This window comes from Emys orbicularis, chromosome 1 (genome assembly GCF_028017835.1).
Source record: "Emys orbicularis isolate rEmyOrb1 chromosome 1, rEmyOrb1.hap1, whole genome shotgun sequence".
Taxonomy (NCBI): Eukaryota; Metazoa; Chordata; order Testudines; family Emydidae; genus Emys; species Emys orbicularis.
The window spans coordinates 252,623,235-252,767,413 of NC_088683.1; the positions used below are offsets into that span (position 1 = coordinate 252,623,235).

At 42.9% G+C, this 144,179-nt stretch overlaps 2 protein-coding genes across 2 annotated transcripts; one reads left to right on the forward strand and one right to left on the reverse strand.

Annotated features, from left to right (window-relative positions):
- Positions 1–15,797: 15,797 nt before the first annotated feature.
- Positions 15,798–30,600, forward strand: C1H2orf49 (chromosome 1 C2orf49 homolog). The gene is made up of 4 exons (XM_065423266.1): positions 15,798–15,923; positions 18,096–18,262; positions 23,062–23,431; positions 30,255–30,600. The coding sequence occupies exons 1-4, from the start codon at positions 15,798–15,800 to the stop codon at positions 30,309–30,311; spliced, it is 720 nt and encodes a 239-aa protein (XP_065279338.1). The 3' UTR covers positions 30,312–30,600.
- An 11,411-nt stretch (positions 30,601–42,011) lies between these two features.
- Positions 42,012–61,769, reverse strand: FHL2 (four and a half LIM domains 2). The gene is made up of 5 exons (XM_065412143.1): positions 61,614–61,769; positions 48,498–48,672; positions 45,486–45,655; positions 44,097–44,283; positions 42,012–42,163 (listed from the first exon to the last, which is right to left on the reverse strand). Exons 1-5 carry the CDS (start codon positions 61,767–61,769, stop codon positions 42,012–42,014), a joined length of 840 nt encoding a protein of 279 aa, XP_065268215.1.
- Between the last annotated feature and the right edge of the window lie 82,410 nt (positions 61,770–144,179).

Consider the following 144,179-nt stretch of genomic DNA (forward strand, 5'->3'; position numbering starts at 1 on the left):
ATATACAAGTAACCAAAAGAGAACTACAATCTTCCTGTAGCCAGGGGGAGGAGATAGCTCAGTGGTTTGAGCATTGGCCTACTAAACCCACAGTTGTGAGTTCAATCCTTAAGGGGGCCATTTGGGGATATGGGGCAAAAATCTGTCTGGGGATTAGTTCTGCTTTGAGCAGGGGGTTGGACTAGATGACCTCCTGAGGTCCCTTCCAACCTTGATATTCTATGATTCTCTGCTACAACCAAATCATGCAAGTCCAGAGGAAGATGCTCTCTGACAATATAGATCTAGTGCCTAGAGAAAATAAGTGACTGGGCTATACAGGAGTAAGGTTGTAGAGAAAGTTTTTTCAGCTTAAGTACAATCTGTATGCTACATCTTTTAAATGTATATCTGATTAAATGTTTTGCAGCATGTTGTGTCATAAGCACATAGCACTGGAATATGTACCCTGGAACATGCTGTTCCTTGTAAGTGCCAGATTACATCTCTCAGGGTACGTCTACACTTACTTCCTGGTTCGGCGGCAGGCAATCGATCTTCTGGGATCGATTTATCGCGTCTTGTCTAGACACGATAAATCGATCCCGGAAGTGCTCACCGTCGACGCCGGTACTCCAGCTCGGCGAGAGGAGTACGCGGCATCGACGGGGGAGCCTGCCTGCCGCGTCTGGACCCGCGGTAAGTTCGGACTAAGGTACTTCGAATTCAGCTACGTTATTAACGTAGCTGAATTTGCGTACCTTAGTCCGAAGTGGGGGGTTAGTGTGGACCAGGCCTAACAGAAATACCAAGGGAAGTTGTTCAATATTGAACATCAATAGCGTGCTTCCTAAATAAGATACATGGTAGCATCCATTGTAATTAGTATTGTTTCCATTACCTGGACATTCAACATACATAAAAAATACAATATTCTGACTTTTAAACATAAATTAAGAACATTCTGAAGATATCATTGGATATCCTCTTAAGGCTTTGCCACATTGATTAGTCAGTACAATATAATATGCAGTGTAGTTGTAGCCCTGTCTGTCCTAAGATTTTACGCACACAAGGCAGGTGTGGTGATAAAACATAAACACCCTATTCCTCCTGAGTGAACACTTTTCACAAAGTGATCACTCTATAACTGACCTAGCAGTCCTCATCCTCAAAGGAAACCTGCATAACCGTTTCAAAAGATGAGTCTGAGAGCTTAAATTCATAATTCTGCTAGACACTAAAAATCATGGATTGAATTGACACACAGGATTTATAGCTTATTACAACAATCTACAACCCACTAACTCCCCTTTTTGTCCTATGACTGCAGAGCTGTTAAGGGGTCACGCTGCCTTGAATGGTCCCTTACAATAGGGCAGTGGTTCTCAAACTTTAGTACTGGTGACCCCTTTCACATAGCAAGCCTCTGAGTACAACCCCCCTTAAATATATACAAAAGTGTTTTTAATTTCTAACAGCATTATAAATGCTGGAGGCAAAGCAGGGTTTGGGGTGGAGGCTGACAGCTCGTAAACCCCCCGTAATAACCTTGCGACCAACTGAGGGGTCCCGACCCCCAGTTTGAGAACCCCTGCAATAGGGGCTAATACTTATGCTACACAGCTCTGATGCTGGGATGAGCACCTGTCCCAGACCCAGAGAAGATGCCGTGTGCCTCAAAAGCTTCTCTCTCTCTCTCTCTCTCTCTCTCACCAGCAGATGTTGGCCTACAGCAGGTATCACTGCAGCCACCTCCGGCCATTACCACGGAGCGCCCACCCCACCCTGCCCGGGCTGACGCGCAAACCCGCCCAGCACCGGGCACAGCAGCTCCCCGCGGCGCTCGGGCACGAGTTACACCCACCGGCTCGGGCACTAGCTCACGAACGGCTCCGGCCAGACAAAATGGCTCCAGTAAGTTTCCCCGCAGCGCCGTGGGCGCAGCCCACGCCCGGATCCCCTTCCCCGCTCGGGCCAGCGCTGCCCCCGCGCTCGGGCCGGGCGGCGGCGGCGGTTGGCAGCCCAGCTCTGCCCCGAGCGTTGAACGCGGCCCCGGAGGGGGGAGGGGCCGGCGCTTACCCGGGCTGTCGGGGCCGGGATCCCTGGCTCCGGTCCGGGGCGGCTTCGCTACCGGCGCCGCGCTGCTGCCAGCCCCGCTGGTGCCGGCGGGTCTCCGCCTGCGGCCCGCCCCGGCTCCCAGCCTCCTCCGGGGGCGGCTCCCCCGGTCCTTCCGGTCACATGGAAGGCGCCGGCACGGAGCCCGGTGATGGACAGGGGAAGGGCGGGGCCTGAGGCCGGGGGGTGGGGGAGAAAAATGCACCGCCCCATTGACTTCCGTCGGAGCGTGGCCTGAGTGAGGGCAGCCCCGCCCCGCCCCAGTCGGTATTGGTTAACTGGGAGGTGGGCGCCCCGCCCCAGTCAACCTACTGTACCCCCCACCTCCCGTACTTACATCCCAACACCATCTACTCCCCCTGCGTCCCACAGCCTCACTGCCCCACCCCACACTAACTCTCCCTGCCACCCCCACCCAGCTCCCCCTGCAGGCCCTCCCCTGCCCACGCACTCACCTGTCCCTTGCAATTCACACCTCCCATGCCCTACGCACAGCTGCTCGCTTCCCCCGTGCACTTCTTGCCAACCAACAACCCTCACACACGATTCCCTCCATGTATGCCCTCACGTGGACATTCATTTCTTCCATACCGCACCTAGGGTTACCAGGCATTCAGTTTTCAACCGGAACCCCCAGTCGAAAAGGGACCTTGGTGGCTCCAGTCGGCGCAGCAGGGGCCTGAGGCTAAGGCAGGCTCCCTGCTTATCCTGGCTCTATGTGGCTCCTGGAAGTAGCCGCCAGGTCCTTGCGGCCCTATGGCACATGGGTGACCAGTAAGGTGCCATACGCTGCTCCTGCCCCCAAGGGCTGGCTCCGCAGCTCCCGTTAGCCAGGAACCACAACCAATGGAAGTTGCAGGGGTGGCGCCTGTGGTTGCAAGGGCAGCGCGTGGAGCCTCCCTAGCCACCCATCTGCCAAAGGGCCGCAGGGACCTGGCAGCCACTTCCTGGGAGCCACAGTAAGTGCTGCTGGGACCCCGCACCCCCTCCCATACCCCAAACCAGCTCAGAGTTCCCTCCCGCACCCAAACTCCCTCTCAGAGCCCGCACCCCACACACTCCAATGCCCTGCCCCAGGCCTGAGCCTCCCCCCTTCATCCCAAACCCCTCATCCCCGGCCCCACCCCAGAGCCCACACGCCCAGCTGGAGCCCTCACCCCCCCCCCCCGCACCCCAACCCCCGCCACAGGCCAGAGCCCCCTCCTGCACCCTGAACCCCTCATTTCTGGCCCCACCCAGAGCCCGCTTCCCCCGCCCAAAACCCATACCCCACACACACACACGAACCCCCTGTCCCAGCCTGGAGCCCTCTCCCACATCCCAAATCCCTCATCCCCGGCCCCACCCCAGAGCCTGCACCCCCAACCGGAGCCTTCACCCCCCTCCCGCACCCCAACCTCCTGTCCCAGCCCAGTGAAATTGAGTGAGGGTGCGGGAGAGCGAGCGACAGAGGGAGGGGGAATGGAGCGAGAATACCAAAACAGCCCACCGCTGTAGCATTTAATTTCAGAAAGGGGGAACTACACAAAAATTAGGAAGTTAGTTAAACAGAAATTAAAGGGTACAGTGTCAAAAGTTAAATCCCTGCAAGCTGCATGGAAACTTTTTAAAGACACTATAAGAGATGCTCAATTTAAGTGTATACCCCAAATTAAAAAACATAGAGGACCAAAAAAGTGCCACCATGGCTAACCAACAAAGTAAAAAAAAGCAGTTAGAGGCAAAAAGGCATCCTTTAAAAGGTGGAAGTTAAATCCTATTGAGGAAAATAAAAAGGAGCATAAATTCTGGCAAGTGAAGTGTAAAAGGATAATTAGGAAGGCCAAAAAAGAATTAAAAGAACAGCTAGCCAAAGACCAAAAAAGTAACAGCAAAAAAAAGTGTAAGTATATCAGAAGCAGGAAGCCTGCTAAGCAACCAATGGAGCCACTGGACAATCCAGATGCTAAAGGAGCACTCATGGATGATAAGGCCATTGAAGAGAAACTATATGGAATTCTTTGCATTGGTCCTCACGGCTGAGTATGTGAGGGAGATTCCCAAACCTGAGCCACTCTTTAGGTGACAAATCTGAGGAACTGTCTCAGATTGAGGTGTCATTAGAGGAGATTTGGGAACAAATTAATAAACTAAACAGTAATAAGTCACCAAAACCAGATGGGATTCACCCAAGAGTTCGGAAAGAACTCAAATGTGAAATTGCAGAGCTACTAACTGTGGTATGTAACCTATCATTTAAATCAGCTTCTGTACCAGATGACTAGAGGATAGCTAATGTGACAATGATTTTTTTTAAAAGGCTCCAGAGGCGATCCCGGCAATTACAGGCCAGTAAGTCTAACTTCAGTACTGGGCAAATTGGTTGAAACTATAGTAAAGAACAGAATTATCAGACACATAGATGAACATGATTTCTTGGGGAAGAGTCAACATGGTTTTTGTAAAGGGAAATCATGCCTCACCAATCTACTAGAATTCTCTGAGGGGGGTCAACAAGCATGTGGATCCGGGTGATCCAGGGGATAGAGTTTACTTAGATTTTCAGAAAGCCTTTGACAAGATCCCTCACCAAAGGCTCTTAAGCAAAGTAAACTGTCATGGGATAAGTGGTAAGGTCCTCTCATGAATCAGTAACTGGTTAAAAGACAGGAAACAAAGGGTAGGAGGAATAAATGGCCAGTTTTCAGAATGGAGAGAGGTAAATAGTGGTGTCCCCCAGAGGTCTGAACTGGGACCAGTACTGTTCAACATATTCATAAATGGTGTGGAAAAAAGAGTAAACAGTTAGGTGGCAACATTTGTAGATGATACAATACTACCCAAGATACTTAAGTCCAAAGCAGACTGCAAAGAGTTACAATGGGATCTTACAAAACTGGGTGAATGAGCAACAAAATGGCAGATGAAATACAATGTTGATAAATGCAAAATAATGCACATTGGAAAACATAATCCCAACTATACATATAAAATCTAAATTAGCTGTCACCACTCAAGATTAAGATCTTGGAGTCATAGTGGATAGTTCTCTGAAAATATCCACTCAATTTGCAGCAGCAGTCAAAAAAGCGAACAGAATGTTGGGAATCATTAGGGAAGGGATAGATAATAAGACAGAAAATATTATATTGCTTCTGTATAAATCCATGGTATGCCCATATCTTGAATACTGTGTGCAGATGTGGTCACCCCATCTCAAAAAAGATATATTAGAATTGGAAAAGGGCAACAAAAATGATCAGGGGTATGAAACAGCTTCCATATGCGGAGTGATTAATCAGACTGGGACTTTTCAGCTTGGAAGAGAGACGACTAAGGGGAGACGTGATAGAGGTCTATAAAATCATGACTGGTGTGGAAAAAGTAAATAAGGAAATGTTATTTATTCCTTCTCATAACACAAGAACTAGGGGTCACCAAATGAAATGGGCAGCAGGTCTAAAACAAACAGAAGGAGGTATTTCTTCACACAACGCACAGTCAACCTGTGAAACTCTTTGCCAGAGGATGTTTTGAAGGAGGCCAAGAGTGTAACAGGGTTCAAAAAAGAACTAGATAAATTCATGGACGATAGGTCCATGAATGACTATTAGCCAGGATGAGCAGGGATGGCGTCCCTAGCCTCTGTTTGCCTGAAGCTGAGAATGAGCGATGGGGTGGATCACTTAACGATTACATGTTCTGTTCATTCCGTCTGGAGCACCGGGCATTGGCCACTGTCGGAACACAGGATACTAGGCTAGATGGACCTTTGGTCTGACGCAGTATGGCTGTTCTTATGTTCTTATTTAAGTCAATGCAATGGAGTGAAATACAAGTGACATTATGGGAGCTCAATACAGGCACAAAGGTCCACTTTCAGAATCAGGGCCTAATTTAAGACAAGATATAACAATTAATTATTATTATTATTATTTATGTATTTATTATTTTATTTGTACTTCAAAAGTCCCAGCCATGGACGAGAACTCCAGTGTGCTAGGCACTGTACAAACACAATCAAAAAGACAGTTCCTGCCCCCAAAGAGCTCAAGAGACAACAGGTGAACACGGACAAAGGGAACACAAGGAAACAATGAGAAAGACAAGTGGATATAACAGACAATTGGGGAATGGGGCAGGATGATAAAATTGTGTGGTTACATAGATTGTGCACAATTAATTTGTGTTGAGTCATTCAAAGTCCAAGTTAAATTTCTTTTTAGGGTTTTTAGTACTGATATATATATTTACATAATTTATTTCCCTTTGCTTTTTCTTATTTTTGTAAAATGCATTAAGTACTTGTGGCATTATAATTGTATGTTGTAATGGCAACATGGTTAATTTACAAACGTAATTATTTTTAATTCTCTATTTTGTTTTTAAATGGATAAGTAGATTACTAACTCAGAGCAATGCACAATTATTTTACTTTACAGTAGCCAAACCTCTTTGGTTATTGCAGATCATCAAATGTTAATAGGCAGAGCTATCATTTTTATCAGCCAAATCCTGATCCCGTTTACTTCAATAACAAACCTCCTGTGTGTAGCTATATAAATTTTTTGTTTATTGACGCCTGACTAAAGTATTTTACTATAATTAGTTTTTGCTGGTTGTACCCTGCAACACTATGCTCCATATTCTTCATAGAGATATTATTATAATATGATTATGGCATAACTATAATGTATTTTATGCAAGATAGGTCATGTGAGATATAATTGAAAAGGTTATGATTTACTGAATATGATTATCCTATTTGTATGCATGTATCATTTTGGTATCTGGAGTTAGGAATATTGTCTATGCATCTATTACAAATGTATTTACACCTGGGGAATGCCCACTAGGCAGAATGCAATCAGTCTAGATGGTTGGCTGGGAAGGGCCATTAGAGAAAACAATAGGCCTTAGAAATTTATTTCCCAACCTGGGAGCCTTCCTGCGGATGCTACAAACAGCCTCAGAGTCATGACTGCTATGACACTACAGGGGCATGTGACCAGATCACCTGGTACTAGACTCCATCTTGGAATATCAGTGTTTTTCCACTGAAAGGCATGGGAACCAAGCTTGGAGACAAGGGGTTCCCACCATATGCAAAAGCTATTTAAGGCAGGAGAGTGACATCATCGTGGTTCTTCACTGACTCCCCACCCAAAGAGACTCCTGGAAACACCTGAGGAACAAGGACTGAACTGAGGGGAAGGGCTGTACCCAGGCTAGAGGGATTTCTGCAAGCAAGTGCAGCTTGCCCTTTAAGAGCCTGCAGCCAGTTTAAATCATCATTTAGGGTGAGAATTTGCTACTCATATCCAATCTCTTTAGTATATTAATTTTAGATTGCGTTTTTGTTTATTTGCTAGGTAACCTGCTTCGATCTGTTTGCTATCCCTTATAATCACTTAAGATCTATCTTTTGTAGTTAATCAATTCGTTTTTGCTTTATCACAAACCAGTGCGTGGAAGTTATAACTTGGGGTAAAAAGCTGTTGTATATTTCCTCTCCACATTGAGGGATGGGGGCGATTTTTATGAGCTTACGCTGTACAGTTCCCTGTGCAGCGCAAGATGGTATAATTTTGGGTTTACACTCCAGAGGAGGGTGCATGCCTAGGTGGCTGGGAAGTTCCTTAGCTGAAGCCTTCCCATGCAGAGCTGGTCACATCATCTGTATGTTTCTGCAGCTGGGTGTGTCCCTGCCTGTATGTGTGCTGGTGAAGCTGCAGACTGGAGCCTGGAAGAGGTCTTGGCAGGCTGGTCACAGCAGTACAATGTAAAGGGAACCCAAGCTGGTAGGTTAGGTGGGCTCAGTGGTACCCCAGTTCCAGGTGGCACCCATCACATACCCATTTTTAGTATTTTCCATATTGATATATATGGTGTAGGGACCACCCTTCCTGACAGTCACACTAAAAGCTAATTACACCTGCCTACTGAGTGTGTCAACTCCACTTCTGGACTGGTCAGAAAAGGTTGCTTGAAAATGACGTGAGGTACAGCCCCTGTCAGGATTAAACTTAAAATAGGCAGAACATTTCACTGTTTTGACTGTCAGCCTGGCCCGAATACAATTATACTAAATAGCAACATTTAACATAGTTATATAAACTGAAAAATAACTCTTCACCACACCACTATTATTTTTGTAGGTTTTGCTATGCAAGTAGGCATAGCAGTGGCTGTATTATTGCTCTCTATGGACTACTTAATATATTATGATGAAGTATTCCTGTATATGTTCTTCCCCATTGTGCATTGTATCTTTGTGCTTAAGATGTTCATTCACTACATATAATTAGGCCTGACAGTTCAGCTTCAGTCCACTTTATTTCCCAAATGTTAGAGGACAGAAAACTGTACCCTCCCACTATCTGTACATGTTTGGAGCATGTTTGTGTGACATACTTGTTCTTCCACAGCTAGAGAAGATAAGTTCCTTTTCAGAAACATGTCTTTACCTTCTCCATAACCGAATATCCATTTTTCATATCAGGACCTCTATCCCCACATCCCCAGCTAGTTGAGATCTAGCCAGGAAACTCCTCTCCCATTTAGCAATTTGGAAACGGAAAGGGGGTTGAGATCATAGGCACCGACTCCGTGGGTGCTCCGGGGCTGGAACACCCATGGGGAAAAATTAGTGAGTGCTCTGCACCCATTGGCAGCCAAGCTCCCTGCCCCACCCCATCTCACCTCACCTCCTCCTCCGCCTCCTCCCCTGAGTGCACCACGTCCCAGCTCCTCTGCCTACCTCCCAGTGCTTGCCGCTGCCAAACAGCTGTAGCAAGCTCCAGGAGGGAGCGGGGAGGAGCGGGAACATGGCGCGCTCAGGGGAGGAGGCGGGGCTGGGGCGGGGATTTGGGGAAGGAGTTGGAATGGGGGCTGGAGGGGGCAGGGCAGGGGTGGAGTCGGGGCGGGACCGGGGGCAGAGGCGGATTGAGCACCCACCGACGCCATTAAAGTTGGCACCTATGGTTGAGATCCATATGTTGAAAAGCCCTGCTGCAATGCACTATTGTCACTTGCATATGCAACAATATGAGTTATCAAACACATAAAGATATAATTTGTGATTCAAGAGAAGTATTGATATTGAAAGGACCTAATGGGTCTACACTATTCCTTATTTTGTTTTTTAATATATTAAAATACTCTGAAGTTTAAACTTTTTTACACTAGGAACCGAAGGTCCTTTGACAAATGCATGGAAAGATTGGTTTGATTTCACTTAGTGTGTAGGTAGGAGAAATACAAACAGTGACTTAAAAGAATATGGTATCTATCTTAAGGTTTGATAAAACACGGCAAACTTATTTAAAATGGTTACAAATACAGCGAAAGATATTTGGTATTTTTTTCTGAGTAGTTTATAAGTAACAACTACTTAATATGTAAATGATATGTGTCCTTTCTTAGACCCTGATTCTGCAAACATTTATGCACGTGCTTCATTTTGCTACTATAATTCCACTGATTTAAATGAGACTACTCACAGAGTTAAGCACATGCATAAGTGTTAGAAGTAGGATCTTAAAATGGTACATGGATGCAACTGCAAAGAAGGAATGACTTCTAATATTTGAGAAGTGCCTATCTCATTTATTATTGTTTATATAATACCAAAGATAAGCATGGTGTTTACAATATAAAGATGGATTCGTTGACCTAAAGGACATACACAAGATTTCCATTCAGCTACAGTGATAACATGGGCTGCTAGAAAGTTTTAGAAATGACTGTATGAGTCCATAATGGTCAGACACCAGTAACCAGTAAAACTAGGCCCTGAGATCATTATTATCTTGTCCAAGATGTTAGCACTGTAGCATGAGAATTGGTCTTTTATTCTTTTTCTTGTGTTATGTACACCACTGCCCTCTGCTGGATACCCTGTGTCAGACCTGTTCAATTGTTTGTACAGTAGAACCTCAAAGCAAGCACAGAAACAGTTTCTTTACTTTGTTAAATCTTTTTTTAAACTTGTTTTTACTAGTTTACATTTAACTCAGTACTGTTCAGCACAGTATTTGCTTTTTTTTGGTCTCTGCTGTTTGCGTACTTCTAGTTCCAAGTGAGCTACGTGGTTGACCTGTCAGTTCGAAACTCTGTTGTTCGTAACTCTGAGGTTCTACTGTAAATGACAACAGACACAGAGTATCTTGTGTGCAGTGTAGTTTACTCCTCGGAGAATTATGCAATGAAAAATTAAACATTCTTTGCACAATATTTTATTTGTCAAAATAATACAATATAATCATGCCAGTTTCAATTATTTTGATAATTTATTTCAAAATACCTGTCAGCAAGTACCGTATATACTCATTCATAAGCCAATTTTTTTTAGTAAAGAAGGGAAGCATCAGAGAAGGGGGTCGGCTTATGAACGGGTGTAGAGAGGGAGAGGTGGGACACAGCCCCTCCCCTCAACAGAGGGGACAAGGAGAGGCAGCACAGCCAGCACAGCCAGAAGGGAAGAGGCGGGGCCAGAATCTCTCCGCTTCTGGCCACGCTGCTCTCCCCCCAGCCCCCAAAGCAGCTGCAGCTCTGAGGCTGGCAGGCTGTGGCCGTGCCGCCCAGCCCCGCCTGCTGGAGTATGCTGCGGCTGCACCGCTCGGCCCCGCCCGCCAGAGCACGCTGTGGCCGTGTCGCTGGGTCTGGCCCGCCGGAGCAGGCTGTGCCCGTGCTGTCCAGCCTGCCAGAGCAGCTCCAGCCAGGCCAGAGACATCCTCACCCGGCCTGCCCCAGCTAAGGTGGAAAGGGATGGGATGGGGAGAGTGTGAGGGGCCTGGGCTAGGGGTGGGGTCATGTGGGGGGTGGTCACGGGGTTACTCCTCTGACCCCCAGCTTCTCCCCCCCCCCCCCCCCCAATTTCCCCACCAGTTGCTGTCCCGGCCCATCAGGGTAACCCGCTGGCAGGCCGGGACACTTTGTTTACTTAGGTTTACCTCCATGCCTGCGGACGCTCGAGGTAAACAAACCATCTCGACCCGCCAGTGGCTTATCCTGATGGCCCGGGAGCCAAAGTTTACCGACCCCTGAATTATAGGGTCGGCTTATGAATGGGTCATAAAAAAATTCCATTTTTACTTATCCATCTTGGCGGGGGTCAGCTTATAAACGAACCGGCTTATGATTGAGCATATACGGTATGTCTGTAACAATACAGGAAACAAAAAAATTCAGGAAATGTTTTTTGACAAATAGATTACTTATTAGGCATATTAATACAGAATTTTGAGTAATAATTAATTTAAACTACAGTACAGTAACATATTTCCCGTATCCCTCAGAAGCAGTGCAAAGGCTTGGGGGAAGGAGCCTGGGTGTGAACCTGGAGGGTTGTTGAGTGTGGGTGGGAGAAGTATGGAACAGGTTTGTTTGGGGGTGGGGAGGGATATTGAGAGAGTTGGGGAGCCTCCCCCATGCAGACCCTGGCTATCCCCTAGCCTCTCCCATTCAGTCAGGCACATCTAGCTCCGTCCCAATGTGTCCCTACACCTCCACTCAGCTGCCCTGTCCCCATGTGTTCCTGCACACCCACTCACCCATCCCCCATGGTTCTGCTTCCCATCCCTACGTGACCCTTCACCCCCAGTCAGCCACTTCTGCCCCCATGGCCCTGCACCCCTTACCCCCCATCTGCATGTGGCCCTGCACCCCCACTCCCATTCAGCCTCTGGCCCAGTCTGTCCCCCCAACTAGCCCTTCTGAACCCCAGTCTATGTGACCTCCCAGTAGCCCCGTGTGCCCTGCTCTTTCCCCCTCTCCCCCCGATATCCCGTGCCTCACCTGACCCCACAGGCAGGGTGCTGTGAGGAACGTAGCTTTTCCTCTTCCCTACTGGCTGTTATGACTGGTCCAACAAAAGATATTACCACACCCACATTGTCTCAGAGAGAATTTTCACATTTATATAGAATGCTTTTGTAGAAGGGAAGGTGTGAGTTGTACTTATTTAATTTAATGAATTAGAGAAATACCTATTGCTGTGGTACCTATGTAGTTTGTAACATGACTTTAAACTCAAATTAAATAGTTACCCAAGGTGAATGGTAGGGTAGCATTGATCACACAAACTATGTCCCTCCATCCTGTCTCAGAATATGTCTTTTCAGCTTGATTTTACAAGGTGCTGAGCAGTCTGGCCCTAATCCTGTAAAGCATGTGCCTAATGCCATTGACTTCAATGGAATGACTCTGAAAAGGATCAGGGAGTTATAATGGATCACAAATTCAATATGAGCCAACAATGTGATGCAGTTGCCAAAAAGGTTAAGATAATTCTGGGGTGTTTATAAGACATGGGAGGTAACTGTCCTGCTCTGCTCTGCACTGGTGAGGCCTCAGCTAGAGTACTGTGTCCAGTTCTGGGTGCCACACTTTAAGAAAAAATATGGCCAAACTGGAAAGTATAGAGGAGAGTAACAAAAATGATAAAAGGTTTAAAAAACCTGACCTATGAGGTGATGGTAAAAAAACTGAGCACATTTAGTTTTGAAAAAAGAAGACCGAGAGAAGACGTGATATCAATCTTCAGATATGCTAAAGGCTATTATAAAAAGTTTGGTGATCAACTGTTGTTCATGTCCACTGAAAGTAGGACAAGAAGGAATTAAAGTGATGTGCAGCAAGGGAGATTTAGGTTAGTGTACTGACAAACCAGCCAACCTGGGGATGATCCATAACAATTTAACAAAAGGCATTGAAATGTAATCAACTTGTGTGAATTTCAAAGAGATATACTTGACTAGCAATCGTCAACTCATTTATTTGTAGTAATAGAAACAGGGGCGGCTCCAGGCACCAGCACAGCAAGCGCGTTCCTGGGGCGGCAAGCCGCGGGGGGCGGCGTGCCAGTCGCCATGAGGGCGGCAGTCAGGCAGCCTTCGGCAGCATGCCTGCAGGAGGTCCACCGGTCCTGCGGCTTCAGCGGCAATTCGGCGGCAGGTACGCCGAAGGTGCGGGACCGGCAGATCACCTGCAGAAACGCTGCCGAATCCGCATGACCAGCAGACCGCCCACAGGCGTGCTGCCGAAGGCCGCCTGACTGCCGTGCTTGGGGTGGCAAAAAACATAGAGCCGCCCCTGAATAGAAATCAAGGGTAGATGCTAAGTGTATTTGTCTGTTTACCTATATCTTGTTAGAAGTTTAACAATGTAACCAGATTAGCTTGTAGATGCTAATTCCCTTTCATGTCTTAATTGCCTTATATTATGCACGCACATGGTTCTGTTAACTTTAAGATCGAATATGTAAGATACTACAGGAAACTAATAATATTATCTATGTTGTCTTCAGCTTAACTATCTGTGCTATAATGAAGTACAGACTGATTGCCTTATGTGAATGAGTGCAACTAGTTTACCTGTGTATGCATAGGAAATAGAAGATTAGCTTGAAAGCAATGATCCACAGACAATCTGCACTGCCTATTCTTCCTGGGGGGAAGGTCCTGCTTTGACAAGAGGCTTCTCAGCTTGCTAGAGAGCTATAAAGGGCCTGATCCTGCCATCTCTAGTCTGCTTAAACTTTGAACAGGGAAAGTATAAGTCATAAGATGGAGATCTTCCAAATAATTATTTGGAATATCCTGGAAAATGCATGGAAAAACTTTAACAGACATTACACCTAAGCTGCCTTTGGATTCGGACCTGAATCCAGAAAGACTTTTATAAATCATCTCTGCTATGAAACTGTCCTGAGGACTTGACACATATTGGTATGTATATTGATCTTTTAACCATTTGCAACTCTCATTCTTTTTCCTTTTATTATTAAACCTTTAATTTTAGTTACTAAAGTATTGGCATCAGCATCAGCATAATTATTGGGTAAGAACTGAGACTCATATTGGCCTGGGGCTAAGCGTCCAATCCTTTGGGATTGATGAACCTCACATATGATGAATCAGGTTTTCAGTAACCCCTCACTATATTAGATTGCGCATAAGTTTCATGGGCTACAGTGGGGCAAGGCTGGCGGGGAGCGGGGGGGGCTGGCTGGGGCTGGGTTCCTGCACTTTCCGCCACCCTGCTGCACTCCTCAGAGGTGGGGCTGGGGCGGAGCAGGGGCAGAAAGAGGCGGGGCTGAGGCAGGGCAGAGGTGGGGGGCCTGGGGAAGGGGCGGGGCAGGGGCTGGAGCAGCAAGCAGCTGCACAGGGCACCAGGAAATTTGCGTATGGGTAAGGACGGCCCTGACTATAATGATAGTTGAGCACTGGAATAGGCTTCGAAGGGAGGTTGCGGAATCCCCTTCATTGGATGATTTTAAGACCACATTGTACAAACACCTGTCAACGATGGTCTAGATCAGGGTTCGGCAACCTTTCAGAAGTGGTGTGCCGAGTCTTCATTTATTCACTCTAATTTAAGGTTTCGTGTGCCAGTAATACATTTTAACATTTTTAGAAGGTCTCTTTCTATAAGTCTACATACAACAATAGTTTAGTTATATATTATAAAGTAAAAAAGGTTTTAAAAATGTTTAAGAAGCTTCATTTAAAATTAAATTAAAATGCAGAGCCCTCCGGACAGGTGGCCAGGACCCGGGCAGTGTGAGTGCCATTGAAAATCAGCTCACGTGCCGCATTCGGCACGAGTGCCATAGGTTGCCTATCCCTGGTCTAGATTTACTTCAAGGAGTCTGCTGGCACCTTAAAGACTAACAGATTTATTTGGGCATAAGCTTTTGTGGGTAAAAACCCACACTTCTTCAGACCCACTTACTGAAGAAGTGGGTTTTTTACCCACGAAAGCCTATGCCCAAATAAATCTGTTAGTCTTTAAGGTGCCACCAGACTCGTTGTTTTTGTGGATACAGACTAAAACAGCTACCCCTCTGATACTTCTATTTACTTTCTCCCGACTCTGCTCAGGGGGCTGAATGTGATCACTAAGACCCTTTCAGCGCTGCATTGGTATGATTTTGTGATCCTCTGCTTAAAATTAAGAACAGGGCCAGCTCCAGGCACCAGCGAAGGAAGTAGGTGCTTGGGGCGGCCAATGGAAAGGGGCGGCACGTCCGGGTCTTCGGTGGCAATTCGGCGGCCGGTCTCTCAGTCCCTCTCTTCCTCTTTGAGCTGCGGCTGAAGTGCCGCCAAAGAGGAAGAGAGGGATCGAAGGACCCGCCACCAAATTGCTGCCAAAGAATGGAGCAGCACAACTGAGCTGCCGCCCAAGTGCCACCGATGGTGGCTTTCCCTCCCCCCACTTCGCTGCTTGGGGCAGCAAAAAAGCTGGAGCCGGCCCTGATTAAGAATGTGCTTAAATACTTTACTAGCTAGCAATTAAAGTAGGTAGCGCCCTGCAGGATCCTGGTCCATGGGGGGATGTGCTGCTGCAATGCATTAATGCTGTGGACAGCTACAGACAGCACAACACCCCAGCAAACCCTACAAGGCAGCTCCGATGCGCCTCGTGGGGGACTCAAGCTCAGCGGAGCGCAGCCCCAGCGCAGGGCAGGGGTGAGAGTTCTGGCGCTTCGCGCACTGGGGCAACGCTCGCATGAAGCAGGCGCGGCGAGCTGAGCGCGCAGCCCCACCCCCGGCTGAAGCCGCCTTTTTTGGAACGTGTAACGCTCACTCGCGCGCCTCCCGGCGCCGGCCTGGGCGGGGTTTGACATTCCTCCCCTCAGTCCGTATTGCGTCACTTCCTGCCCACGCGCCACCCTCAGCATTGTGGGAACGGCAACGGGAAGGAATCGGGGCGGGAAAATGGCGGCGCGGGGAGGAGGCCGGGGGGCAGCAAGGGAGGGTGGCGGCGGCCGCCGGATGGACTCGGACTTGTTGCTGCACCCGGAGCTGCTGTCGCAGGAGTTCCTGCGGCTCACCCTGGAGCAGGTGCGGCCGGGGGGGGACCCCCTCACCAAGCTCCAGAGAGCCCGCGGGGCGCCCGGCACCGCCTGGGGTCCCTGGGCCAGGAGAGCGGAGTTGGAAGATCCCTGCCCGGGCAGTGAGTCTCTCCCCGGGAGCCATCCGGCCCCGCGCGGCCCGGGTCCTGCCGCGTGCCAGCCTGAGCCGGGCTCGGTGCCGGCGCAGGGGCAGCGCAGAGAGCCGGGGAGATCGCTGCTGTAACCCAGCTCGTGTCCCTGCTCTGGTTGTACCCGGGACTGTTAGAGCCCGTTTCACGCGGATCGATGCTTCCCTGTGAAACGGCCTTTGAAAATAGCAGGCTGGCTCTGGAGAGGCGCTGGCCTCCTCCAGGCCAGGATAGAGTCAGCTTCCATTATAGCGCTTTATTTTAGCAACGCCTTGTCGCTTCGGTTTGGAAGCTGGCAGATTTGCCAGTAAGTAAAAGAACATTTGCACGAAGTTAAAAGGGAATTCGTCAAACTGTTGGGTTATTTTAAACCTACATTATTAAAATTCCCTGATCCGAAAGTAACTTTAAATACATTTATTAATGTACATTGTTGCTGACAGTTTGAGTTCATCTCCTGCTCTAGCAGCAAAGAGTCCTGTGGCACTTTATAGACCAGGGGTCGGCAACGTTCGGCACGCGGCTCGCCAGGGTAAGCACCCTGGCGGGCCGGGCCAGTTTTATTTACCTGCTGACGCGGCAGGTTCGGCTGATCGCGGCCCCCACTGGCCGCGGTTCGCCGTCCCGGGCCAATGGGGGCGGCGAGAAGCCACGGCCAGCACATCGCTTGCCCGCGCTGCTTCTCGCCGCCCCCATTGGCCCGGGACGGCGAACCGCGGCCAGTGGGGGCCGCAGTCGGCCGAACCTGCCGCGTCAGCAGGTAAATAAAACTGGCCCGGCCCGCCAGGGTGCTTACCCTGGCGAGCCGCGTGCCGAACGTTGCCGACCCATGTTATAGACTAACAGATGTATTGGAGCATGAGCTTTCGTGGGTGAATACCCACTTCGTCGGATGCATGTCCACAGGATTCTTTGCTGCTTTTACAGATCCAGACTAACATGGCTACCCCTCTGATACTTGCCCTCCTACTCTAGTTGATGTCATAGTGGTTTATTTGTCATCAGTTTAACTGGAAATAGAATTTAGTACTAACTGGAAATAGAATTTAGTACTGTTATCCTTAACTTGTTAAATCTTACCTGTGTGAGTAGTTACCTTGAATTTTAATATGCTCTCATGTATAGAGTTACAGGCATAAAGGTTTACAGGTTCAAGGCCCATATGTGTGGGAGGGTATGTTTTTTTTCTCTTGGCCCTGGTCTACACTGGGGGAGAGGGGGTTCGACCTAAGATACACAACTTCAGCTACGCGAATAGCATAGCTGAAAGTCGGCATATCTTAGGTCGACTTACCTGGCCGTGAGGACGACGGCGAGTTGACCGCTACCGCTCCCCCGTCGATTCCGCTTCCGCCTCTCACGAGCTGGAGTTCCGAAGTCGACGGGGAGCATGTTCAGGGATCAATTTATCCGTGTCTAGACGAGACGCGATAAATCGATCCCCAATATATCGATCTCCAACCAAGGGCAGTGAAGACCTGCCCTTGGTTGGTTGTATCTTAGAAAATCGGCATTCAACTATAGATAGCTAATGGAGATCTGCCTTCTGCTCAGATGGTAGAAGCTTGTGTTTTGGGAGCTGGGGAATCAGGACTCCAGATCTAGGGACTTGAAAGACCACCTGTGTGTGATTTTTATGAAGAGGTCGTAGCTTCTCTGCAGATAAGGTTGCAAACCCATTAAAGTTGGTTTGATCCCTTCTGTGATTCAGAGAAATCCTCATAATTTAAAATGTTTTGCATTGAGTTTAATTGAACTAGAATGTGCTCTGAGAATTATTTAAACCCATTTTTTCAGATGAGCTAACAAGGGCTGTGATCCTGCTGTTGGGTCCATGCAGGTACATCCTTATACCTGCGTGGAGTCTCACGAATGTATGTATTGATCTGCAGTGTTGTGTAAATCACCTATTTCATTACTTGTTTAAAATGTTAGTTACGCTAAATTAACTGTTGAAAAAATGAAGTGCCATTAAAGTTATTTGTGTTTGAAAGTTTCTCCTGTTAATAGTGGCTATGTTCCTTTTCCCACAGAAGAACATACTAGTTGAAAATAATGCAAAGCTCGACAAAGATGGCCTCACTAATCTCTATGTTCAACATGCCATACCATTGCCTCAGCGGGACTTACCCAAAAGTAGATGGGGGAAAATGATGGAAAAGAAAAGGGAGCTAAATGAAACAAAAAATGAGAGTAAAAGGTAATTCAATTGTGCTTGTAACTCCTGGATAGCCGTTGGCACATTTTGGAAAACATAATTAGGTTGATCTTTTTCTACTCAGTTTATAAAATGTGTAAATTACAGTTTTTGTACATGTTGCTAGTACTTGCAGGGGATGCTGTGTGAGATATCAGAATGTATTACCACAATGGTGACCCAGAAGGGGAAGAAGTTCAATTGTAGCAATAGAACACTGATGATAATAATACCTAGTTCTTATACAGTGCTTTTCATCAGTAGATCTCAAAGCACCTTGCAAAGGAGGTAAGCATCATTATCCTCATTTTACAGACGGAGATAGATAAGGGATGAAAAGCTTAGCACTTGTCATTGTTAATAGTAACAGTTAGTGACAAGTAATAATAGTAACATTACTATTACTAATTGTAGTTGTTAGTTACTATTAACATGTCTCAAAAATCAATATCAAGGCATAATATAATTAACCGACTGAGTGTGAATGATAAACGGTATGTCTACTTTACAGAGACTATATTCATGTAGGTACGTTGCTGTAGCTGTGCTGGCATAACACAGTTGTGTTGGTGCAGCATTGATGGAAGGGGTTTTTCCATCAGCATAGGAATACCACTTCCCTGAGCAATGGTAGTTACGTTGACAAAAGCATTCTTTCATTGATGTAGCTTCATCTACATTGGTTGTTAGTTCAACATAATTACACCAGTCAGGGGTGTGGATTTTTCATACCCCCTGTCTAATGTACCTGTGTTGACCAAATTTTTAAACAGTAGACCAGGCCATAGTAATTTATGCTTGCTCGTGTGCTAGGAATTGAGTAAGGGGCATGGGCACCAGTCTGCAACAAAAGTGTGTTTATTGTACCTGCCTGTAATTCAATACCAATTTTTTAGTTAAATGGCTCTTCTCTCATATAAGGCCTTAAACTCAACTTTGATCAGAAAATAAAGTGGTCTGAAAACTTTATTTTATTTATATTTCAGTTCCACACTATGGTCCAAATTCTGTAATGCGATGTTCATGGAAAGATCTCTATATCCATGTCAAATCCCTGTGATTTTAAAGGGTTCCCTCCGCTTCACATTAAAGGTTCAGGGCCTCAGTTTCCAATAGCTTTATGTGAGTGTATTAGATAGTTTCTTTATGAATACATCTAGCTGTCTGTCTGTATTTATGCACTCCACAGTACTTCAGCCAGTGAGCAGACATAAGCCTGCAATAACTGATCTCATACATCAGCAGCGTTTTGTAATAGCTGAACAGGAATTGAGTTTTTGGTACAGGCATGCAGATGAGCACACCAAGAAATCTACATTTCTTAAGAATTCCTGTACCCAATTTTACACTACATGTAGATCTTATACTTGAGCAGAGTTTGAGTTTGCACATTAGAAATAATTATGCTGGTACAAATAAAACTTGTTTATAAGTAAACACATTTTATAATAAAAAGTAATGAATATATGGAGACCAAAGAATAGAAATAGGCCCATTTAGACAGCCACTTTGTGTTTTTTGTAAGGGTTGCATTAAGATTATTGTATTGGTGTTTAATATATTGTATGTTGAAAGTGCCAATTACAGTTTAAGTGCTTCCTACTGATTAGCCCAGGGGTGGGCAAACTACAGCCCGCGGGCCCAATCCAGCCCCTCAGGGCTTTGGATCCGGCCCACGGGATTGCCCCCCGTGGCGCCACGGGCCACGCGCCACTCTGCAGAAGCGGCCGGCACCACTTCCCTGCAGCCCCGGGTTGGGGGGCAGAGGGCTCCGTGCATTGCCCATGCCTCCAGGCATCGCCCCCCGCAGCTCCCATTTGGCCTGGAACAGGGAACCACGGCCAATGGGAGCTTCAGGGGATGTACCTGGAGGCACAGCAAGGGCAGCGCACGCAGAGCCCTCTGCCCACCCCACACCCCTCCTGTACCCCTGCCCTGAGCCGCCTCCTGCATCCCAACCCCCTTCCCTGAGCCCCCCATACACTCCGCATCCCTCCTCTGCCCCAATCCTTTGCCCTGAGTCCCTTCCAGCACACTGCACCCCCTTCCACACCCTGCACTCCCTTACACATCCCAACCCCCTGCCCCGGCCCTGCATACAATTTCCCCACCCAGATGTGGCCCTCGGTCCAAAAAGTTTGCCCACCCCTGGATTAGCCACTATTAGGCAACTTCAAGACTTTTCAGTAGTTAATCTGCTGTTCATATTCAATGCTTAAAAAGTAATTTTGTCTGGCTAGTATTTTATTGGGTTATCTTTTTACTGCCAGCGTTCATGATGCACACAGTGTGGAGAGGGTAGGAGACAGGCTGCTGAAGGCTTTTTAAAGTTCTAGACTTACAGCAGTTTTGGTAAGCAAAACTAAAACGGACATAGAGAAACTTCAGTTATTGTAACACCCTAGTGAGATGAATCAAAGTAGTTCGCACACCTTTTAGGAGTGTATACTGTCCCCTCCATGGCTGTTGATGACCTTTTAGTAGAACCAATATGGTTCTTCTCTGCATGAGATGGAGCAGAATTTGGGGAGCTTCATAACCATCTTCTGTGTGCTGTAGAGTTCAGCTCCACCAGGCTGCCTGAGTGTTGCTGGGAAGAAGGGTTTTGTGAGTGTGGGGGATGAATCTACCGGCTATACCCCGTAACACAGTATGGAAGCTGCTTCAGTGATAAAGCTGTGTTGCTGCCGAAGAGTAGCTTGCCTGCTGTGGAGCTTGGAGTGAAGGATTCTTGTATCATCCTGCCAGACCTTGAAGAACTCCCCAGAGCACAGCACAACTGTCTAGACTGTGTGCTGGGGCTCGGAGTTGGGTCTTAGACAGTTTATACCTCTCTGTTGTTTCAGGATATCTGTCTGCAGGCTCAGGAAGACAACACTACATCAGTTTGCATTTTGTTCACATTCAGCAGGTAATCTTCACAACTTTAAAGATTACAAATTGAATTGTTTTTGAATGGAAACTGAAATTCTGCAGAAACAGAGTTCCCTGATTGCCAGGAGAAGTTTCCTGCTTTAGTGGCTTCCTTAGGAATATGTTATTTATAAGATATCACTCTGTCATTTGTGATAACAAAGGTGCTGTTACTCCTCAAAAATACAATATGAGTGATCCCCACAATAATAAATACCAAATATCCTACCTAAACATGTATGTAGCTCCTGAGTGTCAGTATCCACAACATGGAGTATTTAAAGAGCAATCCTTAACTAAGGAATATCTGCTACATCTTTAGGCATGTTAAGGAAGGAGACTGAAACAGATAGTATAGCTTTATATTGTGGTATATTGGGGGTGGACATTGAAGATAACTATTATGGAGTGCATTCAAGATTAGGGTGCTGTTGTCAGGAATAAAAGTTGTAAGGAAAAATCCAAAGTGAGTGGTAGAAATTAACTCACTTCATTTGTGTGTGTGTGTAGGTTGCTTTTATTAGGCTCTTTAAGTATTTTGCTCATTTAAGTGTTAAATTAATGGATTCATTAAACACAATTGCTGTATAATAAAAGGCAAACCTGATGGCCAGCTTTGATGCACTGTCAGTTAATGTTGTCTTGTGAGCATGGATGCATGTGCGCTCTTCAACTATTGTTCCTTTCATTTTTAAAGAAATGTTGGTAAGTGCTATCATCCAGCAGATCTCTGGAATTACTTTTATTTTTGCATTTAAAGGCTACCAGCAACTCCATGTTTAGTGGCTGTTCTAATGATGTTGTAATTGAATCATATGGGTGTCATGACCTAGTTTAAATATGTAAAGTATATTGATTATTTACATTTAAGTAACCATGTATATCTAAACCACTCATATGTATAGCCACCTCAGTGGTACTTATGTTATAAAGTAACACTTTATTTGAACAACTTCTATGGAGTATATCACAAATATAAGGTATTGTCACAAATGAAAAATCAGCAAACTGAATGGTTGACACTGAATTAATTTCATTAATTTACAGATATTCAGGTTTCCTGGTGATTGTGTCTTATCCATGTCCCTGAGGTTTAGAATTCTTTTAGTCCTTACTTCAGTATGTGTAAAAGGATAGTTATATTAAAATCATATGTAAACTTTTTTGCCACTTAGGCTGTTCGTTTGCCTTTTGAATTATCTTTTGGATCTACACAATTTTACAGTGTTCCTCTATTTATAAATAAAATATTAATTAGCCTGACCTGATTGCATGTAGATTGAAAAGCATGAGCAGTTCCAACAAAAAAGAAATTAGACCCACTATTTTGGCTCAGGAACAACTTATTTCGGAAATAGGAATTTATTTATTTATGTTTGTTTATTTTATTTTTTTGCGAAATATTTTCACTAATAGTCTGTCTAGCCCCCATTTGGGCTTTCTCACCGTAAGAATCATGAACAAATGCAGATGTTAGGAGCAGTGATTTTTATAAAATTTCAAATTGCCAGTGAATCTTAACTTAAATGAAGAAGGCAATTCACAGCTCCTCAAATATTTGCCTTATATCTGGAATAAATTGTATCTGTTCTGATACAGTCGAATCCTAAAATAACTGTAAAGGACAATATTAAGGCTCTGCTAAATTTGACAGTTGTATTGTTTGGAATGAGTTTAAATTGGCTAGATTGATATTTTTGAAGCAATTGCTTTAATTTAAATTGGAATGAGTAAAACAGTTTAAGGAAAACTACATTGACAAATATTGCCAGGTTGGGCTAGATTAATTTTTTGAATTGTCTATTTACATTGCTTATATCTTGAGTTACTAACGGAACTCTTGATAATCTAGTTTATATTTCTGAGAACTTTAAAACTTGTATTTTCAGTGTTACAACTGTGGAAGGCTTACGGAAACGGCCACTAATTGTATTTGATGGCAGTTCAACAAGTACAAGTATAAAAGTGAAAAAGACAGAAAACGGAGCTACTGATCGCCTAAAACCTCCTCCAGCTGGAATCACTGCCGATACTTTTAGGAGATTATCTGTTCCTTCAAACGCCTCAACACACATTTCAGCCTCCAGTTTATCACAGGAGGCTAAACTGGAAACTAGGAAGAATGAGGCTAAACAGAACAGTGTTCCAGTGACTAATAGCGTATTGGCTAATCTGAAGGTGCCACCTTTGACCCCTGTAGCAGGAGCTGCTGTTGTGAAATTAAAGAGAGCAGCTCCAAAAGAAGAATCTGAATCAGCGGTATGTATGTTCACACCACTGTATAGTTTTTTGCAAATCTTTTCCTTGAGCCTATGAAGGAGCAGGTAGGTCCTCAGATCCCTATATTGAGAATCCTTTTATAACATTATAACTGTTATATTTTAGTTTTATCTTGAAAGTCATTTTATATAATGATTTGGTATATGCATTACTGCAGTACGTGCAGTATGGTTGGTAGTATGCAAACACATAGCAAGAGACAGTGATTCCCCTGAAAAGTTTATAGTGTAAAGAAACCAAACAGACAAACGGTGGGAGGGTAAACAGAGGTGCAGAGAGATGAAGTGACTTGCCTAAAATTGCATAAGAGCTGGGATTAGAACTCTGGTCTCTTGATTCCCTGTCCTGTATCTTATCCATTAGACTGCCCTCCCAGTAAAATACTAATTCTTTAGCACTCATCACTCATGTTAATAACTAGTGTTGCAGAATCACCTAAGAGTCCCAGTCATGGGCCAGGATCCCATTGTCTGGGTACCGTTCAAACAAAACAAAAAGATGATTCTCGTCCCAAAGATCTTACAGTCTAAAGTACAAGACATGAGACACAGGTAATTAGATGAATGAGCACAAGGCAACGATGAGATAATACTGGTCAGTATGATAGTCAGCTCTCTCAGCACATCAGCTAACTCTTATCAAGTTGCTTTTGTAGGCATTGTTACCCAAGGTTTTCAGAATCCAAAGCTGTGGATTAACTGTTTCACTCCAGGTGGTCTCAGGAATAAATCAATGGGAACACAATGCTTCCGTCCGATGAAAGATTGATACAAGGAAGTGTGCTCTTATCTAAAACTACTATTTATTAGATTTAAGCGTGCACACACACAAGCAATACGTTTAGGACATCCGAAATAATTACCTAAAATCTGAGATGGCATTGAGTAATTAGCAGCAGGTCAGCAATGGCTGGTCGCTTCCCTGCCGGGGAGTATGGTGTCAGGAAAAAGTCTCTCGGGATAGCTTCAGCAAACTGCTCCAGAGTACGCTTTATTATCTAGTCTTTTTATAACTAAATTTTTACAGGACACATAGCTCATAACGACCCCCAGTGGGTCATTACTTCCTCTAATTTCAGTCAACTAGTCATCAACAAAACATTCCTAGCAATCTTAGCCATAATAAACTTCTATATCAAAGGCACCCAAGCTCAAAGTCTTCATCCACTTATTTTCTTTCAGACTTATAATTTGTTGAATCTTTTTCCCCCTCCTCCTATTCTGATTAGCAGAAACTGCAAGCCTGCAGCTAGTATTTGACCTTCTCTCAAAAGCCTTCCTTGTCCAAATAAACCCTTAACTCTGCGGTGTTCTATTTTATTAATTCATGGTGACTGAATGCACACAATATGGCTGCAATTAGTTTGATCAAATTCTGGTGTAACATACCCCTCAATTCCAGGGTAACAGCATCACAGCAAAGAAGAAGGGATTTGAAGGAGTACAATGAGGTGGTTTTATGGATGTTGTTGGGGAGCTCCTCATGCATGAGGAGCAGCATGGGAGAAAGCATGAAGATGCTTGAAAACTTAACAAGTGGGCAGTCAAGGCTGGTGTCATTGGCAGAGCAGAGGCAGGAGTTAGCGTTGCGATAGCGTATGAGAGATGATAGGTAGGTTGGGGAACAGGGTGTGAAGGGCCTTGAACTACATGTCTTCACTTTCATGTTTGGTGCACTGGAGAAGTAGGACCCAGTGCAGTGATACAAAGAGAGGTTTCAAGTGACAAGCTGAGGAAGTGATCTTTGCAGCAGCATTTTGAGTGGCTATGAGTGGGGCAAGAGAAAAGGCCACTCAAGAAAAGGATGTTGCAGGAATCAAGACACACATTGTTGAGGGTCTGGATGAGAGTTATAGCTGTGTGGAGGGAGAAGAGGCTATATTTTTAGAGATGTTATGTAGTAAGAATTGGCAAGATGAGGACCTAGAGAAGGCAATGCTCAAGATAATACCCAGGTTACAAGGGTTGAGTGATGGGGAAGAGGGTCGTATTGTCCACAGTGATTATGGAGGAGGATGGCAGGAGGGTTTGAGAAGGAAAAGACCAAGAACTTAAGTTTGGACCGGGGGGGCGGGCAGATTCGAGAGTTGTAGGCATAGAGATAGATGCTAGTTGAATTTGTATACAAATAAGATTACCCAAGGACAAGGTATAAAGGGAGAAGAGGAAGGGACCACGGATGGGACCCTGTGAAACCCCCACAGAAAATTTGAGGGTGGATAAGGAGGATCCTGCAAATGACACACTGAAGAAGAGAGGTAGAAGAAGAACCAGGAGAGGATTGAGTCCCAAGAACAGAGGGAGGGCAAGATCTTGAGAAGATAAGCATAGGCAACAGTGCTGAAGGTAGCCAACAGGTAGAGGCAGATGGAATGCTGGTTCTAAGCATTGACCAAAAAGAGATCATTAGAATCTTTGAGAACTGGTGCAGTGGAGCACAAAGGGCAGAAACTAGAATAAAAAGAGTACTTTACATCTATTTTTTAGAGCACTACTGTGAGGTAGGTATAGCTTACGTAACTTTTATCCCAAAAGAACCTAATTTAAATCCATTGAGATAAGGGCCAACATACAGGGATATTGGCTGACATCAAAGAATTACTTACCACTGTAGTGTGGCTACATTTGGGTGAAACAGCAATGTTTCATGGGAGTTCAGGGAAGGAATGAAAAAAAAAATAATCTCAGATTTGAAGTGCAGAAGGAATTTTAGGTAGGCAGAATGTAATTACTGAATTAAAATGTTCTCAGGAAGCCACTTCTCTACTCTTAAATAATGCTAATCTCTTAGGGATACGTGTTTACTTTTCAGTCTGGGTGTGTGATTCCCAGCTCGAGGAGACATACATTCGCTCTGATTGAGCCAGCTCACTAAAAACAGAATGTAGCTGAGTGAGAGGGGCTAGTTGCCCCAAGTACGTGCCTGTGGTCTCTGACGCTGCTGTGGCTACATTCTATTTTTAGTGTGTTAAGTCATTCAGAGTTAGCGTGACTTTCTCCTTGTGCTGAGAATCTCACTCCCAACTCAGAGATTAGACCTAGCCTTAAAGCAATTTTCATCCACTTATCTAAAAAATCTTTCTCACGGGAGGCCAAATAGAATAGGGCATCTCCATTTTACAGATGGGGAAGTTGATTTCTGTGGAAAATGCCATGTAATTTCTGAGTGCTCAGGTACTCATTTGTATGTTTTTAATCTCAAAGGCAGCTCTTCCAGCAACACTTCAAAGCCATGCTTAAGCACTAGATCAATACTGACCCAGCAGGAAGAGTACCACCTACTGAAAACATCACTAAACTACTGCAGTGATCTTTAGAGATCTTTTAGATACTGCCCATGTCCAAACTTAAGTGGTTTTGGAATTTGTTTGGTTCACAGCACAAAGGTGCTGTATGGTATGTCTACAGGTTTTGTTCACCTATTAAATATTTAATAGAGCTGTCCATTAATTGCAGTTAATTCACACGATTAACTCAAAAAAATTAATCACCGTTTTAATCGCACTGTTAAACAGTAGAATACCAATTGAAATGTATTAAATATTTTTGGATGTTTTTCTACATTTTCAAATATTGATTTCTATTACAACGCAGAATACAAAGTGTACACTGCTCACTTTATAATATTTTTATTACAAATATTTGCATTGTAAAAATTATAAACAAAAAATAGTATTTTTCAGTTCACCTTATACAATACGGTAATGCAATCTCTTTATCATGAAAGTGCAACTTACAAATGTAGATTTTTATTTTTATTTTTTTGGTTACATAACTGCACTCAAAACCAAAACCTCAGAGCCTACAAGTCCACTCAGTCCTACTTCTTGTTCAGCCAATCACTAATACAAACAAGTTTGTTTACATTTAAGGGAGATAATGCTGCCGGCTTCTTATTTACAATGTCACCTGAAAGTGAGAACAGGCATTCGCCATGGCACTTTTGTAGCCAGCCTTGCAAGGTATTTACGTGCCAGATATGCTAAACATTCGAGTGCCTCTTCATGCTTTGGCCACCATTCCAGAGGACATGCTTCCATGCTGATGACACTTGTTTAAAAAAAAAAAACATTAATTAAATTTGTGACTGAACTCCTTGGGGAAGAATAGTATGTCTCCTGCTCTGATTTACCTGCATTCTGCCATATATTTCATGTTATAGCCATCTAGGATGATGACCCAACACACATTCGTTTTAAGAACACTTTCACTGCAGATTTGACGGAACATAAAGAAGGTATCAATATGAGATTTCTAAATATAGCTACAGTAATCGAACCAAGGTTTAAGAATCTGAAGTGCCTTCCAAAATCTGAGAGGGATGAGGTGTGGAGCATGCTTTCAGAAGTCTTAAAAGAGCAAAACACTGATGTGGAAACTACAGGACCCGAACCACCAAAAAAGAAAATCAACTTTCTTCTGGAGGCATCTGACTCAGATGATGAAAGTGAGCATGTGTCGGTCTGCTCTGCTTTCAATCGTTATTAAGCAGAACCCCTCGTTAGCATGGATGCATGTCCTCTAGAATGGTGGTTGAAGCATGAAAGGGCATATGAAACTTCAGTGCATCTGGCACGTAAATATCTCGCAACGCTGGCTACAACAGTGCCATGTGAACACCTGTTCTCACTTTCAGGTGACATTGTAAACAAGTGGGCAGCATTATCTCCTGCAAATGTAAACAAACTTGTTTATCTGAGTGACTGAACAAGTAGGACGGAGTGGACTTGTAGGCTCTAAAGTTTTCCGTTGTTTTATTTTTGAATGCAGTTATTTTTGTACATAATTCTGCATTTGTAAGTTTAACTTTCATGATAAAGAGATTGTATTACAGTACTTGTATGAGGTGAATTGAAAAATATTTCTTTTGTTTTTATAGCACAAATATTTGTAATCAAAAATAAATATGAAGTGAGCATTGTACACTTTGTTCTGTGTTGTAATTGAAATCAATGTATTTGAAAATGTAGAAAACATCCAAAAATATTTAAATAAATGGTATTCTATTATTATTTAACAGTGCGATTAATTGTGATTTTTTTTTTAAATCAGTTGGCAGCCCTAATTTAAATACGTTCATGTTCAGAATTGATTACCGTTGACATTCTTGAAATCAAAATCTTTACTGCATCTTAGATTATTTTGTAGCCTAACAAAAATAATTTAGGCCCCAGTTTAGCAAGATACAGTTAAGCATGAGCTTAAATTTAAACATGAGACATCGGTGTGAGTATTCATGCTTAAAGTTAGATATACGTTTAAGTATCTTGCTGAATCAGGCTGTAATGAATGAGCAAATGGTTTAATTAACGTTACTATTAATTAATCAATGGCTTCAGAGTTCCTAGAAGAAAAGTATAAAATAGGAGTTAATGTTGCTTGGTCCCTGGATGACCACGTTCTGTCAATACAGCCCAAATTCCTCATGCAATTTTAATTTGGTAATACTGTTGTTTACTTCCTGTCCTAAACTCTTTGGTAGTGTTGGTTGTACGGGAAGTGATTCCTGTGTGTATATTTGAAGGATGGTATATAAATGGAAGATCAATCTTAATTGATAATTTTAAGAGGGGTGTATTTTCTTTTGAATAAGTGACTTCCTGTTTTGGTGCACAGATTGTTGGTCATGAGCAGACTTTTTCCATAATTAAAGAAAACCATGTACATAATAAGGTAGTAAAGAATCTTTACCCTACGAGATACACTGTCGTTGGGAATGTTACTGTGCAGCATTAAACTAGCAAAACAGTTTTAACATTGGTTGAGACTTAAAGTGGCAGATTGTTCCACTAGTACGAAACTCAGCAGACTTCTTGCATATTGGCGCTTGCCATTTCAGGCATGCTGCTACTTGCTTTTAAGAACCACTCATGGTGTTGGTGTTAATTTGTAAAGTGTGTGTCCTGATTACCTTAAAGACCATCTCTCTTTGCAACTTCCCAGTGGCTGAGATTAGCTCAATTGCTGCTCACAATACCCAGATTTGCACTCTCAAAGTTTGGTGTCAGCGTCTGTGTTGAACTGTACTTGTCTGGATCCTGCTCCCCTATTTGGTCTGCCAGAGCTGGTTTGACCTTCAGGGTATGGTGCAAAGTCCATCTGTTTATCCAGGCGTTTGCCTGTCTAACCAACTGGAGACTGTTTCGTGGTTCCTTCTTATTTTTGATGACTGTTGGAGATTGATTTGGAGGTTGTCTACTTGCTACCAATTCTTATGAACTTTTTATTTTTAAATTTGCAAGTGCACACAGAGGCTTAAGCAATGGGTTCCTCATTTATACGTGGTAGTGTAAAGAAATACTTTTTTTTCTCTAGTTGTAATTTTTCAGCAGTTTTATGCAGGTAGTCTTAATTGTTTTTAGAACAGCAGCATTTTTAAGATTCTTTAATTTTTAAAAATTAGATTTAATTATATTGGATTTTTAAGAGTGGATTATATTCCTGTATTTGCTTTAAAACATTCTTCATGGATCAGACTTTAGTCTAAAGTTCTTATGTGGATGTATTTCTAAATTACTCATGTTTTCCTAGTGAGAGGGATACTTTTGGTAAACCTGCTCACCACAACAAAAAATGGATGAGTTTGCAAGAGGTCAGCCTTTATAGTTCTCCTGCTTCCTTTTTACTTTCTGGGTAAGCCTGACATTTTAACTTCCTCCAGAAGATGGCATCAGGAAGTTACTATAATGGTGCATATAGTGCTAAAGTGCTCAGCTAACCCCCTTTGGATATTGTACGATAATTACTAAATACTGTCTAGTGCAGCACATCTAATATTAGTTGTATACTTTCTTCTATTCCAGAATGACCTAAAACCTACAGAAGCAAAGAAGAAAATCCAGCATGTAACATGGCCATGAATTAGTGGGGGTCCTGGAAATGTAAATATATCATTCCTGTAGTTCAGAACAGTTGAAGTACATTTCTCTTTAAAGTATACAGGGATTCACATTGTTGTGGAGTTTTCTTAAATTTGAAAGTTCCCTAATATAAAGCTGGAATCATAGTCTCACCAATCACCTTAAAAGTGTCTACCTTCTTGCATTGAGACCCTTCCAAAGGTGGTGTTCTTACAAGATACTAAAAAAACCTGCTTTTGAATTTTCAAGTATACTGTAGTTCATCTCCTGTGTGTCTCTACAAAACACCTTTGTGGGCTTAAAAAATGTTCATATTTTATGCTATACAGCTAAATTCAGTTTAGTAGGTCATGTCCTGGCTAAATACCCAACACAATTCTTGAAGTTCCAGGTGGTATGAAAGATTGTGCATTCAAACCCTGTTTGGGTTTCAGAATCTAGTTAAACAATATAGTATAAAATCATCCCATTGACAGATTTTATTCTAGAGAAAAAAATTATTTTTGTTATACAGAACAAAACTACAGACTTGTATTTGTATTTAAAATACAGGTTAAGTTAGTAATAACACATGAACTATATAACATTCTTGCTTCAAATTGAAGCTTCTATAGTCATTTGAGATAAAAAAAATGCACATGGAAGCACATTATTAGAATCTATATTCAGTATGAATCTGAGGAAAAATAATAAATGGATTAGTGCAATGTTCTTATATACACACATCTGTATGCGTGTGTGCAACAAGTTTCTTTTGTTATCCCAGTTATAATAATACTTGTTAAAATAAAGTGGGAAATCCTAGAATGTGGGCCAACACTCTCCTCTCATCAACATGTAAAGAAGCAACAATCACTGCACTGAGTTAGAATAGTATACTCTTAATGTCTAGCCTCTTTCCTACCTGTGACAGTTTTAAAATAAGATTGTTGGTTTTTCTTTGAATCCCAGTGGATTTCATTTGGATTATTACTTGTGTGGTGTAACACACTGGATCTGGTCCTATGTCCATTAAAATCAATGGCAAAACTATTGATTTTGGTGGTTAAGTGGACCTGATCCTGCACCTACTTTGGGTGTATATGGTAAATAGTAAAGCTTCTATATGCAAAAACTAATATGAAATCTGTATTCCTCCCATATGAAAGCCTGTCACCACTGAATTTAAACATGAAGGAAATCCTTTTTCTGGCTTTGAGCCAGTTGAAAATGCTGTCAGCAGCGATCTGAAAGCTTACTTAGAATTTTTTTTAATGTATATGTATTGAAAATATGAACAGTAGTCTACGTCGGATATGGCTGAGACAGGAGTTTCCCATTCATTATTGTGGAATCAAAGGCACTTCTGAATGCTGTAAAATAGTAAGAATGATGTGTGTTTTTTTTTTTTTTAAATATTGTGTGCTCGTCTCCTTTTACTAAACACTAAAACCTGTGTGCAGGTTTTACACTTCAGTACAGAAAAGTTTCACATGTTAATGTACATTTTGTATGTAAAGAGTGGTCTTTTAAGTAGTTTTATCCTATTTAAATAAACTGAATTAAAAGTAATCTTTTCACTAGTGTAGATCTATTTTGTAATGTAATTAAACCTGTTCAATTGAAATAGTGATGTTGAAGTGTACTCAAAGTCACTGAGACTACTCCTTAAAGTTAAGTATGTGCATAAGTGTTCGCAATATTGCAGTTGTAATTTTGGTAAATGTTACACCTTTTTTACTAAATCATCCCATAAACCTAATTTAATTTTAGAACACCTGTCACAATAATTATTGTGATATCTTACTCAGGATAACCAGAATTGTGAGCCACCATGTTACCACTCTGCCTCAGGAAGAGTGAGCGTTGCTGCTGCTGAGCTATGTTTCAGCTCCCTGACACACCAGCTTGACACACCTGCCTTGCCAACAAATGCTTCAAGACGCTGCCAGTCCAAACCTTGCGTTGAAGGTAACCGTCAGTGAACCCAAGTTCTCTGGAGATGTCCTTCTGCAGTGTTCAGTCCCTCTCAATGGACACTCACAGAAGTTAAGTTTGTTGCCTTCAAAGAGACAGAGCACACATCAGTGTTACAATAGCTGAAGACTTACACTTCACTTCAGTATAACAGCACTGAGATAGTTTTGTAACAAAACAATAAGTTTATTAACAAAGAGCATAGGTTTGAATGATTTCAAGCAAGAGTTAGAGATATGAAAGGTAGGTTACAAACAAAACATGCTTTCTAGTGACTAAAATAACTTCAGAAAGTTAGTCTTTGTCTAAGCAGGTTTCCCACCTATAGCCAATTCCCAGAGACGACAGCCCCCTTAGCTGAAGGGATCCACTTTTCTCAGATTTCAAGAGCTCTGGCTTCTTGTGTGATGGATGCCAAAATGGCTTTCTGTTTCTGCTTATATTTCCCAAAGGCCATTGTCTGTTTTAAGAGCCTGGAGGTACAGCCTCCATCCCTAGTTGTGATAGTTAAATGGTCCTCTCCCTCACATGCTATTTTGATGGCTTTATTTATCTTATATATAAATGTACTTTCCATTTTTTTGGCCTGGCTTTGCTCAATTTACATTGGAGACACATCATAGTCCAGCAGGCGAAACAATATTCCTTTGTCTCGGACAGGCTGGGCTTATGCACTGCTTGCAAAACACATTTTAAGAATATATTTCCAGCACATACCTATAAATCTTTATACACCACCCATCCGTGCATCATGCAATAATATTAATGACCAGCATGTTACCAGTTTGCATACAATACCTGCGTGACTCCTTTTATATACAGATTATGATAGTGAGTTTGTCCATGTAAGGCACACTTTCTAGCTATTCCCTAATTAGAGCTCCTTGAATATAAATTGTTTGCTCTTGGAAGAAAGATTATGCAGTTTAGGAAATTATTTGAAAGGCAGATGTTTTCCAAATATTTGAGATACATACATTTTCAAACAAAATATTACATTAAAAGGAGTAAATTGGCAAGACTGTTAAAACTAACTTTTTTTCATATTAGTGTCATTTTCAAAATTTTTAACAATTTTATTATCAGATATGTACATTTTACAAACCACTGCAATATTTAAAATAGCTTAAAGAATGAAAGTGATCGACAAATATCTTTAACCAAATACCCAGCTCTATAGAAGAAATATACCAATGACAGATAGCTGCAGTTATTTGTTCAAGTATCCCTTCCTTGCAGTCTCTATGGTTCTGTGATAAGAGGTCATATTTACATAAAGATTGTTTTTTGTTAAGGCCAGAGGGGACCATTAGACACCTCTACCCCGATATAATGCTGTCCTTGGGAGCCAAAAAATCTTACCGCGTTACAGGTGAAACCACGTTATATCGAACTTGCTTTGATCCGCTGGAGTGTGCAGCCCCTCCCACCCCCCGGAGCACTGCTTTACCGTGTTATATCCGAATTTGTGTTATATCAGGTCGCGTTACACTTCTACCCTGATATATCTGGTTTGACCTCCTCAACTATGCTCCAGGGAAGAACTGGCTTTGTGTACCTTGGGTGATGCTAGATTTTAAGTTGACTCTTCTCCCCTCCCTCCCCCCCCCCCCATTGTGTATCTCGAAGTAAGTATAGATCACTGCATGTTTAATCTGAACAGCATTTTTAAATGTTTAATTTTACGCAGATGAATTTTCTGATATTTCCCCCACAAAATAAATGGCCACGTGTCTGCATGCTACTCATTTAGAAAGCAAATCAAAGAACATCAGGGGGTTTGTTTTGTTTTTAACTATACAAGATAATGGAAGAACTCTAGGCCAGATCTAGCTTTTTCACTGCTGACAGTAAAATCTGGAGAGAAGGGAGTTTAGGGAAGAAAAATTCTTCAAGATTCCCCTTGCAAAATTTTCCATTCTGTCTTGGCTTCAGTTTTGGCTCCTTGAGGGATAAGTCAAGGGGATTCATAGAAGACTAGGGTAGTGCCTCCATACTTGTTTTGGGAAACCAGCGTTCCCGTCTGCTTTCTTGAAACTATATTGCTAAGGCAGTTCCTGTCCGTGGCTGTTCACAGAGGCTTCATCCATCACCCTTTTTAAAATGGGTTCTTTAGGGCTTGCCCTCTCCTACACCTATAGATCCTAACTCACAAAGGGGGCTGCAGAAGTCACTGCTCTCTTCCCTTCTGTACAGGGCAGGGGAGATTTAGACATGAATTCCAGGTTTTCATTTGATCCGGCTATGCCTGGTCCAGCTCTCTGCCGTAGAAATGAGTTCCACTGCTGTATCTTGGTTCACCTTCAGAATTTTTCATCCAGATGTTGATTGCTTTTTGCAGCAGTAGCTTCTGATGCACATCTAATTTGCAAAGTTTAATAACTGCAAAAATAATTCTAATAAAATCACTTGTGTTATTGGAAGTGAGACAGTAATTCCATGTCCATGTAATAATCTAAGAATACTGAGAGGTGATACCTTTTATGAAAAATGTGAGAGCTGGTCAGTGAGATGAAGTTAATGTATATTGGGTTATAAGACTTTCCTGTATGAATGCATTGGTCTAGCTCAGGGGTAGGCAACCTATGGCACGCGTGCCGAAGATGGCACGCAAGCTGATTTTCAGTGGCACTCACACTGCCTGGGTCCTGGCCACTAGTCTGGGGGGCTCTGCATTTTAATTTAATTTTAGATGAAGCTTCTTAACCATTTTAAAATCCTTATTTACTTTACATACAATAGTTTAGTTATATATTATAGACTTATAGAAAGAGACCTTCTAAAAACGTTAAAATGTATTACTGGCACGCATAACCTTAAATTAGAGTGAATAAATGAAGACTCGGTACACCACTTCTGAAAGGTTGCCAAACCCTGTTCTAGCTTAATAGGGGCTGTGAGGGAAAACAAGCAAGGAAGCAACACAGGCTCCTGACAAGCAACCTCCAAACCAACCTTGAGGGGCAGTTACAAGCTGGTGGGAGAAAACATTGTCTCCAGCCAAAATGCAAGCCTTGTTTTGCCAGGGTGGGAACCCGGAGATCAAAAGAACAGTTAAAAAGCCCTTTCTGGGGGGGTCCGTTTGCAGGGGGACAGGTTGACACAGAAAGAGGCTCTGCAGAAGATTCTGAAAGATTTTGGTCTCTCCCCAGATCCAGGAAATGGTAAGTCTTAGGGAAAGGCAGATGTGCATATAGGCTGGTTCATTGTTTTTTAAGATGGGTTTTTCTCTGAAATGCTGTTCTAAATAAACACTACTTTGCTTTAAGAATGCTGTTTGGTTCACTGGTTGCCACTGCTATTACTCCTGTAGGGAATAGGTATGCAGGGAACTGAGCCTCTGTCACACCTGCTGAGGTAATTGCAGTTAGCACCTGTAACTACAGCCCAAGGCCTGGTCTGAGAGTGAGAGAATCATGTGATTCCACCCAAAGAGACAGATGATGGCTTAAGACCTGAGAGAAGGGGATGCACTCGAAGTGACTAGGAGGGGTCAAAGGTATGGTTAGCCGGGTAACTGTGACAGTGACTTCTGGGTTATTCTATATTGTGCACAACCCAGATACCTGGTGTACTACTTGGTTTTTCAGGTCCTCACCTATTTTTAAAAAAAATTATTTTAAAGAACACTGGGAAGAAGTTCAGGTCCCAAGCGTGACCTCTTTAAAACTATTGTTTGATCCCAGATACATTGCCAAGCTAGCATGAAATTAGAAAAACATTGACAGGACATTACATATAAAATGGTGTTTTATGTTCTCCTGGCTATTTTTTTAACAAACACTGTTTCCAGAGTTGTGCAGACGTTGCGAAGGTTACTGGTACACGATGATGATGAATATATTGGGGTTTTGTTTTTTTTAAAGTTAAATTTGAAATTTTGGCCTATCTCCCCAAACCCACCTGGTAGATGTCTTGAAGAGATTGCTAGGGAGCTATGCCCTGCAGTGTGCAGGATTTATGGTAATCTGTGTGTTGCTCTTTGCCCTGACCCTTTCCACTCTGGTTCTGCTGCATGCAGGACATTCCAGAGACTTTCCTTAGAGGGCTAATTCCTGCAGTCAGAAGCTCAGCAAATGGGAAAAAACCAATTGATCGGGTTATAGCTTCCTGCAGGAGGCACTCAGGAAAGAAAAGCTACAGGAGGCTCCCATCTTGGAATATCCTGAGGAAGAACGCCTTTGTGTGGTTTGACAATGCTTTTTTTCCAGAAGTATAAGAGGGATTTCTTATTCACTGTGATCCAGCTTTTAACTAGAATTAAACCTAAAGTAACAGTATTTCGTAAGAAAATTACACTTTATTTTCTGCTTCCACATTTAGTTTTTGAGTACTGTTATTTCTGTGTTTGTTTTAAATGAAGGAATTAATTTTGTGTGGAAGGTAGAAGAACATAATTACAGTTCATTGGAGGGTCACATGATGCCCAAATAGTTTGCTGAGAGCATAACAAAGGGCATGTGCAACAATTATAGTAGAATCAAAATGGACTACATTAGGACTTCAAAAATCCATTGGTTTCAGAGTAATAGCTGAAGGGTGAGAGAGGTTTCCAACATACAACTTACAAGCATGTTTTTCTCTCAGTCTTAGTGCACCAGCTTGCACTGCTGATGACATCACATGAACGCTGCTGGAGCGTGAAATTGGCCTGTCAGAACTTTTCAGTGTATTGTACAGTTTTTCAAAATTTAATTTTCTGACCTTGCACTGAATGATGTAAAGGTAAAACAGACCTAGGATACTAGAAAACAGCACTTACTTTTACTCCTGAGGCCACCTGTGTGCTTTAGCAGACAATAAATTAAATTCTAAATATACTGCTTCTCATTGTTGGGCCAACCACCATACTAATCTAAAACTGATGGATTTAAACAACAAACATGACAAACAGGGTAGGTGAATCTGACTTTAGTTCTCTGTGGATGACCAGTTTGGAAGTCTGTTTCATGCCTAAATTAGTGGAATTTGGCCTATACCCCAAGTACCCTTTGAAACTGGCTTGATATCTTAGGAATCCCATAGAACTTCTATGGACCCAGCAGTGAAGAGATTAATTTGGCCTGGCTACAACCTGCTCATTGGGGTTTTCAGCATATAACTTGAAACATGGTGGATTATTTTCTAATCTTTATTCCCAGTATAACCAAGAACTTGACATTGCTCCTTAAAATAAAAATGAACTTTTCTGGTGACCAACAACATGGAAACATTTGGAAGGTTTAGACTAGCCCAAGGATTGGCAACCTTTCAGAAGTGGTGTGCCGAGTCTTCATTTATTCACTCTAATTTAAGGTTTCGTGTGCCAGTAATACATTTTAACATTTTTAGAAGGTCTCTTTCTATAAGTCTACATACAACAATAGTTTAGTTATATATTATAAAGTAAAAAAGGTTTTTAAAATGGTTAAGAAGCTTCATTTACAATTAAATTAAAATGCAGAGCCCCCCTGGACCAGTGGCCAGGACCCGGGCAGTCTGAGTGCCACTGAAAATCAGCTCGCATGCCGCCTTTGGCACGCGTGCCATAGGTTGCCTACCCCTGGACTAACTGATAGTACCCTGTCATATATGGGCACAATCTTGTCAACAGATGTCTCAGATGCAAACATGGATACAGAAACCACGTGACCTACTCTGAAAGTATGTAGAAAAAGTATATCATCTGAGCTTAAGGTTTCCATACATCCAGGCATACGGTTCAAGGACAACTGCTACTGTATTTTGGAATAATTTATTTACAGTGGCTAGAATATCACTTTTCTGGCATGCTGCTTGGAGAGCCTCCTGAATGCAATCAGTACCATGCTCAGATACCACAGTGATAGATGCAGTATAAGGACCTAGGTGGGTAGTATTGTATATGTTAAGTGCATTTTTGCTCACATAGAAAGTGATGATAAAAATGATAGTGTTCACTTATCTGATATTGTAAAACCAAAATTGTTTGGGAGTGGATGGCTTTTCTTTAATCTTCATTAAATAATGTGATTGTGCAAACAGAACTGTGAACTAATTGTATATATGAGAGTTACCTGCACAAACTGCACTGCTATACTAATTTTAGTTTTTAAAGGAGATTCATTGCAGGTAATAAGTAACCCATGTTGGGTACAAAGATTTCCAAAGTTGCTTTTTCTCTCTTTATTCTGAAAGCTGATTTGCATCGGTAACTATGACAGGGAAATTCTTCTATTCTGAAAGTACATCAGGTATAATTAACTGACTGATCTTCTCCAACTCCTGCTGAATACAAATTACTTCCATCTGGAAAGTGCATAAAGAGGGTATTCACTGTCTGACATGGCCATCATTCTTGAAGTTTGTGCCAGAAGTCTCCTTCAATGGATTGTTTTTCATGATATTATTCCACTGCCAGCACATTCTATCACCCGCAATTTTCTCTGTAGCAAATCTAAACTAGAAATGGTGCCAGACCAAAAGGTGTTGGACGTGAATACACATGTTGCAATAGTAGCTATGCAAAGTTAAAATTAACATTTGTCATGGCAGGTATGTTACTTTGTGACTTCTGTACAAATAAATCTCTCGTGTGTTCTCTTGAGCTCTTAAATCGTTTGGTAAATTTTGAGTTTAGACCTAGAAAGAATTATGTAAATTACAAATAAACAACATGGCTGGATTAAAGTCATGCCTTCCCTGGTGAGGCTAAACCACCCCCAAAAAATTCATATACCAGTCACTAGTTAAAGTCCATTCATGAATACATTTTGAGATGTTAATTTAGTTTTTCTCTAGCAGTAATGTTCATTACAAATTCATACCACTTGTAGCATAGTGAGTGGCCTGTTCAGAAGTTGTCTTGTACCGAGCAAGCACAGTAACTAAACTGAAATATTTGTAGGTAACATGAAGACTTTGGAAGGTATGACTGAATAAAATACAAGCTTGATAAATTGGAGAAACTGGCTGATATCATTGAAATAAGATTGAATACAAAGACATAAAGAGGTTAATCTCTGAGGAATAATCAAATTCACAAATATGGCATAGAAAAATGATAGGTAGATGATAAAAATAGCTTTAGAGACAGCTCTCCCATTTTATAAAACCATTGTATAAACTTCAGGGATGTAAATATTATCTCAGTGTTACAGGTGGGGAAATGGAGCTATGAATTGAATTACCCAGTGCTGCATGCACAGACTCAGAAAAGTCCCCATTCCTCAGCTCTAATTGCAGTCCATGAAACCACACCAGTAATAATAGAAGGATCTGTAGAGCCCTGCAAATCTGCTTTATAGCTGTGGACCATGTTTGCGGATTGGATGCAGATACAAATTTTGTATCCGTGCAGGACTCTAAGGGGCTGAAGGCAAAAAATAATGGAAACAGTGTCAGCAATGGTACATTGTTACAAAAAAAAAAAAAATTAAATTAGGGTGTACTTAAAAAGTAATATGTAAAACAAGCCAAGTAACTATTACACTGTATCCAGCTCTGGGTGAGGTTGCAGTAGACAACTGCGTTTAGCTGTGAGAACTATATTAAAAAAAAAAAAATGGAGAGGGGAGAGGGAAGGACAAATTATATTTTTCAGTGTTAACTAGGCTCCTACTGTGTGCAATTCTGGTCTCCCATGTTTTAGAATGGATTCTCAAACGGGGGGGTTGGGACCCCTCAGGCTGTTGCAAGGTTATTACATGGGGGGTTGGGGGTTGCGAGCTGTCAGCTTCCACTCCAAACCCTGCTTTGCATCCAGCATTTATAATGGTGTTAAATATATAAACAAGTGTTTTGAATTTATAAGGGGGGTTGCACTCAGAGGCTTGCTATGTGAAAGGGGTCACCAGTACAAAAGTTTGAGAACCACTGTTTTAGAAAGATGAATTAAAACTGAACAGGGGTAGGGAAGGGCTACTAGGATGATCAGAGGAATGGAAAAGTAACCTTATGAGAGGAGACTCGAGCTCCGCTTGTTTAACCTAACCAAAAGAAGGCTGAGGAGAGATATGATTGTTCTCTATAAATACATCAGAGGGATAAATACTAGGGAGGGGGAGGAGTTATTTAAGTTAAGCACCAGTGTTGACACAAGAACAAATGGATATAAACTGGCCATCAAAAAGTTTAGTCTTGAAACTAGATGAAGGTTTCTAACCAATAGAGGAGTAAAGTTCTGGAACAGCCTAACTGACTTCAAGACTGAGCCTGATAAGTTTATGGAAGGTATGATCTGATGAGACTGCCTACAGTGGCATGTGGCCCACCTGTGACTGCTAGTAGCAAATATCTCCAATGGTTGGTGATCAGACACATTTTTTCTCTCCAATTGCTGTGTTTTACCCATAAAATCACACAATGTTTTGGACATGGTCAGCATTTTTATATAAGGCCATATGGATTCTAAATTGACCAACTACCTCAAATTGTAGTTGATGTTAAAACTTTATTTTCAGAAGAATACTTTTTACCAGTTTTTAAATACAGCAATTGAGCATACATTAATTATTGTAGTGGGTGATATTACTTTGGTCTTTTTGCACATTTTAGTTACTATTCATTTCTGTTTGGAGAGTCTTCCTCCCATTGGAATCAGTGGGAGATTACCTGCTATTTTGGCCTCTCAGACTTGGTAAGACAACTCCCACCTGTTCATGCTCTCTGTATGTGTGTATATATATCTCCTCAATATATGTTTCACTCTATATGCATCCGAAGAAGTGGGTTGTAGCCCACGAAAGCTTATGCTCTAATAAATTTGTTAGTCTCTAAGGTGCCACAAGTACTCCTGTTATTTTTGCGGATACAGACTAACACGGCTGCTACTCTGAAACCTGCTATTTTGGTGCGTCCATTTGAGGATAATTATCAGAACCTTGCAAATTCAGTATTACTGGTACTTTGGGGAAGTGGGTTGTATTTATATGGTTTATGTTGTATTTTTTTAAACTTTGGAAGCGTTCTACGCACACTCTACTTTAGAAAATGTTGACACATTAAAAGTAATAAAAAAATCAAAATCACAAAAAATTTCAATTTATTAAATGATTTTATTATTTTAAGAAATACACTATGCAGTGTAGTTTCAATTGATACTGACGACAGAATTTGTATTTCACACAATGATCATCTAGTCATGCAATAAAATATTTGTTACAGAACACTCCCACTTAAATGATTGATTAATGATTTTTTCCTAGTTAAGGCATGGCACAGATCCTTTAACACTGATACACACGCTACATTCTCATCTTTCTACACACTTGACAGCACACTGCAATTACACATTCCAAGAACACTAGGCTTGAATTCCTGGCCTATTGAAGTCAAACGGAGTTTTGCCATTTACTTCAGTGGGTCAAGATTTCACCCTGAATCTCTATCTATGAAGTTATAGCACATAGTCATTGTAATCCTTCAAACATATCTCTCTCTTGAAGACTAAGGTTTATAAATTCAAATATTCAGTGAAGAAAAGAAAATGTCAATAACCATCAAAACATTTCATATATCAAGTCTTGCACTTATCTTGGTTAACTGTGTAAATTCTTAACCATTAACAACCCATCTACAGATTCTGAGATCATTTGTTGCCCCCCTCCCAATCCGCCTTTGGATTTAGACAGTCTGGAGGAAAAAAAGGTTACGTGATGTGAATGGTACTGAGAAACACAGAAGAGTAAAGTCTTTATATGGTTGACTAAAGCTAGTACACAACATCGCATGTTTCAAAAAATATGTATTGCAAGCACAGCTCTGCTTTCCTCCTTGTTTTAAACTTTAAATATCTTTCCCACACTCGGGGCAAAGGATGTCATCCCTTTCTGTGAGGAAGCCGCGGCCCACTAATGAAAGAGAACACTTCTTACAGTTAAAGCAGTCATTATGCCACTGCCGTTCTTCAAAGGAGATATACTTGGTTCCTCCGAGTCCTATTTAAAAACCAAAAGTAATAAGGAAAAACAATGGAGTACCAGTCATCAGTTGGCTTAGTGTAAGAATGCTATTTGGGGACTCCTACTGGTATCAGATATAAGGCAATGAAAGACACTTTTTGTGAGAGAGAATTCCATTCCTGCTTTGTTTTAGTCTAATTTTGCCGTCCTTACACGTGGTGAGTAGTATCCTAGGGCTTATCTACAATTAAAACACTACAGCTGCACTTCTGTAGAGCTTCAGTGTAGACACTTCCTTTGTCAACGGGAGGGGTTCTCCCATTGGCGTAGATAATCCACCTCCCAGAGAGGCAGCTAGATGAATGGAAGAATTCTTCTATCGACCTAGTGCTGTCTACATGGGGATTTAGGTCAGCTTAACTATGTCACTCAAGGGTGTGGATTTTTCACATCCCTGAATGGCATTGCTGGTTTGATGTAATTTTCTAGCATAGAGCAGCCTTTAATCTTCATGCTACTCAGTGTGAATAGGAACTGGACCTTAACTGATGGACTTGAACCTTAACTGATGGATTTGACAGAGAAATGGACTATAATGTACACCAGGGAGTCAGAACAGAGAGGAAAGATATGGGTTAAAGAAATAAGATAACATGGTTATTCAGTACAGGGATACATATGTCTTGAAAGATTAGGGTTTTTAAAAAAAATGTTTTAATGTGAACTTGCTCCATTGTGAAGGTAACGTTGCAGAACTGGGATTGAGTGACCTGAGTAGAGCGAAGGCAATGGTTTGATAGTTTTGAGGAGGGTGTGTCAAGAAAGTGGAAGCATGGGAAGAAAGTGCAAAAATATTTGAGAGAAAGAGGTGAAGGGGCCATTGAGGATGGCCTCATTGGTGAAGCAGAAGTTTGGAGGAAGGTGAAAGGGGACAAGGGTTCAGATTTCAATATGAGTTATGTGTTGCATGACCTTGAAAGCAAGAACAAACTGTTTGAACCTGTTGCCGAGGGTGCAGTACAGTCCCAGTCAGTGAAGAGACTGAAAGGATGTGTGCAACGTGGTTGAATTGACAAGTGAGAGATGATTTTGGCAAGAGTATTTTGGACAGTTGGGAGGGAAGTAGAGTGACCAGACAGCAAGTGTGAAAAAGCGGGACAGGGGTGGGGGGTAATAGGAGCCTATATAAGAAAAAGACCCCAAAATCGGGACATCTGGTCACTCTAGAGGGAAGTGAAGTTAGTATCAAAAAGCTCAAAGGGGGAGATTGCAGCATAAAGATAGACAGAAAATGTTGAATTTCCATGATGGCAAAGAAGTGCTAAGTGTGCCATCCAAAGTGGACTATTGCTAATGGCAGGAGAGGTGTAAGCAGACAGGCAATGAGTTGTGGCTCAGAACCTCAGTCTTGGACTGTATAACTCACATGTCTAAAGCATTGATCACCTCACTTGGAGGGTTATATTTTTATGCTTAGTCATACAGCACTATATAATTGTTCTCTTTAATATTTTTATATTGAAGGGCAGTGCCTCAAAGCCTTGTGATTTCTAAGCACCTATCTTGAAAATCCTGGAAAACCCCATTGCAGTCGAATATGAGACATAATTAAATGTACTTTCTATTGGGAGGGAAACTATTGTTGGTGAATACAGTAGTGTCTCAGAAATAAAAGTAGGTTGAATACCATATGGGGTATGTATGTGGTACAGTATGCATAGCTGTTTTAGGATATGTCTACATGTTCCCTGGAAATCAAATGAAAAGGAGAAAAATTCAAAGTAAGGACTCATTCCAATTTTTCCAAGACTCCAAATATTGCACAAATAAAAGTGCTCAAATTCAGGATATGATATGACTGGGATATTTGTTGGGTCTCTTAAATTAACCTGACCACTACATTTCTAACAAATATTTTTAAAATTAATTGCTTCTATATTTCTGAAGATCATGGTAGTAAGACACCTACCACTGATGGGGTTGGTGCATCCAGCACACTTTTTGGCATAGAGATTGCAGAAGCAGCTCAGGCAATATGCAAACTCATCCCGGGAGGTAAAGCGCTGTCCAGACAACTGCTTCTTGCATCCAGTACAAACAAAGCACTCCTTGTGCCAAGGCTGCTCCCGGTAAGTTACACCTCCTGTAGTGATAGCCTGTAGTTTTTTGTTTTTTTTTTCAAGAATAAAAGAGGTTTTGTGAGGTCACCTTCTTACTGAGGATGACTTCTTTTTAAAACCAGGAATAACATTTATGATTACTGGCAGGAACTGACCTTGAGAGGGAAGCCTTGGTTTGGGATAAGTGATTATCGTGCCCAATTATGCAAAGTCTCATCTTTAAATAACTCATTTGCTCCCTTTTCAACTTGTAATCTTGCTCAAAATTGTCCTCTTTGTATATAAAACCCTTACACCATCCTGGTTCATTACCATGTTTTCCTCTACTCCTTTCCTTGTGCTCACCTCAGCACTGGCCTCCTTTCCATGCTCTCACATAATCCCATCCCTGGTGGTGAAATAATTTATCTCTGCAGCTTCTGCTGTCTGAAACAGCCTCCTTTTATTTTTCCTCCTCATCAACAGACCATTTAATTTCAAATCTCTGCTGAAAATGTATCTCTTCTCCTTTGCTTGCATCTCTTTGACCCAGTCCCGGACATCCATCACATAACGAGTCATTCAAACCATCCCACTGAAGTCAGTGATACTAAATTATGTTAGCAAGGAATCAGCCACAAGACTTTGGGTTGCAGGATCAAGTCATTCATTTATTTCTTCCTCTGGTATTTTTTAATTCTAATTCACTAAGAATGGTGGTGTATGAATTGTAGGAAATATGTTGTGCAAATAATTGACCTGATCCTGCAAACGCCTGTGACCTATAACTGAGTAATGACTTCAGAAATGTTGATTTCAGAAAATATATGCTATAAACATGGCAACTCTTTCTTTTTTCCTCTTGATCTTTATGGTTGGAATTTCCAAAAGGACTCAGCATTAGCCTAACTCAGCTCCTGTTTAAGTCAATGGGAAAATATTATTGATTTCAGTGGGAGCTGGGTTGGATCACTGCTGAGTGCTTTAATTTGAAAATTTCACGCTGCATGCCTTTCCCACACTCAGAACTAAAGATGTCATCCCCTTGTAGGAAACATCTCATGGTAATAAGCATTGAGCTTGTTAATAAGGGTTTGCAGGATTGGACCCTAAAGTTGTACTGCATATCCTAAGGTCAGTTGATTTTATTATTGTTTTCATAACAATTTATCTCACACACAGAAAAACAAAAAACCCTCCACCAATTTAGTAGGTATGACAAATTTGTAAATTTGAGATACATAAATTAAGAATAATACCTTCTTACACTGGACACACTGCATGGCAAACTGCTTTTCATAGCAGGGTACGCAGAAGTTTTGATTATCTTTGGGGATGAAGCTCTTTGTTCCAATTGGTTGTTGACAACGATGGCAGATAAAGCAGGTCTCATGCCAGCTGTTGCCCTTATACTCCATCTTGCGTGTACCTGTCATGAGATCAAAGCACAAAATGAAGTCCTTCATGCTGACAGTTATAGCAGTTTTAACCATTGTAGTTTTGAATTGGTTCTACTGATTGCTAGAACCTGTGTAGTGATTAGTTAGCATAGCAAGGAGTTGGGTGTTGTTCATAGAGGAAGTTTCCAGAGTGTGCGAGTTATTGTAAGGAGAGAGGAGTAGCTACAGAAAGCCTCAGGCTTCCTTCAGATGGCACTGTGAGAATTCATTCATTAGGAATTCTTGTGAAATCTGCAGTATTAGCCTTACCTTCGCTCTGTTCCACACCTTTTATTAAAGTCCTACAGTTATTTTTTCATTTAGTTTCTGCTTTGTGTTTGTGCCTCAGATACAAGCACAAGGATGAGTCTGATGGAAATGCCAGTTATGTTAGTCCCTGACCCTTTTACATAAGAACATAAGAACGGCCATACTGGGTCAGACCAAAGGTCCATCTAGCCCAGTATCCTGTCTTCCAACAGTGGCCAATGCCAGGTGCCCCAGAGGGAATGAACAGAACAGATAATCATCGAGTGATCCATCCCAGCGCCCATTCCCAGCTTCTGGCAAACAGAAGCTAGGGACACCATCCCTGCCCATCCTGGTTAATAGCCATTGATGGACCTGTCCTCCATGAATTTATCTAGTTCTTTTTTGAAGCCTGTTATAGTCTTGGCCTTCACAACATCCTCTTGCAAGGAGTTCCACAGGTTGACTGTGTGTTGTGTGAAGAAATACTTCCTTTTATTTGTTTTAATCTTGCTGCCTATTAATTTCATTTGGTGACCCCTAGTTCTTGTGTAATGAGAAGGAGTAAATAACACTTCCTTATTTACTTTCTCCACACCAGTCATGATTTTATAGACCTCAATCATATCCCCCCTTAGCCGTCTCTTTTCCAAGCTGAAATGTCCCAGTCTTATTAATCACTTCTCATACGGAAGCCGTTCTATACCCCTAATCATTTTTGTTGCCCTTTTCTGAACCTTTTCCAATTCCAATATATCTTTTTTGAACCACATCGACCACATCTGCAGGAGGGGCTCTGGGTTTGGGGAGGCTCAGGGCAGGGGCAGGGGTTGGGGAGCAGGAGGGGGTCAGGGCAGGGGCAGCGCACGGAGCCCCGTGGCCCCCCTGCCTAGAAGCCAGACCCACTGTTGGCTGCTTCCGGGGCACTGCATGTTATCGGAAAAGGTAGGCACTAGCCTTTTAACATCCCGGTCAGCAGTGCTGACCAGAGTGACCCAGTGCCTTACATGCCGCAACCGACTTGAACTTTGAAAAACACTGGTGTAGAGCAGCCTGATTACCAAGTGTGATGATGGCTTTAGCTGCATACATTAGGCAGGCAAAATGTTTGGTTAATTGATTTCCTGTCTGGGTTGTAAGCTTAAAATAAATGGAGCACACCAAACACTAGGAAATGACTAAATTAAAATAATGTTCATGAACACTCCTTCTCACAATTAAAAATGACACAATTAGCTATACTTCTCAACTAATAAAACACAAGTAATGTATCTATACCCCTGAAAAGGGGAAAGAGAGTGCAAATGTGGAACCCTGAGCAATTTTGGCCATCTGCTTTTAAACACATTTGCATGATTTCTATTTGTACATCCTATCTTATATCCCAAGCCCCTGCAATTTTTATGTCATGGCCTGTGAGGCACCCATGCCAATTTTTACATGGCTGACATGAAAGTGCCAATTCAGAAAGGATTCAGCTGGAATAACATCATATCACTGATCATTACCAGGCGTGTATATGGATTCCTGAATTTTAAGAGTAAAAACTGTTTTCATTATCTATTTCTAGACCCAGCCCCAACCTCTGGCCTTTTAAGCCTTCAAATTGTAATGGAATGCTATGGCATTGTAAACTACAGAGCACGTTTCAATGGTCTGTTACCATATACCCAAGTTTTAGGCTGTTGAGAGGCAGCTGTTTCTTGGATAGCCAAGCTTGAAAGGGAAACGGTTCTATCTTTTCAGATTCAGTACTCAACAGCACTTTGGAGGTAGCCTGGCTGCTTTCTTCACATTTTGTTAAAAAGCTAAACTGGGAGCATTTAGCTCCCAATTTAGCTATTTAAGTAAAAAGTTAAACTTTAAAAGCACCCTGTTGCTCTTCAAAATGGTAGCAGCCAGTCAAGATGGTGTACAAGAAAGAAAGACAAAACTAGACAGACAAGGTGTATAAGAACTTTGGCTGTCCAGGCTGCATAAAACTTTCATATATAGTGTACAAATTGATTATGGCACGATGTGAATGCTTATCAAAAATTGAATTAAAAATAGAACTGAACTTACTTTTCCCCCTTTCTTTGTATTAATCCATCTCATTTGTATAATGGATGTATGGAGATCTATTATGTGAATTAGGTGATCTGGATAACTTAAAACATAGGTTATAACATCCCCAACTGGCCCATCAGATTATGAATTAGGACATTCAGTATTGTAAAGATGTTTGTTACAAGGGATGCTGGGGTTAGTTTTGATATTTGACCCAGCCTTTATTTTTTGGTCTCATCCAGTTTCCTGCCATTGCAGCAATCTTGGCATTTGGACACCTTCCTCTCTCCCGCTGTTTCCCAGTGGCACATAGTTTAATTTCCTGAGGACTGAAATGCTTTAGTATAACTAAAGTATTTGAGCTTAATATAGGGGCATCGGGATGAAAATGAATAGCCTGTGATATACAGAAAATGGTTCCTTCTGGCCTTTAAACCATATAAAATGAAATGAAGTTGAGAGACTGTCAATGACTTCAGTGGGCTTTGGGGCAGGCCTTTAAAGTACAGACAAATGAAAGTGGTATATCCTAACCTGGCATGATAGTCTTCTTGCACTCATTGCATTTGGAAGAGTATTCATTGGAATAGCATTCAGTACAAAGTAGATGCTCCTCTTTTGCAGCAAAAGGTTTGTCCACCAATGAGTTCTTGCATTGGAAGCAGTGGAAACAGGTTTCATGCCAGTGCCGGTCCTTGTAGGACAGATCCTGTAGAAATCCAAAACCACAGAATAAACAGAATGAATAATTTGCACAATTGTAAATTGGGAGAATATCCAAGTGTAAGCAGAGTCAGAATAAGCTCTACCCTGAGATCTGGTGGTGAGCTGTGGAAAAGGACTTCAGGGGCTGATCTCATTTGCATGGGCACACCCACCCACCCACTGCTTGCCCAAATGGTCACTTTGTCTGCTATGGGATCCCCAGTCTCTTTGTTATTGGAGCAGGAGTAATAAAGTAGTGTTATCCTGGTTATTTGAATCAAGGAGAGTAGAACTGTACTTGGCATTTTATGATGGAGGAACTTGCCCTCAACTAAGTAGCACTTGCTAGGCAAGGGACATGGGTTCCAAAGCCCAGTGAATTGAGAGAGGCTGGGGACAGGTATGTGTACCTGGTAGTATGGGCTCTCTGGACCTCTTAATGGTGTAGTTAGGAGTCTTGTTAGGTGCTGCAGAGCTGAAATCACTGATTACTAGGTCTAAGCATTAGACCTACTCTGGGCTAGTGGTTCTGAGTGTGCTAGCACTGAGGCCCCCCTAATAACAGCTGAAATCACTGAGAGCTGTGTTAAATAGGGGAAGGGCCTGAAGACAAGTTGGTGAGTGGCTAGCAGGATGGCTAGCAGAGAGGAGCGGCCAGCAGGATGGCTGGTGGAGCGATGCGGCTGGCGATTAAGACTACAGCAGAACCCCGTGGAGAGGTGTGGCAATCGGCCGTCGACCTGAGCAACGGAGCACGTAAGGTGCCCCCATACCTCCCCCTCCTTCCACTCAGTCTGGGTGGTGAACTCTGCAGATGAACTTCTGAACTCTGGGGTTGCACTGACCAAGGACACAAACTGTGGGTGGGGTGACTGTTGGGTTGCTGGACTTAAGACCCTGAGGGGAAAAGGACACTGACAAGCTTACTTGGGGCTGGGTCTTTTGCTCATGGTTTGTGTTATGAATCCTGTTTGTCGTGTTTCCCCACATAATGCCGCGTTGTTTCCCTCCTTTATTAAAAGGTTTTTGCTACACTCAGACTCTGTGCTTGCACGAGGGGAAGTATTGCCTCCTAGAGGCGCCCGGGGGGGCAGTATGTAATTGTCCCAGGTCACTGGATGGGGGCTCGAGCCGGTTTTCCATTGCCTTATTGAAAAGGGACCCCTAGATACTGAACCTGGCCCTTGTTGTTGCTAACTCTGATGGGCAGAAGGGTTACACAAGGATATCCAAGGCTGAATCACATAGCCAGGTTTTGAGGCTTATTCATACAGCTCAGGAAAAGAAATTGTCCTGCTTGACGATGAACTGATTTGCTGTGGTTACCCAAAAAGGCAAAAGACAATTCTATCTCCTTTACAATAGGCTTTAAACAAAACCCCAAAAGCAATGTAACCTTTGCTTTTTGTAATACCACAGAGAAACAAGTAGTCTCATTTATGTATTTCCCCTAACAATTAAGTCATTAACAGAAATATAATACATTTTTGACCTCCGTCTTGGCCATTGCTGTCTTCTAGGTCATTCCTCCTTAACATGGGTCTTGGCAGACATCTCTGTTCCACATTCATCTCTGGTATTAATTCCATTTGTTAATGGTTTTACACTAAGGATCGAACTGGCCATGTATCTCTCCATTTTTTAGGACTAGCTTTAGTTCAGTTTTACTTAGATGCTAAATATGGGTCAGAACTGTCACTACCACTTTGCTGCTACTTACATTGCTGCTTTGCCATGGGCACCCCAAATAGATGCGATGTCACATCATTTCTGTAGGTGCCACTCTAGAACTGTCTGATACTAGGATTGGCATCACAGTTCCAAACAATATTTCTTCCACTGAAATGTCAGTGCAGAAAATGATTTTAAAGGATTGTCCTTTTAGGAATGATTAAAAGCCCAAGTCCATTGTAACTCCCAAAGTCTTTGGTGTTTCAGACAAAACCCAGATCCAAACCATCCTGATTTTACAAAATAAATCTCAACTAAAAAGGTTTTGGGGAAAAAAGAAAAGAAAAAAGAAGACAGCAACCCATTGCATTTTTGCGTAGGTTGAATAATCCGAATACTTGACTTACCCAAGGGCCGCTTAAATGTATAGGTTCTCAGAGTTTGCATTGATTCCTGTATCATGAAAAGGCAATTTTTAAAATACACTGGAAAAAACTAACCTTTCACTTTCCATTTAAAAACTTATTTTTAAAAAACTATAATTTGGACAAACTGCTTGCTCTAAATTATATTGGTGAACAGAAGAGAGAAGAATGAACCAAGGAATGTCAGCATTTTACTATCATCAGTGAGACAGATCATTAACAGTGGCACTGTGAGAAAATCTTGTTTGAATACCTGCCCTGCTCACCTCAACTCCCTCAAAATCTCTTTTCAGGTAGTAATTGAGGATGTTCTTGTTGTTCCTACTCTGAGGTCACACAAAGTGTAATACCCATAGAGGTTCCTATTTCACTGTTTTCAAAGAGTTATTCATACAACTTGCTCTGTTCACGTCAGACACAACCTTCTGAAAGAAACCAGTTTCTGATCCTTAAATATCAGATTTTCTAACATCAAAATGAAAAAAACAACCCTATTTTGTTGAAGAGATTGATATTTACATTTATTTATTGAAAGGAAGTTGAACAACTTAATCACGATCTCCAAGGAATAATATTTTTCCTGGAAAAGTGCAACCTAGAGCCAACAGAGAGCTTTCCAAAATGTGAAATTTCATTGGTGGAAAATGGAATGACTGCAGATCTATTTTCTTTATTGTTGTCTTTTGTGAAACTGGAGGCATTTTTAAACTTAGGAAACTGGAAAAAATAAGAATTTTTCTCCCCGCCCCCCCCACTTTTTTTTTGCTGTGTTCTTCAAAATATTTTTTACCTCCAAAGTTGGTAAAGTGGGTATCTGTTAACTGCTTATTTTTTTTCCTTTTTGCTTATACAATCCTCACCAAAAATGTAACTTGCACTTTTTAAAGTTGGAAATAATGAAGCCTATTGTGACGGGTTGGATCACAGAAACCCCCTTGGGATCTGCCACCTGACGTACCAAGACTACCCCTGCTTCTGTTTTCCCTGCCAGCTCAGGACTCCAGCACCCTGTCTTGCTGAGCCAGACACTCCTATCTGCTCCAACACAGATCCAGGGTCTGAATAACTTGCCCCAAAGCTGCAAGTTTACCTGAAAACAGCTCACAGAAGTGTGCTTGTCTCTAGCACTCAGATGCCCAACTCCCAATGGGGTCTAAACCCAAATAAACCCGTTTTACCCTGTATAAAGCTTATACAGGGTAAACTCATAAATTGTTCGCCCTCTATAACACTGATAGAGAGATATGCACAGCTGTTTGCTCCCCCAGGTATTAATACATACTCTGAGGGTACATCTATACCCAGCCGCTAGTTCGGCGGCTGGCAATCGAACTTCTGGGTTCGACTTATCGCGTCTTGTGTGGACGCGATAAGTCGAACCCGGAAGTGCTCGCCGTCGACTGCGGTACTCCTGCTCGGCGAGAGGAGTACCGCGGAGTCGACGGGGGAGCCTGCCTGCTGCGTGTGGACCGAGGTAAGATCAAACTAAGGTACTTCGAACTTCAGCTACGTTATTCACGTAGCTGAAGTTGCGTACCTTAGTTCGATTTGGGGGGTTAGTGTAGACCAAGCCTGAGTTAATTACTAAGTAGAAAGTGATTTTATTAAATACAGATAGTAGGATTAAAGTGGTTCCACGTAGTAACAGACAGAACAAAGTAAGTCACCAAGCAAAATAAAATAAAATGCGCAAATCTATGTCTAATCAAACTGAACACAGATAATCTCACCCTCAGAGATGCTTCAGTAAGTTTTTTCTCAGACTGGACACCTTCCAGGCCTGCGCACAATTCTTTCCCCTGGTACAGCTCTTGTTCCAGCTCAGGTGATAGCTAGGGGATTCTTCATGATGGCTCCTCTCCCCCTCTGTTCTCTTCCACCACTTTATATATCTTTTGCATAAGGCGGGAACCCTTTGTCCCTCTGGGTTTCCACCCCCCCCCCACTGGAAAAGCACCCAGGTTAAAGATGGATTCCAGGTCAGGTGACATGATCACATGTCACTGCAAGACTTCATTACCCACTTGCCAGCACACACCTATACAGGGAAGACTAACAGGTAAACACAGCCATCTGCAGACAATGGTCCTGGTTAATGGGAGTCATCAAGATTCCAAACCACTATTAATGGCCCACACTTTGCATAATTACAATAGGCCCTCAGAGTTATATTTCATATTTCTAGTTTTAGATACAAGAGTGGTACATTTATACAAATAGGATGATCACACTCAGTAGATTATAAGCTTTGTAATGATACCTTACAAGAGACCTTTTGCATGAAGCATATTCCAGTTACATTATATTCACTTATCATATTTTTATAAAACTATTCCAGTTACATTATATTCACTTCTTATTATGTTTTTATAAAACCATATAGACTGCACAACGTCACACCTATGCCTTTCCCTTTTCTTTAACAATGAAATGTTTTTTTGTCCAGAAACCTCTAGAGTCATCAAAGCTAGGTTAAATCTTGAAGTGTAATGTAGACATATTGGCTTAGCGAAATTGCTGAGCTGTGGTTGAGCTGCATGTGCAATGGTGACTTGAAGCCAAATTATGTCCTACCGCTGGACCAGTCTCCAGTGCAAGCTAGAGCAGCCTCAGACCTCCTCTAATTTGCATTGGCTGCTCACAACTGCGAGGAGTTGTTCCAGCAGCAGCAGGGATCATGACTATAAAGACACTCGATCCATCCTCACTACATGTATGAGGTCAGGAGGGAGTGACATAAAGCCATTATCATGGTAGTATGACATCCAAGGATACCCCAGCATTAGAAGGCATCCTCAAGAGACTCGTTAAGCTAGCTTCATAGCGGCTTTGTGCAACCAGAGTGGAGCAAAGCAGCCCGAGTGCAGATAAGGATCTGGCCCAATGTATCCATTGACCCTGATTTTTAAACCAGTATTATGGGTGCAACTTTCGAGGCTGTTTTTGAAAATGTATGTTTTAGCTTGTGCCAACTGATGTACAGGTGAGAGATTCTGTTATCCTATTGATATGCGAAGCAAGCACAGGTGAGAAATGTAGAAGGGTTACCTTGGATGGATCATGGGTCTCTGACCAAAGTAAGGAAGTTGAAACTGTGTGTGTGTGTGTGTGTACACATGCACATTTGTTTATGGTATGAATGTTCTATAGCCTACGCAAAGAAAGAGCGCTGTAGACAAATCTCAGGGATATGTGTTACTGGTTAAAGCAGAGGGGGGGAATTGCATGCTTCTGCAGAGCTTAAAAAAAGCCTGTAGCAGAATCTACAGGAAAAATATTTAGCGCTTAAGTCAGTTACTTTTCTTCTGAGCTCAAAAAATAATTTCCCTCCCCTAGCTAGTTTCATTTGATGATTTAAAAACCCCTAATTTAATAAACTTGTATGAATTAGAAACAGGATGGGGGGGTGCTTCTCAGCCTGATCGTTCTACAAAGGTCAATCCTGTATTACATAATATTGTTCTCAAAGCAAACTTCTCCAAATCAAACCTTCTTAAGTGAGGGTGAGATTGTATTTTTTCCATAATTCTTCCATAATTTACACATTCAGGATACAATATATTTTTCCTCTTCTGAGATATAACTGTAGGTGAATAACTTTTTTTTTTAAACTGAACAGAACCATAAGATTAGAGTTACCAAGTTTTATAAGCATAAATCCCTTATTGCCCTGAAACAGTATTGTTTTTTAGTTAGGCTTTACTACTCAAGCCATTGTGTTTTCCACTGAACTTGGTCTCCTCAGAGACCACAATAGGAAGAAGGAGATTAGAGAGGTTATGAACAGGAAAGTAACCAAATATATTTGTGTTCATGAATTAGTGAAAACATCAGCATTTTTACTAGAAACAATGTTCTCCTTAGAATCTAAGGCAGGAAGAGTAGGATACAATTTCAAAGTGTGTACATTTTTGGTGTGCAGGTCCTGTGACTGATTGATGCACTGCGAAAACCAGTGCTTAGAAAATGTACAGGTGAAGGTCCTTGGTGTCTCTTCCTCCTCACAACACAACACAGGATATCAGACAAGTCAGATTTTCAGTGCCAAAGCAAAATAAGAATTGCAGCTCAGCAAAGGATTGAGATTTAATTAAAGTGTTGTTAAGATAACCTTCCTGTTCCATATATTACTGGTGGCTCCATTTTCTGTTTGCAGTGCATATTTAAGATTGACCCTTTTGATTATTTTTTGGCCCATATGCTGCCACAGTAGCCTTCCACAACAATCCTCTTTTAATTTTTTTCTCAAATTTTGCAAACAGATTTTTTCATTCCTTTATATGTCGCCTTATGGTCTGCATTAGAAAGGTGAGTTGTTGTGGGTATTTCCTGTATTGGTGATGTTCTCTGTGCCAAAGAGACTGCAAAGAAACTATTTTTAAAAAAATTGCAAAGAATGCTGAAATCAACTCAAAAGTCAAATTTAAGCCGTTAAGCAAATGTGAACATCTGAGTTTTTGAAAATGGCAGAGGAATTTCCAGAAAGAATGTTTAGTGTTTCAAGCAAGCAAGAGTGGGAAACAATAGCTGTAGCACAAGTTCACCAGTGACTTGGGCTTTGAAATGTAAACCTATTTTTTTTTTAATACAAATTCATTCTTTCTTAAGAGACAATCTTAGGAAGCTGTTGGCATAGAAATAATGTGCAATGGCTGTGAAAGCAACCCGGGGATATTTTTTTAATGTCTACCAGTGCCTCCTGCCATTCAATAAACACAACATTTTTAATCTGCCTGTCAGAGTTTTATAAATATTAGCTAGAAATGTTTACAGTTAACATGATGGCCTCAGGCCAGATATATTATTAACATAACATGTTGTCATTTAGTTATCTGTGTTTCTGTGAAAACCAACATTTTAAATAAAGTACCAGTCTGTATAATTTGTGAATTATATTCACAGTCATCCATGAAAGTACTATAAAGAGATTGCAAGATTAAAAAAAAAAACCCCTTTAGATTTAAGTCAAAAAAAGGGGTTTTTTTCAGCGTAGGGCCATGTCTACACTACCCCACTTATGTCAGCAAAACGTATGTCGCTCAGGGGTGTGAAAAAACACACCCCTGAGTGACATAAATTTCACCAGCATACGTGGTAGTGTGCACAGCGCTCTGTCGGCAGGAGAGTTTCTCCTGCTGACACAGCTACCACCACTCAGTAGAGGTGGTTTTATTACGTTGACGGAAGAGCTCTCTCCCATCCGCATAGAGTGGCTACACAAGTGATTTTGCAGCGGCACAGCTGCATTGGTACAGCTGTAAACTCGCTGGTGTGGACATGGCCTAGATGTCTTAAAGAGAAGGTTTAGTGGATTGTGTTCTGCATTGCTGTGTTGGAGACCCGGAGCCTGCCTCTCCTGTCGTCTCACTTGCACCTACTTTACACCGCTTTGACTCCATAGACGTTACTCCTGACTTACACTGGTGTAATTCAAAGGAGGATCAGGCCCCTATTGCCTTGAACGTTGGGTGCTCATTTACACCTGTGCACAGTGGATATGAAGTGTTACCAAAGCAAATAAGTCAACCGTACTTGTGGTCATATTTTACACCCACTTTCCACAGTTGAAGAAGACCCCTCAAGGTAAAAAGCAGTGGAGAATGAGGCACCCAAATCCTTGGGTAGTAGGAATCTGAGGAAGCAGTGAACTGAGCCACTTGGCCATTGATAACAGAAAAGTGCCATGCAGGACTGAATTACCCCATCACTGGGCCCTTGGCAAGCATACACTTCTGGGCCACTACCTTCTAATATGACCCCCTGCAGCAGGTCACAACATCACTCACTCAAATTTAGCCCAGCTGCCACTCCATAATTTGAGTGAGTGGCACTGTGACCTGGTGCACAAAATCCTACTCATATTTAGCCCACCTGCCCTTTCATTAGCCAAATTGCCCCTGCTCACCCCTTCCCCAAATTTGGGCTCTAAACACATGCCTAATTTGCCTATACGTTAATCCGGCTCTGTGCATGAGGCAAAAATGAATGCTTTGCCAGCTGCGGAGGGACGACTCGGTTTAGAAGCCTGCCAGTGGCTATGACAAAGGGCCTACAGGGAGTATCAGAAGTCCATAAACAAATGGAGATCCTCAGGGCTCCATCAGTGACATTGAGGACTGGAAAAAAAATATAGGTCTTGCTTCTACTCTCACTTACACCAGTGTAACTTCAGTGAAGTTACTCTTCATTTAAACTGGCATAAGTGTGAGGAGAATCAGGCCCATAGGGTGGTTTCTTAAATGTATCAAATTCTAGTTTGAAAATTTTCAGCTGTATAGAAGCTATACATGAACAAGAAAATAAATACAGATCCTTCATTGGCCTTCGGTTTTTATTTTACATGCGGTAGATAAAATGATTAAAATCAGCTTCATTCTAAACTCACATTACAATGCTTGTCAATATTGTTATTTTTTGGGGGGGGGGGAGGTTGGGGAGAGGGTTGTTTTAAGATCTGTGAGATAGATCCATCTTGCAGTAAAAAGAACACTACAATAGTAGATATGATTTATCTGTTTTGTTATTCTTTCCAATAACTTTTAACAAATCTTCACTGAGAAACTCTCATTTTCATTTGCAATACTTCAGTTACATTCTTCACAAAGACAGTTTTGTGTCTTTTCTTTACACTTAGAACCCCCCCAATCATCTGAAATATTAAAATATTACTACCTACCTTTATCAGCCATTAAAGAGTGTCTAGTTTAAAAACACAGAAGATAAGTATATTGGATAACACCCACACTCTCTAAATCCATAAATCTGAGTTGAAAAGTTCAGCCTGAATAATTCCTGAATACTTGGTCTGAGATTTGTTGAACTCAGTCCAAGTTTTGGGATTCTTGAATGTCAACACATGGAAATATCTTCTCAGGGTATTAGAAAGAGACGTTAGAACAAAAGTGCATTCTAGAGAAGGGCAGAAATATGATTTCAGTTTATCAGGTCAGTCAGACTCTCTCCCTTCCCTGTTCTGTGTGTTTATGAGCTATAGGAAAGTTGGCACCGAATTTACCATTTCACAGATTATTGCCTGTTTCCTGCCATGGGTAGCAAAACCTTCTCACCTATGTAAAGTCTCCTAAAGGGGTCCTTCCAGCGACTTTTCAGTTGGGCTGGGTGCGACACAGAGGCCCACTGAGGGTTCACTACTTTGTGTCAGCAACTCTTGTCAGGCCTGACATACTCACTACACCTCACACACTGGTGTCATAATCTGGATCTAGAAGTGTCATATAATATATAATTTGAGAACTAATGACACACCGGTGATTAATATCATTGTGAAATGTGTGTGTTAACACTCTGTGAGGAATTATGGATGTTCACTGAGTCTGTGACCAAAGGGAGAAAAAGGTTTTCTCCCAGACAGGAGGGAAGGCAGCTATCTACCTGTCTCCAATGTAAATTAAGCAAGGTGTGACCAAAGACAAAGAAAAGCACATTTACATGCAAGGTAAACAAAGCCACCAGGTGATCCCTAACTACTTAACAATCTCAATGGGGGTTGGAGATTGCACCCCCAGGAAGCCTTCCTGCCCCTTGAAGCAGGGCCAATGAACTTTGGGAAGATATAAGCAGGGAGAAAAGGCCATTTTGGCATCTATCACTTGAGGGATTAAAGGGGTCAGAGCTCTTGAAATCACAGAATGTTGGATCCTTCAACCAAGGGGTTGAAGTCTCTGGGAACTGATCACAGGTGAGAAACATGCTGAAATTAAGTTTTAGTCTTAAAAGCGTATTTTTACTTTTGTTTGCTTGTGACCCCTTCTAGCTTTATACTTGTATCACTTAAATGGAGGACTTCTTGTTTAATAAACTTGTGTTACTTTTATGATAAACCAATTCGGTGCTGTGATTAAAATAGTGTTTGTCAAACCCCAGTTAAATGAATGAGCTGCTGTTCACTGTCTCATTAACGGAGCAGTGAACTTAACTCAGTGGTTCTCAAACTGGGGTCGCTGCTTGTGTAGGGAAAGCCCCTGGCGGGCCGGGCCAGTTTGTTTACCTGCCCCGTCCACAGGTCCGGCCGATCGCGGCTCCCACTGGCCGCGGTTTGCTGCTCCAGGCCAATGGGAGCTGCTGGAAGCGGCGCGTGTCAAGGGACTTACTGGTTGCCGCTTCCAGCAGCCCCCATTGGCCTGCAGCGGCGAACCGCGGCCAGTGGCAGCTGCGATCAGCCGGACCTGCGGACGGGGCAGGTAAACAAACCGGTCCGGCCCACCAGGGGCTTTCCTTACACAAGCGGCGGCCCCAGTTTGAGAACCACTGTCTTAACTTCTGTGTGTGTTCCAGGAAAGGGCTGAACACAGCAGGACAGAGAGTTTTGGGGAAATGCGTGATGTGGGGAGCGTTGGGGTCACCCTGCAAAAAGGAGCTGGAAGCCATGGTGTGACCTTCATGCTTGCATGCTGTCTGTTGGTGTTAGGGCCACAGCACCATGGCATTAAAAGCACGCAGAGTTGCAGGACAGGTGGTGACATAACCCCTTACTGGTCTGCATTGAACCCTAAAGTGTCACAGTGGGTGAATGAATTGGGAAGAGAAGAACTGGCATTTGTACCATTTTTTGAGAGTCCAATCTCCTGACCACACCCCTTAATAGGTGCCTAACCCTTAGACCGCCAGTTCACTTCCATGCCCCCCCAAATTACGTTTCCACCACCCTAGCTCAACTCTCCATTGTAATTCCACCATGACAATCATAGTTGTGCAAACTGCTTATTGGCAGTGGTTAGATTGTTACATGAGCAATTTGGACATGGAAAATGTATAGATGAATGTCTGAGGTAAGTGGCTTAACTATTACATTCTAAACTGGACTAGGAAGGTTTTGAGATTATTTCTGGGGTCCTATACATAGACTGCAGGATTGTACCCTATTTAATGTGGTTTTGAAAATACAGGCCACCACTCCTGGGTTCAGCTGAGCCATGCTCAGTGCAGAATCTGAGGGGAATGGGCAAAGATGACCTTATCCCATGTTTGCAGCTCTCTGATTCTAGGGCCAGACAGGGATAAATTTGGCCTCCAGTGTAAGTTAGAGGAGAGCAGCCTTAAAGCTGCTTTACCCCATGTCCAGCTGCCTGTGGCCTGAAGGTGTCATTTTCCGCCACCAGAGAGCTGGAACAGAGGAGCACTCTAGCCAATCCCTTGCCCCGACCACATCTGCTAACCTGGGGGGGCGGGGTGTAGAGCTGGTGTTCCTGAGAGGATACATTTATGCAGGGGTGCAATGGGAGTGTTTACCTCACACATGTGGTGAAAGGGTTAGTGTGGGTCTGAGAGGCCAATTAACTCATCTGGTTGCATAACGCCCAGATGGGGAGAAGCTAGGTGGTGCTATAAAGCAAGGAAGTCTGGAGCTGCAGCGAGAGAGGTAAGAGCTTTGTTATCACTCTCTGAGAACTATAGGGTAGAGAGACTTGCAGGAAGCCCAGGGAGGGAAGATGGTTGGAAGACACAGTACTGGAGTAAGGTCCTGTGGCTGACCCCGACACAAGGGCAGGAACTGGACCTGTGGGAAGGAGCTGCTCATTACAAAGAGCCTGGGAAAAGGCTGGGAGAAAGGCCGGAGGAAAGGCAAATAGTAGGAAGGAATCCAGGGAGGCTGTGATCAGGTATCTGGCAAAGCAGATCTTGACTGCTGATCCTAGGGTCCCAGGACTAGAAGCCAGCACAGTGCCTGAACTTGGGTTCCTCTACCAGCCTTGAGAAGGTGGCATGAAGCTCCCCTGACATAAGGGAATAAGGATGATTTAAAACCCTGATTGAAGGATGTAAGGACCATCGGGCCCAGGGTCAGGGGCCAGAGACCTGGTCTTGGAATTACTTATTAGACATTCTGTTACCCCAGAAGAGGATGGGACTAAAATGAGACCTGGCCAGACGGCTGAGTCACGAGATGAGGCAGACTGCCACAGCACCATAGGGACCGTTGCCAGAGGGGACTAGAGAGGAAACAGCTGCTACATCACGCTCAGCTGCAAAGAGATCTGTCAGTGGTGAGTCCCCTACTACGGGGGGAATTCCTGGGTAGCCAGTTAAGTTAGTTCTATGGACACTTTCTGCTGCAAGAGTGTATGAGACATGCATATTGTCTGTTTCATAGCTCCCCTTCCTCCCCATGTTACTTGGGTAGTGTTCTTATTGTTAAACGAACAGCTAAAATATTAACATTTATCATTTGGAGAGAAATTCAATAACATTTTTAACCTATTAAACCCAAGGCTGGTGTTCTAAGTTTCCCCTAGATGGTAAAAAATACTCTCCAGTTTTCACCTGAAGCACTTCACTTGCATTCAAATAATCCTAACACCAGCTGTGTAAAGCAGGTAATTATTAATAGCCCCTTTTAACCCATAGAGAAACTGAGGCAGCAAGGTTAAAACCCAAGTTTTCAAAAGTGACCCTATAATTTGGGGTATTTCACTCTTTGGGTGCCCAGCATTAGAACCCTAGAGCCTCATGTTCAGAGGTGCTGAGTATCCGCAACACCAGTCAATGGGAGCTGTGATTACTCAGCACCTTGGAAAAGTGGGCCTGGCCAGAATCAAGTTAAGCACCCAAAATTACTGGATATTCTTGGAAATCTGGACTGAAGCACTTCCTGACAGGTGTTGAGAACCTTCAATTCCTCTCGATCTCCAAGGAGGTGCATAGCACTTTGGAAGGTCAGGTTCTTAATTACCTAGTTAATAAGATGTTATGGAGAAGACATCTTCCACCCAGATCCCTTTGTAATGTTGTGGGGATCCCTTGTGGGGAGGGTGCATGCTTTATGCAGGGAATGGACCTAGCCAATCTATTTTGACAGAAGTGATGTCAATGAAACACAAGTCCAAGGTACCTTGCAATCACAGCCAATTGGCTTTTTGCATTCCTCACAAGTGTTGGAGTACAGGCTCTCATAACACTTCACACAATAGGGGCTCTCCTCTCTCAGGATGTACTTCTTGCCAAACAGGGACTCCTTGCAGTAGTGACAGTCAAAGCGTTCAGTCATTTTGTTGTCTAGAATCCTGACCTGTCATGAAGAAGAAAACAAGCAAGTTCAGACGTATGACTTATTATCTTGAACTCCAATGAAAGAAACAAGATGGTATATATCCCCTTCAGACCTATTGCATGGTACCACACCTATACTTAATTTAATGCCAAGTAATTTCAACACCTTTTTATTAATTAATGAATTAAATCCTCATGTGAGGGGGAATTGGGAATTTAAGGATGGCTGTGCTGGGTCAGACCAGTGGTCTTTTGACAGTGGCTAGTACCAGATGCCTCACAGGAAGGTGCAAGCATCCTCATAATGGACAGTAATGAAATAATCTGCCCACAGGAAGTTTTCTTCTGCAATAATGCTTACGAAGTTTGATTCAGCAGAATGGTCTTGCTTGGGGAACAGCCTGGTTAATCTGAGCTGTTTCATCCAGTGTGCGAGTTGAGCATTTCTTGCTGTGAGGAGTTTTCACGCTATTTTGTGGATTATGTCATTCAGATTTGAAGTGAGCTTTCTGCACATGTAGAGATAGTTGAGTCAAGTATGATGGGGAGACAGAGTGCTTTCTGTGTGAGGTGTGGCCAGTGCCACTGCCAACGGTTCTGGGAATGCTGTGCAGACTGCAACCTGGGAATTCAGTTATGCTCCTCTAGCTGTACAGTAATTATAGCAGTAATCATAAGATAAAGGGCTAAGGAATTGATAGCACAAATGCGAGATCTGTAGTATTTTTTGAAGAAAGATTGCAGATGCCTAACCACAGGTAACCATAGTAATTCAATTGACGTATGTTAATAACCTTTGCTTAATTAATATACTAGCCTATAGGATAAGGATGCTCAAATATTATGAGGGCGAGGAAGTTAAGGTATGGTAAAGAAGGGAAGAGCTATGCATACATATGCATGAGGACCATCAAGGTCTATAAAATATCTGGTCTCAGGTACAGCCATTGGGAGTTCTTCATCGGCGAGCCAGAATCAGATTAGGATCTGTCTCAACTTCTAGAGCTCTCCCCAAGAATAGAGTGAATATGTGTCTGTAATGGTGCTGCCACCTTAACAGTGTTCTGTTACATCACTTTGCTTGTCTGGGTTTACTTATTGGATTAATTATTTTAATAATAACAATTTTACAATCACAGAAGATCTTCCAGGAGTGTGAGTGGTGTTGTCACTGGCATGCCCTAGGGGGCTCTCAAAGCAGTAATTCTGATAATACTGGGCCTGATCTTGGGACAAGAACCTACCAAATTTCAGAGTGTGAATTGGATTCTAAATCAGTAACCTAGTCAATAGATCTGCAATACTTGTTTTGGATGCTGAAAGCTGGCGAGGATCTGCTGGGGCCATTATTAGAGAATGAATCTTGCCATCCCACAGGAAGGCATTGACAGCCAGTCTTCTTTTAAAGAAGTGATTATTAGGAACTCATTAAAAAACCACCTTTTGACCCTGACAATCACTCCAATTCTCAACTAGACTCCAATCTTCCTCATAAAAGAATGATTATTCAGAAGGTTGTAGGGAAGGGAACTCAAATGAGATCCAGAGTCCTCTGGTCATCTTGGCATCTAATGAATTTGATTGAGGCCTCGCTATTGTACAGACACTATACTGATTGTGTTGCTTTGTGCATCCTTCTGGAGATGTGGGTGAAGACCAGGTGTCTATGCTGAGTCTTTTCGCTCTGTCAGTGGGATTTTGTACCACTGCGTTGTTGACACACCTATGGCATAGGCTTAGCGGGGTCACTCTTGAATGCTTCCATTCCTTCTTTTTGAGAGATCCCAGTGAGTAGTGCTGTGCAATTGCTAACCTGCACTGAGCCATGGGGTGGCTTCAGTGGCTATTTCTATTCAGCTTGTTTATGGGCCATTAGATGCGTTAGAAAGGAGGTATGAGCGCGTCTGTAGATAACTCCCATTCCCATATCTATTCCTCTGATCCTATCCAATGCAGTTGATTGATTTATCCAGTGTCTATGAGAGACTTGGACATAAAGGAGAGTTAGCTATCTGAGATTCAGTTCAGATAAGATTGAATTAATGCTTATAGACTGGAAAAGCAACTGGAAGAAATAGCAGAGATTATGTCAGCTTCCCTGCATGAGGAATACTTACTGTTTTATTCAGGGTCACAACCTGGGAGTCTTATTGAACCGCACCACTCATTCTGGATATGCAGGTAGCAGCCGTTTTTATTATTTGCCTTTGGTTAGAAGGCTGAGAGTTCCTTTTAGGTGGACTTTGTTACAATTATCAACATCTTTGCAAATTAATTGCTGCATTGTGAGCTGTACGCAACTACACCTTAAAACCATTCAAAAATTACTGCAGAGTGGGTAAATGTCTGCCTATGAAATGGTTTCCCATGTGGACTGTTTACCTGTGCATCATACTTGAACGGTTTGCTAGTTGGTTTCCAGATGAAGATTTAAACTGCTTTTGGTCTATAAAGGCTTAAATGGTTTGGGTCCTAATAACTGAAGTGACCATCCTTCTTATCTGTGACTCCAGGGCAGCTGTATTCAGCTGAGGTTCTCAAGCTCACAGCCCTCTGGTTTAAAGAGAAGAAGGCTAATTGCAAAATCTCCCAAAGTTTGGGCCTCTAGGTTCAGAACTCAAGTTCTGGTTCAGACAGGATTCACTCACGAAGTTGGGATCGAGATCAAAACTTCCTAAAAGTTCAGGGATGTTTAGATTTGAGGATTTGGTTGGATCCCATCTCTATTCTATAGTGCTATGGGCACACTTGCAGCCTCTTCTGCAGGGGGAAAAAATTAAAAGTAAGCTCATAAGAACTGCCATACTGGGTCAGACCAATAGTCCGTCCAGGTCAGTATCCTGTCTCTGAAAATGGCCGGTACCAAAGCTTCAGGGGGAGTGTAGAGAACAGGGCAGTTGGAGTGACCCATCCCTGTCCTCCATTCCCCACTTCTGGCATTCAGAGATTTAGGGCTGTCCCAAGTTTGGGCATGCATCCCTGACCATCTTGGCTAATAGCAATTGATGAATCTATCTTCCATGAACATATTTAGTTCTTTTTTTGAACCCACTTATACTTCTGGCTATCACAACATACCATAGTAAGGAGTTCCACAAGTTAACTGTGCGTTGTGTAAAAAAGTACATCCTCTTTTTTGTATTAAACCTGCTGTCTATTAATTTAATCAGATGACCCCTGGTTTTTTTTTATTGTGGGAATAACACTTCTCTAACTTTTTCCAACCATTAATGCTTCACTAGACCTCTGCCATATCATATCACATATCATCATAATAGGGGCTATCTAATGAGAAGTGAGAATGGTGAAATAAATCATTTTATTTGTTTTAGATTTATAAAAGATGCTCACAACTCAACAGGCACCTGTCCTGTGCACCGGCATTAAGCTGGGACAGGGGCCTAGACAGTGGGTGAATGATACTGCTATTTAGGGCTTGTCTATGCTTAAAACACTGCAGTGGTGCAGCTGTAGCACTTCAGTGAAGATGCTACCTATGCCAACAGGAGGGGTTCTCCCATTGGTCCACCTCCCCGAGAGGCAGTAGCTAGGTCCCATTGATCTAGCGCTGTCTACACCAGGGGTTAGGTCAGTTTAACTGCATCACTCAGGAGTGTGGATTTTTTTCACACCCCTGAGTGACGTAGTTATTCCGACCTAATTTCCTTGTATAGACCAGGCCATAATAAACCAATCAGATTGCTTCACTCTTTACCTAGAACTCCCTCTTCTTGTCTGGTATCATGGATAGAGCATAAACTCTTTGGGTCAGGAACTGTCTTTTTTATTGTGTTTCTTCAGTGCCTAACACAACAAAGCCTCCAGGTGCTACCATACACAGGCGCCAGCTTCCTCCGGGCCCCAGGGATGCTCAATCCCCTGCCCCGCCCCTTCCTGCCCAGTTCCGCCCCCTCCCCCGACCATGTCCCATCCCCACTCCTCCTCCTCCCCGCCAGCACCTCCTGCATGCCGCAGAATAGCTGATTGCGGTGGGCGGGAGGCACTGGGAGAGGGAGGAGTTGATCAGTGGGGCCACTGGCAGATGGTAGGCGCTGGAGGGGAGGGCTGCTGGTGAGTGCTAAGCATCCACTAATTTTTTACTGTGGGTGCTCCAGTCCTGGAGCACCCATGGAGTCGGCGCCTATGCTACCATAATGTAAATAACAACAGAATTATTATTAATTTGTAACAGTTAATTATAGTCTCATCAAAATCCTAGTAATAAACAAGCCTATACCATCATAAAATCTCACTTCTACAATGATCCACATCATAAATAAAGCTCCAAAGGAATACAGAAATTCTTAGGCAACCGTTTCTTCATAGGCCTGGAAAAAAAGATGGACACTTCAGCATGCCCAGAATGTTAATATGTCCAGGTCCTGCTGTGCCAAGCAGGTCCGTGATTATAAGACAATAATCAAAGAATAATTTAATACATTAACTTTACAATGTGCTTCCTTTCCTTTTTCCCGTGAATAAGCTCATTAGAAGAGAAGTGGTTACTAAAATTTACACTGCCACACTGACAAACACTAAAAAGAAAAACAACGGTAAAAGCAAGGGGGAAATATCCTCACTATAAAATGTAGGAGACAAATTATATTAAGAGACTGAAAGCTTTTAACTCTCGCTGTAATGGCATACTGAGATATGGAATGAAATCCAGGCACTGTTGAAATCAATGGCAGCTTTGTCATTGACTTCAGTGGGGCCAGGATTTCACCCATAGTCTGTGCTCCTGTGAGCATGAGATTCTGCTAACCCTCTGTTTAGAAATTAAGTGCTCCTCGGAGGTGTTCACACGCTTCCCACACATGTGATTCTTGAAAAAAACAACAACAAAAAACAACAACAACAACAACAACAAAACCCACGCTGTGTGCATGTAGGATTTTTCAAACCTTTTATTTTCCTTCCTTCAAGAAAGGAAGATTTCTGTCTGGCAACTCCACTGACATAGTCCATGCAGACATGGAGCATTTGGAAACTATTTATGTTAATGTTCCACAGGCTAAAGTGTAAAGATTTATGATGTCCTTTGTAGTTATGATCTACCAGTCTGAACTATACAACGGATTTACTGGCAAGAGATGAACTTTCCCGTAACTTAGCAGTTATGGGCACAATTGTTATCAATCATCTTGTTGCATCGTCTGCAGGTGAATTTTCCAAGAGCTAATAATTTTTCTGACCGAGACCATAATTCCATGCAGGCAACAGAGGCTAATGTTATTTCTTTTTGTTTTGTTTTGTTTATTTGAAGAAGAGACTAAATGAACATTTGCCAGAAGCATTAGTTGGAAAAGAAGGTGTAAAGGGTATATGTATGGAGCATAATATGGAATAGCTATTGTACAATAAACTAGGGTGATTCTATGGACTGGCTGGCTGATGGGGAGAAGGAAGTAAGATCACCCACCTTTGAGGGCCTATTTGAGTTCTAAGTAGCCATTGGGCAAGGACTGTTCGCTTATGGTGAGTGATATGCCTGATTCTCAGGAAGAGGTGTTGACTGTCTTGCTGTAACATGTTCTGGGCCAGATGGAGCTATGTCGATTTGCACGGGCTGAGGAGCTGGACTTCCGTGTTTGCTGGGCTTTGTCATGGCACACCATTGCTTTTTTAAAGTCTATTTTAGGGCTTTCGGTAGCACCCACGTGGCTCTCAGGAGGGCTAGTCTGGTCTTCAGTCTGAGGAACCACAAATGGCTAAAATATGTCGAAGTTGAACACACGTTGGCCTACGCATGTTTAGTTAAAGATCTCAGTTCTCTGCATGTGCTCCTGTGTGTTGTCTCAGAGGTGGCTAATTTTGTGACATTTTTGGCAATTAACTGTACCGTGTTTCTAGTATGTGGCAGTGTCACTTTCATGTGATTCTTCTCTTTCCTGGCATACAGTGCTCTAAAGTTTTCCAGATTTAATCTGCTCTACGGAGCTAATAGACATCAGGAGCAGGGGCGGCTCCTGGCAGCAGCGCAGCAAGCGCATGCCTGGGGCGGCAAGCCGCGGGGGGCAGCCTGCCGGTCGCTGTGAGGGTGGCAGGCAGGTGGCAGAAGAACTTTTCAAGGATACTTTGACGTTAACATGTGATCTGAATACCAACACCCCCATGCCAAGCATAGAGACACCCCATCTTTCTGAAGGTCCCTGAAATGGAAACTCCTAAAGGGGAGTGGGCAGAAGCTCTCTCTTCTGCACTTCCTTTCATCATGGGGAAGCATGACTTCAACAATCTCTTCCATTTGGCGACCCGTGTATCCTGTATAGTGGCAGCTGTACTAACTCTGTTAACGGGTGCTTAACCACTCTCTTTGTGTAAACTTTGCTGCTAACTTTCTTTCTCAATTGGCTGGTTGTCCACCTCTTCTTTCTTTTGTCATTTCTTTGAAGGGGAAGGGAGGGAAGCCTCCTAATACTATGGTACAGTGATCTTACTCTAAGCAGGACCCAAGGACTTAGTGGGGGAATTCAGTACTGTGCCTTTAAGAAACCAAAGCATCTTAAGATAGGCTGTTGCTCTCTTTCAGAACATGCCCAGCCTCATACCCCATGACTGTAGTCAGACGGGGATCTTGACCAGTAAGTGCTGATAGAAAAAAGCAATTATTTTAATTGTAGATTTGTTCCTTGCTTCATGCGTGGGTGGGGGTGTGTTTCCAAGAACAAAACAGAGTTTGGAGCTTGCAAAAAGCATTCCTAAGACCTCCCAGAAGTCATTCAGCAAAACTAGGGAAAGCCAAACTTGACATTTCTGCTCTTTCTAAGCTTAAAAAAATAGCAGTAAAGAAACTTCATTAACAAATCCCTTTCAGGCCTTGCTGGCACATGATATGGAATAAAAGGTTACACGCCCAATTGATTTAAAAAACCCACCTCTTTGAAAGGTGATCTGTAATTATACTTCTGAGCCATGAATTAGTTCTTTCCAGCCATTCAGCCCCCTCTTACAAACCCCACCACATTTTTGCCTGTTGTGTGGCATTCTGTTATCTGATCTCAGGTCTAAGACAGCAACCTGTAGTAGCATGTATACTCATGAGCAAAGTATACCTGCTACCTAGGTTCATACCTGGATTGCACAGTCTCTATCATGAACTGGAAAGTTTATTTAATATTACTTTTTTAAAAGGCACTTAAATTGTTTCTTGTGTGGGAAAGTTTCTGTTGGGCCTGGCTAGAGGAGCACCAGTAATAGTAGGGGTAAGTGGACACTCTAGCAATTGTGGCTAGTTCCGCAACCAGACAGCATCTTCCCCAATTTAGAAAGTAATTCCAACAGTTGTAAAGTAAGTGCCAGTGGCAGTGTAAGTACAGAAGGCACGGTAGATATGAGCACTGACAGTTCAACAGCATACCCAGCACACCTTACATTGTGATTAACTGAAATTGTCATTGAAATGACTGGAGTACATATGTATTTACATATGCCTGTGTACATTTTCACTACAAAATAAACCTATTTAAATAACCTTCCGTGTGATTCTTAAATCTATAACAGCAAGGAAATTCACAATTAAAGCTAAAAGCCTCTGGCTAATTCACTAATTCAATACCTCTTGCTGTTGATGTCTGCCTTCGTTCCCTTTCAGAATAAATAGTAAGGCATAAGGCTGTGATCTGTTTAAGGCAGGGGTATCAAATGCTCACCATTACAAACATAGAAACTCAACTTCCTAATGGTAGCATTTTTAAACAGTTAATGGGAGAAAAATGGTGCAAAGTTAATAAAGCTATCATCTGTGGCATATATAATACAGTACATCAGCCCAGGACTGAACGGTCACAGAGACTAAGCTACTTTCTCACCAACAGATGTAGATCCAGCCAGAAAAGAGTTAATTTCTTTGATTGATTTGCACACAGCCAGTACAATGCCCAGAACAGCCAGCCACAAAGATATAACCAGGCAATGGGAGAACATCATGTGATGCTATACAGTGAAAATTCCCGCCTCTCCCATTGTACAGAAATCCTGCATAAAACAATCCATACAGCAGCACCATGACAATGGCCCAAATAGTCCATACTGCATCTCTTCCAGAAAAGCGTGGAAGGGTGCATCACTCTAACTCTCCTACAGATAAATAGAAGGGTTTCTCAGTTTGGTACTTTACACAAACATTAAATAACAATGATCTATCTATATATCAAAGTATTTATATAGCCCCCCAATATCACAATATCTGAGCACCTCACAATTGTTAATGTAGTTACTCTCTGTGCCTCAGTTCCCCACCTGTAAAATGGGGATAATAGTACTTCTCTACTTCATAGGGTGTTGAGACTATTAGTAACTTGCCCATGGTCACATCAGATGTCTATCAGACCAGGGTCTTTGAACCCAGCCTCCTAAGATCTAGGCTATAAGTCTAATGACATTTCTGCTGGATGTCTAGATCCCAGTTGAGCCTTTGTATGGGTTTTTTATCTCAATGCAAGTTATTTTAAAAAGTTACAATCCATTTAACCCCTCAAGGAATTTTTATCTGCTTTCAAAATTATAAGGCTTTGAAAATAATGGATCATCTATTCTGCTGAACAAAAATGTTTAAGAATTAAACACATAACGAAGAAGCCTTTGGGATGAGATGAAAAACTGTACTAAAAAAGAGAGAGAGAGAGTGACTTGTTCCATTCATGGTGATGCAGCATTAATGCTGCAAATTCACATACGCCCTGAAATGAAGAAGTTTACGTTCTTATTGCAGTGTTAAACTCACTCAAGTTGCTTGTACTATGTATTGGTGTATATGTTACTACTTAGCAGCCTAATTATTATGATAAACTGTTCTATAGAGAGGGGCACGTGCAAATTAACAATGAAATAAGAACCATAACTTTTTATCTTCCTGACAGGGGTACTTGAATATTCAGCTTTGAAGGAATCAGTGTTTCCTGATCAACCCTTTTTCTATATACTTACTCACATACATAGCTCAATATTTTTGATATTCTGATTTCTCTGTGGCTGTTGGTATACCTCTGATTTATTCCCCAGAGGCTGCCAATATCCTACTATCTTGGGGGTAAAATTGCATCACAAATAACTAAGTATATGTAAATGCAACATTAAAATTGCACAATTAAAATTAATCAGGCAAAAAATGTAAATAAGGTCCCCAGTCCTTAGGGCTGATTGAGCTGCCACCTTTCTATCTTCCACCCATTCTCTAAAGCTACCCGGGACCAGTTTATTCCCCAGCATTAGGTGAAACAGCCTCATGCCTGCTCTAACCTACATGAGCTTGTAACCAGCCTCTGGGTGTTGGAGGAATGGCATGGAGCTGACCTTACGCTGGGGGCATTGAGCTGACCTCCCCCCAGAATGGGGGAATCCCCAGCTGCTATTAAGGCAGCTTTATGGCTCATTTGCAGGGAAGAAAAAGAAAGGACCTTTTCTTAAATGGTCCCAGTTGAACTTCAAAGCCTACCACCTTCCACCTGGTGTAGGTATTTACATCAGCGTGAGCGGGAGATAACATGCTGTCCTTCGAATACGATAGTGTTTCACACCCAGCTTACACAGGAGTAAATGACTACACAAGGTTCAGCTTGTTTAGTGGAGAATTGAGCCAAATGGACTTACTCATGTGGGTCTGGGTTTTGAAACTGGATCTTAATTTTTTTCTGAAATTAAAGCTTGACTTTACAGAATGCAACAAAATTTGTCATAAGGTCTTATAATTGCAAGAGCTATAACTTCAGTCATAATCCTGATTTTCTCCGGCTCCTGATGTTCAAACCTAGTGGGGTTTTTTTGTTGTTTTTTGTTTTTTTTAGGACAGTGTCATGCAAGTTTCTATGAGCCATTTAAAATCGTCCTCATATAAACTGTTCCAGCCGCAGTCCCTGTGCTTGTATGCCTGACTCTGTGGGTGGGGGAAATGTGCATGCTGATTTCAGAAAAGGGACCAGGCTTCATTAAGCTCTCTTAGAAATCATAACACCCTCGTTAGGAGGCTGGAAAGCAAGAGAGCACGGGCCCTGTCTAGGTCCAGTATCCTTGATAGCGTCCTGGCTGTAAACTCTTCAGTCAGAGCTAACCTAGGTCTCCTGCTGCCCCCAGAGGTAGAAAATGTGTTCAGTGCTTCCCACTCACCCGAAAGGTGCTGCAAGCACCAAAAAAAAAAAAGCCCCCCTCCCCAAACAAACAAACAAACAAAAAACCCAAGCAGAACTGTCGCACCCTCTCTGTACCCGCCCCCCAAATGGGGATTTGGCACCTCCAAATGTTGGCATCCAAGACAGTCACCCTGATTGCCTGACCCTGTCTTCAGGACAGGAACTGTGTTTTGGGAACTGCATCTATGTACATTCTACTAGAGTATAAGTAGCAAGCAGTGATAATCAACTAAAAAAATCATAGCAGTGGTGGGACTGAGTTTGTATATGGTGGCATGAACACTGCTAATTGTCTGGTGACCACATCACGTTCTGCAGAATGTAAGTCTACATTTAAACAAAAAATCTAGTCCTATGGTTGCTAAAATATGCAAGCCCATTAGTGACCTTGGACGATTTGAATGTTCAGCAACAGCTGAATCATCTGAGCTGCCCTATTCATCTCAATGAAGTGTTAATTCTCAACCTAATGATAACAATGTAAATACTAACGTTGTTAGCTGTTTCACTGATAATAACTTTAGTATAAAACATCCAGATGTTGTGGGATTATGGTAAAGTACTCCCACTTTTTTCTCCACTATGACACCTGCTCAACAGCAATTCCACCCCCCCCCCAATCATTTATAATTTTATTAGTATCCAGCTAATTGTTTTTCAAACTTGGTCAAGGCTATACAGAACTCTAAAATGAGCTCTACTTACAAGTCAACTTTCAAAGCCCACCCTTTTTCAGTTATCTGCCTGGGACAGGGAAACATGATAATTTTTATACAGTGAGAAAAGTGAGTGTGTGCGTGTGTGTGGGGTGGGGGAGAGTGGGTGCCGATGGGGGTTTCAAATCCAAATGGCTGAATCAATTTTTCTCAAACTTTCAGGAACCAAAAAGTCATCATTTGGCTAAGGAAAAATAAATCAAAGATGTTAGCCCCAAAGGAGAGAGCTTCTGAAATGTAGAAACAAATGAAAATAAGGGATCATAATAGAAATTTAACTGCAAACTTAATTACAAAATTCCCTACCAATTGGATGCAATAAGCTATTCGATGGTCCTTATTCTTCCTTTGATATGCCTAAGCCAACTCCAGTTGAAGTCAATGGGAACTGCATATGCATATCCAAGGGAAGATTTTGTCACATTATCATTACTTAATCCAAATTTACTAGTTATAACACATTATTTGTAATCAATCCTCTTAATCAACATACCTCTAGATAGCAGTTGATGAACAACAAAATGACATTTATTGTGTATATTTCTATTATTGGTTTCCCTCTTTTGTAATTGTGACTGGGTATGAAAGTACATGGAAATAGGATGCTGTCTTGTGAACAATGTATCAAAACCCAAATATTACCTCTTGGTTTGAGGGTGGGGATGGGGGAAGGGATTAGAAAAATAATGAAAGCAGAAAAATGAAAGTTAGCATTATTTATTGAAATGATCTTTCCTCTATTATGCATACAGAAAAGTCCATGATAATCCACCTCCGTGATTGTGGTTTCACACACACACACATTGGCAAAAGGAAAAAAATCAGAGCTATTTATTGCTTTTCATTCCAGTTAAATCTCACCAAATAAAAAAGTACACCCTTTTCCTGTGTACATTTTGTCCCTGGTGTGGAATAGCAAATAGGAAGCTACCTTTGTTGTATGTGTATCAGCTACTGCTACAGTGCAAAAATAATCAGCTCTTTTGTTGGGCTAGGAAATATTAATGGAGGTGTTTTTTAAACAAAAAAACCCCAAACCTGAGCTCCTACTTTTACGACTTCTCCTGTGGATCAGATAAACATACAATAGCCTGTAGAGTAGTAAAAATAGTAACACAATGAAATGGCTCAATGCCTCATCACCTTGCTTAAGATATCACTTACAGAGGGACATACAGAAAGATCTGCTTTTATGAAAAACCCTTCTTCCGATCCTCTTCACAGCCCTAGCTGTGTTTTTTAGGGGGGATTAAATATCTCCCCCTCCTCTTATCCTTATCCAACACAAAACACTTTTTAGGATCAAACATCTCTCACTCTGCACGCTTTGTTATTTAAATCAATAACTCCTAAGGTATAGTCAGTGGTACTGTGCGGGGGGGAAAAGGGATATCTACTTACAGAGCAGTAGCGGGCAGTCAATGTTTCTCCCTGGACCAGGCAGGACAGGGAGTCACATCCATTAACAAATATGTAAGGAGAGCACCTGGCCCTACTTGTAGAGTAGCGCTGCACAGCGAACCAGGGATTTCTACAGCCTGTGAAGGGCAGATCTTCTGATTTCTTCTCTGCAGCCAGTATTGTGTGGAAACAGGCTGCTGCCTTCACAGCCTAGTGAAACCCCTCTGTATCATTTTACCATATAAGGAGACAAAAGCATCAGAAACACTGGTTCTTTTAGGCTCTGTGCAGCTGGCATTCAACACTTTTTCTTCCAAGGATGTAGATTTTTTTTTCGCTCCCCCTTCCTAGCCACACTGTCTTTGTTGGCCCTCTTCCGAAAATGGCTCCCCCTCCCCACACTTTTGCTTTTTTAACCCCGTGATGTTTGTTAGTAATGGAGCTTTGTTTAAAGCCCAGTGAGCTCAGCTTGCAGAAAGAAAGGCTGAGAGCAATTCAAGCACAAACCCTTCACTGATTTTCTCCTCACCTGGCTGGGAGAATGAAGAACTTGGTTAGAATTAGTATGAGAATCTGTTTGCACTGGCTCTTCTGACAGCTGTTTCACTCTTCTCTAAACAATGGATTGATTTACATTGTCTCTCTTTCTAGGTACTTGATGGATAAGGTGCCTTGTGTTCTGAGGAGCATGTGTGTATAATGGGTGCCTCTGTCCATGTAGTCATAGTCCTTTCTGCTTTTTTTACCCCCTTAGTCGGGGGGAGAGTGGAGGGAGGAAAGGTGAAGCAACTGAAATTCAAAACCCCCCTTGTGTAGTTGGAAGCCAAAGAAGCAGATTGTCTCAATGCACACTTAGGGAACCATACAGAGAACCCTTCCAATGGCCGCATGTTAAATAAAGGGGAAACCATTAATTCCAACATGCCCAGGAAATGATTTCTCTACTGTCAAGACTAGTTTCATATTTCAACCCTTATAACAGAAACATATTAACTTAAAAATAGTGTGTGTGTGTGGGGGGGGGGGGTCCTCAGAAACCTCCCGGGGAGAGAAGAATTTGGATCCAAAGCACATTAGAAATGTTTGTTCTCTACCCTTGTGTGCAGTTCAAGTTGCTAATATTTCAGTAACGATGGACACACTCCAAGAAGGGTAAGTTGTTCAACGTAAAGAAAAATTGCCAGGATGAATATAAACCCCATAAACTTCCCGCTGGGAGCTACTGTTCATGGCGCTGCAGCCCTTCCCTATGGATGACACATAGGTTTGTAGAAAAACAACTGAAGTGCTTTGTTTTGAATAGTATCGGTGTGTACGTGTGTTAAGAAGACTTCTCCCATGTACAGTAAGGGATTCACAATCTTGTTGCTGCAGGTGCATCCTCCCCGTGAACTTGTACAGTTCTCTGCTCCATGCCTGAGATGAAACGTATCAGTAACATCTCTCTCTCACTTTTTTTTAAACAAAATCTACAAAGAGCCTGATCCTGCAGTCCTCATGCAGGCAAAATACCCACTGCATAAAATGAGTGAGCCTTACACTGCTCTTAGGAATAAAACCTACTTCTTAAATGTTGTTTGATTCATAGAAATGCTAAAAGGGTTGCCTAACCATGTGCTCTTGGGACCTTTAACATACCTTAAAAACACAGGCAATGTGACCTAGTGCATAGAGCACTGGACTGGGACTCAGAAGATTCCCAGCCCTGCCACTGACCAGTTGGATGACCTTGGGCAAGTCACTTTGCTTCTCTGTAGCTTAATTTCCCAATCTGTAAAATGGGGATAATGATGTTGGCTTCCTTTGCAAATTACTTTGAGATCTATGGATGAAAAGAGCTGAAGAAGAGCTAAGAATTACTTCTTATCCTAAGTGCAGCAGTTTAAGATAACCCACTACAAATCCTATTTGAACAATCCCTGATCCCTAGAGTTACAATTCCCAACCCAGTTCCCATTTTCAAATGCCTGGGTAAAAAGATGAGCCTGAACATGAGCCCTGAAGGTGATCAGATTTGGGCTGTATGAGATGTTATTTATGGGTCTCTCTTGAGGTAGCATTTTACTTGCTTTCCTCTCTTTCCACTAGTTTTATTTCCCTACATCACCCTCATCTACTCACAGCAACTGCAGTGCCAGCAATCTTTTAATGGTATTTCTGACTTGCTGCAAATTAATGTAATGTTTATAATTCTAAGCTATAATGTATACTGGCTGTAGCTGAGCTATTGGAATGAAATATGTGTGCCACATGCTGCCCTTTAGATGATAAAAGAGCTTTGGCCAAGTATTTAATTAGCTTTCCAAGTTAGACGGGCAGAAAAACTTCTATTGGCTTAGGCCCTGGTTGACTTTTTGGAGGCTTTGTGCTTGCAGAGGGACACTAGCAATGAATGGTCACATCACTGCTTTGTTTTATTGATAATTATTTTTTAATGGGACAGCGGAATCACACACCCCTTCTCTTCTACCACACCAAACCCATTGGCTCCCCCTCCCCTGACATTCCTAATTCTCATTCCTTTTCCGGGGGAAATTTGTCGTGATTTTGATTTCCACAAAGCTAGTCTGAGTTGTACCCATACTATTTTCTTGATATGTGTCTTTATTGTGATTTTTTTTTAACACAGCACTCACTACAAAGTAAATGACAAAACCACAGAATGATGCTATTGGCATGTGGGATGTTGCAGTTCACTTCAAGAATATTCCTGGGGCCATTTTGCAACTTAAACTAGATATTCTTGTAGTTTTACATTTAAAAAATGATTTTGCAAAGCAGGGAAATTGAGGTCCAGGCCTGCTCCCTCTAAAGCCAATGGAGTTTTGCCTTTGGACTTCAATGGAAGGAGGATTGGACTCATCACCAATATTCTCACAGATACTTTGCTTTAATAATTTAGTAAAGGGGCGGGGGGAGAAAGCCTAGTGCAGAATTTCTTATTAGGCCGTGGCCTCAACTGAGTAATTATAATCAGAATTTGCTTAAAATCTAATAGTTGTGTCAAATCCTGAGAGGTGAGCCCCTAAAACTCCTTTGGCCCAGAATGATTGATTAAGTGCACACTAAGAACTGACTGTATAATGAGAAACATATTGCTTACGGAAGGGTACAACTTTACTTACACTTTACTATACCGTACAGTTTGCTTGGTGTGGATTTTTTAACACTATTTTTCCCATTGCTTCTCTGTCGCGAGAGTGTCCTGACCAGAGGTGTCTGCCTGACCTTCAGCATAGCCTTAGTCTGCAGTGAGAAAGGTCTGCTTTAGTCTCATATAAACTTGGGAATGGTCCACTTCTCACCCCAACACATGGGATAAATTTAGCCGCTCAGACTCTGTCTTCTACAATGAAATTTCAAACCAAGTTAGCATCTTTCTAGAGAACCATATTTAAACATTTTTCTTGCAAGAAAGGCACAATGACCCTGATTCAGCAAAGCATCTAAACATGTGCTTAAATCAGGGCCTACCCCAGGTTCCCTGGGTAGTGTGGATAAGGCCTATATTAATTATAAAATAGTTTGTAGAATTTGCAGGGAGCTGCACTATAACCTGATTTCTGTATGGCATTGGTTAGCCTGGCAAGAGGGCCAGGCCAGGATCTGAAATCTGTCTATCAAGAATCTCCATCTAGGCAGGAATTAAATATCCAGATAATTTTCAAAATGCAAACGCTTCATTTTTTTAAATCAATATTTGCATGACTTACGAAATGCAAAGCAGCCGTGCTTCGAAGACATGGTCATTCTGATGTAACAGCAATGAGCAGTCCTTAAAAAGGGAAGCAAGAGGTCCATGTACAATTTATTTATTTGGACTAATAATACATATGCAAATTAAGCAGCTCTCGTACCGGCAGAGTAACTAATAACTATAAAATAACTAATTAATAAAATAACTTAATAAAGAACTTAAATATCCACTTTCCTCCCCAAACATTTTGACCTCCAGGCCTCTCCTCTTTTCCCCATAAATCTGACATCAGAGATGAGCCTTGCAGCATATTCTGAAGTTTAAAAGACACCAGCTATTTTGTACTTGTGAGGAGGAGGATTTCCAGTATCAAGAAGCCCTCACAGAGAAAAGCTCTGCCAGAAGCTCCCTTTCCTTTAAATCAGAGGGGCTCAGGCCAAATACTTCTGGTGATCAGAACTGCAGCAGTATACTATGAGGAACCAATTTCTCACATAGGCCTTTAAGGGAAACTTACATTTGCATATCAAGTTAATCCGACAGACATCTCTGCTGCTGATGGTGCTTTTGGTGCTTAAATAGCCATCTGCGGATGCAGTCACCCAACTGGTAGAGTCCATCGCGCAAATGTAGACATTCAATTGCAAATGCATTTTTCTGCACAGATCTGATGAAAGTCTTCTAAAAATGTTAGAAGTAACTGGCTTACAATACGGATTAATTAAGGTGCAGAACTGTAGCAGCTGAGCGGAGGAGGTTCAAAGTATTCAGTCTGATTTAGCTGTAGGAAGAATTCCTCAGGTGCCCTGGGTGAGCATGATGAACAGCACCCCTTCTTGAGAGGTGCAATGTGTGCTCCCTACCACGTCTGCCTTTGGGCATCAAGAGGTACACAAGGGCCAGAGTCCTGGCCATTTCCTTGGCCTCACTGGCCACACTCCTGATGAAGCATGAAGTGCCATAGGGCGCACTAGCCTGTCTCTTGATACACTCAGGGACTACTACAGGCAGTATTCCGACTGGTTCATTCCTGGTTGTGTTGTGAGGGGTTGGGAAAGTGGTTCTTTCCCATGGGCTGGAACACTTGTGTGGGAAAAACAGAACTTAGTCCTGAAAGTATAAGTAGCATTAATTTCCATGCCATTGATTGTAAACATTTTATATAACTTATATGTAACTTTACATCGAATTGTATTAGTTTGGGTTTTCTCAGTGGTATGTGTATTGTAGCAATTTCCCAGTTCTTGAAGTTGACAGTCATATTGGCAATTTTCTCCACTTTGGTTGAAAAGGCAAACAGAACAAAGGTTGAAAAAGGGGGCGGGTGGTGGGTAGTTATATGCCATTCTCATTTCCCCCCGCTAGAACCATGAAATAGCTTTAATTGAAAGGCCTGTGGAAATAAAAACGCAACGCTGCAAAGTTTGAAAACTGCTTAGTTTCTGGCTGATCCCATGAACTGCTGCTATATTCTGGAAAGTTTTGTGCTATCAGATTTTAATAAAAATTCAGCAAATCCCAGGATCCATTTAAGAAAACTGCTATTTTTGGCGTTAATGCTCAGAGAGTAATATGGAATCATGCAAACCTTACATTTTAGTCAAATAAGATTAAAACGGTCAAGCAATATTTAAATATTTCTGACATTTCATCCTCATGTGGGAGGTTTCAGATGTTTAACATTCCCCGAACAGATTTGGAATACAGATTCATAGACTTTAAGACAGAAGGGACCATCATGATCATCTAGTTTAACCTTCTGCACATCACAGGCCACAGAACCTCACCCACCCAATACTGTAATAGACCCCTAACTTCTGGCTGTGTTACTGAAGTCCTCAAATCTTGATATTAAACACTTAAAGTTACAGAGAATCCACCATTTACTCTAGTTCAAACCAGCAAGTGACCCATGGCCCACGCTGCAGAGGAAGGTGAAAAACCCCTAGGGTCTCTGCCAGTCTGGCATGGGGGGAAATTCCTCTCTGACCTCCTCCCCTGAATTCCTAGTTTAAAGCTCTTTTAATCAGTTGTGCCAGTCTCCATCCCACAAGTCTGTTTCCCTCCTTACTCAGGTGGAGTCCATCCCATGAGAATAGTCCTCTTTTCTTGAATGCTTTCCAGTGATCAAACATCCCAAGTCCTCCGAATAGCACCACTGCCTGAGCCAGCTGTTCATCATCATCGTCTTGTCTCCCCTTTCACTCCCCTTCTTTAGAGATGGGTAGAATCCCACCAAAGATCACCGGAGCCTCCATTTCTTTAAGCATCTTCCCTAGCTAGAAATAGTCTTCCTTGATGCATTCCAGCGAGAATCTAGCAGTATCATTTGTTCACACATGAAAGACAATCAGTGGATTCTTTCCTGCTCCATTAGGATCCTCTTTATTCTCAGGTCCACATCCTGTATCCTAGCTCCCTGCAGACAGCACATACACCCTTCTGTTCTCCAGATCAGCTCCAGATCAGCTCTGTTGACAGGCCGGTCTGTTCTTCTTAGTAGGGAGTCGTCAATCATGTAGACCTGCCTCTTCCTGGTGTTGGTGCACTTCTCCAGCCTTCCTCCTTCTAATCTTTCTGGTTGCAAGTCTTCTTGTCTTCTGTTCACACTTGCAATCTTCTGCAAGTCATCCTCTATCCTTCTGGATCTCCAAACTTTGGCTATCTCCGTTGTCTCTTCTTTTCTTGTAGGACTAACTACTCGTTTCTTCTTCCTTGCCTTTCTGTTACTGCCTGCCTCTCCCCTTCATTTTACAACTCGGCAAACCTGTTCCTCAGCTCTGTTTCTCCTTCGCTAGCCAGTCTTTTCCTCTGCCTGGTTCTCACTGTCACATGCTTCCACTGGCTACTTTCTTCTTCTAGCAGTCTATCCTCACCGTTCTCTGGTCCAGTTTGCATCTGCAAGTCTTGAGTTTTCCATTCAACCTCCTCTCTCCTTCCTTCCATCATCTGCTCAAATCTCCTTCGAAACTCAATCATATTTTCTAGCTGCATCTCCAAACCTCTTCTATCAGGCAGCACTTCATACAAAAAAGCATCTTTCAGGTACCCCCTCCAGGATAATGTATATCCCATAACTTCCACATCCCAGCCATCTCCCTTGTCTCTTCCATTCCTTGGATCCTTACCACTGCTGCTTCAGTAGCTGTTCTAGCCTTCCCTCCTAAGCTTCTGTCCAAAAAAACCAACTCACCTCCCCCCAAAACCCAAACAGAACACCACACACACCCTCCCCAAACTTCCCGGACATACTATCATTCAGATTCCCCTGTTTTCAGCTCTGCTTGTTGGCTCCTCTGCCACTGCTCCCGTATATGCAATATATAAACAGATTTTTCACTGTATTTCTCATCTTCCCTCCTCCTCTTCAAATCCCCAGTTGCAACTCCTATTTGCAGTAATCTGAATTTCTTCCCACTGAGTTGATATAGAGCCTCTGGGGCAAGCCCTCAGCTGGTGTAAATTGTCATAGCTTGATTTCAATAGACAGCTGAGGATCTGACTATTTACTTCTGAAAGACCCAAGACTTTTTCTTCTGCTGGGAGGAAACCGTGCTGCAAATTATTCCTAAACCAATCTGAAAAGGGTTGTATTTTTAGGAACTCTGGGCAAACTTGGAGAAATCATATTTCCATTCAATAAAGTTTGTTTTCTTAACGTGTTGGAATAGTTTTCACATATGGTCTTTAACAGTTACTCCTTTGCTTCAGTGAAAAATGAGAGAAAGGTACTCATGGCTTGGTAGCTTTCAAGAATGCTTATTTCAATATAGAGGGGAGAACCAGTCATCTCACTGGGCTATTTCTGAAATGTCAACTATTTCCTCAGAATATCTGTGCATTGTTACTATGTTATAAGATAGGCAATATCAACAGTAATAGTTTAATTCATGGTAACCAATCTCCAGTGGAGACTGAAAGTGAGCAGGCCAATGTGACACAGTTCAATATGTTGTTTCTGGGTGTGTATGAAATTACACATGTTGCCGTTCATCCTCATGGGTCATGAGGCTCTGCAGAGGGTCTGCGACAGATGAAGCAAGAAGGAAGACAGAGAATGGCTGGTGGAAATCTCATTCCAAGTCTCGCTGACGGTGTCATAAAGAGCTCTCCATGTTGAAAAGCAGAGGGGCTGGGGTTGTGGTGCTGTTGTGAACAGAGCAGGTCAGAGGAGGCGATAGTGTTAGGGCAGATGAGGAAGCTGAAGGGAACACAAGTGAGAGTGATGAGGGGCCTGGGATCTTCCAACTAATGACAAATTCCTATTTTGATGATGCTCTGAGTCTTGGGCAGCCAGTGAGGCTGAGGCACCGCATTAAAGCAGCTAACCGGTCCCATACTAGGCGAACAGCGCTACCAGAAGAGACCCCTCAACTCTGCATGGAGCAAAGAGAGCTAAGTCTTCATGGTTCCAACTTACATCTGAGCCATAGTGGTGAGTGGAAGGAGTGGCAAAAAATTCCCTGAGCAGTGAGTGTTCAGTGCAGGCTCCATGCTTCTCTCTTCATATGCTGATGGAGGAGAGCCTGATCCTATGGAATAGGGCCAATGCATGGAGGGGAGGAGGGAAGAAATGTCACTTCCATCACATGCTCTCTTCACTGCCCCTCTGTGGCACGTCCTCTGGGTACCAGCTTTGCTGCTATTAGACGGCATTGAGTTGCATCAGCAGGTTTGCACTGGAGTCATCCATCCCTGATCCCCAGGAAAGCCAAGTTACCGGAGACAGAGTTTGAAGCAATTACTGCTATTGTAAATTTGAAAATATTGCCCCTTGATTTATTAAATAGTAATTCATTTTAAATAACTTCTGAAACACAAATAGGACTTGTCAGCATTTCTTCCTTCTTTTCAGTCTCAGATTCTCTGTGGCTGCTACCTCTTGAAAATGGGAGTTGGATCAACCCCTTATTGCCCTTATTAGTGCTGACTTATCCCTGGAACTCATACAAGTCCTGAAGAGTAAATTTTTGGCTTAGGAATGCACTGAATGTCAGATTTTATTTTGAAATCCTCCCCCAGATTTCTCTATGTTGGTTATGCTACATTTAGCAGGTACAATTTTATCTCTAACCTGCTCTGTGGATCTTGTATCTGCACTCCAGATCTCTATTGCATATGCTGTACTTGATTCATCTGTCAAACACCCTTTGATATCAGTGAAAGTTTTCCAGGTTGAGAGAGTATTTAACACTAGTTATGCCGGTTGTGCCACAAGAGAGCTGAACAATGGCTAAGAGAGCTGAACAAGAGTTCTATGGAGTGGGTTCCAGAGCAGAATTTCACAGTAATTGTACATTCAATCTCTTACTCAGGTTTGGAGATGAAAATGTATAATGTTCACTTCAGCTCTGGTTCAGATTCTTGGCAGAAATAGAACTGCACAGAAAGAAAAACTGAAGGGAAAAAGTAGAAAGAAAAACTATTGAATGAGTCAGAGGGTGAAGAACTATAAAATAAGTGAAGGAAACACTGAGTGAAAACAAGGAAACTAGAAAGACATTATCAGAAATATAACTGTAAAGCTAAAATGGCAAAAGAAACTAAGGCTACATCTACACTACGGGGGGGGGGTCGATTTAAGATACGCAAATTCAGCTACGCGAATAGCGTAGCTGAATTCGACGTATCGCAGCCGACTTACCCCGCTGTGAGGACGGCGGCAAAATCGACCTCCGCGGCTTCCCGTCGACGGCTCTTACTCCCACCTTCGCTGGTGGAGTAAGAGCGTCGATTCGGGGATCGATTGTCACGTCCTGACGGGACGCGATAAATCGATCCCCGAGAGGTCGATTTCTACCCGCCGATTCAGGCGGGTAGTGTAGACCAGGCCTAAGGAAAGAGAATCACAGGTCATAATATTACAGTCAAAAGTACAGCAAAACTTGCACTGAGTTCAAAGGGGGAGTTTTTCCTCTATAAGGACTGCAGAATCATGTCCCAGTTTTCCTCTCTGGATGCTACTATTTTTGAAGACACGGTTTAAGAAGTACTACTCTATCTCCCTGAACCTGAAGATAGTTGGGGGCTTCCTGTTTTATATAAAGATTCTTTTGTGTGGTGGTAATTTATTTCTGCCCAGTGACATGGTTTGTCTATTCCACATATAGCATGAGAGGCTCAGAGACTGAGTCTCAGACATATGTTATGATTAAAAATATTAATTCAAGCCATGCACTTTGAAGTAGCAGCCTTACCATTGATCCTTCTAGCCCCATGTTCTTTTTGAACTCTATAAATGTCCAGTCCCTTTGAAATAATAGGATTAAATACATCAGTTTGTTGCTGATGTTGATTTTGATCTCTGGGCCACAGATACATAACATTAACCCACAACAAGTCCACTCAATTATAAATGAAAAAATGCATCTTAAAATTACTATACACACATCATGTAAAAAGCAACAGAGGGTCCTGTGGCACCTTTAAGACTAACAGAAGTATTGGGAGCATAAGCTTTCGTGGGTAAGAACCTCACTTCGGTTCTTACCCACGAAAGCTTATGCTCCCAATACTTCTGTTAGTCTTAAAGGTGCCACAGGACCCTCTGTTGCTTTTTACAGATTCAGACTAACACGGCTACCCCTCTGATACTATACACACATCATGCATTTCTTCCTATAATGTTTTCCATAAACGGGCTGCCTATGTGTGTTTTGAACTTCATGGGAATGGCTTTGTTTTAAAATAAAAATGAAGTTTGATGAAGCAGAGAGCTTTACAGTAAATAACATGATCTGCCTTGAAAGCTGAGGAGACTCTGATGCCAAAGAATGTCACTTTTGAAATTATTACTGAAATGGTAGAAAATGTAATTGTGTGAAGTATTCAGGCCTGGGGTGGGACAAAAGGGAGCCAGGCACTCAACTGCTATTAAAAGTTAAGGGGAGTTGGGCGCACAACTTCTCTAGATGTTCTTAAAAACCCCACCTATAATATTATGACTAGTCTTTCCTATTTTGTTTTTCATTCATTTTCTGTTCTATACAATAGTCTAAGCTGTTATATTTTAGAATGATGGTGTGCTAGGTTCAGGTTCCATTCTATTTTTAGAATGTGGCTTTCTTGTAATTAATACATAGATATTTGTCAGTATAGTAGTACTCTCTTCTCTTCTTCAAACAGCTAATCCATCACCAATCTTATCCCACCACTTGTTTTCAAAATATTAAATAAAGGCATTTGAAGCTGATGGTTAATAACTGAAAAGATTTATGCTCAAATTTATTTTTCATATTCAGAACCAACATTCAGGATTTTATTCAGGTTGGAAGGACTTCTTGGTACAGCAAATAGTAAGTGTAAGGTGCATGTGTGTGTTTGTCTGTCTGTATCTGCTTGTACTGTTACTCCACTGAGGACAAAACACCCCATGTGACTGTAACAAAGGTGGGAAGGAGACAAGAGAATGGTGAAAATATTTATATACCCAAGGCCTTATGGAAAAATGAGTGCAACAAAATTAGGTCGAGAAAATACATGTTTCTAGGCAGATGTCGTCAGTAAGAAACAAAAAGGAAAGAACACAGCGAATAAAACTTTTGACTGTGATAAAATGTTAGTCACAGGAGTATTGCCATTAGTCCAAGAAGAAAAGTCACAATTTCCTACCTCAATAATTTTTGTTATAAGCACACACTTATTTTAATTGTGGAAGCGCATGAAGAACCTCTTTCAAGAGTGGGTGCACACTGTGCTGGGTGCTGCAAAAACACACAGGAAGAAGGTCCTTGCCCAGAAAGCTTACAATTTAAATAGATAAGAGACAATAATAGACAAATGACATTAATACAAAAGGTTAAAGGTGTATTTGTTGTGACCAGGGCCGGATTAACTTTTTGTGGGCCTGGCTCCAAACCTATTTGTGGGCCCCCCGGGGAATGATTGTAAAAAGGGGCCGGGGGCAAAAGCACAGTGGGGCGGGAGCTAGGGTTGGTCCCTGGAGCAAGGGAGGGGCCAGGGGTAAACTGCAAGCGCAGCAGGGCTGGGGAGGGGGTAAACAGGATCCCCCCCCACCCCTGCCCACATAGAGCAGGTACCTACCTTCTCCCTGGTTCTAGCCCATTTTCTTCGTCTCTCTCTGCACTGAGCTGCCCCTCCTCCAGTGTGACAAAGTGGGAATGTTCGTAATGTTTTCTCTGAATACTGTGTGGGTGCCTCAGTTTCCCCTATACATTTCTTAAGTATCTAGGTGGTGGGATAAGGCTGTGTGATTGTTGCAGAGCCCTAGAGGGCAGGTGTGATGCTGTCTGCACAGAGAATGGCTGACACACTGTCTCCTGGCAACTGATGGCCTGGGCCCCTCCCCTGCAAAGTGCCAACTGAAGGTGTTGGAGAACAAAGAGATCAGGTGGCCTCCTGGGAAAGAGACAAAGGACAAAGGAGGGACTAGAGGGGGTTGCAGTTTGGAGTTGGCTGGGGAAACGGAGTCCAAGCGCGTAAAAGCAGAAGATGATAAGGAGGAGGAGGAGAAGAAAGATGAGAAAGAAGAGGAAAAAGCCAAAGAGGAGAAAGCAGAACCCAAAGGGGTAAAGGAAGAGACTAAATCAACCTACGATGACTGCAGCTGGACAGTACCTTTCAGTACATAGTTATACGTTTGCTTCTCTGGTAGCCTCCCATTCCACAGGATTTATATTTTATGTTTCTGTATATATTTCTATATAAATATATAAATGACTTAAGAACTGTAAATTATTCCTTGCTGCATTCCGCTGAGAGCAGATGGGGAGGGTTCTGAGTAGACAGACCTGCACTACTCAGAATTAGTGACAGGGAAGTTTCACTCTTGCCTTCCACTGCCTCTCTGGTGTGTTTTTTAAACGGAGGGAGGCCCAGCACTGGTGTCTGGGCTCCCTACCCCACAAGACAGACCTGACTGAGGGGTCCTGTTTTCCATACCTACAAGCTCTGCTTTGACTGTGTTCCTGTTGTCTAATAAACCTTCTGTTCTACTGGCTGGCTGAGAGTCATGGTGAATCGCAGGAAGTGGGGGGTGCAGGACCCTGACTCCCCCACACTCCGTGACATCCAGCAGCAGCAGGACAGGTTCTCTTCCAGCCCTCTGGGGTGGGTGTTGGGAGTGGGAGGAGCGGAGGGTAATGTGGTTACTCCTATAACTGGACTTTTAGTTTCCAGTCAGCACTGCTAACCGGACACCCAGGTCCCATTTTCTACTGGAGTTTCCAGTCTAAAACTGGATACCTGGCAACAGGGGTGCCAGAAAAGCCTGAGGGGGGGAGGAGGGGTAAAAATGGAGGGCCTCGGGATGTGTCCCAGTTAGGAACCCCAAGGTCTCTGATATGCATCCGAAGAAGTGGGCTGTAGCCCACGAAAGCTTATGCTCTAATAAATTTGTTAGTCTCTAAGGTGCCACAAGTACTCCTGTTCTTTTTAAGGTCTCTGATGTTAGAATATCATTTTGGCTGGGTTTTTTTTCCTTTGAATACCTTGTTACCAGACTTAGTTAACAAAGTTCTATCTGCAGAGACAAAGTCTGCTCTCATTACACATTTATAACCCTGTAGAAGATTGAGGGCAGAATCTGATGAAACACGGTTGCACAAATAATTGAAGAGATATTCTATTCCTGGTGGTGATCCCTGAGCTAGAAAAAAAGCAGCTTGACATTCAGATCCCAGGTTGACCTTGCAAGGCTGACAGTAAATCCATCATTATCTATGTAAACTGAGCATGCTTAGTATAGAAATCACTGAGAAGTGATAAATGTGGAACTCTGCTAGGCCACTTTTACAGTCTCTTTTCGGAAGAGAACTGGATTTTCAGCCTGGGTGCAGTGGGGAAGAGTTAAGACTGAGCGCGGGAATGCAAAGGAACAGAGGTGTCTTGTGAGGACAAAGCTGATGGCAAAATGTTTTAAAAGATCAGAAACCACATCCTACCTTTAGCAGGAAAATGGCTTCTTTTTAATGTTAATTTAAAAAAAAAATCATTACTACTTTAACAAACAAAGAAAGGAAGTTGGGGAAAAAAGTGTAAAATGACAGAATCCTATGTTCTAGGTGGTCAACAGCCATTGTCACTGGAGCCTCTTTGATATGTTTGAAAAGCGGTTCAGTAAAAATGTATTGTAGTTCCAGTTCATGGCATCAAGCCATCATAGCACCAATGATCAGGCAAAATCCCATTCAAATTGTCTGTTTAGAAAACCTATCAACACTTCCATCACAAATTCATTTGTGCAAAAATATATAACTTGGCATAAACGTGCAGAGGCCTGAAACTTATTCTAGAAGTCTTGGCCCAAAAGTACATTGCTCTTACAAGTTTAAAATAAATGTGTCTGTTCTTATGAGGAGATTGTCTATATCTATTCTATTTTAAAATTAGCCAAATGGAAAATAACATTTTATATATATTTACATTTGCTAGTTTAAAATGTTATTTTCCATTTGGCTAATTTTAAAATTATTTCTGTTTAAATAATGAATCTGGCTGGTGATTAGTGCATAAATATTGTTTTATGACTTTTTGGTTTTTGGAAAAGGGAAATTATGAAGAACACCCTGATGTAAATTTCTACTGAATCACATAGTGCATAAAACAAAGAAAATGTAGTGCTAGATTGCCAACCCCAAAGACGGCTACCACCGTTTCCCCCCAAAGAACAGGTGCAGGTACCTCCCTGAACTGGAGGGGTCACCTGTAGCAGGATAAAGTTGTCCAGGCTGTCTGCCCATTTAGTCCTTTGCCTCTGGTGAGATGGCCAATAAGGTTGCCAGTGTTTGATGGTGGTTGTCATGAGATGGACACCAGCCCAGTAGGAAATGAACTGAGTTGACCAACTCATGTCACGTGTAGTTGGTCACGGAGCAAACATCAGATACAGCTTTCAGTCACTGGGCTGGATCTGGGCTGGATACAAACCTGAGGTGGTTTAGAGGTTAGGGGTTTTGTATTCCATTGCCAAGCTCTTGAGTCACCAAGACCTTCAAACACACACAAAGGCGGGGAGGGATAGCTCAGAGGTTTGCGCATTGGCCTGCTAAATCCAGGGTTGTGAGTTCAATCCTTGAGGGTACCACTTAGGGATCTGGGGCAAAATCTGTACTTGGTCCTGCTAGTGAAGGCAGTAGGCTGGACTCAATGATCTTTCAGGGTCCCTTCCAGTTCTATGAGATAGGATATCTCCATATATTATTATTACTAACAGGGCCCTACATGTAACAGGGAAGCCTGCCTCAGGCACCCTCTCTCTTGAATCTTTTCTCTGTGTTTCACTTCCTTTTCACATATAAGGGGTAATTGTTTCTGCAGAGTATTGCTTCCTATTGCAGCAACAATCTTCCTCCAGCTGAGAAGGAAGAATTCATTACTGAGTGTTTCTCCCACCAACACTGCCTTCTTTTGACACAACCTGCTCATTTCTGCACTCCCAGACCCTGACCTGCAGATTGGAACCTGCCTTGAAGAATTGAAAACAGCATTAGGAAGTGGAGATAGAGCAATAAGGAAGGCCCAGTTCACCTCGCACAGAAACAGAATAATCACAAGACAAAGAAGACAAAAGGAAACAATGAGAGGGAAGTGGGTCACATCTGTGTTATTACAAGGACTCCATTGCATCAGTTTTGCAATATGTTCTTTGAGATGACACTTGCTGTCCTCGTCCTCAGGATTCAGGAAAGCCTCCTGGTTCACAAAAGGAGAAGGATGGAGGAGTGACTAGGGTACTAGCCTGGGACATAGAAGAGCTGGGTTTAATTCCCTGCTCTGCTACAGTTGTCCTGTGTGACCTTGGGCAAATCACATAGTCTCTCTCCATTCCCTATTTGTAAAATGGTGATAACAATACTTCTCTATCTTACAGGCAGAGACGATTGATACTTGCTGATTGGGGGGTGCAATTTAAAGGTTCACCCCACACACACTGTTTGAGTCATGCCCCTCCCTCTTACCCTCAGTGGCCCCTCCCTGCGGCTGTTTGCTGCTGCCTTTCTCTCTAAAACTTTGTTCTGCACCATTAGTGCCAGACAACAGAACTTCACTAGGGCTTTCCTGTTGTCCCCTATTGGGCCCTACGCAGCCTCCAAACCCTTCTCAGCTCCTGGAGCTAACAGTTATTTCAGAAGGTGAGTCTCATGCCCCTTCATTTCCCCATCTTGCCACAGCACCGGTGGAAACAGATAGATAGGACTTCATTGTGATAATGTCCTTTGTACTTCTGGAGTTAAAGTGCTCAGGGTTAGATAAATGTGATAAATGGCAGAATAATGGGTTACTGGGTGGTGATATTCATTAGTAGGGCTACGATTTTGTCACCCAGGTCATGGAGATCGCGAATTGAATAAAGTCTGTGAAACCAAGTGGATTTGCCACCTGGCATACGGGCTTGCAGTGCCACACAGGTTTGGCCCATCTGCCCCTCCATCAACAGGGAGCAGATAGGCCAGACCTAAGTGGTGCTGTGACCATATGTGCCAGGTTGCAATGCCCGGAGCGGGGAGCCAGGCTCAGGCCCGCAACACACACACAACAGGGGCGGCGCTTCCATTTAGGCAACCTAGGCGGTCGCCTAGGGCACCAGGATTTGGGGGGGCGGCATTTTGCCGCCCTTGGCGGCAATTCAGCGGCAGGGGGGGGCCTTCCGCGCTCCAGGTCTTCGGTGGCAATTCTGCGGCGGGTCCTTCACTCGCTCTGGGACCCGCCGCCGAAGTGCCCCGAAGACCGGGAGCGCAGAAGGACCCCCCCGCCGCAGAATTGCCGACGATGACCGGGAGCGCAGAAGGACCCCTGCCTAGGGCACCAAAAACCCTGGTGCCGCTCCTCACACACACACACACACACACACACACACACACACACACACACACACACACACACACACACACACACACACCTACCTACCTTTCAGCACCTTCTGGCCACTGGAGTGAAACTGCGGTGAAAAAATGTCAACAAGTGCAAGCAAGGTGGGAAATATTTGGTGACCTTTCTGTGACGTATCTATTTTTTCCTGCACCTTTGATATGAAATTTACTAAAAATTTCCATGCCAGAATTGTAGCCTTATCCATTAATAATGTAGGAACCCAAATGAGATACATCTGATTTTTGCTACAGTCCTGTGGAGGAGTTTGACTTTGCTTTGTTAGCTGCAAACTGCCAATCAGAAGCATGCCATCTATGTACACTGAAATCCTAGCTTCCTACAAGGGAAGGTGTGCAAATTTAAATTAAAAAAAAAAGTTAAAATTCAGTAGTTAGAATTCAGTATCAGTCTTAAAGGGAAAGTTCTAACCTGAACTCCAGGTATATATGTATGTGTATAGATATTTTTAATGTTAGAAGTAGTTTCAGACTTTACCTCTGCCCCCCTTGTATGCACATGACAATGTGGTTTGGAAAATCATATTTTCCTATTTTTAAAAAATCATTTACTCTCCCCTATTGCCATCTGAAAGAGCAACACAGGGAACAGGGAAAACTGACCATAAGGAGAATTGATTACACTTAAAATGCTGTCAAAGGCATAAAGTAAACAAACTGAAAAATAGAGGAAAAATACTTTTTCGTCTAATCACTTTCAGTTTTAGTAATCTTAGGTAATAATTGTAACTGTAATCAGCCAATCAATTTCCAACAGAAGTGTGGTTTGTATTTTTAATTATTTTTTTAAAATTCACAGTATCCCTTTAAAATATATATTGTTTAACTTTTGTTCCTTCCATGTTTGTGTAGAGAAATAGTCTATAGAAAATATGTAAAGTTGGTCACATAACTTGTTTTAAAAGTAGGGACTATGTATAATATGCAGCCAAACTTCCTAAAACTAATCAGCCTTGCATGATGAACTGACATTGTTGAAATCACCCTAGATTTATCATCCTCAAACTGAACTCACCAGGATACAAAGCTAAAGATAAAATATTACAGCCAGTAATAATTCATCTAATGTAAAAACAACTGTCTGAGGCAGTTCAGATACTACTAACTTCCTATGGTCTGATTAGACTTTTTTCATTTAGCTACAAAGAAGAAAGAACAGGAGAGAAAAATATGAACATTTTGTACCGTTTCACACCTATGCAAGCTCAGTGTCATTTAAAATAAAAGGAAAAGGGTGAAATCCTGAACTCAGTGAAATCAATGGGAGATTTAGGCAAAATTCCCAATGATTTCAATGGGACCAGGATTTCACCCAAACTGTTTAATTGTTTTCCTTATAAAACAGCCCTTTTGAGTTTCTATATTGAACAACTGTTTTAATGGATTTACTCTCACCACACCTCTTGCCAGCTGCTGTCAAAGGTTTGCCTTGTTCTGATTAGTTGGATATTTGGAAGGGAAAAACAAAGTTATTCATCCATTAGTCATATTTTTCAAATGCTAGTTATTAACAAAGAATTATTGTTAAGGCTGCTTTTAAAATGGATTAATTTTTGGTTTCTCTTTTTCTCTCTCTGTATATACAAATTTCACGTTTAAAATCAAATGCAATGAAAAGCACTAAATTACCTTTTAAAATATCCCTGCATCACACTAGCATTTTTTTTCAAAGTAACATAAAATGTAAATTCATCTTTGGGTCAGACACTTATAGAAAGCATCTGTAAAATTAAACTTCCAATTCTTCATTGTGGATCCTTGCACTTCTTGCTTGTTAAGGGCAAATAAAAATCCCAAGGAAGTGTCAATATGCAAAGCTGATGACATATTAACAATAATTGCCTGGCAAGAATGATTGTTTTATTTCTCTCTGTTTCTGCCTAGAGGTTAGAGCCAGGAACTGGGAATTTGAAGATCAGGGCAAGACACTAGTGTGATGGAAGGAAGTGGAGCTGTTCTTTAGTATGAATACTGTATTGTAACTTGGTTACTGGGATGTCTACTGTAGGATTATGTTGATTTAGTTTTTGTTGGAAAAAACACACAGGAAGTCAACTGAAATATTCCTATGGACTTCTGTGGGCTTTGGATCAGGTCCTAAGTGGCCTGATCTCCAGAAGTGCTGAGAATTTACAATGCTGATGAAATACCTGGGAGCTGTGGATGCTTGGAACGTTGAAAATCAGCCTACATTAATTTCAGTCCCTCAATAATAGTATGGTAAATAACCTTGGGGCACAAAACTTGTAAGTGTTGGCTTTTATCCCTAGATGTACAGTCCGGATAATAATTCTTACTTGTCCATGTAAAGCACTTTGAGATCCTTGGTTGAAAGGTCCTCTCAATAAAAGCATTATTCTATATAAAACTGTGAGTATGTAAATGAAAATACACACAATCTACTATACACCTATGCAAACAATCTTATTTTTCCAAAGAGGTTTCCTTATATAGACTTCACTTGAAAATTAGCACTCTCATGAGATCAGGATAAAGATGATTGAATGTAAAACTGATGACTGATGTTTGGCAGGTATTGCTAATGCTATTTCACTCGTTAGTTATGAAGAATTCCTGCTTGATACTAAGTAACACAGCAGTGTTTTTCAATTTCTTCTTTTGCACAGTTGCCATAATCCATAAGTAATTGTTTAAACATGTAATCAGCATCATCTGTCATTTGCCCCAGGCCATTAGGAAATGGTGTCAAGGAGAAAAAGCTGAACAGCAATATGGTCCTTCTTTGGATTTTGTATCCAGTTTCCAAATATTCATCAGTAAAGGAGAAGATGCTGACAGAGAAAAATGTATCAAGAGCTTTCTGCCTAAAGTCATTCAATTTCCTATTCCAGTGCAGGAAAGTGGCTATACTTACAGATGGGTGTAGTCTTTCACAACATGAAAACATGACACTATATTATCAGTGCTGAAATGTAAAGAGCAGCGGTTATTTAGCACCTGGCTCCCACCAGCAGGCTGACAACTCAGAGAAATGAAAATGGTACATGTACATTGTTAGACAGCAAGAAATAAACAAGCTACTTAATATCCACTCCCTGTAAGAGGGAAGCATCTAGCTCACAATCTATACATAGAATGCTGACAATCTACTTCCCCTCTGGGGGCGAGGAGGAAGGACAGTAAACAAACTGTTATTTGCTCTTACCTTGCTGCAACCTGGTGATGCTTCTGCTGTCTAGTTTGAGAATGAGAGTACAGGAACTAGTGCAGCGGCTTATTGCTGCATTGGATTACTCAAACTATGTATTTAGTAATTAGACAGTCAGGCATTTGTTAGCTAGATGAGCTATAAATACCCTATCTCCAAAGAACCAGCCATCTACAGGAGATAAGAACCACAACACCTCAGTGCAGCCAGCCTTTTAAGGCAGCGTAATAACAGTAGCACAAGACCTGTAATGGAAAGGAACTGCCTTGCTCTTAGCAACCCCCATCCCTTTGTTCTGTTTAATTTGGGGACAGCTGAGCTTTATATATACTTACCCATCTGTGTAAAGTGCTTTGAGATCCTCAGGACGTTACACTACTTAACTATTAGTATTTTATTATAAATATCCGAGCAATAAAAAAGCCTAATTTTCAAGTCAGTTTTTATTTATCACATGAGATCTTAAGGCTTATTAAAGACATATAGGAAGTTTCTATTGGTCTATGTATATAACAGAATCTCAGTTCCTTTAAGTAATCTAGCTAGGGTATATGGCCCCACTGCCATAGAATCTGAGCACCTCACAGTCTATAATAGATTTACCTTCATAACACCTCTGTAGCTAGGAAACTGCTATAAGCCCCACTTTACAAATGGGAAACGGAGATCAAGTTAGTATGCAGTTAACATGCAGGCGAGTTAGCAGGCAGCAGCTGGGGTGTAAATCTACAGCGCACTAGCCTGCTGTGAACTAACTGGCCGTGTGGCCCCTACTATCATGCACTAAAAGTCCATAGTGCACAGCAGCTCTAAGCACACTATGATCAGGAATTCGGATCGACATGGACAGTTAGTATGCAGCAGGCTAGTACACGGTGCACTGTAGATTTATATCTTAGCTTGCCAGGTACTAACAACTCTCTGTATAAACAAGCCTTAAGTGACTTGCTCAAGGTCACAAAGTAAGTCTGTGCCAGAATTGAATTGAACTGAACCAAATCCCAGCTAGCTCCCTAACCACTGGATTATCCTTCCTTTCTAATGAAGTTGTTACATCAGTTTAAAGAAATATCATGCATTTAGGGAACTAAAGACCTATTGTATAATCACAGAGATTAGAGATGGAAACCATTAGATAGGCCTCAGTCATGTGCTGAGAACTATGTGGGCAAAGCCCTGAGCCTGTTCAGAGCCTCGTTGACTTCAGTAGGGGCTGTGTACAGGTGCCGGGATCTGCCCATGCAGTTCTCAGGGCAGGCCGGGCACTATAGCCCATCCCGTTGCCAATGCAATATACCTACATCACTGTGATGATAGGACAGTTGCCCCAGAGTTCATAGATTCCAAGGCCAGAAGGGGTCATTGTGATCATCTAGTCTAGTCTAATGCAGAGCTTTTAGGAAAAATACATCCGATCTTGATTTAAAAATGATCAGTGATGGAAAATCTACCACAACCCTTAGTAAATTGTTCCGAAGATTAATTACTCTCACCATTAAAAATGTATGCCTCAGTTCTAGTCTGAATTTGTCTAGCTTCAACTTCCAGCCATTGGATCATGTTATACCTTTCTCTGCTAAATTAAAAAGCACATTATTCAATATTTGTTCCCCATGTAGGTACTTATAGACTATAATCAAGTCACCCCTTAACCTTCTCTTTGTTAAGCTAAATAGACGGAGCTCCTTGAGTCTATCGTATGTTTTCTAATCCTTTAATCATTCTTGTGGCTCGTCCCTTAACCCCTTCCAATTAATCAACATCCTTCTTGAGTTGTGGGCACCAGAACTGGGCACAACATTCAAGCAGCAGTTGCCAAATACAGAAGTAAAATAACCTCTCTACTCCTACTCAAGATTGTCCTGTTTATGCATCCCAGGATCACATTAGCTCTTTTGGCCACAGAGTCACACTGGCAGCTCCTGTTCAGCTGATTATCCACCTCCGCAAATCTTTTTCAAAGTCACGGCTTCCCAGGATAGAGTCCCTCATCCTGTAAGTATGGCCTACATTCTTGGTTCTTAGTTAAATATGTTTACATTTAGCCGTATTAAAACACATATTGTTTGCTTGCGCCCTGTTTACCAAGTGATCCAAATTGTTCTGAATCAGTGATCTGTTCTCGTCGTGATTTACCACTCTCCCAATTTTTGTGTCATCTGCAAATTTTATCAGTGACGATTTTATGTTTTCTTCAGATCATTGGTAATAATGTTAAATAGCATAGGGCCAAGAACCCATTCCTGTGGAACCCCACTGGAAATGCACCCACTCGATGACGATTCCCCATTTACAACTACATTTTGAGACCAAAGTTGAAGTTAGCTTCCCATATTAAGCCCGATTTTGAAATCTCACCATAACTTCCAGTCACAGGATGACACTGGCCCTTTAAGAGGGAAGAGGTCAGTGTCCTGGACTAGTAAACTGACCCCAATTGGTCTTAAAAGCCATTGAGCCATTGAGGGGAGAGATCAGCACGTGAGAGCTGCCAGAGACCAGAAGACAGTAGGCAGTCCTGAAGGAAGCTGTAAGTGTGGGGGAAGGCAGGAGAACAATAAGAGGGATTGCCTGCTGACCTCCCCAAGCCAGAGATCCAGGGCCTGATAGCTGGTGAGGGCAGAAGGCAGCAGAGCGAGTCGCCTGCTGACTTTGAAGCCAAAGCAGAGGGTTGAAGACAGAGGGAGCAGTGAAGGGCTTGCCTGCTGATGTCTCCATGCTGGAGCCAAGTGGAGCCAGGGACCAGTGGAAAGGACTGCCTGTTGGCCCACCTGAGACAAAAGGTTAATGGAACAGGAGGTTAATGGATGGTCTCCTGGGAAGGAGGCACTATCAGCAGAGGTTCCAGCTGGGAAGAGCAGGGTTTCACTTGGGGTTGGGGTGGCTGTCCTGGCAGAAGGAGACCAAAGAGGAGCCCAGATGTGGCACGAGACACCAGCATGTGGCATGTGGGCATCAAGGGACTAGCTGTCATGGGACTTCCAGAACTACAGGCACTGGGTGTGATAAATAGAGTCTGATTTGGGGCTTTTGTCAGTGAAATAAACTGGCCCAAAGGAGGGGAATTCCTGAGGCGAGAGAGCTTGCATGGAGTTACTGGGGACTGTGAAGGAGGGAAAATGAGGTAGATGCACCTGTTCTGCCACAAGAGGCTGCTCCAGGAGGAGTCACCCTGTAACACATCCCCCGAAAAGAAACCAGTTTGGGGATTTGATCACAAACCACGTGCCAGGTTTTCTGAAAAGTTGAACCTAAACTGAGTTTTGAGCAAGAGGGGGCAAGTTAAGGTTTGGATGGAACTACGCAAGGCGGTATGGTTTTGACCCCAAGCCAATCAGAGCTTGGTATTTTGGGTTTCATTCTAACACAAGAGCTCAAAACAAAATATTCTCTAGCATGCCAAGTAATGCAAATTGTCACACGAATAAAGTTTGCTGGAACTTTCGCACAGCTCTGTTTCCTAGGAGTTGTCCATATAAATCCCCCACTTTCAGGCATCATGACAAGGAGCATGATCTGAAAACTTAGATTAGGGATGGGAGAACTATCCCATGGCTTCCTAATGAAAACATTGTTCATCACAGAGTTAGCAGCCTTGTGCCACATGTTACTGTAGCTACTGTGTAAACAGTCCTTTCTCATTTCCCAGAACAATAAACAGTTATGAAAAGCTGTATAAGCATCAAGAATGCAGCAGTTAGGACATGTTTTTGGACAGCTCTGGAAAGCCTCAACCTTTCACATTAGCCAATTTTTTGTTTTAGTTATTCAAAGGTCCCAGCTACACTATAAAAATAAGCTGGATGAAACATGTGTGCAGTGTTGTTATAGCCATGTTGGGCCCAGGATATTAGACCTGAAGAAGAGCTCTGTGTAAGCTCAAAATCTTGTCTCTCTCTCTCTCCAACAGAAGCTTGGCCAATAAAAGATATTACCTCATCCATTCTGTCTCCGGTTGTCCCCAACACAGTTTCATCTTTCAGTGTGTTTTCATGATGCTCCTGAATCACGTTAAATTCCCAGGCTTTAGCGTGATTTAAAGGGCACACTTAGGTCCCATGTACACTACAAGATGGAACCATGCTGGCGACAAGCATGCTGTAATTTGGTCTCCTGAACCAGTTCATCTGATAGCACAGACAAGACCTAAGGTGCAATGGTAAAATTGCGATACAAACGTACCAGTCTCTGTAAAAAATGTAAATCATGCATCTTTTGTCATGACTATTAGTAATAACTGGGGGAAAATATATTTTACTAACCTGTCGAAGTATTTTTCCAACTAGAATTTTGTGGTTGGCACCCCTGGTTTAAACTGCTTCTGCTTCATTTTGGGGTATTCCATGATGAATCATTAGAGAATACTGGAGGAAAAAAGGGGTTTTTTGACAGAGTGCTAAAACACCTATATAACCTCAAGGCTCTGGGACTGATTCTCCTCTCACTAATGCTGATAAAAATGGAGTGACTTCACTGAATAGGAGTGGGAGGCGACTCAGAGCACGTCTTCACGAGCAATGTTAAAGCGCTGCCGCAGCAGCACTTTAACGTGGCTGTGTAGTCGCAGCACCAGCGCTGGGAGATAGCTGTAAAAAACCCACCTCCACGAGGGGAGTAGCTACCAGCCACTTGTCTACACGGCCACTTTACAGCGCTGAAACTTGCAGCACTCCGGGGGGTGTTTTTTCATACTCCTGATCAAGAAAGTTGCAGCACTGTAAAGTGCCAGTGTAGACAAAGCCTCAGACTCATGATCTACTTTGCCTGAGTTCAAGCGCAAAATGATCACATGTTAATGATGTAGAACAGGGGTCGGCAACCTTTCAGAAGTGGTGTGCCGAATCTTCATTTATTCACTCTAATTTAAGGTTTCGCCTGCCAGTAATACATTTTAACGTTTTTAGAAGGTCTCTTTCTATAAGTCTATAATATATAGCTAAACTATTGTATGTAAAGTAAAAAAGGTTTTTAAAATGTTTAAGAAGCTTCATTTAAAATTAAATTAAAATGCAGAGCCCCCCAGACTGGTGGCCAGGACCTGGGCAGTGTGAGTGCCACTGAAAATCAGCTCGTGTGCCGCCTTCGGCATGCGTGCCATAGGTTGCCTACCCCTGATGTAGAAGATGTATCTGAATGTGTATTTTTAGGAGGCAAGCACTACAGGAAAACAAACTCAAATATGCATGTCAACTATCGAGGATGTGTCCAGGCAACAGCAGGTGTTGGTATTAGAATTTCTCTGCTGTTTAACTAAAGAAACAAATTGCCACTTAAAGCACAGTAACCCTGCTGCAAACAGTGGACCTGTGCAGTCTAACCTCATTTTAAATCTCAAGGCCCTACTGCGCATCTATTAAAGAGAACTGGAAGTTTTGTCACAGACTTCAGTAGAAGCAGGCTCTGGCCCTCATTTTGTGGAAGTCATGGAAGCCTATAGAGCTGAGGCATATAGGAAGAATGTAAATCTGAAATAAGGTCAGCTCTGTGTAAGCTCGTAAACTTGTCTGTCTCACCAACAGAAGTTGGTCCAATAAAAAATATTAACGCAGCCACCTTGTCTCTCTAATATCCTGGGACCGACATGGCTACAACAACATGGCATAAATCTGAAATAAGCAGCTTTAACAAACAAAGTCACATTAAACTGCATTGATACTACATTTCCCAAAGGAAGAGCTTTTCTGAAAGATATTCATGGGAATTTGACCTCACTGTCCTGACATTTGTGTTCAGAGTAGGTAGCACAGAGGATTAAAAACTGCATTGTGATGTTGCTGAGCCCTTAATCTAATTTTGCGGATTTAAAGATAGGCAGTGTACATGCGATATGGACTGTTCGGGACTTGATGGCAGAGCTAGTCATGAAGAGGGAAGCTATGGAGATTTCACTGGTAATCAATATATTTTGAACACTTTTCATTCAGTTATATGTACCCCAGAAAGATGGGATTAGAATTTTCTGAGACAAACTAGGGATTCAGATGTGTTAGAAAGTCCTCAGCGTTGGTCCTTGTTGGTTTGTTCTTTATCTTTTGTAATCATATCGCTAGTGCTTTGCTATCAGTATTTCAATTTCAGATAAAAAATCTGCATTAGAAACATCACAAACAGCTCCTTGCAACTGGAGTCAGAATGTTAATACAGACTGACTGCCACACCCCGTGATTTTCACGTGGCCTTTTCCTATGTTACAAATATTGATTTAAGTAAAACTGCATCTATGTGAGGCCAACTCACTCCCATCTATGGGCAGGGTGACCAGGTGTCCGGTTTTTGACCAGAACACCCGGTTGAAAGGAGACCCTGGCGGCTCTGCTCAGCACCGCTGACCGGGCTGTTAAAAGTCCCTACCTGTCCTGGCTCCGCGCTGTGTCCCGGAAGCAACCACAGGTCCGGCTCCTAGGCAGGAGGGGAGGGGGGAGCACGGGGATCTATGTGCTGCCCCCGCCCCAAGCACTGGCTCTGCACTCCCATTGGCTGGTTCCCGGCCAATGGGAGTGGGGGGGACGGTGCCTGTGGGCGAGAGCGGCGCGTGGAGCCTCCTGGCCTCCCTGCCTAGGACCCGGAGCTGTTGGCTGTTTCCAGGGTGCACGCAGCATGGTGCCAGGACAGGCAGGCAGTCTGCCTTAGCCCCCTCCTCTGCGCCACTGACTGGGAGCCACACAAGGTAAGCCCATGCCCCAACCTTGAGCCCCAACCACCTGCCCCACCCCTGAGCCCCTCCCCAAACCCGGAGCACCTCCTGCATTCCGAATCCCTCGGCTCCACCCCCCAACCTGGAGCCCCCTCCTGCACCCCAAACTCCTCATTCCCAGCCCCACTCCAGAGCCCACACCTCCAGCTGGAGCTCTCACCCCCTCCCGCACCCCAATTCCCTGCCCCAGCCCAGAGACCCCTACCGCAGCCCTGAACTCCTCATTTCTGGCCCCACCCCAGAACCCGCACCCCCCAATTAGAGCCCTCACCCCGTCCCGCACCCCAACCCCCTGTCCCAGCCCACTGAAAGTGATTGACAGTGGGGGAGAGCAAGCCACCGAGGGAAGGGGCGGGGCAGTGGCCTCGGGGGAAAGGGCGGGGCTAGGGTGTTCAGTTTTGTTCGACTAGAAAGTTGGCAACCCTACCTATGAGTAAACCTGTGGCAGGCAGGATTCAGTCTCCAAAGCCTATGGCTCTCAGGGCCATCTGTATTGAGGGCCTGGGCCTATACATTGGCTCTAAGGGTCTGGCTCAGGCTCCCTTTTTGCTCCTCCGGGTGCTGCTTTCCCTACAGCCCATCACCACTTCAAGTGGGTTCTATGGAACAGAGGGGCTGCATGGAAAGGCACCATTCTATGAAACAATAAATGTCTGTGATTTCAGAGTCACTCCTTTAGGCTCCCCTGTCCTGCTCCAGAGTTTGTGTACACAAGAATCCAGGGGCCAAATATTTTCTGAACATAAACAAAGATGGAAGGGCAGGCATAATTTCTTCTTCACTGCTAGATTTATCTGCCCAGCAAATGCCATAATTTATAAAGGCCCCTGCTCAGCAACTGTCCCCTGGCCCTGGCCTTTACTGTGGTGGCTGAAATGCTTGCTTGTTCTGGTGTAGTTGCTGTTTTTGGATCATGCTAATACTTCTTCAATCCAAATCTAAATCCATTCTCATAATCCACCAGACTAAATCCCGATTAATCTAAACAGGTTTCATTTAACAACATGCTTAGATATAATTATCTGCTGGTTCCAACAGCAAAAGTATCCAGGTAACTGACTGAATCCTAAACACAGAGGGGAAGTTAATTCAAATGGTCCATTTACACTCCTATGCTGCAAGACCGGCCTGCTTACATTAATTTGCACATATTTCAGTAGCTAATTCTGCTGGTGAGCATGAGTGTGCACACACCAGAAATTTTCTGCTTTTAGGACTCCTTAAGAGAATATTCAATTTATCAGCTAGTAAATTTAATTGAGGGATGCATAGCTCAGTATGATGGGCATAGGACTAAGAGTCAGGAATTCCTAATTTCTAAACCAAATTATCTCAGTTTGCAAATTCAGCCAGACAGGGAGCTGTCTTACTTTACACATGTAAAGCACAATACACACTTAAGGCAATATATAGAGAATTTTAGCTAAATGGTTAAACTTTGGCTGTTATAAAACAGAGTCTTATAATGGAAAGTGTTAGGCAACCTTAACCACAGCAAAATATTTGTGTGACTTTATCAGATTTGTATTAGCAGTTCTGTCTGCCCTAGACAATAATCATCCTATTTACAAATATTGCACTGTAGTGAATTTGTTATCCTACCTAGGGACATATCCGATAAGAATTAATCTTCAGTTGACATTTATTACCTTCAAAGATATTTCACAAAATGATGCTTTACTAGAAACTACAAAGCACAGGCGGGAGTCATGATGACTTAGCTTACCATAAATATTCACCGAAACTTTTCAACAAAATGTGTAAGCACAGTATCATCTCCGCACAGAATGAAACAGAACAATAAAATCTCTAAGCTCAGTATTCCCTTCGTGCTGCCATAGCCTGGATGTAAATGCAGTGGTTCAGTTTTGCTTGCTGCAAACACATGTAAGTGATTTGAAACAAGCATGGAGATATTAAAAAGTTATGTTTGAAAGCAGCAACTGTTGCCTTTATGTCCAATTTTGTTTTATATGCTCCCCATGGAGACACAATCAACCACATAACTGGTAACCCAATCCCTGGCAGTGGTTTGCTCCAGTGTTGTTAGAAGTGTGGTCCAGCCTGTGCTCATAGTGCTATGCCCCTTTTAGTCCAGTTAGCACAATGTGTGGAATTTCACTTGAGAGCCTAAATTAGATATGTAAGTGCGATAAATAAAGTGTGGGGGGAGCTCCCTTTTATGGACACCCAGCCAGCCAATTAGCTATAAAGTCCCTCTTGGTGGCTGCTTGCTTTACCTGTAAAGGGTTAAAAAGTCCCCAGGTAAAGAAAAGGAAGTGGGCACCTGACCAAAAGAGCCAATGGGAAGGCTAGAACTTTTTAAAATGGGAAAAAAGCTTTCCCTTTGTCTCTCCATTGTTCTCTCTGGGCCGGAAGGACAGAGCAGCAATGCTGTAAGTAGCTTTAAGCCAGGTATGATCATAAATCATCACATCATGCCTAGAACTACATATCTGAACTCCAAATGTATAAGTAGATCAGAACGTTTAGCTAGACGCGATCAGGTTTATTTCTGTTTATTTTTTAAGGCTTGTGGATCTCCTCTGTGCTAACCCCAGATACTTTTGTTTGCTTGTAACCTTTAAGCAGAACCCCCAAGAAAACTATTTTGGATGCTTAATTTTTGGAATTGCTCTTTTAAAATCTAGTAAAATCCTAAATTCCAAATGTATTTTCTTTCTTTTTTCTTTTTAATAAAATTTACCTTTTTAAAGAACTGGATTGGATTTTTGGTGTCCTAAGAGGTTTGTGCGTATGCTGTTTGATTAGTTGGGGGCAACAGCTAATTTCCTTTGTTTTCTTTCTCTGCTCTTCCCTAGAGAGGGTGGGGCGGGTGAAAGGACTTGAGGGTACCCCTCAAGGAGGAATTCCCAAGTGTTCCTTCCTGGGTCCTAGGGGTTTTTTTTGCATTTGGGGGGTGGCAGCATTTACCAAGCCAAGGTCAGAGAAGAGCTGTAACCTTGGGAGTTTAATACAAGCCTGGAGAGGCCAGTATTAATTTTTAGAATCCTTGAGGGCCCCCACCTTCTGTACTCCGTGACAGAGTGGGGATTCAGCCTTGACAGTAAATAAGAGACCTAATGCGTGACAAACTTCACGCTCAGGGCATATCCCTTCTCGGCTCCCACAAGTTACTATGATGAGGCTCAAACTTTTTTGTAAAAATCCCAGCTTTTTTTCTTTTCTCACACACAAAATAGAGGAGTCTTTAATTTTTATGGCATTTTTGCTGTTTCGAGGTTTTTCTTTGAATAGGGCTCAACATTTTTGATCTTTGGCGTTCAGAGGTGTGTACATCATCAAAAATGTCATGCTGCCCATAAGACCTCATTCATTTCTAGTATTTTGGAAAGAAAACTATTCCTTGCACTTCTTATATGACAGTTAATCCACAAATGTATTTTCATGCTTATAACTCCTTAGAAAGGTTTTTTTTAAAATAAAAAGATTTAGCAGTTTCTAAATAGGTCTGTGATCTAGCTTTCATTTAAGAACCGTGATGGATTTATTCAGCTTATTCAGTGTTGAAAAACATCAACATATAGCACAATGGCTATAACACAACATATAGCACAATGGCTCCTAGGAGCTCCAGTTCTGAATAATAGAAAATAATAATAATTAACAATAACAAAAGTAGCATCTAGAACAAATAACTTTGACACCCCTCTGCTACTTCTGTCCTGTTATCTGAAAGCAAAGCACACAGCTAAGAATATTCAAATAGCTTTCTGGTTTTCACATTGCTGGGAAGATAACATATTGCTTGTTTTTCCACTCTTCTAAGTCTATATTATGGGGCTTGTCAACACAAACATTTAGCTCATGGCAAACTGGGGTGTGAATCTACCCTGTCCTAGCCTGCCACGGTCTAAGTGTGCTTGTGGACCCTGCTGATGCACACTAACCGTTTATTGGTGCACATTAGTCTACTTCCGCTTCAAGGCAGAGTAGATCAAAGTGCAATAATGAACTGTCAGTGCATGTCAGCAGGGTCCACACGGATACAGTGCGTGACAGGCTAGTGCAGGATAGATTCACTCCCCAGCCTGCTGTGATCTAAATGTTCACGTAGACAAGCCCATAATGTAAAAAGAAAGTAACTGGAGCTCCATGTTTGAGGAGGATGGTGCACTAGGTTTTTTCTCACTCGAGACTTGTATTCCGATTCCGAGTAGGTCACAAATTCATATGAATATGGTGGCCGTATCCTAATTCCCATTTATGTACATCACAAAACCATCAATTAGTCATCAACATCCAATTTAAACTAATCTATAGGCTGCTTTAGCCTATAATAATAATTCTTTCTTTGAGGATTTTCAGGGTCCATCACCACTGTGCTCCTCTCATCACATCCTGTCCCCTGGGCTCTCAACAACCCACAGCGATAAGCCCTGCAGTCACCTTTCCTCTAACTTCCTTTCCATCCTGGACACTCTAGATGTCTCGCAGTCAGTCAACTCACCCATCTACTCCAGGGTCACATACTCAACCTACTCCTCTCAATCTCTTCCTATCCTTGCCATCATTGTCTCTAATCTGGCTATTAACAAACACTCCCTCATCAGACCTGCACTTCTTTTCTTAGCCTAATGCCCCGCCCCCCATCTGTCTCATTTTTACTATAGCTCCCTAAAACACCTTAGACCTCTCACTTTTCAATCTAGTTGGCATGGGCCCACAAACCCAAACTAGAATTTGTTATCTCTTGTAGCTGTTTAACAGCTCTCAGTGATGCTGGAACATTTCTGTGTAATCCTAGCAGACATCCTATGGAACATCCATTCAAATCACTAAATCTCCAAGGCACACCAGCTATGGCGAACACCCAAAGCTAAGGGCAATTGCCTAACCTCGCTGGAACAACTGTCCACAAAAATGCAGAAAATTTGCAAGGGCATTTAATTTTTGAACATAACCATTTAATACTTCAGTTATGCTAGAGAGTAGAAGTTCTCTCTCTGAGCTATTATTTCACTGTCTGGCTCCATTCTCAACAAGAGGGCAATGCCTCGGTTTAACTTGTAAAGGTCAAATTCACAACCAGAAGAGGATCATTTTTTCAGAAAGAAAACTTAAATTCCGTACATTTCTGAAAAAAAAAAAATCACCTCAGTACTGTGGGCTCCATAGCCCCAATTCTGTGCTGTGGCTGAGCTGAGCGTGACCCAGCTCTGGGGAAGAGGCAAATGTGGCTCTGTGCAGACCATCCACAGCAGATGAAACAGTAGAGAAGCCTCTGAAGTAGAGATATGAGGTTCTCCCTGTTTTTCTAGCTGCCAAGAGACACTGCTCGATAGCTCTAGCCTTTGCCTCCAGTGCCCTTTGAGAAGACAGGAATGTAAAGCAGAGGCTAGATCTGATGCTGTCTCCCCTCTGGACAAGCAGCAGCTTCTGCACTCCTTCCCTGGCATAACGCAATGCCAGATCTATGCTGAGCCGATGGCAGCTGGCAGGTGGGCCACCAGGCACAGAAATCCCTTTGCCTTACAGAAAAGTTATATGGAATTCATAAGGATAAAATCCTTGGGGTCTTAGAGCAATTTAATGTGGTTCTACAGCAGTTACTCTAAACACCACTAAAACTGAATAGAGTGATGTTGGGATATAGGTTTGTCAAAACATCTTACAGAGTTCTAGAGAAGAGATGTAGCTCTGCGTTCACTTCCACCAGATGGTTCCAAAAGCCCACAGAAAGTTATCATTTTCTATCATATCTGATAGGACCTTACTCCCTTTGACCAAAATAAGAGCCTTGGTAAGTGGTCATCTGAAGCAGTCAGTTAGCTCAGGTGCTCTTTCCATTTTCAGTGTTTTACCAGGGTTTCCTCAAGTTGCTATGATGGATTTTCTTGGTAACAGGAAAACAGGCAGGCCTGATGCTTCCCCACTCAGTTTCTCCATCTGCTTCCTCTCAGCTTTGGCCTCCGTCAATAATCAAGGTCTCTTTAGAAAAAAGACACTCATGTTTAAGCATTAAGCAGAGAAGCCAACAAAATTGTCTCCCTCCAAGCATTTACCCTGTTGCTCATGTCAAGGGAAATGATAACAAACTGCACCATCTCACCAGTGTTACCCTGGCTTACACAGGGTTTCCAGAGTTTCCTCCCTAACTTCCAAAAATCTTGAAAAGCTAGCAGATCTGATTGCTCAGGCTTTATTCATAGTTTTATGGATTTTACAGCCAGAAGACAATGTGATTATCTAGACTGACTTCCTGTGTAATATAGGCTGTAGAACACCATCCAGTAATTCCTGCATCCAACCCCCATAACTTGTGGTTCCAAATCACAGATTGATTTGTGGACTCACTTGACACAAGACAAACTAGCTCACTGGAGTGAAACCAGGCACCAAACAACCAAGGGCATCCCAAATGACACTATAATAAACATGCCAACTGTTAAGATAATGCCACTGGGATCAGTGCTGGGTCCCAGGCTACATCTTTACATTCCTTATATAAAAAATTGGCTAGTGACACTGAAAGTTACACGTTCATGCCTGCTGTTGGTACCAAATTTAGAAAAACTGCAACCCGTGATGAACACTACAGTCATACAGAACTACTGTGATTTAATTGAAAGGGCTGCTAAATGGCAATTGTAGCGTGAACACAGATACTGAACCCAGAGCAATGAACTAGAAAGAATAAAACTTTAAGAGAATTTCCAGTCAGAGAAGTTATTTTGGATTTATTACTTTGCTAAAGCCTTTCACTGTTGCTTGGAATAAAAGCAAATGGGACTGTAGACTGGATTGTAGTAAAAGCCTATGTAAACTAAACCCTTTGCACTAGAAGACAGCATGCATGGCTGCAAGGGAGTCAAGTGATTAAAGCAGGTTGGTATATTACTTTATAACTATTGCACTCCTATATTGTATACGAATGTTTGGATTTCCATTCCTCCTAAAGAGTGTAAGCCAAGATTTACAAAAGTGACTAATGATTTTGGTTGCCCCAATTTTTGGGTGCCCACTTTGAGACACATTAAAGGTGCCTGTCAGAGGGTTGGCATTTTCTAAAATTTTAGCCCCTTTCAAGTATCTGAAGGTAGGGCCCCCCAAAAAAACTAAAAAAAGGGAGGAACCCAAAGGCTACATTAATGACAAATATCTAAAAATATCCATGGACTAGAAATAAGCCAAGTGGCTATAATTTAATTAAACTATCAGTTTAAACTGTCCGAGTGCAGCTTTTAGGCTTTGTGGAAAATATGAGCACAGATAATTGCATTAGCTGAGAATAATGAGCCAAATAGCAATGTAAGACTAGAAAGGCAGAATGTCCAGTATAATCCAAACTGCCAAATCCTGGGATTATGGCACTTTGCTTGTCCTATCACGGACGGCTGAAGAATTCAAACCATAAATGTTTATTTTAAAATGGGCATCCAAAGGCACTCCTTGGATCATTTGTTGCTGTTTAATATAATTGTGTCTGTTTCCTTAATACTCACTGATATTAGTCAAACCAGCATTTTATATTCCTTGAACAAAAGCCATTTGCAAGAGAAGAAAGAGTGCAAAACCTGGACTTTCTATTAACAAAATCTAGGTGATTTTACGTACACTTCAGGACTATTCCAGGACAAAGAGACCTGGCACATTTTACCTACTCTCAGCTGATTTTTTCCCCCCACTGACATTGTGTATATTAGAAGATTGCTCAGAATTAAAAGATCTCTTGTGAGAAAGCAAGCTCTGCCTCTGAAATGACTGAAAGATTGGGCCCCAAATGGGCTCGTTGAGAGTTAGATTGTAAGGGTACAATATGTTCTGAGTAATGCATAACATAATAATATATGGAGCTATAATTATCTCATAGAACTGAAAGGTCATCGAGTCCAGCCCCCTGCCTTCACTAGCAGGACCAAGTACTGATTTCTTGCCCCAGATCCCTAAGTGGCCCCCTCAAGGATTGAATTTATAAGCCTGGGTTTAGCAGGCCAATGCTCAAACCACTGAGCTATCCCTCCCCCCAGGTAGCTATGCTGCCCCAGGAGCAGACCAGAGAATGAATTGTGGCTGTCCGATGCACACAATACCCTCCATTGTTCCCACCTTCACTCCAGTGTGGGGAGTAACATACTACAATCTATATTAGTAGCCAATTACTGTTTCCTCCTTGCTGGTTCAGCAATGCTGGCTGGCGTGTTGCAGGTACAGGTGGAGCCAGGGCGCTTTCCATTCCAATCCCAACCTGTTCACACCTGTGTGGATGGAGGGTGGGGGGTAGCAGCTCCATTAGGCCTGCTCTTGGCAGATGTGAGTAGCCTATATAGGGGAGAACAGTGGCATCTTTATGTTCCCTTACTTCCCTATTCACTTGTGTGTAGAGACAATCTTGTCTTCGGTTTTAGTGGTGGTGAAGAAAGGTATGTTTTAAGCAGTGGGATGATATGAAGGGAGCACTGGAGAGATTCTGTAGATCATCTGTTTAGTAGAACAGTCATTTGTGAAATAGGAAAATACATTTTTTTAAAAAAGTAGTGATATATGAAAACTATTTTTCAAATATATTGAAGGGGCCCTATCAATCCTGAAAGAGGATCATAAAAAAGCAGATGGAGGAGCATCCCATTGTTGTATGAGGAAATCCTACCCAGGAAAATAGAAAGGGACGTACAGTCTGGTAAGGCAAGTGTAAAAAGTGTAATTAGCCAGGCCAAAAAGGAATTTGAAGAGCAACTAGCAAAATACACAAAAACTAACAGCAAGCAATTTTTTTAAGTACATCAGAAGCAGGAAGCCTGCCAAACAATCAGTGGGGGTACTGGACAATCGAGGTGCTAAAGGAGCACTCAAGGAAGACAAGGCCGCTGCGGAGAAGCTATAAGTTCATGGGTCCATCAATGGCTATTACCGAGGATGGTCAGGGATGCAACTTTATGCTGGGTGTCCCTGAACTCTGAACTCTGACTGCTAGAAGCAAGGAGTGTACGACAGGCAGGGCCTACTCTAGGTTTTTTGCCACCCCAAGCAAAAAAATTTTTGGCCGCCTCCCCCCCCCGCCCTTTTTTTGGCTTTTACACATGTTTGCACTTTGCGATGTTTTTGTTTGTTTGTTTGTTCTGGGTTTTTTTGACTGTTTAAAATTAAAAAAAAATGAAAACAGAGAATTTGTAGTTAGTGAAATAAAACAATTTCCTACGAGTGTACTCATTTCATTTTAACAAAATCACAATTACAAACACTGATACTGGTAATGTTAAAAGAATGCGTAATGCTATAGCAGTGTTTGGAGTGAAAAAATCATTTCTTGCTATAAATTCTAATACTTTTAGAGGAGAAGTTTTAGGACTTATTAGCTCAGATAAAGTTATGTCTGGTTCAGACACAAGCAACTGCCAGCAACTCCGGACCCAGAGAGGCAGCAGCACACACAAATTCCCTGTCCCATCACCCCAGCTTAGTGGAAATTGGGTACATGGGTGAGGGGGACACCCCGCCATTAATCAGCGCCCCCCCCCCTTTCAGAGCAGACAGGAGGACGCTCCCAGTCTGGAGTGGTCAGGGGCAACTCCAGGGATGAACGGAGGGCTGGGGGGGTGGGGGGACAGGAACAGCAGCGGTTGCACACGTGGAGCAGGGTGAAGGAGGGGATCCCCCTGCTCCAGAGCAGTCACCTGGCTCTGACGGCTGGTCGTCCAATTGCCCCCTGCAGCTCAGGTCTCTCCCCCTCCCCCACGCTGCTGCTCGCCTGCCTCCCTCAGCCAAGCGAGCCTCTCGGCAGTAGGTCAGATGGGAATGCAAACCCTCCGCATGGCAGAATGCTGCCCCTGGAAATGTGCCGCCCCAAGCACGTGCTTGCTTTGCTGGTGCCTAGAGCCGGTCCTTACGACAGGGGATGAATCACTTCATAATTGCCCTGTTCTGTTCATTCCCTCTGGGGCACCTGGCACTGGCCTCTGTTGGAGAACAGGATTCTGGGCTAGATGGACCATTGGTCTGACCCAGTACGGCCATTCTTATTTTCTTAAATTAAAATATGTATTTTTCAACTGTTTTTAAAAGTCATTGTGTGGTGCAGGTCTCTGTTAAATTTAGCTGTGTGGCTCTAACGGGAGAAAACTCTCCATATGTGAAAGGGAACAAATTTTTTATTTTTCAAACACCAGTGGGCCAGTTTATATGGCCGTTATTCACACCAGGAATCTGCACTATGCGATTTATTCCAAATAGAAAAACAAGGCTTACTACAGCCAGAACTCAGGTTAATACAACTTGCTTAGGCTGGGTCCAAACTAAACAACGATAAGTCTTCTATTAGAGAGAAGGCAGCTCAGAGAAGCTCTCCTGCCTGCTCTCCTCCTTCCCCATTGCCCTTTTATTTCCCTCACACCCCCGGGGGAACTGGCTGTAGACTGCCAGTTAGGTCATTAATAGCATTCCCCTGCAGGAACTCCTGCTGCTCATTTTGGATATCTGCTGGACTTCAGTAGTCAAAGCCCCCGCAGGCTGCTCCTCTCAGAAATCACAATGATAAGAAAAACATAATGTTAAAAATAATCCAGGCGTTAGATTATGAGTTGCTGTGGAAGAAAACATGCTCCCACTTCTCTCCACCTAGCTACTTTCCTGACTGTCTATTTGTAGGTGGAGAAATCAATGTATTTATTTTTCCTCCTGCAGCTTATATGATAAAACATTCCTGAAACAAGAGTCTGAAGATAGGAGTTGCCCAGCAGTTTTTCCATGTGATCCAAAACTCATTAAAGTCAATGGAAAGACCTACACTGACTTAAAAAAACAACAAAAAACCCACCTTTGAATCAGGCCCTTACTGTGGCCATGTGCCAAACTAGTGACCCTTTCTAATTTCTATCTCCAGTGAGTGCTCAGATGCAGTATTTGAGATGAAACTTAGGTTGCATTGCACTATAATTGTTTTCCCTGCTGGTAGAAATATGATTTATTACCTTCTCTTCAATTCAAGGGGGAACACACAAGCAGTAGTCATTATCTGGGAAGAGAAAGGAGCTGGCTTCCTTCCATAGGTTTCGGAGGGTTTTGTTTTGTTTTTTTACTACCAGTGCGGAGCCTTCCACACGCCTTTGATTTTAATTTTAAAAGGTTAAAAATGCCTAGAACCTAAACAAAACTTTTTTTCAACCCATTTTTTAAAATTTATTTATTTACCTTTTTCCATTTGTTGAAAATTCTGAAAAACGTCATTTTCAGTTTGGATGGAATTGATTTGGTTTTTTGTTTATTTGTTTGTTTGTTTTACTTTCCAGTGAACCAAAAAATCAATTACTCTTCCAGTTCTACATAAGACCGCTATTGTTCACTGCCTTGAGCTTTTTTTTAGGTCTTAAGATTTTCATACATGTAAAGTTAAATGAAGTCAACTGGCCGCTTGAAGTTACAGAGGTTCTTGTGGGCATTTCATGTTGCATAGATTCAAAAGACAATTGTGGCTGCAAGGGTTATAAAAGTACCAAGGATTTATTTGTTGGAGTGTATTGCATTGTTCAACCCATTACAGGACATGCATCACAGCTGCACAATTCATTTATTTTGCAGCTCACTTTGCACTGATCAACCGGCATTATAAATGAGAATTCTAGGCAAGAAGAGGTCTAGTTTGGCATGTACCTGACAAGGTGATGCTGCCTTCCAGGGGCTGCCCATCTTGGTAGTGTTTCCCTTCCATTCCAGCAATAGTTCAGGGGCCACCATCTTGACAAGTAGCAATGTTGCATATCTCCCCGATTGTCTTTTTGCCTTTCTGAACAGGACCCTTCTCTGTCTCGGAGTAATATCCTCCAGTGCAGGGATGGCCTGCAGGGGTGCAATCAATAACCTGCCTCTTGGGAAAGTCTCCCACTCCCTCACTCCCATCCCCCTAAAATATTGTATAAGGGTAATTTAAGGGGTATTATTTCACCATGGTGCAGGTAGCCCCACTTAAGGGACAATAACTCAAAATGCCTCACTATCTCCAAGTGCACCCGAGGCTGAAAAGAGTGCAAGGGAATGGAATTCCAAAAGGGAGCATATTTGGAGAGAAGTAACATTCTAGCATTGTTGACATGGTGGCTAATATTGCTACGGGTTCCCCTGTTCTCCTAGCACCTGGCGTGGCATGGCCAACATGGACAGGAAGGTTATCAGTAGCCAAGTGCCTGGCCAACCTTCCAGAGGAGAGAGGGCAAGGGAGGAGATGTTTGCTCACCTCATGAATGGGTCCCACCAGAAGGCAAAAATCCCAAAGGAATGGAGAGAAGCATTCATCCTGCAAGACAAGAGAGAGAGGAGGACAAAGAGCCTGCCAAGAAGCTGTTAAAGGAGCACATGGATCAACTGGCCACAGAAAGGGACTTGCAGGGAAGGATGTTGGACATGATGCAAACACAGACAAGTTTCCTGGAGAACGTGGTTGCACTGTGCTCATGTGTAACACTCCAACATAGTCCTCTCCTGCAGCCAGATGAGAACACAGGGCATTGAGAACCTCCTTTCAGTCACACAGCTGCAGGACACAGACCGTTCCCAAGCCATCCCACCCCGCAAGACAAGGTGAACAGCTACCATCCCACCTATGGATCTTTTGTGCACAAACATGTTAGCTCTGCTCTTTGGCTATTTCTGCACCATTTTAGTCGGTTTTAAGTTTGCACTGTCTTGTTAGGTGTCACAGCAATTTTTTTTTATTATTTACAATTGCACTCAGTTGAAAACTGTCATTAAGATAAGATCCATCTCTCCCCAATACCACCTGTTCTTAATAAAATCAATTCATTACATTGTAATCATTTCATTCATTTACATTCCTTTCATTCATCACATTGCATTGATTTGCCTCCCGTACATCCTGCTCTCAAAATACAAACACAACACTTCTGGCCATTGGAACATTTGATAGAGGCCTCCTCTCCACCTCTGCCTCCCACCCCTCAGTGAGGCTCCCTCCCTTGCTGTCAGAGCGGTTGTGTAACACAAGCACCTGTAACACAAACCAGAGCTCTCTGAGAAGCCTCCACATTTGTCATGAGACACTGCCACCTTCCTTTCTGTCTTCCAAATCCACGCTCCCCAGTTAATCTACAGCCACTCTATGGACAGTTAAACAGTTCCTGTCTCCAAGTGTCCGGTAAAAGGACCCCTAAGCCAGGGAAGACTGAGGTAAGTTGGGTCTGCCAGAGTAACGACTGGAACCACAACCCCATTAACATCTCGAGTGGGTTTGGGGAAGCTAAAGTTCCATTTTTCATTGCATAAAAAAGGGGCGAGTTTCTAAAGAGCCTGGCATCGTGGCACTTTCCAGGCCACCCCACAGGAATGTTAGTGAAGCTGCCATGGAGGTAAACCAGGCCTTGCATGAACATGAAGAAATTACACTTTCTGTTGATGAATGCCAAGGCCTGGGGGCAATGGAGGGCAAATAATAGGCTTGTGGATCCCATCCATGGTTCCTATATAATCCCAAACATTCAACCCTATTAATAACAGAGGGGAGGGATAGCTCAGTGGTTTGAGCATTGGCCTGCTAAACCCAGGGTTGTGAGTTTAATCCTTGAGGGGGCCACCAAGAGGGATCTGGGGCAAAATCAGTACTTGGTCCTGCTAGTGAAGGCAGGGGGCTAGATTCAATGACCTTTCAGGGTCCCTTCCAGTTCTATGAGATAGGCATCTCTCCATATTATTATTTTATTTATATGGCAACAACAATTCTCTCAACAGCAGCACCCACCTCCATGAAAACAGCCCCAACAGCTAATTTACTAGCACAAAACTGGTTAGCTACTGAGCATTAGCAATAAAGGGTGAGCAGCTTCCAGCTGGCAATTACCACACACTTCTCCACACTGCAGGAGGAAGGGACTCTCCAGCTGGTGCTCCAGCTCCAGTGTGAGCTCTGTGCAGATTTCCAGGAAAGTAGCCGCTCACATCCTGAAGTTCTGCAGACATTGCTGGTCATCCCAGGTCTGCAGCTCTAACCTGTCCCACCAGTCAGCGCTGCTTGGCCAGACCCAGAAGCAGCGCTCCATGGAAGCTGCTTCAGTAAAATGTCATGCAGGAGTAACTGTGTCCTCTGCCAGCGGTATCCATGTGGCCTCTTGGTGGTTATGGCAATGGCGATCTTCCATGTTCTCCAAAGCCACTCGCCTGCATGACTGCCACAACATCTGGTGCCTCCTGTTCGTATTAACAATGGTCAGAATCTCTACTGCTCAGCAGTGCTTCCCCCAGGCTGCCTGACAGCAGCTTGAAAATTTATTTGCCCATGAAATAATGTGAAAATGACTGGCTAGTGAAAAACCAGACCAGTGTTGGGATATCGTAGAAGGACCCATGGGAGTTTGACCCCAAGCCCCAGAATTCCATTATGTTCCAATAAGTATCCTACAATCCACTGAAATAAATAACCCATCAGGCCTTGCACTTAGTGACGGTATATTGCACTCTGGGATACCTGTCCAAAATGCTGTGCATTTATTTTGAAAAAGCGCAGTGCTGTGTGGACACCATGATTCACAAGGGAAGTAAGTCATTTTAAACAAAGCAGCATGGACATATTTGTTCGGTTTAGTTACAGCTGTATAATTACAAAAAACAACAACAACAAAAAAACAATCTTTCCCATGTACACGAGACCAAAGAGGAGAATTCTGCAGCACACTCTGAAAGTGCTTAGACACTGGATTAGTTTGACCTCCCCTGGAAGCTGGCTGTATTATCGTTTGAATAAACATTCCATGATCATAAGTAATTTTTGGTGTATACATAATCTTCAGAACAAAAACACTGTGTCAGCATGTGGGTACAGAAAACCAGAAACAATATGTCAGCAACGAGACTGTAGGCCTATTGAGGAAAGAGCCATTTTTCTTTCTGGAGCCTTCCAGCAGAAAGCCGCCTGTTCCAAATATTGCGGCTGGCTTTATGTTTAATTATCATCATGTATTTAAGGCGACATTCTTTTTAGCTATTTTTGGCGTGCACACTTTCTTAGCCAACATATCTATTGCAGTGGACCTACGAATATGCAAAGATGTGCATTTGCGCAGGGAAGTTTTAAAAACATGCAGTAAGTTTTAGAAGTCTGCATGCTGCACAGGACTGTAAACAAACCTGCGGGGCCCTAGTGTATTGAGTCTGCTGCTGGTGCCCAGCCCTGCATTCTTTGGTATATGCAGCATCTTACTGGAATTGTGATAGCACTGATTTACAGCATAAGCATAATAAATAGCAGCTGTTTTAAGTTAGAGCATATCAGTATCTCTTCTGATGTAGCAAGACCCTTGCTAAACTGATTCCTGATGCAAAAACTAATTCCTAAACACTTCGTCCATCATTCTTAGAGAAGACTCTTTCCAGATATCGCAGGCACTACTTGAAAATGTCTGATGCTTCTTTTGTCAAGCTCTTCTGTTTTCAACTATAAATTTGTACTCCAAACAAATATTTGGCAAGTCTGCAGATGTTGCCAACGGGATTCCAGCTTCTTTGGAAAGTAATGAAATTTATGGGCATTGGTGGTGTTGGGGTGGACAGAATCAGCATTGTAAAAACCAGACCTTGTGGTTTTAGTGACGCACAGATTATAATCACAAACAGCAGTGGCTGCATTCCAGTAGCCATGACGGGGGTAAAAGCAATGGTGAAGATTTGTAACACTAATTATTTATGGAAGCATGCTGTCCACCTGCCCAAAGCTGTCATCGTGAAATTGCCTTTAAAGAGCACCACAATAGTAGTTGCCCTACAAATGTTCATTCAGCTATGTTTACACAGATGAATGGTGACATCAAAAATACTAGTTGTCAGGCAGTGTTCCTACTCAAATGTAATAGATCTGGAGCTGATATAGCTCTGAGTTTGGGACCGCTTCGTGTTTCAGTACAGCTATTGTGTTACCTCGTTTAGCGCTCGACTGAGTCATTAAGCTCAACCTAGAGTAAAGACTGACACACAGCAGTCCTGCCTCAAAAAGAACGCCAGGAGAGAATTGTACCTCAAACAGGTACAAGTCTTCACCTGCCTCCCACTTGTTTTGGGGAAGAAAGTAGCTTCATAATTGTTCAAGTGCAATTTATTTTGCCCTGTGAGCAGAGGGTGGAGCCAAGGCTCCTCCCACTTCCCACCTGTCTCCACCCACTGACTATCAGCAGGGCGTATCAGGTAATCAGCTCATTATCTCCCCCAAACCCTAGCACCTAGAGCTGCAATCTAAGCTGTCCTTACTCAATTGAGCAAAGGAGCACGTTTGAGCCCCTTCTCACTCCAACACTGACGATTAAGGGCAAGGAACAGTGTAGCCCTTAATCATTTCAAATGCAAAAATTTTCACTAGCTTCTGGATAAGGTACTTACTGAGTCACCAGATGGTCAAGTGGACATTTATGTTCTTTTGCTCTAATGTATCATCACATATACATATGCAAGCAGAGGCAGTGCTAGCCCATTGGGGGCCTCATGCAGGAATATTTTTGCTTCCGCCCCCAACACATAATAAAAAATGAATAGGGGGCCTCCTTGGGTGGCTCGGGGTCCTAAGCAATTGCTTAGTCTGCTTATGCCTAGCACCAGCTCTGCATGCAGGCATGTCTGTTCCTTATGCTGTATACTTAGAAATGTGTAGCAAATATCATTGTTTGTTTATATTCGATTCTCTATAATTGTAATAGGGGACCCAATCTATTCCTCCTTCTTCAATGAAATACTGTAGGCTAATCTGGGTACATATAGATACATTCCTGTTTATCTGGGTGGGAGTTGGGGAGGGGACTCGGGATGTGTAGAGTGGAGAGGGTTATGGGAGGTCTAAAATATATGTATATTTTTAAACAATACAGTACATATAAAGTGGATACACTACATAAGCCTTGCAGTGGTTTGTGCTCCTAAGGACATGTTTTAACCTGAGAAACACAGCTAGAGTCTCTGCTAGGTACACAATACTGCACTACAGCTGTGGTGTATGGGCACTTGGATCTACCTTATACAAACAGTGTACATTCTACTAAAAAACATTTTTGTCTGTACAACACAAAGTTCAAGTAGCCATGTGTAAGCTATTGTTCAGCCTCCTTTATGCCTGAGCCGCAGTAGATACCAATCTGTTAGGGTCCTAGCTTCGGCTTGTTAGCTCAAGGTGTTAAGACTTAGCATTCAGCTGTGGGAAATCTTAGTTCAGTCTCCAGTACTGGTTAAGATGGTGGCTCTCACACAGATTAAACGTGGAACTGACTTGCAACACCAGACCTCAAATTACATATTAAGAAAAAAATATGATTTTTCAACACTCACTTATTAAACAGCGAGCAGTGGGTTTTTTTTGTTTGTTTGTTTGTTTGTTTGTTTGTTTTAAATGCAGCTTTAATTGCCAGATCAGAAAAACCAAAAAAGGGAGGCATCCTGGGCCACATTTCCTTCTCCTGTTCTTTGCTTTTTTATTATGATTATGAAGCTTACCAGTGGAACGGAGATTATCTGTATGTATCAGAAAACATTCCTTATTAAGAGCATCAGCTGGGAGTCCTGAGCATGCCCAAGCATGCTCTTCATGCCCAAAAAATGTTACTATCAAGCATGTGAAAAATTCACTACTGTCCTCCACATAGCAGACGATTCATTGAAATGGAAAGCAACTATTACAACTAAACATTTGGCCCAGAATCATTAACTATATTTTAATAACTGGCCAAGTGATATATCTTTACTTGCAATCAGTTAAACAATTTTTAGTGAAACCACGAAACCATCTTTTGCAACTCTATCAGATTGGCGACCAGGCGCTGTAACACACATTAGAGCTATACCGGATATGAATATCTGGGTCAATGTAAAGGAGCCTTAAAGTGGGTGTAAATATAATTTGCTCCCACTTTGGGGCACCATCCGATACGCCCCCCGAATGGTGTCAAGGGGCCTTAGAGTAGAGGAGAATCTGGCTCTCTATATTGACATAGCACAAAGCATCTGTCTTAAAAAGGTATTATAGCCAGTCACTTCAAAGTTAACACCCACAGTCCAATTTTAATTTGCAGCAGCGGAAAAAAATTAATGGTCAACATGAATTTTCTGGCATTTGCTAGTTTAAGTCCGATCTAAAGTATGCTATTTTAAAATAGTCTTTATTTTAAATAAATTGATTTTTTAAAGAAAAGTATTAGAAAGAAAGGTTATAAAGCATATGATCTACCTGATCTTCCAGGATGAGACCTGGTATGTGATATGTTAGCCTAGACTAAACTTTTACAGCCAAATTATTAAATGGGAGTTTAATACGGAAAGTGCTGACACAACCTCAACTGGACTGGCTGGCACAGCACATCTAGAGTAAGTTCTTCCTTTCTATCCTCTTATCACTGCTGTCCCGAAGAAGGTGATCTCATTAACCAAATAATGGACTCATTCAAACTCAGCTGCATTCATCCAGTGGATTTCCAACCATTTATCTTTCAAGGAATGTTGCTTCTGACTCAGTGAATTGCTCAATCAAATACCATCAGTCAGATGATACTGCCTGTGTCTGATGCCAGTTCTAGAACCACCCTGAATGCTTTTACACCTGGTGCACACCAGCCTGTGGCTTGCACACTCACCATGCGCTTCAGAAACTTGATATTTACTGGTGTGTCTGTGCACACCAGCAGCACCTCCATTCATTTCTTTAGAGATTAACTCCTTTCCCCCCAACACACAAACTAGATTAGCTACTATGAAATGCATTTAGCCAGGAATTACGGGTCTGTTTTAGGGGTTGAACTCTGGTCCTTGAATTCTGAACTCCTCTACCATAGTCCCCGATTCAGCAAAGTATCCCAATTCAGGACAGCACTTAAACGTGTGCTCAACTTTAAGCATTGGCTCAAAGTTAAGTGTGTGCTTAAGTGCTATCCTTAATAGGATGGACATAAGCATGTGTTTAAATGTTTTCATGAGTCAGAGCTTTAATATGGGACCTTTGTCTACCTCCCAGTCCTGCAGAATGAGTTTAGTAATCCATTCCAAAAAAAGCTTTCATAATTTAGACAGTGTTCCCTAAAATAATTTCAATGTTTTGCTTTGACATGACACCAGACATGCCACACCCGTGAAAAAAACGCAGAAATTGGGCTTGTTTTTGGTTTAATTGGCTTGTGAGTTGCTTGTTGGCTAGTTTTTGGCTTGTAGCTTGTTTGGCTTGTAGCTTGTTGCTTGTTGTAGCTTGTTGCTTCTTTTTTTTTGATTGGCTCCTGGCAAGCAGGGGCAAGAGGGGGAGAGAGTTGGGGTGCACAGGGGCCCACCATAATCCCAGACTGCACACCAGGGGGATCTAGTCACATAGAGTGTTGGGGTTCTAAGGGATTGGCTTGGTTTGGCCTTGTTTTGAAATGGGATTAGCTTGATTTTTGGCTTATTGTGAAAGTCGGGGAGCTTATTTACTGTGTGAAACTTGGCAACTGTGGCGTACACCTCTCATATTTTTGATACACATAACTGAGATATTGGGCTGAAAGACATACAAAAGGTAAACTCGGCGGCCTCCTTTGATATTTTTAGATTTTATATACTCTCTCCCCCTCAATTCATAATTTAAAGACAAGATTCTGATCTCCTTATGTTCTTTGGTAGAAAATGCCCATGTTCTTCAACAGGACAACTTGTGTAGTAGGTGCTACTCAATGTGAGTGAGGGTGGCAGAATTTTGCCTAGTGTCAGACATTTTCAGATAGCAATTGTGTTCATGGGATATATTGTTTGATAGACTAGAATGGAAAGTGCTCCCTGGGTTTTAACAAGACTTGGACCTGTGCTAGGAACTCTTACCCTTTGATTTGGTATTTGCGGCATCTTTTCAATAAGTTTTATATTGCACTAAATTTCAGCTGGTGGGAAATTTTCCAGATTTAGCTTGAAAAAAAATGTTTCACAAAATGTTCAAATTTTTGTGGGTGCTGTTTTTCAAATGGCTGATGGAGCAATCACAATTTTTCAAAATTCAATATTTTGACAGAATACTTTCTGACTTTTTTAAACTAGCTTTGCACTCAATACTGTTTGACTGACATTTAAAGCTTTTAGAAAAATCTTATATAGAGAGTGTGACGAAGTGGTGGATTTTCTTGTTTTTTCTGTGGTTTTCCAATGGTTTGCATGCAGAGGGGGTGAGACTCAGTGTCCCTGGGTGTTACTGTTTTAACGAGGTGAGGGGAGAGGGAGTTTGTTGTTACAGAGAACTGGAGAGCCCAGCCTATGGCCTGGAGGATGGATACCCCAGCGACTGGTGACCTGACGACCCAGAGACCAGCTCAGGAGTCGCAGCCGGTCCTGGCCAGTGGGAGGACAATGGGTTGCGAAGAGAGGACCCCAGTGACCTAACCAGCCGGTTCCAGTCAGAGGACAGAAGCGAGGAGAGGAGGTCCAGGTGACCGGTTTACGACCCTGTTTACCTGGAGAGAAGACAATGGACAGAGGCGGGGCTTGGGGCCGGTGATGTCAGATGCCCGGCTGGGAAGCAGGGGGACTCTGGGCTGGAGAGGGGGAGCAGGCAGAGCCCATCTGGATGCAGAGAGACTGGGATGTGCTGTGCTGAGGGAGGCCAGGCCTGAGACCCTGAGAATTTCCTGTGCTGTGTTCAACGCTCAATAAACCCTCCTCTTTTACGCTGGCTGAGAGTCACTCCGGTCTAGAGAACAGGGTTGCATCGTCCCATCGTCACATGTGGACAAGGGGGATCCGGTGGACATAGTGTACTTAGATTTCCAGAAAGCCTTTGACAAGGTCCCTCACCAAAGGCTCTTACGTAAATTAAGCTGTCATGGGATAAAAGGGAAGGTCCTTTCATGGATTGAGAACTGGTTAAAGGACAGGGAACAAAGGGTAGGAATTAATGGTAAATTCTCAGAATGGAGAGGGGTAACTAGTGGTGTTCCCCAAGGGTCAGTCCTAGGACCAATCCTATTCAATTTATTCATAAATGATCTGGAGAAAGGGGTAAACAGTGAGGTGGCAAAGTTTGCAGATGATACTAAACTACTCAAGATAGTTAAGACCAAAGCAGATTGTGAAGAACTTCAAAAAGATCTCACAAAACTAAGTGATTGGGCAGCAAAATGGCAAATGAAATTTAATGTGGATAAATGTAAAGTAATGCACATTGGAAAAAATAACCCCAACTATACATACAACATGATGGGGGCTAATTTAGCTACAACGAGTCAGGAAAAAGATCTTGGCGTCATCGTGGATAGTTCTCTAAAGATGTCCACGCAGTGTGCAGAGGCGGTCAAAAAAGCAAACAGGATGTTAGGAATCATTAAAAAGGGGATAGAGAATAAGACTGAGAATATATTATTGCCCTTATATAAATCCATGGTACGCCCACATCTCGAATACTGTGTACAGATGTGGTCTCCTCACCTCAAAAAAGATATTCTAGCACTAGAAAAGGTTCAGAAAAGAGCAACTAAAATGATTAAGGGTTTAGAGAGGGTCCCATATGAGGAAAGATTAAAGAGGCTAGGACTCTTCAGTTTGGAAAAGAGAAGACTAAGGGGGGACATGATAGAGGTATATAAAATCATGAGTGATGTTGAGAAAGTGGATAAGGAAAAGTTATTTACTTATTCCCATAATACAAGAACTAGGGGTCACCAAATGAAATTAATAGGCAGCAGGTTTAAAACAAATAAAAGGAAGTTCTTCTTCACGCAGCGCACAGTCAACTTGTGGAACTCCTTACCTGAGGAGGTTGTGAAGGCTAGGACTATAACAATGTTTAAAAGGGGACTGGATAAATTCATGGTGGCTAAGTCCATAAATGGCTATTAGCCAGGATGGGTAAGAATGGTGTCCCTAGCCTCTGTTCGTCAGAGGATGGAGATGGATGGCAGGAGAGAGATCACTTGATCATTGCCTGTTAGGTTCACTCCCTCTGGGGCACCTGGCATTGGCCACTGTCGGTAGACAGATACTGGGCTAGATGGACCTTTGGTCTGACCCAGTACGGCCTTTCTTATGTTCTTATGTTCTTATGTCCCCTTCAGGGGTGGAGGCCCCGGGGGTCCTGAGCGCGTGGACTCTCCGAGGGGGCCCACGGCAGAGACAGGTGTGCTAAGGCTCAGAGAGATGCAGCTCCAGGAGGTGGAGGGGCCTAACCACGAGAGAGAGTGGACCCCCAAGAAGGGCTGTCTCACTGAAAGGGGCACCCCCCACGGACCACACGGGGCCAAGAGTGGGCAGGACCTGGGAGTCCGTGACATAGAGCAATACTGAAGGGCCCAATCTTGCAAAAAGAACCATATGAGGAAACTACTTGTGGCCATCCAGTGCCTCTTTGGACTCACTGAGGCTGCATGTGGGCACAAGTGGCTGTCTTTGCCAAATCAGGGTGTTAGTGACCTCATGACACAGAGTGGAATTTATGTATCCTTTAGCACCTTGCTTGTCTACACTGCAGAAAGTGAACAGGCAGCATGATTTTCAGTCATGCCCTTGCAAGGAACCCAGCCTCCTGCATGTGTGATTGCTGATGAGGTTTGGTATTGTTTGTGAGATTTCAGCTATGCAGCAACATTTGCTTGGAGAGCTCATTGGCTTTTCCTTTCTTTTTTCTCTCTATAAAATTAGGACAGTTAAAAAGGCAGGTTTCATTTTGGCTTTGTCTATCTGTGTATGGCACTTATTTGCCCCCCTCACCATAGTATCTGAGCACAGTCTTTAATGTTCCTATCCTCACCACACCCCTGTGAAGAAGAGAAACACTATTATCCCATTTTATAAGATGGGAAACTGAGGCACAAATTTTATTTCAATGGGAGTGAGTTAGGTGCCTAAATACCTTTGAGGATCTGTGCCTAGAAATCAATGGGAATGAGGCACCTAAATATCTTTGAGGATCTGGGCCTAAAACACTTTTTTGGAGGCAAACAGGATTTTTGTGACAGGAGGAACTGAACCCAGATCTTCAGCTAGTGCTCCAACCAATGCATCATTTTTCCTTTGAAGACTAGCCCTTTTCATAGCCTTCAATAAATATAACTATCCAAATTAGCTACCCCTCACTCACCCAATGAAGCAATGCTATAGCACCTTGCTAATGTGCACTAGTGATTGAGACACAAATGACATAGGGCTGAGTTTTGCGCATGGGCAGGTAAGCAAACATATACCATATACACCAAAAACAGAATCCCGCAGGACAAAATAGCTTGTCCTGCTTTGTTTGATAAGTGTGATTGAAGCATATTTACTTCATGAGTAAATGTTCCCTCGTATTTTAAGGGGTGGACAAACACTACGTATTGTAAGGCAAGACTGTGGTTGAAGCTTCACCAGGAAACGCTGCCTGAGAAGCCAAATCCTTGCAGCTGAGTTTTGTGAGGCACCTATTATAAAAGTGGGGTCTGGGTTAATCTGGTGAGTTTACAAGCTGGGATGACTGAGTGGGAGGAGAGGCTAAGGAGGCTGACTCTATCCTGAACACTGGCTCTGAAACCCTAACAGTATTGTAGACTGATCCTTAGGTAATAAGAGCCATACCACCCACTGGAATGGGGAAGACTTAATTTTCCCTTTGAAGTCTCTTGACCAATTAGTAAGCAGGCCCAACTCTCATGAAGTTATAAGCTCTAATAGGAACACAGCTGCAGGTGATTGATGAGAACCAGCAACCCGTGGATTCTAGCTGTGCTAGAGGGATTCATTCACGCGGCTGTCTCCCTTGTACTGTGGGAGATCCTCCCCTCCCCCAGGGTAACATTCAGTTACCATAGAGGGTTTTACGTAGGCACGTACAAGGTTCTGTTTTACTACCCTTCTAATTCACTCTGTTTATGGGGTTGTTGTGTGGGAGGGATAGGAGGGGGGAGTGAAGAAAAATGAGCTCCAGTAGTTCAGTTTGTGGATGACTTCTGTATTTTCATCTTGTCTGAGGTAATTAGTGCAGCTGAGTGACTTATTGCAGCCTTTCATGAAGGGCCTGGTTTAAGAGGGTAGTGATCATTAGTCCTCAAATAAAAGGCTAAGTTAAAACTAGTACTAGGATATTGACTTATTCTGTAAACTTTGTACCTGTTCTACTGTAGTGGACTTCAAGCGAAGAATAGGCATGTTTATACAAACATAAAGGGTCTTTCCATCAGTCAAGTGACACTTCTGAAACCAGTGAAACCTGGAAAGGGATGTAAGACTACCTAAAAGGTAAGGAGCATAATATGTCAGGAGAGCATGCCTCTTAGAATGTCAGTTTTGATTATGGCGCATGGTCAAAAAGATCAACATAACCTAAAATATTGATATTGCGTTCCTGTAGGATTTGAACGTCAGCAGCGTGTTTAGCACTATATAGAACATAATGGAATATAAATTCCTCAAGGCAGGGACTACGAAGTGTGCTATGAAGTGCTTCCTTAACTGTTAAGGTTGAACAAAATGCCTTCCACTTGCAAGGTCGCAGATTTCAAAATATTCCTAAATTCAGCAATAAATAATTAAGTATGGTTTGGATCTCTTCAGTGGAGGGCTTCGAGTGCTAACATCTTCCTTGACTTGAACTGTGCTTTGCTGTGTGACCATTGTGACTTCCTCCAGAAGGGGGTTTATCAAGCCACACCAGGAGACATCCTGGAGAGAGAAGTTTAAAAAAAAAAAAAAAGCTGTGTCTGGACCAGGGATCGGCAACCTTTGGCACGTGGCTCGCCAGGGTAAGCACCCTGGTGGGCTGGGCCGGTTTGTTTACCTGCCACGTCCATAGGTTTGGCCGATCGCGGCTCCAACTGGCCGGGGTTCGCCACTCCAGGCCAATGGGGGCTGCGGGAAGTGGCGCGGGCCAAGAGATGTGCTGGCCGCCGCTTCCCGCAGCCCCCATTGGCCTGGAGTGGCTATATGTGTCATCACAAGCATTCTTTGGCCTGGAGCAACTAACCCTGGCTAGTGGGAGTCATGATCAGCTGAACCTGTGGACGCGGCAGGTAAACAAACCGGCCCGGCCAGCCAGGGTGCTTACCCTGGTGAGCCGCGAGCCAGAGGTTGCCGATCCCTGGTCTGGACATTAGAAATCTGTATCAGAAGCAATGGAAGTGTTAGGCCTGTGTCATTTGTAGCCACTTGAGTCCTCACCAAAAACCCAACCCAATAGCTAGTGTCATCTCTGATTTCCACATTTGAGGTCCTGTTTGTGTCTGGTGGCAGCAGACTATGATAATGACTGAATACTCTAAAGGTCCCTACCCCCTGCTTAGACAGTTGATTTCTGTGTCCCCAGTTCATTTAGACAGCACATAAAATCTAAAGCATGTGAGTTGAATGTGGGCCATAACAGTTTTAAGGAGGGAGGACATTTCTCAGGCAGGCAGGGTATGCGTGCAACACAAAAACCTATGAATAAATAGCTTAAGAGCACATAACAGGGTACTGGGCCCTAAGGCACACGCACACATCCCAGTGCACCTGTTACAGCACTGAGAGTTGTCATCACCGGCACATGACTAGGAGCAAGCATCTGACCTATGGGAAGTTAGTTATAAGGTTTCCTCCCTCTCTGGCAGGAGCAGTAGAAAGGAGAGACCTAGTGTCAGTTTCTCCAAAGTATCAGGAAAGGCAATCTACTCATCTAGCTGAAACTCACAAGGCCTTGGGTGATGGTTGGTACCTTGTTCTTTGACTTGGTTTGTGCTGGTTTTGAGCTTTGGAAATAAAGCAAGCCCTGAAGAAAGCGATGCGAAGAGACCTGTAGTTGGGATTTTACTTTTCCATCTCTAGCTGGAGAGACTTCACACCTGCCTACAGGCCCCGCTGCAAATTAATATGGGTAGGAAGAAGGCTGGATCAGGCCCTGTGCCTTTTAACTTGCACGGGGCCATTTGTTATCTCTTTAGAGGCTTTTCTGTGTTTGGTCATTATTATCATCCTAGTGCCCCACAAATATAATTGAATTTATTTTCACAATGCCAGGAATATAGCCTAGTTCTGAGTCCCAGTCTAGTTCCTTAATGGCAAGGCCGTCCTTTCTCTCCCCATAATTTAAGGCTGGATCTGAAAGTTTTTTATTGGTCATTGTACTATCCTAGAAATAAGAGGTGAAAAGACCAGTTACTGGCACATTGACAATGCAGGCTCATCCTCTTCAGCATATGTTCTTATATCTTGTGCAGTTCAGCATGCATGGAGGAAAGGGCTGCCTGCCTGTGGGAGGTCGAAATTGTGTGTCATGGTTACAGGGCGAGTTACAACTCTGGTCTCTCTGAGCGCATCTCCTCAGGCATCAAGCCTTGGGCTTTTACTTCTTCTGGGGTGGGATAATGTAATTCTCCCACTCGTAGACTAGGCCCTGGGCTACAGGATTCAGTATTGATTATGCTTACCCAGCAAGTCCAACTGGGTTCAATGCCTGGTGTTCTACCCTTCAGGAGCTTGTGACCAGATAGGATTAAACAATACTTTGGTTTAAACAGGCTAACAGTAGGAATAAAGCATAACATGAGTGGGGTGGGGGGGTTAAAACAAAAAAATCTATGCAAGTAGATTCTTCCCTAGAATCTTTCCAACCCTTGGTAGAGACCCTGGGCAGGCCTCCCTTTTAGTGACCCAGCCCCCAGAGGTTCAGTAGATCAGTCTTTTCCCCCCAACTGAGTGTCTTCTCTGCCAGAGGCAATGTCTTTATTTAATAGTAGTCAGGGTCTCTGTTCTCCTGTGTTCACAAAGTTGGACCCTGCTGCCCAAAGCGCTTGGTGAGTGATGTCTGGGGTCAGAGGTAGAACATAAGAGACAATGCAAGAGCCGTTTTTTCTTTGAAGTGTTGGCAGATGGCTGGTTATCTTAAGCTATTGTCTCATTTCCTGCTTGTTTTTCCATCAGCCTGCTATTGGACTAAACGTATTCATAAAATAAACAGCCAAGTAATCAGGTCCCAATACAATATTTGTAAATTCCAGAGCTGCCCCACTTCTGCCACAATGTTAATCTAAAATAAAAAAAGATTGTGGAGTGTGACACAGAGACTCCTGGGCAAAGGGTCTCCTGTTCTTTGCAAAGAACTCACCTCTGACTCGACAAACTCATTACACCAAACACAGGTCTTACAAGATATTTACCCATAAAGAGTATCATGTAAAATATCCACAGAAAGCTCATAACTTGTCAGCATTCATAATCACTGTATGGGTAATATTTATGGAATAATGTATTTATATTGAAAGTATGCTTTGTGGACATGGAGTAGAAATTACTCACCAGGAGGTAATGTGTCCCAGTGATGACCCCTTGAAGCAAGAGGGAGTAGTGACCCCTGCCTAGTCAGCTGGTGAAGTAATGCAGGGTTGTATTATCTGGTCTCGCCACAGCCCAGAACAGTCAATGAAAAACTATCAAAGGCAACTGCAAATGATTGAGACCACTTGGAGGTCAACAGGAACATTCTAGCAGGCAGAAGGTCGTCCTGGCTATGAATAAAGACAAAAGACTTGCAGTATAATACAGTTCAGGGAAAGGTACTCTGGACCCATTCCCTGAGGAAACACCTTAAGAAACGGGACTTTCGTGTACATTTGGATCCTGGTTCTTCTGAATCCAGCCAGCTCTGCAGTGGACTGAACGTTGTGTGGAAAGCCTATTTTATTACACAGGAAGGTAACTATTGATAAGGACAGACCCAGGTTTGCATTTTGGTTTTGTGTTGTAGCCAGTTGTTTCCATCACTTTCTCTTGCTTCTGGTTAACACTTCACTCTTTCTTAAATACAATAAAACAAAAAGTAGGTTTAAGTGCTCACAAGTGCTGTGTGCTATACGGGAATGTTGGCATAGGCACCTACTCCGTGGGTGCTCCCGGGCTGGAGCACCCCTGGGGGAAAAAATGGTGGGTGCTGAGCACCCACCGGCAGCCCCCCTATCAGAACCTCCCCCATCCCCCCCAGCGCCTCCTGCCAGTCAGCGGACCCCACCAATCAGCACCTTCCCCTCCCTCCCCGCACCTCCTGCCCACCGCAATCAGCTGTTTTGCGGCATGCAGGAGGCTTGGGGGGAAGGGTACAGGAGCAAGGACACGGCATGCTCAGGGGAGGGGTAGAACGGGGTGGGAAGAGGCAGGTGGGAAGAGGTGGGGCCTTGGGGGAAAGGGTGGGGTCAAGCACCTCCAGCACATTGGTAAGTTGGTGCCTGAGAGTGCTGGTTAAGGAAAAACTGGCAAACTGGGGTGCAGAGGATCTAGAATTTCTTTCAGAACCAGTGTCAGTGAGCTTGCCCCATATACTGGGGGGGGGAATGCTCAGAAGCTTATTTTGAACAGCACACGCAGAGTCTAACACTTACATCTCAGATCAGTCTTATCTGAAGTTGGAAGGTGGCCAAATGACTAAAATAAGCACTAGTCATCAGTAGAGCTCAACAGAAGCCTGCTACCACATTTGGGTTGTCATAGGGTCCCTATTTCTCCTTCTTGTATTGATAAGAGGCTTGTAATCTGTTCACAAGACTAAAATGACAAGGAGAGTTCAATTTTGTGATTAAAGGGCAACAAAACTTTGGCGCACGGGGGAACAATACTATTTTTGGCCTGGCTTGGAGAGCACTTGCTCCAGTAAATACATATTTCAGTGTACAAGGATTCAGTCCTAACACTGATATGCTCTTCAAAAAGCTTAAATTCCCTTCTACCCACCCCACATGCCTGAATATATCTCAATACTGGGGTTTTTCTCTAAAGCATATGCCTTTCACTCATCATTTTAAGCCAAGAAAAGCAACATAATGAAACATTCCTTAAAATGAATTAAAACCAAACACTTACTATATAAAGTTAGCCACTGATTAGGAATGATTTAAAATGGGGGGAGGGAACCTAGCTGAAGATGTCCTTACGTTGTAATCCCTTTGGGGCAGGGACTGTCTTTTTGTTCTGTTTGTACAACACCTAGCACAGTGGGGTCCTGGTCCATGGATGGCTCCTATTCCATTATTAATAGCTTTAAAACGGTGGGTATCCCCTCAGAACAGGAGTCTTCTTCTTATAGACAGCAACTTCTGCATATTTATATGTATCTCACAGCAATGGATATCTAAAAAGGTCCTGAATGGACTTCAAAAGCTTCACAGGGCACCCCCAGTCAAGAACTGGTTTGTAGGCTGAGAAATAATTACAAGACCTTTTTTTTAAAAAGGTGAGAATCCCTGTTTAGAAACAATGCTACAAAACAGACTATTCTTTTCACTTTGTCTGTATAAAATTGAGTCCTGCTAAATGTAGCAGGAATCTGTATGATGCTCCTCATATACTCAATTCAATACAAAAATATTTGTCTAAAAACCAGAAGCTAAAAGACCAGGTTCTAGCTAGCACACCCATTAAAAGAGTGGAATGCATGGCAATGCACAATTAAGGTACACCAAACAGACTTGACTTAAAGCCCTTGTGCCTAGGGCACTCTGTACAGCCTTCAGGTAAAACAGGCAGGTGTCATGTTAGTAGTCCGGGAACTCTGGCAACTAGGAACTCCATATCCCCTTCCACTTCCTCCCTAGTTAAGTCTGGGAAAACTGCAACTCAGATTTCAGTCTATTATTTTGATTAGTTGCTGTGGTATCTGAGCAGCTGGGTGTCACTTTCCCATTTTCATTTTCCAGTCTCTTAATTTTTCCAGAAAATCCAGAAGTAAAGACATAATATTATTAATGTGAAAGAAGAAAGATTCTTAAACAAAATGTCTGTCTTCCTTTCTGATTCTAAAACATCAGAAAGGAGCAATAAAGGGTAATATGATTTCTTTTCATTACAGATCATCTTTAAGGAAGACTTTGCTGTGCAATTCCTGCCCATTTTAAGTCAATGTAAAGCACTGTTCTTATCAGGATGACATTTGGGTTTTTGCCTACTACAGGAATGTCTCCTGGTAGCTAATACTGTTGTTCAAGGTGTTGCTTTCATATGTCCACACTTTCCCAAGAAATGAGATTCTGCGAATTTTCTGTGCTACTGCTTGTGGATGCACCTTTAGAAGTAATGAATTGCCATTCACAATCCTCTTCAAGTGAACCAAATAGCCTGCGAGGAGTTAGTTGTGTAGCATTCAGGCATTCATGCAAGGTTCTCAATATTTATCCACAATCACGTGTATGTAATCAGGCTATTAAGATGAACAGTGGCTTGGGGTGTAACATCAGAGAGTTACCAATTATTCTTATAGTCTATTTGTATTGTCTCACCTTGCAGTGAAATGACCCTTAATTTCACTAGCTATATGTGTCATCACAAGCATTCTTTGTTAATTTTAGATACCACTAGTGGCACTCTACTTCTGGCATGGCAGCATAGCATGAAATCTTATAGCATGCCCAACTTTTAGTAACCTGTATGCTGTCAGCATTCACTAATGACAGCAAGCAAAGCTGCCTGAAAGCACCATCTGAGGGTCTGACAAGGATTTCCAGACCATAAGATCTTTCTGTTGAAATTCAGTATCATTAGGTAAGTGAAATTGTGACCAATTATATCAAATCCCTTCTCTGCACTCTAATTTTCCTCCAAGAAAACTTAATATGTATCATGGCTGGGGTTTGGACCTTGTGCTTCTGTGTACACTGGTTCAACCCCTCATGCTATCAGTGGCCCTTTACTCCTAGAGATGAGGCAGGTTTCTATATACTGACCTTGCTGTTACTGTAAAAGGCTGAGACAGAGGATGTGTCCAGAGGAGGAGAATCTTTGGCCTCAAAAGCAGAAACATTTGCTGCTAGTCTCTTGCTTTCTATGAACTTCTGTCAACAAACTCAGAAGGCATTAGGTTGGATTTAGGTTGTCTCTTTGACAAACAAGTTCTTGGAAAATCCAAATATGCAGAATTCCTAGAAAATATTATATGTAAGGGAAATAGCAATCACTTTAAGATGATAAAATTATTCCTATAAGAGACAGCTGCTACATTCCCTAGTAACCAACAGAGGACAATCCATTTAAAAAAAAAAAAACTTAGTTATTCCAGTAGAGGAGGATTCTGTTGCATCCAGAATACCATAACCGACATTTGTAATGATGCATTAAATAAAAGAGCATTTCTTCCAGTTTCATCTGTGTTCATTTCCCCTTCCCACTTCGTTTCCCTATTGATTGTTTTCTAAATTGTCATCACAACAATTCCTTTGTCTCAATGGAAATGCTAAACGAGATTCTTGCTCTTCAGTGCTCATTTTTAACATCCCCGTTACTTGGATACTTTTACATAATAAACACTGAGGAATATTTAGCCAAAACTATTTTTTTAAACAAAGAAAAATCTTCTCATCTTGAATTTGGAGGCTTTGTGGGTTGTTGCTTCTGGAATTCTGGGGGATTCAAGACAGGCTGGCCACACTCATTGCAAGGGCTCTCCTACACCCATTCTGCTCTAGGAAAGCTCTCTTTCACCTCAGAACAAGAATGAGTATGGATCAAGTGGAACGTGTTACTCACTCTATAGGATTGAGCTGAATTTTCTTGGGCTTTAGCTTCTAACCTCCAATGGCTCTCTGCCAGACTTTTATAACCCCTATTCGCTGTAAAAGCACGTCTAGCTGTAATCTAATGCTGCAGTAGCAATATGCAGCTCTCACATAGAAGACCCCGTAGTTGGAAGAGTACTAGCTCAAGAAAGCTAAACAGCACTGAGTAATTTTACAGAGACAGCAGAAGTTGTAAGGCCTGGTCTCACTACAAAGTTAGGTGACATAAATCACCTTCCATTGACCTAGTTGTGCATATGTCTACACTTAAACTTGTCTCCTGCTCCCCATTACACTGACATTGTAACACCAGCTCCCAGTAGTGTTGAGCCTTCTTTATGCCCCCTCTCCCTCCGGGTGCCTGACCAGCAGCTGCCACTCTCTGGCTGCCCAGCTCTGAAGGCAGCACCATCTCCAGCAGCAGCACAGAAGTAAGGGTGGCTTGTGCTGTTGCTGACAGTGGTGCTGCCTTCAGAGCTGGGCACCCAGCCAGCAGCCACCACTCTCCAGCCACCCAGCTCTGAATGTATGGGGTTTTTCTTTTTTTCTTTCCCCCCCCCCAAAGTTTTTCTCACACACCCCACCCCCAGAATACATTCTGTGACCCCTCCCCCTCCCCCCCCCCCCCCCCAGTTTGAGAACCTCTGCTCTAGGCTAGAGTTCTTTAGTTACTTATGTCGAACCTAACAACTCTCCAGCAGCTATCCCACAATGCCCAACACTGACTGCTCTGGTCACAGTTGAGCCCCACTGTCCAGGGGTTATGTAGACTAGAAGGACCCCTCCCCTTTAAAGCCCCACATATTTTTGAAATGCCTTCTACGGATTGCACAGCTTGGTGAGCACACCTAGCAGCTCTCCATTGTTGTGTGCTGACCACGCCAGCTACGTGCCCCAGCTTGGAGTAGACAGGGGATATTCCATCTCCTGGGCCTGTGGGGAGAAGAACCTGTGCAAGCACAGCTATGGCCCAGCTGAAGAAATGTTGACATCTACAAGCAGATTGCTCAGGGGATGCAGGAGAAGGGGTACATCAGGGACCAACAGCAGTGCTGCGTGAAAGCAAAGGAACTGTGGCAGGCATACCAGGAGGCTGTGGAGGTTAACAGTCAATCTAGTGCCGAGCTACAGACCTGCTGCTTTTACAAAAAGCTGCGTGCCATATGTGGCAAAAACCTCACCACCACCCCGCAGGCCAGTGTTGATATCACTGAGGAGCCCAAGCCACGGGCCCCTGGCGAGGAGGAAGTGGAGGATGGGGGACATGCGATCAGGCGGTCGGCTATGCCACGAGCCATGACTGTTTTTGACTCCACCACAGTCCAGTCAGTCCTGGCAGTTGAACACTGATGAGCCTAATGCAGGGAGAGGATCCTCCTGTGAGTGCATACATTTATTTCCCATTACAGTGATAGTGCCCCAAACTTAACACGAAACAGTGATTGAATTTCATCATATTACTCATACTAGAAGAGGCGGCAGGACAGCAAAGAGAGATAGCATGTTATCTGCTTTTCAGCCCCCTGTAGAGTTAGGCAAGGGGGAGTGGGACTGTGGAGCAGTTTGTTTACATACACAGGGATGTCCCTTGAATCCTCCTGAGATCTCAGTGAAACTTCCATGGAGGTACTTTGCAGTCCTCTCCTGAAGGTTTGCCCTGTTCTGAAAGTTTCATGCAACTGAGATATTCCCTCCTCATTTCCCTCACCCCTGGTGGGCCATGCTCACCGCTACTGGTGCTGTGAGTAGTGCTGTGCACAAGTACTCCCAAGCAGAAGTGTCAATAAGCGTGCCTCGTTTAAAACTTTAGGGGAGTGAGGGAAGGGAGTTTTATCGATAGCTGCCATTGCGGCCTTGAGGGGTTTCCCCCTCCACATCCACGGAATGCCTGAGCCAGATAAGGAGGAGAAAGAAGAGGACTCAGGAAGACTTGCTCAATAAGATCCTGCAAGCCAGTGCTGCATCAGACCACGAGCACAGGGCCAGGAGGGTGAATGTTGCAGACGCCTGGAGAAGGGAAGAGTGGACAGGAGAGAGGCCCAGGAGCCCCAGCAGGAAAAGGAGAGGGCGATATACCAGGACTTAATGGGGCTTTTCCGGCAGCAAACTCGGATACTGCAGACTCTTATGGACCTACAGGTTCAACAATCAGGCTTGCCTCCCACTGCACTCCATAGAGAACTCCATTGCAGCAACTCCCTACACCCTCTTAACATTCCACGTGGCATCAGGGGCTACTAACCTACTCTGACCACTCCACCCCGGGGGACATTAGACAACCACAGCTTCACATACCCTGACCTGTGAAAGCCACAGTTGGTGTGATGTAGCTAAAATGGACGTGAATGGTCTTTCCCCTTAAGTTCTGTTACATTAATTTATAAAGTTTGTAATGTATTTGCTTTTTTTTAAATTGCATAGATTTTTCTTTTCACTGATTTTGTTACAGAATAAAATTCTATTTGAAATATAATTCATCTTTATTAGTTCACAACATATGTTGCAGAGTGCTTAGCAGTTCTGAAAGCAAGAAATTACTTGTAACTGTACAGTGTGACACAAGTTCTTGGAACAGTGAAAAATAGTGTAGTAATCATAAATGTACAGCTAGCACTGCAAAATTAACAGGTGCATTGACAGTGTTTTATTCATATATGTACACCAAGCACCATACAGTTCCTAGCAGGGTCAGGTACAGCACAGTACACCACAATGCAGCACTATGGCTCACGGTTAAAGTGCTCTTTCAAAACCTCCCTGAGCCATGTAGCTCCGCATAGAGCTCTTCTAATAGCCCTTGTGTCTGTTCAAATTCAGCAGACAGTTGCTCCACCTCCACCCTAGCAGCAACTTTCCCCCCTTAGATTCGCAGATATTAGGCAGGATACAGCGGGCAGCTATAACCAGTGAGATGTGTTTTTTTTCTCTCTGGGATCCAATTTTGTGAGTAAACAATGTCATCATCACTTCTATCTACCAAAAGCACCTTCAACTGTCATTCTGCCCTTGCTAAGCTGGTAGTGGAATCTTTCTTTGTCAAGGTGGCCAGGGTACAGGTTCACGAGCAAGGGGTAGGATCACTATTGGCATTTCACAACACCAACCGTAATCTGCCGGTCGGGAAAGAAAGTCCCTGCTTGTAGCTTTCTGAACAGTCCTGTGTTCTTAAAGATGGGAGCATCATGCACCTTCCCTGAGCAGCCCACACTGATGCTGGTGAAATGGCCCTGGTGATTCACCAGCACTTGTATAACCATAGAAAAGTTGCCCTTTCATAGAATCATAGAATACCAGGGTTGGAAGGGTCCTCAGAAGGACATCTAGTCCAACCCCCTGCTCAAAGCAGGACCAATCCCCAACTGTTGATGTACTCTGTGGCAAGATGGTCACAGAGGGTTATGTGATATGCGAGCCGTCTATTGGATATGCAGGCCGTCTATGGCTCCACCACAGTTCAGAAACCCCGTTGCTATAAATCCATCCACTACATCCTGCCATTGCCAAGAGTCATAGTTCTGTGTAGCAGGAGACTATTAAAGGTCCTGAACATTTTCATGACAACAGCCCTTCCACTGGATTTTTCAACTCCAAAACGATTTCTCACTGACCAGGAGTAATTCAGCATTGCAGGTTTCCACAGTGTGAATCCACTTGCTCCTGGTGTCCCTGTGCTGGAGGGCTGGGGTGAGTTCGGTGCATAGATCCAGGAAATGCATGTGGAAGTTCTGCAGTCACAGCTCACCATCCCAAGACTGAGTTACAATGTGGTCCCACCACTCAATGCTCGTTTCTTGGGCCCAGAAGTAGTGCTACACCATCTGCAGCTGCTTGGTGAATGCCACCAGCAACCTTGAATTTGTTCTCGCTGTGTCCCTCAGCAATCTGTTCTCCAAGAAATCATTATGTTTCCTGCTGATTCGGTTCTTCTTGCAGCTCTGTAAATACTGGAGGATCATGAGTCTTACGCTTGCAATGCTTATGACAATAATGCAGAGCTGTGCAGGCTCCATGCTTCTGTCAGAGATGGTGGATTTGTGGGATTTTGAAAAAAAAGTCGTGAAAAATATGCAATATACATGACATGGATGGAGACAATTGCCCACTGGGAAGTTGCATCCTTGCTCCCAGTCACCCTGCACAACTTGTTTCTGCCGCACCATGCATTGCCAAAACTTCCCAAATGACAGTGCACTGGATGTTGGCAGGTTGCACACTGGGATACCTACCCATGGTGCACTGCACTTTGCATCGATACAAGCATTCCTAGTGAGTATGCTCACCGCCAACACAAGCAGCCAACTATGCAAGAGCACAAGCAATATAGTAACTGCGGTGGCTTTATGCTTATGTAACTTGCATCAACCAGTTTGTAGTGTAGTCATGGCCTAAGTTAGAGATGAATGAATTTTATAATTTTTGAAGTTACGACGTCAGGTTACATCACTTTAAAAATGTTCCCCTGTTACTAATAACACCATGGAGTATGAAAACAGAAAGGTTTTTAATAATCTAAATTCATTTCTAATATTTTACTCAGTTTAAACAGAGAAAATAGAGTTATTAACCAATATTTGTGTTTTTTATGCACATCACAATGCTATTAGATTTACCCTAATCAGCATGAATCATGTTAGACTGGCTTACACAACACCTTCTGCACTCCTTTCTGGTGAGAGTGACTTGTTTTGTGCAAAGCATTTTCTTTGCAGTCAGACTGAGCAGATGGAAATAAATGCATGCTTTTAACAAGTGTGACTTTCTATAACACTTGACCTTCATGTGTGAGTGAAATGGAAATGCAAAACATTTACACCCACCACCTTCCAGTGCCTGAAGATACACTCAAATTGCATATTCTTGGGGAATATATCTGTCACAGTGTGACATGTCTCCTGGCAATGCTGCCCCTGACATGAATAACATCAAACTACAGAGTACCAGCATTCTTGTGTTGCTTTATCTATCCTAGAAGCTTCATTTGGCGGCGTGAATAATGTGAGATGAGGTATATTGGAAAGTAACTCGCTGTCTAGAAGTGTACTATGTAAGTTACCATTATTTTAGCAGTCATTAAAATCAGGGAGCTGAGAAACAAAAGAAAAATAGATGGGTAACATGCCACTACAAAGCAAAGGCAGATGAAGATTCACTGATGGTTCTGAAACATAATCTGTGCACATCACTTTGCTGCAATAAATAACCTGAATAATATGATGCTCCGCTTTCTTTTTAGTATACAAGGAATATCCAATTCTTGCCACAGCTCAGTGGACTTCAGTTTTACAGGAATAGTCCCCTGCTCTTGCACTGGACTCTGTTCATGTCAATCCCTTGAACCCATGTGAAGACCTGTTGATGTCATTGTGGATCTCAGTTCAGGACCGGGGTCTTAGGAAGCACAATGAAAGGAATGTTTTGTTTTATATCATTCTGTTAGCTGGGGATTCTAATTTTAAGTCTTATTTACCAGCTACTATATAAACTAGTTGTTCAGTGGTATGCTGTGAAATTTCCGAAATCTATTCATGGACAGTTGGTATCTTTTCTGACTTCCATTGCCATGTGCTATGTAAAATGCCGAAGGTGGGGAGGCAAAGAATGTACAGAACTTTGTTAGCGATGAGAAGTAGAATCTCATTTTATTCACACTTCACAAAATGGAAGCTAAGTAGAACCATGTGATCATTTGAAATAAAATAATTTTAAATCCTTTCACTAAACTTTATTTTTTTAACCAATTGTAGCCTGACAATTGATAGCAGAACCTTTGGGCTTGAACCTGGTCCCAACCTCATCAGTAGCAGAACTCCCATTGAAGTCAGGATTTGGCCATCAGACTTGTAAGTGGTATCCACACTGGGCAGTATAGTATACTGATAATACCTCGTAGGAAGCAAGAGCTCACTGAACAGCTGTTAACAGTAGACAAAGATTTGAAAGTCAACTTGAAATCAGCAACAAGTCAGAGCTTGGGACAACTTAAGAGCAAACGTTGATACCATATATCTCATCTTTGCTCAGGGTTACAATGAAGTTGCCAGCTAAAACTCGTTCTCTCCTTATAGGGTACTGAAGCAGGCACTACACTATCTGCCACTTTTATTTATGTTGGGTGAACTGATCTACAAGTTGTTGAAAAGCGAAGAGAGTACTCTTCCAGCCTTGGGATTGTAATAAAAATAATGGACCAGATTTCACATGTGATGTGGCTTCTCTGTGCTGTTCAGGTGGCAAAAGGAGCTGGATTCTGGCAGTAAATGGCCAGCTGAGAATTCCTCCATCCCTGCACTAGCCACCTTCCCTCCATCCCCCTACAAGGGGTGTGCAGGGGGCAAAAAGAGGTGTCTGGGTTGAGGAGGGGCAGGTGGAGATCTGCTCTACTGCACCAATACTTAACTGATGTATGGTCATTAGGTTGCTCTAATTCAAGCCAGGTTAGTGACCAGTGCAGAATGACCCTCAAAACTGGGGAGCCGTAAACAACTCTGACAGTCCTGCTCCAGTGTAGCAACCTGCATGGAACTTGGAGGGAGGACCACAGTTTGCAGAAGGGAAGAGTTTGGAGGACACCACCCGGAAGCCAGTCTGTGTGCATGTGGCTCGAATGCTAGGTGCAGTTACAGCACCTCTGTACATCATTCTCAGGGCCGTATTATGACATTCTGTGGCCCTCTGTTATGTCAAGTGTAAGAGTCCCCATACCATAAAAAAAAAAGAATTTATTATTTTCACAGAAAGGACATTGAATATATAAACACGAAAGCTTTTTGTTCTCACAGGAAAACAAGAGAGTATAAAACCATGAATACGGAAAATTATCCTTCTTTTCACATGAATAAATGAAAAAAAACATTTGATTAATTTTGTTAGGGAAGTACAAAGTTTATCCAGACTATACAAAAAATATTTTTACAAATGTTTATTCTGATTTAACTTTCACTTTGAAACAATGAATTGTTGGGATTTTTCTTTTGCCATACTATAAAAATACAGTGAAGTTTCCCAAAACTGATGGCAGGAAGCCAACACACATTTATCCTCCTCAAGATCTACTTGACCCAAGTCCATAAAACGATCACCTGCAAACTCAATCACGTGAAGCATGGATAGCGCATGAAGCAGAAAGCAGCATGTGCACTAAAATACATAATTGTACGTATGTACAGATCAAAAGAAGAAAACACACTAACACTTAAGAAAAACAGGAGTGAAAGCAATATATGACTGAGCGTGCTGGACTGTAAACAAAAGATGGTGGCCTTCCAGCTATTACCAGCTAAGGGGGATGCTATAAATGATGTCACTCCTAGGACGAGTCCCATACGAGTACGAGCTTGGCAGGATTGCTTCATGACACTGCTGTCTCCGACCTCACATTATTCCCGATTTTTATCAACAATGAGATTATTTATTTATTTATTTATTTACATAAGTTATGAAGGCATGGTCAGAATTTTACCAGTAGCAGCTAGCCAACAAAATGTTGCCTTAGGAGGCTGATAGCAGACTTACTCGTAGAAATACTAATTTTACAAGTGCAATTATCTTTTTTTTCCCTCACCCCTGGCCTCCCGCCTGTCAGTAATGAACAATTAGTGAAGGGTAAGGGTAGGGTAAGAGTATTTGTGTAGCCAGATGTGTATATTTTTTGTCATATTTGAACAAAAATGTCTATATTTAGAGAGAATCTTCTTTTTCCCATATCTCCTTTATTTATCAACCGATTTTGATAAAATTTGAAATGGAGTCAGTTTTTTTCTTTTTTAGAGGCCTCATATTGCGAGGCCCTAAGCTGTAGCTTAGTTACTTTATGCCTTAATCCAGCACTGGTCATTCTCTTAACAAAGAGCTGAGTTAGTTTTAGGAAGATGGAATCTTCTCATGCACCACGTGCTGGGTAAATACATGAAACACCCTGTCTGCACCCTGTCTGCACCTCAGTCACGGGTGAGAACCTGCCCCACGGCATCATGGGGAAAGGTCAAGTCAAACTTTTGAGCTAAATTGAGCCTCATAGCTGCTTGCCTTTGGTGGGGAAAATTCTAAGCCACACTGTTCCAGGGGCACAGCGTGGTCATGCTGGTTGCAGGGCCCTCAGGGGAATGAATGCTGCCTCCAAGTATCCAGTCATACACCGTGATGCCTTGGGGGTTAGCAGCGGTGACTTGTACCCTCCTATGACTCTTGGGATACCTTTTGCCCATCAGTGCAGTAGGGCAAAACAGTTCTTGCATTTAGGGAGCAGGGGATTGTAACCACAGCTGGCTGCTTTGCAGAGACAAGGTGGGTGAGGTGATACCTTTCATTGGACCCACTTCTGTTGTGGGGAGAGAGACAAGCTTTTGAGCCACACAGAGCTCTTCCTCTTGTCTACCCGGCTACAACTACACTGGCTGCTGTGTAGGCATATGAGGGGGAAGAGTCTTGCACCCTCTCCTGCACACCTAGGTAAGCAGCACTGGGTACTGCCAACACCAAATATTTAAAAATCACAACTCTGACACCCTGTGACAGGGCGCACTCGCCCCGCACTGGACAGGGAATGGTTAACCCTACATTGTGGGCTGAGGAAACCACACCCCCTTCACTCTACTGGGCATGCTCCAGGTGTACTGGTATAAAAGGGAGCAGCTCAGCTCAGTTGTGGTGGACTGCTGGGGAGGAAGGATGTATGCCACTGGCTCCAGACAAGGAACACCTGAAGCCTGAGATACTGCAACCCAGGCAGATGCCAAGGTCCCTACAGAGACCTCTCTGAGTTGCTGGGGACAGTGCAGACCAGGGATCCTGGAGATAACAGAGATGCCCAGACAGTGGCAGCAGGAACTATGGTAGGAAGCAGCCCAGGGGCCTGAGTAGTGAACTGGAATTTTAAGTCAGCGTGTTTTGATCTGAACCTCTCCCCCCCATGCACCTTGCTGACTCAGTGGCACATGCCCCTGCCACCACCTGGGCTGGGGTCTGGTGGAAAAAGAGGGTCTGGACCCCCCTACCCAGGCTGCCACCCCCATTCCTTGTGTGTGGTGGCTCCCATCCTGACTGACTTTAGCTGCTCAGCCTTACTGCCCTGTCTCACTGGGGTGAATTTACTGATTGTTGCCACCAAGCCTTACTGCCCCTCTAAGAGGGGTGACTCTATTGACTCTGGCCATTGGGCTGTATTGCCCTGTCTCACCAGGGCAAATTTACTGACTGTAGCCACTGGGCCTTACTGTCCTGCTGACTGGGGCAAATCTATTGACTCTGGCCATTGGACTGCACTGCCCAGCTATTAGGGGCAAGTACAGTGGTGACTTTGGCCATTAGGCCTTATTACCCTGCTAAGAAAGACAAGTATATTGACTCAGGCTTAGGAGGCATAGATGTAGGTTGTGTATGCCCCAATCCCTGTACCCTAAGAGAGATGGGGTGCACTTGCCCTGCACTGCAAGGGATTCTTCCCAACCCTGTCACCCCCCCCCCCCCCCAATAGCATAAGATTTTTAAAAAAAATCAGTTTTTTTGTTTTGTTTTTTTGTGGTCTGTCTTTTGATTGTTGAGCTCCCCCTGCCCATCACCCATGTATTTAGTGTTGCTGACTCTTCCAGATGTATACAGTCAGGTGATTGTGATCCCTGCTGCAGGAGCTCTGGCTGGCTGCTCACCTGATGGTGCAGGGCACCTAGTTTCTCCCCAAACTCCAAAATTCAAAGTAATTCTGTGTCTCCCCCTCTCCCCCCACCCCTTGCCCAGCAATTAATTCTGCACTTCCCCAATCCCACGTCAGCCCTAGCAAGCGTTCCCTTCTGAGCCCCCGCTAGGACTGTTGGGAGGGGAATGCAAGCCTCTGTGCTCTGGATCCCTGGGGTGTGTTTCAAACTCCTGAAGCCTGAATGGAGTCCAGCCACTGCCCCTGACTTGGGGTCCCTAGATCTGCACGCTGAGTCTGCCTCTCTGGCACCCTCTCCGAGTGTTGGAACCTGCAGTCCTGCTACCCTTCTGGGTGCTGTACTGATCCCCCAGACTCCCTGGTACTTCACTCCAGGGCTTTCTTTGGGCTGGGGTCCAAGTCCCTTGCGTTGTCAGTAGTCCTTGGGACCATCTGGGCTCAGGAAAGTGGGCAGGCACCTCCTGCCCAATCAGGCTGCTATGTTCTGGGTATCCTTTCCCTCCTGTAGCCCCCTGACCCAACTTCTGTGACCCAGCTCTCTTGCCCAGCACACTTCCTCTTCCTATCTGGTTCCTGTGTGTTTCTTTATATAACCCCCAGCCACCTGATCTCTTTTGTTCTCCTTCTGATAAGTTTCCATTACTCCTACCTTCTCCCTGTCCTCCAGAAGAATCCGCTAATCTGTTTTTTCGAAGAATGCAGCCTATTTATTGTCCCAGATGTTTGCACCTGAACAGGGTCATTAAGTTCCAAGCACCTCCTACTGTATCTGTCTGGTGCATACCTGTTACCGGGCTTGTCAGCAATGGTGGATCCACATACACATAGGCTTTCATGACACAGCAAATTTTCATCGTACAGGAGGCAGAGAAGGCAACCAGTAAGAAGGGGTTTCCTCCAGACATGGCTGAAATTCATGAGAGGGCTGGAGTGTCTGTATTGGTCTGGCAAGGAAATCTCGAGTGTGTTGACAACACTGATATTGCACACCCCAGACATTCAAACATGAGTCAGGCCACAAAAAAACATGATTTTTTTTTAAAAGGGTGTTTTTGTTTTTTTGTTTTTTGGTAGTATTTATTTGCCTTCTGATATTTGAGCCAATAGGGCACACTTGGTCACATTTTCAAGCTCTTCTCCTCAACCACGAGAACTAGAAATTTATGGTCTGTTTTGGGGGCTGGGGAGAATGAAAGTGGAGATTCTCAGGTAACCTCTTGTTTCTGGGAGCTGGGGCTTAAGTAAAATCAAATATTGTGAGACCTGCAATAAAATCATATATAGGCAACACTGTAAGAGCCAGGCACCATCTGGCTTTTCTTTTCCTTTTAACTATCTTGAAAGACAGCAGTGTTTTTAAAGGATGGTGTTTTAACAGGCTGCTGAGATTAAAATGCTGAGGGAAACATAGATTCCTGAAAGGATCAGTTCCCCCCCTTTACAACTGAGCAGTCTCTTATTTGCCTTTGCCAGACGCTGAAAGCTAACAGCTGTCTCTACACTATTTTGAGTAAACAGGGGTAGCCCTACTTGGAACTTCTCAAAAAAAAATTCCACCCAAACGTTCTTTGAAGAATTGTGTGAAAAAACTCATTTGCTCAATAACCCCAAAAAAGTGTCTGCTTCCTGTGTACAATTCTGACTTTTAATAAAAAAACAGTCTAAAATTGATTTGGAAATGCCACCATGTTGGGAGTAGAAGGATGGGTGCATTACATCCCCAAGTGGGCTGGGTTCCCCAACTGGATTACATCTACCATGATCAGTGACTCCCGTGGTGCACCACACTGCTTAGCAAGAAGAGAGGCCGTCATAGGCGCCAACCTCTCCTGGCGCGGGTGGGTGCTAGACTTCCCAGCCCTGCCCTGACTCTGCCGCTGCCCCCATTCCAACCCCTTCCCTAAAGCCGCCTCCACCCCCTCCCTGCCCCTATTGGACTCCTTCCCCAAATCCTTGCCCCAGCCCTGCCTCTTCCCTGCCTCCTCCCCGAGTGTGCTGCATTTCCGCTCCTTCCCCCTCCCTCCCACAGCTTGTTACACCACGAAACAGCTGTTTTGCAGCCGCAAGCACTGGGAGGAGAAGCAGGGACGGCAGGCTCGGGGAGGAGGCGGAGGTGAGCTGGGGAGGGGCGGGGAGCTTGGCTGCTGGTGGGTGCAGAGCACCTACCAATTTTTCCCCATGGGTGCTCCAGGCCTGGAGTACCCACAGAGTCAGTGCCTATGGAGGCTGTGGTGCATCAAGGGAGATGCCCTCTGGCTAGGGCAGGGATTCTCACAAGAAATTTTTTTGGTGGCCTTAGAGTGCAGCCACCAACTCTTGCCGGTGGCCACTCTGACAATTTTTCCTAAAATACTTGTTTGTTTTTTTCCTAAAGTTAATTATGCACATATACACGTCCAAATCATTGTAATTTATTTATGTAGGGTTTTTTCAGACTCAATAATAAAACTAATGTACAGTGGTCTCTATTCTTTACTGGACCTAAACAGAATAGAAACAAAATAAGGTGCTTTGCACATTCTTGTCTTTTGTTGCTGTTTCTCTTTGGCTTTTTTGGCTTTTAAGACTTGCTAGCTAGTAAGGCTGCTGCTGTGAAAACTGATGTATGTATATGTGTATGTATCACTTTTCACAACAGACTTACTAGCCAGCTGGAAGGCAGTGAAAAGTGATATTAACAAATATCGCCTTTCAC

Coding starts and splice junctions, on each gene's coding strand:
- C1H2orf49 (XM_065423266.1), top strand. CDS start 15,798: ATGGCGGCGCGGGGAGGAGGCCGGGGGGCAGCAAGGGAGGGTGGCGGC. Junction 18,263..23,061: donor ACAAAAAATGAGAGTAAAAG/GTAATTCAATTG, acceptor TTGTATTTTCAG/TGTTACAACTGTGGAAGGCT. Junction 23,432..30,254: donor AAGAAGAATCTGAATCAGCG/GTATGTATGTTC, acceptor CTTCTATTCCAG/AATGACCTAAAACCTACAGA.
- FHL2 (XM_065412143.1), bottom strand. CDS start 61,769: ATGACTGAACGCTTTGACTGTCACTACTGCAAGGAGTCCCTGTTTGGC. Junction 48,673..61,613: donor CAATTGGCTGTGATTGCAAG/GTACCTTGGACT, acceptor GGATTTCTACAG/GATCTGTCCTACAAGGACCG. Junction 42,164..44,096: donor ATGCACCAACCCCATCAGTG/GTAGGTGTCTTA, acceptor GTTTTTAAATAG/GACTCGGAGGAACCAAGTAT.